Below are 121626 nucleotides of genomic sequence, written 5' to 3'. Positions count from 1 at the left end.
GGAAGCTAGCTTGTGATTGGACGTCTTTTTGTCTGCATCACATGTATGTAAAGCCAGTAGAGAGAAACTGACAGTTTTGATGACTTTTTACCAACATAATCTTATTCATATCTGTGGTTTTCAGTCGAAACTGCTGTTACACCCAGTGCTCGATTGATTTTTCAATAATACAGTCCATGCTCCTGAGCTCCTAAGCAAAAATGGTGTTCTGGTTTTTGAGAAAAATATGGAAAAGACGATAAAATTATCCATTCATCCATTTTTGGAACCTAGTCACAGGGTTGCTGGAGCTTATCCCAGCTACTGGTAGGCGAAGGCGAGGTACACCCTGAACCGGTTGCCAGTGGGTCACAGGGCCACACAATCCCACTCACATGCATCCAAAGGGCAATTTGAAGTCACTGATTCACCTATGCAGCATGTTTTTGGACTGTGGAGAGTTCCCAGAGAAAACCCACACATGCACAAGGGGAACATGCAAACTACACACAGAAAGGTCCCAGCAGGGATTTGAACCAGAGCCATCTCACTCTGAGTGAGAGTGCTAACCACTGCACCACTGCTCTCCACTGTAAAAATTTAGGGCAGAAATACTTCAACTTAAAGTTTAGTTTTTCTTAAGTTTCTTTATATTCAAATGTTTCTAAATGAATTCATAATGTGTAACTATGATATTCATGAATAAAAGAAGCAAAGAGATAATAAAAATATATATCACTGGTATTTTGTGATTCATTCACTCTAGAAAGATGAATCCTGTGCAGCATAAAGATGAGGTTCCATCTTTTAGTCGTTAACAGTTTTTCACAGATATGCTGTTCAATCTGTGCATGGTTGCACACAAATAACAAAAATAAACAACCCCAAAACAAAATACATGGCAGCTGGTTTGTGTGTGTGTTTGTCAATCGCTCTGTTTCTCAACTTGTAAGGCTGAAACGTTTGCAAAACACCAAAAGATTAGCACAAAATAAAACACTAGAACTTGATAAAGACTTAAATAGAAAAATAGGGGTAAATCTGTGGATGTTATTGTGACATGAAAAACATAAAGAAACATAAACTTTCGCCATAAGCGGCTTGAGAAGCTGCTAACGAGAAACCATGAGTGTGAACATGTTTGAGCAACATCAGATGATCTGACACTGAGGTTGCTTCTCATCGCTCCACTTCTTGAGTGAGTTATTGCAGTTGTCTTTCCTTGTTTCAGCAACACAACAAACAAAGAAGAGATTTTGATTAAAGAGTAAAGATTTGTCCATTTTTGTCCCGTCTTTGTTCAGTTTATGTCTCTTTAATTGTCCCACGTTTGCTACTGTAAAAGGCAGTGTTGTGTCTCTGGTGTTGTAAAAAGTTATTTTATTATTTTGGACATGATCTTTTTTCTTGTAAACTATTAGATTATACACGTGCAGCAAAAGATCACTTAGAGAGCCACAGACACGCGTCCTCTTCTTCTACGAGCTCTCTTCTGACTCCAACAGGCAGGTTTCTGCAATGATCCCTGTCACCAGGTAAGGGTCGCAGTTTGCTGCCGGACGCCGGTCCTCGAAGTAACCCTTCCCATCTTTGCCCACCTGGCGTGGAATGCGAATGCTGGCGCCTCGATTAGCCACGCCAGCCGAGAAGTCGTGGATGCTGGAGGTTTCGTGCAGGCCGGTCAGGCGCCTCATGTTGTCCTGGCCGTTGTGAGGGTCGTAGGTGCTGATGTGCTTCTTGTGATTTTTGCCCAGTTTTTCGATGGCCGCCTCAATGTGCCTGCATCAGAGAGAGCAGAGAGGTGTGGTTATTTAAAGGCCACTACCACGCTTTCAGGTCTAAATGAGGACAAATGCATCAGTGAAAAGAAAGGACTAAAAAAGCAGCACAAAAAACAATTGTAAACTTAAAAATTAGAAATTATGTTGAAATCTGAGTCTGTGGGCCCGTTTAGGATTCATGCTCTGTTTGTTTCAGACTTTTGTACATGATAGAGACCAGACAAAAACACAAAAATACACTGAAAAATCAAAGTAAGCCACATTGTTAGCCACAATGATAACTCTGCTGGTGACTGTCGTCTGTCTCAACTGACATCCAGGAGTTTCTAAATTCTTCTTTTCTCAGTTGATCTGAGAAATATTCGTTTTCTGTAAAAATCAAATGAGTCTAAACCCCACCAGAACAGAGAATATGCACTCCTGACTCAGAAGCACAGAAGTGGAAGTATGATCATATGCGGCTGCATAAGTTAGATGTTTTTATTATCAGGAACTCTGAGACCAAATATAAAAGAAAACAAAAGGTTTTAACTCTATCACAAAAGCAACTCTATAGACAAGACACGAAGCAGATGTACAACTTCAATTTTGATTTATTTGTTAAACATATTTTTTGACTCTCAGGGAAGGAGAAGTTTATCGGTTCAATGAAAAGTGTTAAAATGTTTTTACTGAAAATAAGTTTTATCTTTCATCTTGAGTCTGATTTATTTGGCAAAAAGCTTCATTAGTGGTTAAAAAAAAGAAATAATAACATGAAAAAGTTAGGATGATCAAAAACAAGAGAAGCAATAAAGTTCATTCTGACAAATAGAATGACTGAGTAACAGCTGCTTATTTCTCTATAGAAGTCTATGGGAATTTGCCTACTTGCAACCAGCGGGTACTTCCTGTTTGGAATGCCAGGAGGGAGGGGCCACTCATTCCATTTGAAGTATCATTCAATGGGAATTACCCCAAAAACGCTCACATATGGGTATTTTGTTTGATTTTGATTTTTTACACAGAGCAGCGACTAAAACGGAATTTAAATATTTCTTTATGAGAAAACAACATCGAAAGATGAATTTTATGTTTTAGACGGCCTGTCTTCTTTTTTTTTTTGAATTGGGGTTTCTTTAAGTTTTCCAGAATACTCACTGCAGCCCCCCCTCTTCCCTCATCTGCCTGGTGCTGACGTTGGTGTGACATCCGGCTCCGTTCCAGTTGCCTTTGACGGGTTTGGGGTCCAATGTTGCCAGAACCCCAAAGTCTTCGCACACGCGGTGCAAGAGGAAGCGCGACACCCACAGATGGTCTCCCATGTGGATTCCTTCACAGGGTCCCACCTGATACTCCCACTGAAACAGAGAGGGGTTGGGGTTGGGGGTCGGAACCACACTCAACACACTGGGGGGGGGCAGACGTACCTGAGAAGGCATGACCTCAGCGTTGGTGCCAGAGATCTTGACTCCGGCGTAGAGGCAGGCCTTGTAGTGGCACTCCACGATGTCCCGCCCGTACGCACAGTTTGCCCCCACCCCGCAGTAATATGGACCTTCATGTTGGGGGCAAAACATGGGGGGGAGTCAGCAAACGTTTTTAGGATGATCTTTTTTTAGCTATAAAAGTGATTGTTTGAATGACTTAATGTGATGTCCTTTCTTAGTTATTCAAGAGTAAGAAATCTGATAATCAGATTCTAGATTTTTTTGAAAACAGAAGTCAGATTTTTTTCTGCAGGCAGACTTGTGTTTGTTCTATATATCTGTCTATTTTTGTATTTTGTGGGGAAATGTGCCAGAGTCCCAGTGTGAGTGGAAAAGATTGAAGCAACGGCAATTCCAGCCGTCATTTTCACCTCCTGGAGCAGAATAGACGGACAGCGTGTTTCCAAAGGAAAACTCTTAAGATTGAAGAAAGAAATTGTTTCGAAGTAAAGATTTTTAAAAAGAAAAAACATGCAGAGCATCTCCACATGAACCATTGACTGTATATGGCTTTAAATAGCAAAAATCCCATAGACCTCTGTAGAGAAATAAACAGCTGTTACTCAGTTATTCTATTCCCTGATACCTTTGTTATAATGCTCTTGATAATCAAATATTTTTTTCACTTTCAGTCGGAATAAATCATTTGCACAAGCACAGTAGTGTTTGAAATACCAGGAGAGGAAATGAGTCCCGCCGTACAAGCCAAGGTGCCACATACATAGATATCTGGCAGCTCGGTAATATACGAGATGATCTTCTAAACGTGCTTTTATTATTGTTACAGTCATTTTAAAGCGCCTGTTCGCTCATCATTTTAATTTTAATCCATGTGATCAGTGCTTTTTTTGTGGAAGAACGGAGCTGGAAGAAGCCAGGACTAAGAGAGGCTAACATGCGCTAACAACATTTAGCCTTGGAAGAACATAAAATCCATGCGGGAAATGCTGCAATCTGCATCTTGGCTGCACGTAAATATCTGGGAATAACATCAGCCTTTATTTTTTCGGGACACGACTGGCAACACAAATCCACGTTGATTGTTTGAACGGTTTCTAAGGACTGAGCAACATTCCTGCTTTGAAAAGCTCACACACCGCCCCAAAGCCGCTGTGTGAGCTGACGGTCCGAGCTCTGCCCGGACACACACTTTTACCGGAAGACCCGGTTCTCCTGTGTTCCGTAGCTTGTTCACCTAGAGCTGCGGGATGGATCGCAGTCCGAAGTTTCCGTAACATAGCGCACACGTAACAAAGCATCCTCCCTTCCCCTCAAACACAAAGTCCGACTGCTCTGCTCAGAGGCTTAGTCGCTCGGTCCACCGGTCCACTTGACTAATCAAGTGCAGGAGCGGACTACTTCTTTTCAATTTTGTTTATTCTTATTTTTAGTTTTTTGTTAAAGTTACTTCCCTCAGTTTATACTGGATCATCGCGGATGGGTCATTAGTTGGGAAATGAAATAAATGAAGTAATAGGAGGTAAATCGTTCTTTAAGAGTGAAGACGCCCTCACTCACTCCAGTTCTCACATACAGTTGATGACATGAACACGATCTTTGAGAGATTATGGATTGAACCGGGAATTCAGGCCTGTGGATTATCAAGTATCTTATGTAGCAGTAATTTGATTACTGCCAGATGTCAGATTTGTGTGGTTATGCGTTGAGTCTTATATTCAACATTCTAACAGAGTTTATGGTAAAAACACTGACAGTAAACCCTGAAACACACCTGTCCTCAGGATTCACAAAGAGTTGTTTGGAGAAGTTAAAGCGATTGGGAAATGAACAGCTTCAGTGTCCGGGTAAATGTTGGCTGAGTCACCTTGGGGTGCTGGGAACCCGTTGGTGGGCCAGCTGAAAGGATGTCCATCCAGTCCCAGGAGTGTGTACTCCTGCTCCATGCCGAACCACAGGCTGTACTCCGCCAACGTCTTCATCACTTCGTTGCATCGGTGGCGGTGGTTGGTTTCTGCAGAACGAAGAAGTGGTACAACTTGTTTTTCAGGGCAGCACAGGAGCAACGACGTGGCACAGAGACGCACCAGCTGGGAGGCGGTTGTACTTGAGAACCTCGCAGAGGACCAGCTTGTTGGGGTCGAGGGTGAAAGGGTCCCTGAACATGGAGACGGGGACGAGGTACATGTCGCTGTTGGAGCCCTCGGACTGGTAGGTGCTAGATCCATCGAAGTTCCACTCAGGAATGTCTGATCGGGAGCAAGTTAACATCTAAAGTCAGAACCAGATTTGTAACATTTTTACACATATAAACACTTTGTATCTAATAATAGTAGATTTTCCAAAGCTGTAACCGAACACAACTCAAGTTTGCTATGAAATCCACCTGGCTTAAGAATGTTTTCACTGTTTCATGAATCTGTATTCAGTCTGTGTAGATTATTCATGCATCGCATTTGACATGAATCTGTCAAATGCTTCCTTATTATGCAGCTTTATAATCTATTAATTATTATGAATCTCGGTTATTGATCTTGAATAAACTTTATAAAGGAAAGTTTAATGGTCCTTAAATCTTCAGAAGGATCCTGTTTTTGAAAAGATTTGAGATGAGAAGGGAGTGTAAAACAAGGGAACAAAGACGAAGGAAAATGATTTCCTGAGAGTGACTTCCTGTTCAAGATGAGGCATTTTCAAGACAAACAGAGACAAATGATGAATATTAGTACATTAGATCTCCTGTGAGAGCAAACCTTCAATGCCCGCTGGTTCTGCGTCTAGAGTCCTTGTCTTGTTGCGGAGTCCTTCTCCGGTTCCGTCGACCCAGATGTAGGTGACCTGGCACTTCTGCCCCTGCGGCAGGCTCATGTACTGCTGCCGCACGACCTTGTTGAGGCGGGAGCTGGACGAGACTGAGGCCATGATTGGCTGCAGACAGGGAGGGGGGGGTCAGTTCATGATGCTGAGCATCGTTCTGACAGATGCCGGTCCTTTGAATTTCTACATTATTTGTTTAAAACCTCAAAGCTGCATGAATGTCTTTATTTATTATTGATTACGTGCCCATTTTCCTCAGAAATTTAGACTTTTGTGTTTGTTTCTTATTTTTCAGATGAACTTTTGAGGTCAAATGAAAAACAGTCATCCAAACTTTCCTGACAGTGTGCTTTATTGCTGATTGGGTTCTGAGAACTCAACAGGAAAACTTAGGCTATAAATGAACTCAGAAATGAATTGGATAAATGTTCAGACTTACTGTGAGGCTTCAGGTGCAGGCAGGTGAGCTGATTCGGAGCAGGTCTTTCCCTGAAGTGGAAGTGATGACGAACTGACACCTTTGAAAGCACGGGAGGCTGTGGGCGGGGTTAGGGGCGTGGCTTTTGTTTTTGCTGAACGCAAAGTCTGTATTCCTCAGAGCAAATGAACTATAAAAAAGGGCAATCGTGCTTATGACATGCATGCAGCAGAAGCAAATCAGCACTGCATGCATGTGTCTTGAAACAACAGCTGATTCAGCACAGCTGGAGCCCGACAGGCGTGAGGAGGACTCACATCAGCAGCACAGACACTTGCTGTTTGCTGAGCACTCAGTCTCGCAGCTCAATTAAACACCAGAAGATGCTTGTATGTTCAGTTTCCATCAGGATAGACATTCAGCAGCTGTGTGGAGAAAGCCTTGACCACGTGGGACAGAGGCGCGATGAAGCATGAAACAATACACAAACTCAAAAACATCTGCTGATGAACCGCCGTTATACTCAGGTGACATTTGACTGACTCATCCCCTGAAACTACATCTAAAACTGGATTCTCATTGACTCTATTTACAGACGTGTAAATAATGCCTTTTCAATGAAACCTTCAGTCAATGTAAGAGGCGTGAAACGTCATGTCTATGAAGGACACTAGACAAACATTCACGGTACGTTTTTGCACTGAGGAGCCCTGAAGAACGAAAAAAAAAAACACACGCTTTTGACCTTCATAAGATGTTTGTCTAAAAAAACAGAAGCAGTGTGTCAAAATGTCCGTTTAAACAGAAATGTGTTTACAGGTTATTAAAGACCAACTTGATGCAGATTCTTTTGAATCCTCCAATAAACCCTTGCTTTGTGTGAAGTCGATGTTATGCGAGTCATCAGACCAAGTGGCCCACGATATGACACAGAAACTGTTGACTCCCATTTGCTGTAATCATGTCAACTTGTGTTGGTATTTTAGCTGAAACCCTTCCTCATACAAACTCAATCAAGTGGAATTGCTTTCATTTGCACCATACAGTAAGAGGGCGCAGCAAAAGAAAACAGGAGGATCAGGTTTTTGTACTTTCGAGACATTCTGGAGGAGCATAGTTTTATAAATGCAACGCATGGAATGGTGGCGCCACAGGCATTTCAGGCAGAAAAAGTCGAATGTCCTGTCAGAACTCTCTCTATTGTCACGGAAATAACTTTTAGGCCGGGAAGCGTGACACCTGCGTCTTAAATGAAGTGTCAGACTCATCAAAGTCACACCTGCAATCACATTTTTCTGCCATGTTTGGCATGGTAACCAATAAATGAGAATAAGTGAGTCTTCTGTCGTGCCACCCTTTGTATGGAAGTTTCTTTCACCCATAATTCATGCATGACATGCAATTCTCAATGAATACTTCAGTTTGCAGTTTGATCATGCTGTTTAAAAATATGCATTTGGTAATGTAAAGTTCAAAATTACAATTAAATTGACATAAAATGAAAAGAAAAATCAATTGCATCTTAAGTTGTCATGGTTTTTGGAACAAACGAAAATGCATTTTGCAATGTACAATTCAATATTTTAAAATGAAATGAAAATGAAATTTTAATTTCTTGTTTGTTTTAAATTCACTTCGAGCAACTTAAAATCCATTGCAATTTATTTTGGGTTCGTGTTTTTGTGTCAACATTCAAAAGGAACTGCAAAACAGCACTGCTTTTCATTTGCATAGCATCCCACTGGGCTGCACGGTGGCACAGTGGTTGGTGCTGTCGCCTCACAGCTTGAAGGCCCTGGTTGTGTGGTGCTGTTGGGGAGTTCTCCCTGAGCATGTGTGGGTTTTCTCCGGGCACTCCGCCTACCTCCCACAGTCCAAAAACATGTTTCACTGGTGGACTGATTACTCTAAATTGTCCCTAGCTGTGCCTGTGGGTGTGTGGCCCAGCGACAGGCTGGCGACCTGTAACCCACCCAACAGGTCAGGCTCTGGCAGACACTGAGATTCTAATGCATGCTTTAACGTCTATCCGTTTATTGTAATGCCCTGCTCTCTGGTCTTCCTAGAACACGGATATCAAACCTTCAACTGCTGCAGAATTTATGCAAGCTGACGAGGACCAAGGCGCGGGAACACATTACACCCATTTTAAAATCTCTGCATTGGCTCCCTGTGAAATTCAGAATTTCAGAAGTTCTTTCATTGGTTTATAAATGTTTTTATGTAAATCTTAGGCCGTCATATCTATCTGATATGGTTTCACAGCATGAGCCCTGGTGGACCCTGAGGTCCTCTGATGCAGGCCTTTTGGTTATTCCAAAAGTCAGGCCTACTGTTGCAACGGTTGTTATTGTAGAAAACTTTCATAAAAACATCACAGGAACAAAGAAGAATCCTTCTGCTTATTTTTCTGTCTCTGTTTTATAATCACTTGTTTTAAAGTTTGGTTTGGAAATGTTATCCTTTAAAAAAGTACATATTTAATCCCTATTCAGTGTGACCGGAATTTATCCTTTTAAATCCATCCATCCATCCATTTTCTGAACTCTTCAAATTCTCTTCAGGGTCACAAAGTTAGTTTGCTTAGTTTAGCTAATTTTGCTCTACATTTGAAGTCTAAAGTATCAATGCATCATTTTTAAACAGTTTGTTTTTAGGGATTTATTGAATATTCACATGTATATTGTTCCTGTATAATGCATTTCTTGATTTCCTTTGGCTAAAGGAGTCTAAATAGGCTTTTTCCTTATTTCTTTTTAATCACATCTATAATTCAGCTACATACTTTGAAGTTTTTTCTTTCATTCTTCCCTTAAAACAAAAAAAAAAGTAAAAGTGAAATTCAAGAACGTTTAGCAAAGATGCTCCTCTTTGAACTGGTATCAACCAAATTTTATCATCCAACATTAAAATCTCTTGGTCTTGGTTTCTTTTTTTGTGTTTTGATGCCTGCCCCAAGTTGAATATTGTTTCTCCTGCATCATTTTCTCCAAGCAGCACCTTTACAAACCACAATCAAGAAGAAGCTTCGTCTTGAACACGGAGCTGGAGGTCTTCCTCCTTACCTTTCATATATCCTCTGACCACCTCATGTTTCCTTTGATCAATTCAACCCTCAGGAGTATTGGATCATTCAGTGACTTGCCTGATGAACCACAAACAGCTTCAGTGCATCAAAAGACTCAGAGAGATACAAATGAAACTGAAACAGTAAAAACTGATGGATGCTCCTGCTTCTAGAGAGCTGTCAGTGTTCCAAACGGGAACTGAGCCGAACACCCGAGGAACCGGGTGATCAGAGAAGCAGCAGTCAGGTGCTGGTCTGGACGGACATGCAGAGCTTTTCAGATGATCTGTTTATCCACGTATCTCCTTTTGTAGCAGAGGTAATCGCAGGTATGTCAGCGACCAAAGTGGCAGGATGATGATTCAAGGCGCTCCCCGTCTCCTTCAGGCCTTCCTCACAAAGCGGCCGCTCTTCTTCTCTGCTCTGCTGGTGCTGGGCGGCCGGCTGCTCAGCCTCCACACCCGCCGACACGCCTGTCCTCTGAAGGGGAAGCACAGAGGGGATAATGGGATGCCCCGCCTCTATATGGTGCTGGGAAAGGAATTACAGAAGCCTGTAAAAATTTCACTTCAAAAGAACAGTGTGTCCTTTAGAAAACTATGTCTCGCCGGGCACATGGCAAGTTTTTTCTGAAAGTGTTACTCAATTCAATTCCTCACGAGAAAACATGAGCATTCCTTTGAAGATTTTGTCATTTTCTAACTGAAAACATAAAAGCTGCACCACTGAGATGATGCATGCTGTAAAAAACTTGTGTTGTGGCAGTTTGATCTACTGAGAAAGAGGAGCAGGCCTGATAAATGTAGGCCTCGAGCTCCGTTCACATGGCCAAGAAGGACCAAGTGACCACTTCCAATGAAAAGTCTATGTTAACGGACGTAAACGTGTTTCAGGCTTCCGCAGTCAAAACTTTCATCTTCCCACTTTGTAAATTTTATGACTGTTTTCAGGCTCTACCTGCAAAACGTGCAACTATTGAACGCAGGTTTTAGGTTAAAACCAGGTTGAGCTTTGACCAATCAGACTCAGATTTGATAATGTTGTGTGGATGATGTCCCTTTTCTTTCACAAAAGTGTCAACGGCTTGAAAATTGATCATGGAGGTGTACGGCCGGAATTCTATGACACTAATATTTTCTTAGGTTTTTTATATATCAGAAAAGAGCTGCGAGAGAACGTTATCTTTTTCTTTTGCTGGCTTTTATCAACAGTATGTTTTGAATGTAGTTAGTGTTTCTTGTTGCTTTTCTTCTTTTTTGTTTTTACAAGTATGTATTACATTACTAAACTATTAATAATATCAAAACAGGCTTTCTTTGTCAGAGACAATCAAGAAATCTCTTTTTGAAGCCATCAAATTATCAAAGCAACATGTTGTTTACAACAGAATCCCTGAATCCTTTGGAAAAATTGTGAAAAATCCATGGATGAACAAATCTCTCATGATAATTCAATGTACAGTCCTATATGGGAGGTTGCTCTTGTTACGAGACCGTCAAACTAAATAATTATTTCAGTGTTCACAGGTGATGCAGTGAGATAAAAAAGCGCTTGGAATATTTTTCCTTGGAGTTACCTGGATGCGAATCCTGCTGTCTTTTTTTATTAATAGCAGTTTAAAAAAAAAAACATAGTTACATTTCATTTGACATAAAAAAAATGATTTTTTTTTATTCATGAACATATGAAAAAAAAACAGCTATTAAACAAAGGCTTTGATAGACTCTACACTGAGCATTTGTGGGTGGTTGTCCTTAAATAACAAACACTCCAACTTCCTAACTGTCACGGTGGCCTCTGTCAGTGCTCCTCCCCCTCCCCTCTCACTGTGCACCTGAAGATTGGAACCAGCTGTGGACACTCTGCTCATCACCTCACCGCCTTCTTAAGGGGATCCAGACCTGCAGTCATCGCCAGTCCGTTGCCTACCTCGGTGCATGTCTGAACCTCAGTACATACTCCGGTTCAAGTTCGGGCCTTTACTTACCCTGCTTATTCTACCCGCCTCCAGGTTTCCAGATCCACGAGTGTCCACCTGGGAGATCTTCAGCTCGCTCCACACCAGCCTCGCCTCGAAGTCACGCCACGTTCCTCGCTCACCTCGGTTCCCAAGACATCAGACAGTGCGCGGCGATCCGCACCGCACATCTCGCTCCGCTCCAGCCACGCCACGCTCTCAGCTCAGCCCTCAAGCTCCTACGAGCCACGCCGACTCTTCGCCAGAGATCCAAGCCAGCACTAAGTACCACCAGAACTGTTATCTCCTGCCTGGATATTAAAGACTCTTTGTTAATCGCCACTTGCCTGAGTTTCCTTCCGGGGTTTACAGCGTCTGGGTCTGCCGCGTCCCTTCCGTCATGACAGAACGGACTGGCCATAACACAGACCCAGCTGACCCGGAAGGGCTCCGGTTAGCCGTCACTCAACAGGGACTATTCTTGGGACGGCAAGCCGAATCTCTGTCTCAGATGGCCGCAGCCCAACAGGATCTTTTCCGCCGACTGGACGGCATCACTCAGACTTTAATGGAACTAACGGGCCAAGCTTCATCTAACACCGCCGCCGCAGCGTCATTTCCTTCCGCCACCGCAGCGTCCATTCCTTCCGCCGCCGGCTCCATCACTTCCGGTTCCGGTTCAAACCCCGAAAACGTCCGCCTTCAACCTGAGACGTTTCACGGTGAGGTTGAGGCTTGTGGGGGATTCCTTCTCCAGTGTCAGTTAATTTTCCAGCAAGCACCCCGTTACTATCAGGCTGACCACAGCAAAATAACGTTAATAGTAAATTCCTTACGCAACAAGGGTCTGCAGTGGGCTCAGGCCTATCTTGCCGCTAACCCCATTTACCAAGTTTCGTTTGATAGATTCATCAGAGAATTCCGCCTGGTGTTCGACCAGCCTCGGAAGGAAGAGGAGGCCTCACGTCAGCTTCTATGTTTAAAACAACGAAACCGCTCTGTAAGTGACCACCTCATTGATTTCCGCATCCTGGCGGTGGAGGCTGGCTGGCCGGACGTCGCCCTAAAGGGGATTTTCTACCAGTCATTGAACGACAACATTAAGGACCATCTGTGCTCCCAACCAGAGACTCATACTTTTGAAGAGCTTGTTTCTGCAGCCCTGCGATCAGACATTCGCATTCGGGAACGACAGAAGGAGCGTCTTCGGCAAGAGAGGAGGGCTTCACCAGTGCCTAAGTCACATAGAGCGTTCCCGGAAGCCGATCTACCTCCCGATCGGATTCCACCGGTGAAGGACTCGGATGAACCCATGCAGATTGGGCATTCCAAGCTTTCACCACAGGAACGGCAGAGACGAAAGGAGGAGGGGGCTTGCTTTTACTGTGGACTTCCAGGACACCTAGTAAGCCAATGCTCCCTACGTTTAAAAGCCAAGACCCCCCGCTAGAAGACGGGCCGCGGGCGGGTTCCTCTATTTCTCCTTCAGAGAAAAAGTTTCTTTTTGTTCCTGTCAAGTTAGGTTCTGCCAAGGGTTGTCATGTTTTCAAAGCGCTAGTTGACTCAGGCGCCGAACAGAGTTTTATTGACCATGACCTCATTTCCAAGTTAAGTCTGCCCACAGAAACCCTGGAACAGCCCATAGAGACTGCCGGCCTAGGGGGTCAACCGCTTTCCCGGATCACGCACCGTACTACGCCAGTACTCCTCATCACGTCGGGTAACCATCGCGAACACATTCAATTTTTTGTCACTAGAACCTTGCAAACTCCTATCGTTTTAGGTTACTCCTGGTTACGTACCCACAACCCTCAGACTGGGTACATGGTAACATCTCCACCTGGAGTGCCTTTTGTATGGCTAATTGCCTCAGGTCCGCGGAACCACTCATCCGTGCTAACAGCGAACCGGTTTCAGAGCAAATTGACCTCACTCGCGTCCCCTCATGCTACCACGATTTAAGATCTGTTTTCAGTAAGTCTAAGGCCGGTTCTCTGCCATCTCATAGGCCCTATGACTGTGCCATAAATCTTCTTCCCGGCGCACCACTCCCTAAGAGTAGACTGTTCAACCTGTCTGGGCCAGAGAAATTAGCCATGGAGAAATATATCCAGGAGGCTCTTACTGCTGGTCTTATTAGACCATCCTCCTCCCCAGTTGCCGCGGGGTTCTTCTTTGTGGAAAAGAGAGACAAGACCCTTCGTCCCTGCATAGATTACCGGGAACTAAATCAAATAACCATTAAGGATAAGTACTCACTTCCCCTTATCAGCTCCGCTTTTGATTCCGTTCAGAAAGCACGCATATTCACCAAACTCGATCTGCGTAATGCTTATCATTTAGTTCGCATTAAAGAGGGGGACGAGTGGAAGACTGCGTTTAACACTCCATTGGGACATTTCGAGTATCTAGTCATGCCCTTTGGCCTCACGAACGCCCCCGCAGTTTTCCAACGACTGGTTAACGACGTCCTCCGCGACTTCCTCAACCGATTCGTTTTTGTTTATTTGGACGATATTCTGATCTACTCTCCCAACTTGTCTCAACACACTCACCATGTACGACTCGTCCTCGAACGTTTGCTGGCTAATCAGCTTTTCGTGAAAGCTGAGAAGTGTGAGTTCCACGCCTCCACAGTCTCGTTCCTCGGGTATATCTTCGAAGCCGGCAATATCAGACCTGATCCAGCTAAGATCGAAGCTGTCGCTAATTGGGAACCTCCAGAAAGTCGGAAGAAACTGCAGCAATTTTTAGGGTTTGCTAATTTCTACAGGAGGTTTATTCGCAATTACAGTTCCATAGCTTCCCCCCTCACACAGCTCACCTCCACCAAGAGACCCTTTGTCTGGACCCCAGAGGCTCAGTCTGCTTTCGATAGACTCAAGAAACTCTTTGTCTCAGGGCCCATCCTCATCCAACCTGACCCCTCTAGCCAGTTTGTTGTGGAGGTGGACGCCTCAGACACTGGCGTAGGGGCCGTCCTTTCTCAACGGGAGAAGACCTCCGGCAAGTTGAAGCCTTGCGCCTTTTTCTCCCGAAAGCTATCACCCGCCGAGAGAAATTACGATGTGGGTAACCGAGAACTCTTGGCCATAAAACTAGCCCTAGAAGAGTGGCGTCATTGGCTGGAGGGAGCGCACCACCCGTTTATCGTCTGGACGGACCACAAAAACCTGGCCTACTTAAGATCCGCCAAAAGGTTAAATTCTCGACAAGCCCGCTGGTGTCTCTTCTTCGACAGATTCAACTTCTCCATAACTTACAGACCCGGTAGCCACAACATCAAGCCTGATGCACTCTCTCGACGTTACAGTTCCAGTGAGGATACCGTCCAATCCACCATCCTACCATCCACCTGCATCATAGGAAACCTCACCTGGGATGTCGAGTCCAGAGTTTTACAGGCGCAAGGTGAGGAGCCTAATCACCCCATTGCACCTCCTAACACTCTCTATGTTCCTACGTCCCTCCGCTCAGAAGTCCTCTCCTGGGGTCACGCCTCCCGTATAGCCTGCCACGCCGGAGTCCACAGAACATTGAACCTCCTGAAACGTCGGTTCTTCTGGCCCTCCATGGAGAAGGATGTCAGAGAATACGTTGCCGCCTGCACAGTCTGTGCCCGTTCTAAGACTGGCAACTCACCCCCGGCTGGTTTTCTTCAACCCCTTCCGGTACCGGGACGTCCCTGGTCTCACATAGCTATGGACTTTGTTACTGGCCTGCCTCCCTCCCAAGGTAACACAGTCATTCTCACTGTTGTGGACCGCTTCTCCAAGGCGGCCCATTTCATCCCTCTCATTCAGTTGCCCACAGCTACGGAGTTGGCTGAGATACTGGTCCAGAACGTATTCAGGCATCATGGCATCCCTACGGACATTGTTTCGGACCGTGGACCCCAGTTCATCTCGCAGGTGTGGAGGGCCTTCTGCTCTGCGTTATGGGCCACGGTCAGCCTAACGTCTGGCTACCATCCGCAATCCAACGGTCAGGCTGAAAGGGCTAACCAAGAGCTCGAGGCCGCCCTCCGTTGCCTCGCTGCCCAGAACCCGGCCGATTGGTCCAAATATCTTGTCTGGATCGAGTACTCACACAACAACCACCCTTCATCCGCCACGGGGGTGTCTCCATTCCAAGCATCATTGGGTTACTCACCTCCCTTGTTCCCCTCACAGGAGCTGGAGTTAGCTGTTCCCTCGGTCCAACACCATCTCCAGCACTGTCAAACCATCTGGCAGCAGACCAGGGAGGCTCTCTTTCGCTCTAGGGAGGCCAACTGTCGCATCGCCAACCGGCACAGGGTGGCCGGGCCTACTTATCGTCCAGGTCAGAAGGTTTGGCTCTCCTCCCGCAATATCCCCATCCAGGCTACCTCCAGTAAACTCGCTCCCCGGTTCATCGGTCCCTATACCATAGACCGCATCATTAACCCCACCTGTGTCCGTTTACGGCTTCCGGCAGCTCTCAGGGTTCATCCCTCCTTTCACGTCTCCCAGATTAAACCCGTACAGGAGAGTCCCCTTTGCCCGCCGTCCGCTTCCCCTCCGCCCGCCCGGCTCATTGACGGCGCTCCGGCCTATACCGTCAGCAAGGTCCTGGATGTCCGGCGGCGGGGTCGGGGCTATCAGTTTCTGGTGGACTGGGAGGGTTACGGTCCGGAGGAACGGTCTTGGATCTCCCGTGCCCTCATTCTGGACCGTTCCCTCCTTGACGACTTTTTCCGTGCCCATCCTGATTGTCGCCCTGGACCGCCCGGTGGCGGTCGTTGAGGGGGGGGTACTGTCACGGTGGCCTCTGTCAGTGCTCCTCCCCCTCCCCTCTCACTGTGCACCTGAAGATTGGAACCAGCTGTGGACACTCTGCTCATCACCTCACCGCCTTCTTAAGGGGATCCAGACCTGCAGTCATCGCCAGTCCGTTGCCTACCTCGGTGCATGTCTGAACCTCAGTACATACTCCGGTTCAAGTTCGGGCCTTTACTTACCCTGCTTATTCTACCCGCCTCCAGGTTTCCAGATCCACGAGTGTCCACCTGGGAGATCTTCAGCTCGCTCCACACCAGCCTCGCCTCGAAGTCACGCCACGTTCCTCGCTCACCTCGGTTCCCAAGACATCAGACAGTGCGCGGCGATCCGCACCGCACGTCTCGCTCCGCTCCAGCCACGCCACGCTCTCAGCTCAGCCCTCAAGCTCCTACGAGCCACGCCGACTCTTCGCCAGAGATCCAAGCCAGCACTAAGTACCACCAGAACTGTTATCTCCTGCCTGGATATTAAAGACTCTTTGTTAATCGCCACTTGCCTGAGTTTCCTTCCGGGGTTTACAGCGTCTGGGTCTGCCGCGTCCCTTCCGTCATGACACTAACAGCTCCAATAGTGACAGCAGTTTAGATGTGGGATTTTTCTCCATCAGAAAATCCTTGGTTTAATAGTATATATTTGTGTATATAAAAAGATATTCAAATGAATAAAAAAATCTTGTTTTTTATGCCAAACGAAATTTAATGTAAACTAATACATGCAACCGTGGGATTCACACCCAGGTTACTCACAGGAAAAACAGTGTGAGGCCTGCATTATTCCGCTGCACTAGGGGTGTTAAAAAAATCGATTCTGCGATACATCGCGATAGTTCATTTGGCGATACGTATATGGATTCAAAATGCTGTCAGTGCGATATTTATTTAATTATCAGTGAGCGTCCTTCAGCGTCTGACTCTTGTTTTCCACTTCAACCCCCGACCACTAGTTGGCAGCAGAGCAAACAGAGCCTCTTTGAGCAGCTCTAGAGCTTTTTTCGGACAAGAACTACCTAGTTTATACTTGGGACCGAAACTCTGAGCCATGTTGCTGCCAGCAACATATAAAAACGTGGATTGCGGTGCTATTTAGAGGGCTTGGATAAGAATGAGTGAAGCACTACAGTTTCACTGGGGCTAATAGGCTAATGCACTTAGCATCGGCTAAAATGCTATCGGCAAAGCAGGCCAAAGTTCTGCAGAACCTCCCAGCAATAGATTTAGCGACCTGATGGATCAGACTGATGTGTACAACGCTCCGAAAAAAGGCCGCCATCGTGGCGATGACCGTTACTAGTTTACTTCCGCATGTAAGAAAGTGCGGCTGCAGCGGTGCAGTGCAGACTGATATGTAAACAAAGCATCTTCGCCACATTAAAGAAACTTTCCTTCACCCTGTCATGCTGCCTCATCATCACCCTTTATTTTTTCTGGAAAGAATTTGTATTTTTGTTTTCCCCTTTATTTTTGAAGCACCGTTTAGGCTCCTGTTCCATTTAGAAGCTCTGGAGAAGATACATTAAGCAATATTGAAAATAAAGAGCACTTAATTTACTCATACTTTTAAAACCCTTATTTGTTAAGGTACATTCTTTTTTTTTTCTAATACTGAAATATATTTTGTTTTGGAAATCAGACAATGTTGACTCTTACCTTTCTATATTTTGAGTTACCAAAATAAAAGCACTATGAATTTGCCTCGGTTAAAGCCACTTATACATGAGATACAGCTGCAGTGCTTAACATTGTGATCATTAAATCAATAGAATTTGACAATTTTATTACAATGGAAGACATATTGAAATTCAATATGAAGTCATGTTTGGAAAAAAAAAAGAGAGAGAGAGAGAAAATGTGTTGCGGTCTATATCGGGATACGTATCGTATCGTGGGGCGCATATCGGGATACGTATCGTATCGCCAGACACACCTCTACACTGCACCACCAGTGAACGCTGAAACAATTGTTTCGTTTCTCGTAACAAGGATGAGAATAACTACAAGGTACAGTTGCATTAAACCATCGGGCTATTATTCCAGATGACTGACAATCTCCATCGGCACCAAGGCATTTTTGACACCTGTATATGTGACGTTAAAAACGCTTTTTTTGAACGCCCTGGAATGGCATTTGAGACGCGTGATTTAAAATATATATACAGCGTTTTGGAGACGCGGTTTGAACGTAGTAAAATGTCACTTTAAAAAGCGGCGTTTTGGAGTTCCTTAACCCTTGTTCTATCTCAGATGACCCCACCCTCGCATTGACGTGTTCTCCCTACCATGACAAAGGTGGATAAAGGTGGAAAGATTTCATGTAATCCATGGTCACCAGTGAAGATCACAAATCATTGAAGAAAAAAGGTTCAGCGCACTGTCTAGTGGGTCTAGATGACCCAACTCCCAATGTTAAAGTGCCTAGGATAGCACAAGGGTTCCGCCACTTTCCCTGGCGATTTCTCATCCTTTCGGCTTGCCATACCTCCGGCGCTGCATGAAGCCGCAGACGAGCTCGTGAGCGATCATCACGTAGAGGAGGAAGATGAGCACGGCGGGGTCCATCCAGCCGCGCGCGAGGGAGTTGGAGGGCACTGTGCTGTTCCAGGTATCCGCGCCCAGGATCCAAACGCGCGGATGGAGATGGTCTCCACGTGGCGCACCCCACAGCGTCTACTGAAGCGGTCCGGACTGCTGGGTCACCTCCATCCTTCAGACCTTCATCAGACTCAATGATGGTCTACTGTCCTCCTCACTGCGGGGCGACATCAGAGGATGTTGCCGTAGAGACGGAGCGTTGCTAAGTGCATGATGACGTCATGAGCGAGAACGTACTCAGCTTCATGGTCTTTAATTTTTCGCACAGATTTATTAAAGATGTGAAGCGCTGACACACCAGTCTCTTTTGATTGTTTTGATTTTATCGCTGACACTGCAGTTTACAGCTAAAAACCCATAATGTCATTGATCCAGGTCCTGCCTTCATCTGTTCTCATCCTAATCTGTCGCAACTCATAATCGGTCGTCTTTCAAAGCTTGTTTTGGATTTTAGAAGTTAACCTTCTCAAAACTCCTTTCCTTCTGTGTGACCCGGGGGTCCGCATCAACACTCAAAGAGTCCTTCAGGCGGATTCTCAGTGACCAAAACCCAGCTGAAGCTGGGGCTGAAGAAGACCACTGTATCTTCATCGCATCACCCACAGTTTATGAGTGACTCTCTTCTAAATGTCTGTGGACTCTCATTCATCCAGGTAGATTACATTGAAAGAAAAAGTAGTCAGCTGGAGCTGGGCTATTCTTTGTTTTTGTAGACGTGTCCTTTGAGGTACGTTATGCTCACCTCTTCTATAAAGTGAAGGTTTGTCTTTTGCTTCTTTCACGGTGAAACCATCAGGTGACTGAGATCCAGACTTCACTCAGACTTCCTCAAACCACAGCTTTGTGTTCTTGTGTTTGTTGGCTCTCTTGAAATCCAACAAACTTGTGTCAACCAGAGAAGCAAATATTGACTGTATATCAGAACTGGACTGAGTGACCAGCTGGCCCCAAGAAACCAAAGTCCTACAGACTTAATAAACAGCTGTTACTCAGTCATTCTATTGGTCAGAATAACCGTTCTTAATCTGATACCTTTTTCACATGTTCTTAATAATCCTTCTGATATTTTTTCATCAGTGAAAGTTATTTAAGTTATAAATTGACCAATCAGATGCCCCAATAAAATTATGTGGTCTCAAATCAAATGTTTGAGGCGTTTGATTGACAGAATCTCCTGCGCCCGGTTTCTAGCGGCAGGGGTGTTTCCTTCCAACAAGCTCACTCCTGATTGGTGAGAGTTGTTGCATGGAAACCTTGACTCAGACCAATAAGGACCAATCACTGCTTATCATCATCTGGCACCAACATGTCCATTACACACAAAAAAGGGGAACTGGATTGACTTAATTTGGTTGAAGCTGGAATCATTTTCTATGGGTGACGTCACTCGCTCAGTCCAGTTCTCATGTACAGGAAATGGGGGAGCTGACAGGACCTCAGAGTGCTAACAACCATCCCCCTTTTACCCAAAGATGCCAAAAATGCTAAGAATCCCCCCAAACCACTCTGAGCTTTTGTCAGCCTGTTAACCTCCAAACCAACAGAATGAGAGGTCATGTCTTAAACAAAGACATATATGAATCTATTTGTCTGCAAGTGGATGCATCAGAATGGAGCGGAGCAGAGAGACTGTGACCCGCTGACTGTAGTTTGTACATGGCATTTATGAGCTTTTTTCAAACTGCACTTTTTCATCTGCTCCCTATTCACAACAATTTGAACAAATAACTATTCAGAAACGCAGTTTTGAGCTTAATTTTCTTTATGTTTGTCCTCCGTTATGAGAAAAATGCCACAAGAACATGTTAAAAACACAAAAAAAAAAAAACAGTTTTCATTGAAATGGGTCTTTAAAAACCTCCTCTCTCTGGCAGCTTTAGTACCACTGGTTTTCAGCCAGGATGGAGAAAGCTTCTTGGAAAAGAGCTGCTATAATAAAAGACAAACCAAATCCAGGTGACTCTGTTTACCTACTACTTCTCTAGTTAATGATCTTTATTTGTTGGTAAAGCAGAATGTAATTTAGTTCAGAAGATGTAGGTCATCAGGAGGAGAGCACACTTCCAAAAACTGAGAAGAATCAGTTGATCGTCGGTTCATGATCGACTCTGACCTGATGGAGCTGATGGTGAGTGATGGACGCTTCTGACAAACTGCACCCCAGAACTCATCATTCAACACATACCTCTGTCTCTGAAAGAACTGTAGTGTTAGTTAACAACTTTATCACCTCCAAGCCAAGACTTAAATCAACATCTACAGTACGTGCTTCTTTTCCCAGAGTCCCTCATTTATGAGCCAATTCCTGCTCCTCTGGACAGTAAATGATAATCTTGATTATTTGTCAGTCTGCTGATTGACCACTCATGAGCCTGTTTTTCTCTGACATCCCTCCATCCTTTCCTCCGCATCAGTCATTTGTTTCTGTGTTCATGTTTGTGAGCGCTGCATCGTGGTGACACAAGCAGTTCTTCCGCTGTGATGTCACCTCCCTGTCGCAGAGTCCCCTTTGGGTGGCAGAACCGTCCGCCTTCGCCCACCGCGCCTCCTAAGGCTCCTCCACCTGCAGGCAAAAGGAAGGACTTTTTTAGGAATGAAACCTTTTTAAAATTAAAGCCCACCAACCTCATATTAAAAAAAATACAAACACCTAAAAGTCAAATGTACAAACCCAGCTGCTTGAAATGTTACAGTTAGTGTCTTAAATTAGCAGTAATGGTGCGTTTTGGTGAGTATTTGATTGGATGAGTGCTGACAGATGAAACAGGTCCGTCAGGATCCTGAGGTATGAATGTACACAACTATAAAAAGCTGTCAAGTTAAATGATTGAGCCCCAAATTAGCTAAAGAAATTCCCAAACTCTTTCAGAAAAGGAAGGAATTTTTTGAAAATTTCAAACCCTTTTTTTAATTTCATTTTCAAAGATTTAAAAACAGATTGATGTTTCAAAACCCATAAAAGAAAAGTCCAAGCAGACATTTCCTGAAGGCGGTGGATGTTTGCATATCACAGAAGCAGACAGCAGAACGCACGAGGGAGTCTAAATCAACAAAATATGCACAAAGGACAAAAAAGAAGAAAGTCCAAGAGTCTGAATGTTTTTCTGCAATAACAATAGCAGAAAAATTCAAACTCAGTTTTCTCCCATCAGCCTCTCCGGATGTTTTTTTTTTTAAACTTTTACTGCCCCCTCGTGGTTGAAGGCGGCATAACTTTGGAGCCTCAAATGAACAAAATTTATTTGAACAGGAAACTCACAACAATGTGGTTGAAGCCGGCTGCCATGGGATGGTTTTGTGCAGGAGGAATAGTCACACGGTCCTGCTTAAGAACAAAGGACGTTTAACCTCAGCCTGTGAGTCACTTTGAATCTTTTCCAGTGCTGGAACAGGTCCACTCACCGGTTCCTCTTGGTCGTACACGACATTGCTGAAGCCAGTGGTTGGTCCTGTGGGCAGAGACTCCGACAGACCATCGGCTCTTCTCCTGGTTCTCATGTAGAAAACGATCAGAGCGACCAGCGTGCCTATGAGCACCAGCACCACAATCACAGCTGCTGCAATCCCTCCTGCATTGTCTGGACCTGCAGGAAAAACCTTCACTGTGAGAACAAGATCCACCTCTGGCCTTGATGTTCAAGAGCAGAGGTCTGCATCCATCACTCATAAACTGTGGGTGATGCGATGAAGATACAGAGGTCTTCTTCAGCCCCTTTGACTTTGGGAAAGTTGTGGAGCTGCAGGAGTCGGAGAAACACTGTTGTTGGCAGTTCGACCTGCAAGCTGTGGAGCCACATGTGGCTGTTTTACCTCTCACTGTGGCTCTCTGGTCAAAGAAAAATAAAAAGCTTTTCATTTTGAAATGTAAATGTAGAGCAAAGATGTAAGTAGAAAAGTAACACCGACCCAATAGAAATCCCAAAATCTATACTTCACCTTTTAGAAAAATAAGACACTGATTTGTATTTACGTTGTGGTTATATTATAGTTACTATTAAGATGAATATACAAGAAAAAGTGCTTTTTTGTCCCCTATCTTAATCAACAGCAAACAGAGAAGAGCTGAAGACCCCTTGTGTGGGACATATTTTACTGCTAAAACAGGGGCTTAGGAATCTTCTGACAAAAAAACGCTCTCAGTTCAACATCTAATTTGCCATTTTGGAAAAAGAGAATTCCATTTGAACCTTTGCAGAGATAGATAGCATGGTGTTGCCGCGGTTAGCATTGAGGCTTCATAATATTAAGATCAGCGATTTAGTGTCTTATAAAACAATGTCTTTTTCGTACACAGACAGACCATTTCCCCCCTTAAGAGCACCTGTGACAAAGACTTTAGAAAGGATTTTGTGTCGTTCCTTCGTGGCGCTTTCATGGACGCAGAGAGCGACGACAATACACTTCGTTTTAATAATCATCTGTTTTTGCATGTGGCGCCTGTGCTTGAAATTTTGAGTTTAAAAGGTTTTAAAAAGAAGCACTTTCTCGCTGAACCTTTATTGGTCCATCTATGTGAAGCTGATTCAGTTTCATTGAATGGTGTAAATAAACTACAGAAGGGATTAAATGACTCGTGAAAATCCTGCAGAGCACCAAGTGAAAACATCCAGGTGAGGTTAGACATTCTCTCACCTGCAGATGAACCATCGTCCTTTCCCTCACAGCTGACCCCAACAGTCAAATGGATGTCATCCAGAGCCAGCAGCCCTGCTGAGCCTTTCAGTCCCTCAAAGACAATCTGCAGACAGGCAGTGAGGACAGACAGACAGGCAATGAGAACAGACAGACAATGAGGACAGACAGACGGACTGGCAATGAGGACAGACAGAAAAGCAATGAGAAGAGACAGACAATGAGGACAGACAGACAGACAGTGACAACAGAGAGGGACAGGCAGTGAGGACAGACAGACAGACAGACAGACAGACAGACAGACAGACAGACAGGCAGTGAGAACAGACAGACGGACAGGCAATGAGGACAGACAGAAAAGCAGTGAGGACAGACAGAAAAGCAGTAAGGACAGACAGACAGACAGACAGACAGACAGGCAGACAGGCAGTGAGAACAGACAGACGGACAGGCAATGAGGACAGACAGAGAGGCAGTGAGCTCCAGAAACCCTGTCTCACCTGGTACTCCTCAGTGGATATGATATTGGCATCAAAGCGTTTCCACGGGCCGCCCAGGTCACTCGGCACCAGCAGCTCATTGAGGCCACGCCCAGTCAGAGTCCAGACCTTCAGCTGGCAGTCCGCTGCCGCACAGCACAACAACAGAAGCATTACACTGGGACAAAACAGTGGCTCACTAACTGCACTTCTGCTTACATGACTGCGGTTTGTAGGCCCAGAATCTTAAACAAGTGCCTTTGGTGGGGGGCAAGTGGGGGCTCAGCAACCAGGCATTCTGATTGGCTGCCGTCCTATTGCTGCTTGGAAGAAAGAGGAAGTGACCTTGCACAAAGAGAACGCACCCAATTAGAAAGTGGCGATGGTGTGAGCTGCTGCTGGTGGTCTTCGACCTTCACCTTTCTCCGTGCCCAGAGTGTGGTCTTCAGCCGGGACGGGAAAGTGCTTCTCTGCCTCCTGATTGGTCAGCTCCCAGTCCAGCTTATCCTGTTGGATGTTCTGGGTGTTGCTCCATATGCACATCCCTCTCTCCATGCTGCACACCGACTCTGAGGCGACCCAAACACAAATTAACGGTCAAAGAAGGATGCTTTTTAGAAAAGGCAGTTTTATTTGTAATAATAAGCAAAAAGACTATTATAAGGTTTTAAGGTGTATTTTTTTAAAAGAAATACGGGTAATCTCATTTTAGTGAAAAGTTAAGTCATTTAGTTTTAGATTTGTTGTAAAAAATTAACTGGACCACAAAAAAAGGCCTGAATTCATTCATACATTTGCAATGTGTGGACTACTGAAAAGACTGATAAGTCCAGCTTATCACAAAGCTTTGAAACAAAAACTGCTCCTTCAAATATTCAGTAATCATAAACAAACAGGTTCAATTAAAGAGAACCCAGACGTCTTTAAAGACTGTATTCAGTGTCAAAGAAGATCCAGAAAGATAGTAAAATGGCATCGGCATCAGTCATATCTGACTATACCAGGAGGTTAGACATCAGTAGGTGGACAGCCAAGCTGTTTTTTCAATCTTAAGGTTTGCCTCAACGTTGATACCATTCATTAGGCTGGTATTCATCTGCCTCTGTTGCTCCATGTAGCTAGATCTACTAGAAGGTCCTTCATATCTCTCTTCAAAACATCGTTAAACCTCAAGCAGGGTCAACACCAATTGGTTGTTTGGCATCTTTTTTTAGGACACTGTGGACAACGCAGCGAGGAAGGCGACTTTTGGGCATCCTGTGGACATCTTAGTCAAGTTTCAACAGGGATGACAGAGGTTTTCCTATTGAATTCTGTGTAGTTATTCATGATCCTTTTGATTTTATGTTTACATTACAATTACCGGTGCAAAGCCCGTTGAGACGACTGCTGTTGTGATTTTGGGCTATACAGATAAACTTGAATCGAATTGAATTGTGTTGTTCACTGAAAAGCTACGGTCACCAGTCACTTACAACACAACTGTTTTCTTAAGACTTATGAGACTAAATTTACTGCATCCTGCTGAAAACGCATCTAAGAGTTCCTGTAGCTGATTTGCCAAGGATGCACAAAGAGCAGCATCATCTGCGTAGAGGAAATCACAAACAACTATGTCTTGAACTCTATTCTTGGCTTTGTTTCTGGATAAGAACAAGTTCCATTATCACGGGTAAGCAGTGAGACGCCAATATGGTTTGGAATGTTTTGATACCCAGTTATGAAAATGTAGTCAAAGTTTATGCCAAAGAGAGTAGTGCTAACGCATTGCCCTGTTTGCGTTAGCACAAAACACTGAAGGAAGTATGGCAGCAGGACACACTGATAAAATGTTTTAAAAACTATTATTTAACTGATGAAATTGAACACAAAAACAATTGAAAAGAAGATGCAAACACAAAAACCTGATGTCAGTTGGTGAATAGCAGAAACTAAATTAACTGAAAAAAGTCTCAAATTGTTGGAAAAACTGGGAGATGATACGGATAAACGGTACGAACAATCCCAAAATCACAACAAAAATCATGCAGCTTTAAAAAATATAGAGCCTCAAAAATTTGTGAAACAAGCTGAAAATGTGCAAACTGACTAAACATTTAAGTTTGAAAAGGTGTAGATAGGCTCAGAGGCCTGCTGGTAGGGTGTCTGCACCGTAATGGGTTCGAGTTCACAGTCTAATCACACCACAGAGTCTAAAAATGGAATCCAGTGCCTCCCAGCTTGAGCCCTAACACTTAAATGAATCTGCCTTTCCCATTTTAATAAGCATAAAATGGACTATAAGTCAGAAACCATAAAATTGACAAAAATCAAAAGAACATAATAGGATGATTGTGTTAGAATGCAAAAAACACTACATTTCCCACGAGGCCTTTCTCTAGGTTATACATTCCCACACAAAATGGCTTTATGATCATACATGTGTAAAAAGGTTTTTAGCAGACTAATACATCAATCTGTAAGAGTGAAAAATGATTACGTGCTAACAAGCAAAATGATGCAGAGGCTGAAAAAGTTCAGTGTAGAAAGTGTGGCCTCTGCTTTTATTGGAAGGTGGAACAATATTTTTTATTTTTGCTGGATTTTCTTTACAAACCTTGATCTTCACAAGGGTAAAGAGAGATGTGGACGTCATCAATCGCGACATGCGTGTCTCTGCCTCCGGCTCCGATCACCTCAAACTCCAGCTGAGGAGCAGATTTCACTTACAGACAGGACTGTGAAGCACAGCTAACATTTCTACCCAAAGCCTCTGATGGGGCTCAAGATTGTGTTGTAGTTGGGCTCCTCCCTGTACCTGCCACTCCATCAGGTCGCTGAAGATATTTCCTCTTCCGTGGCGCCAGAGGTCTCCTTGATTCAGGCTTGCAGAGAAGATCTTCAGCCTCTTCCCATTTGCTGGCTTCATGTACACGGTGAGAGACCCTGCAAAGAAAATGTGTTTGACCAAAACTGAACAGATAACAGAACCTTGATTCCTGAAAGGTTCTGGATCAAACAGTAGCAAAATAGAGTCAAGCATCAACCTGAGCCAACATCACCAAGTCACCGAGCATCAGAAGGAGGAATAATAATCAGTAATACGGAATGTATTACAATAATCCTCAATTAGTTCATTTTTTGCTGTTTTACTTTTTTCTTTTTCAGTTGTATTTTTTTATATGAAAGCCCATCAGGCTTTAGATAAGCTAAATTGATTGTATCCCCAATTTCTTTGTGCTCAAATCCTCACCTGGATTCTCTCCACCCATATGGTACCAGAAGCTCAAACACTCTTTCTTTGTGGTTTTTGCACGAACAAGGGAGGTGAGCACCGCAGCCTTCCCACGAGGAAGGGCACTGGCGTCTGTGTTCACCATCATGTAGAAGCCTGGGGAAACAGCCAACAATCAACAGTGTCCTACATGTAGTGGAATTTCTGGGCTCGGATGGGACCCTTGTCTGACCCTGATCAGTCTGCAGAGTGTGGTCGGTTTCAGGTCCGGTGACAGCGGTGCTGCTCTGACCGCTTCGGTGGACCCAGATCCCCCCACTGGAGCTGCTGTAGCCACAGCGATCTCCTTCAAAGGAGCACATCCTGGGAATGTTACACGGACCGTCCACCAACGCCACGTCATCAATGGCCACGCGGCCGTCAAAGCCAGAGCGCACCGCCTCAAACACCAGCTGTCCAGAAGAACAGACATCGGTTTTGCAATCGTACTCAGATAATACAACCACAAGACCACAACTTCACAAACAGCTAATAAAAACATTGTGTGACTGTATACCAGTGTGTTACCAATGTTACCCTTAAATGTGGAATTCCACAGGGAGCTGTCTTGGCCCATTGCTATACATATTTTTGTGATATGATATCTCCTAAACCCATAGCTTCCATGATTATATATGCAGATGATACAAATAAATCAGTAACCTCTTCCAGCTTAGTTCAGGTCTGTAAAATGCTGCAACAGGAGCTAATGTGCATTTCTGAATAGGTGATAAAAAACAAGGTAAAACTGAATGTTCTGAGAACCAAGTGTATGTTTTTGGGCTCAAAGCATTCTTTCAAAGAAAATCAAAAAATGCCTATTTTGCTTGAGAATCGGTCAATAAAAGTTAAAGATGTTAAACTGTTGGGTAAAACACTAGATCAAACAATGTCATAGACCACTTATAAATGTAACTTTGTGGCAAATATAAGAAGAAAATAATCGGGAACATTTCAAAAATTAAATGCCATGCTAATTATCAGATGTCAACACAAACACAAAGCTTGGTTCTTTAGTCTTATGTTACTTGGACCATTGTCCTGTTGTCTGGTCAAGTGCAGCTAAAAAAGACCATCACAAACATCAGATGGTGCAGAAAAGGGCTGTAAGACTAAAGGACCAAATAACTGGACACATCAAAGTCTGTTGTGGATGAAAGTCAGTGACAAACTTGAGTGCAGTCTGATTCTGTTGGTACACAAAATCTGGACACAGACCCCTCAACTTGTTTTCACAGTTACTAACCACTATTATTCCAAACTCTTGTGATAATGTATGTATTTTTAGAAGAGCAGAAGATCGGTCTTTACATTGGTAAAGACTGATGGGGATCTTAAACAAACAAACAAACATAAAAACAAATGCTTAAAGACTTTCTTTCTGCTGTCGTCTGCTACAGCTTCCCTGATGCTGCAGTTCTTCCTTACCTGAAAGTTTGTGAGCTGGTGGGGGACAGGGCAGTGGGCTTCATGCCACATGTTCCCATGCGCTCCACTCCGGGTCCACAGGACAGATTCATGCCCACTCAGATCTGTGACCTTCACAGTCAAAGCTCCTAGGAGGAGGAGGAACACCAGAGCGATCAACATCGCATCGCTGAAGTCAGTTTTCTTCTCCATTATCATCCATGATCATGTCAGTGGGGGTCACCTGTGTTGGGGCCGTAGAGTTTGTAGAAAAAGGACAGGCAGGAATTTGACGGTCCTGGAACCTGTGGAAATGAAATCAAACGCCCGAATGCTCCGCGCAGAAGGGGACTCCACATGTCCACAGCAAGGCTTCGGCCTGAACCTCAGCAGAGAAAAAAACCCAACATGACTGTCTCAAAGTCACACCATCGCTCATTATCAACTTCGCAGCTCTGGTTCCAGACTCTCAGATTCTTAAAATTCTTCAGCCTTCGTGTGAAAACATTCAGCCAATTTTCAATTCTTTTTTTTGGGTTTGGGACCACAACATTGTTCAGATCTTTTACAGTTTCTGTTGAAGCACTGAGTATACGTAGGTAACAGAACCTTCTCAGCATCTGGAACAAGTTCACTTCAGATGCTTCAAGGAATTAAAGAAAGTAGGCTCTAATGACTAAAGTGAGTAATGAATTGTTTTTACCACATTTCTACAGGAGATGACCATTAAACCATTTTATATAAATTAAAGTTGATTGTGGATTTTTGTGAAATACCACTGGAATTGGGGATCTCTCCAGGACCAATAAAGTGTTATATCAGCTTTAACTGGTGATCAATATTAAAATTGTTTTCTAGATAGTTCTATTCAGTAGCTTGTTTTTTTATTTGTCCTGTGTAATTTGTCCTTCTCACACACATGGTGTATATTTGTATAAACCCCTTCTGAATTTGAGGCAAATTTCTATTTTTATTAATTACATTGGAATACAGTAACTTTTTTTTAACAGTACCTTTTTTTTCATTGAGCGGAAAGAGATGAGAGTTTTGGATGGAGAGTTAAACGGGGTTTAAGGGTACAAAAGGAAAAAATGGTGTCAAGAAGTTGAAGGATAATGGTCTATTATTTTTGAATACTCAGTGCATTCTGCACACACTGCAAAAGGAATGCTGCAAAAGACAGGGGGGACTGGGGCGTCTGGACCTATGACCTACTGTGTGTTTGCAGGAAACATGAAGCAATATATCATCTGAATTCTTCCACACAGGCTGTTATCATTTATCAATAAAGAGGTTAGAGTAGAGCTGGGGGTTTGCTATATAGTGAAACTATCTTTGCTTTATCCCTCATGCTGTCCTATGGGGTCCAGATGACCCGATCCTTACATTGACATGTTCTCCCTACCATGACAAAGGTGGATAAAGGAGAAGAAGATTTCATGTAATCCATGGACACCAGTGAAGATCACAAATCATTGAAGAAAAAAGGTTCAGAGCACTGTCTAGTGGGTCTAGATGACCCAACTCCCAATGTGAATATGGCTAGGATAACACAAGGGTTAAAGAATAAAATTAAAGCAATTTTTATTTTGTATTTTTGTGTTTGTGTTACCCTCATTTGCTTATTTTTTATAGATTTAACTCAATCAATTAAGACCTTAATCAAACCAGTTTATTTCCAAATGTAAAACCAGCTGGAAAAAGGTGGATGCCATCCCAAAGCTAAGTCCAAAAAACAAACATGTCCCCAAAACACTTACCGTGTCCTGTGGTGTGGTCGTCCTCACTGAGCGCACTCCAGTCAAAGTTATCGCTGTTGTCCTGGTACCACCCACACAAGTCGGAGTCAAAGTTACAGGAAATTCCTGTCCAAGACAAAATTAAATGCTGAGATGTTGGAAGGAAGACCTAAGACGCCCCGCACACACCGCAGCCTCACCGGTGTCAGTCAGTGGAAAGTAGCTGGCGTGGCAGTCTGCGAAGTGAATGTTTTTCACCCGGATCTGTCCGTGAGGGTGCAGCTCCACAGCACGAGCTTCAAACACCATCTGAAAAAGGAATTTGGATCAGGAACAGAACCAGAACCATCATGCAGTTTTGGATAGAGTTCTCGACAAAAGTTTACGTTTTTTATTGAAAAGTATGCAGTGTAATGTCTTCTTTTACTCCGACATGAAGGAAAACATGAACATAAACAAATGGTGGTTCAAAAGAAAATCCTATAATCAATTAAATTTAATGTTTTCTAAACCTATAATAAATCAAAGTCCCCACTTTTTAAACAGCTGGTCACAGTCATGGCATCATTTCTACAGTAAAAAAATTTCAGTGAGTTTTTCCCTTGTTTCCTTTGAGGTTCTCATAAATGTTTGGTTCTTGTTGGTTTTATTCCTTTGTCCAGTTCAAACCAATCAAACCAATCAGGTCCAAGTCTGGAGACTGTGCTGGGCTTCCCATGTTCCAAAGATTACCATCTTGTTCTTTGACCTTTGAGTCTAGATTTACGGTATGTTCTAAAATCCTGGTCTTGTTGGATGAAGCAGACCAATTAGACTCAAACCAGAGAGAATTAAACGCTGTGGAAATGTGTTTATTGACAGTGACTCCCACTTTAAACAAGACCCTGAATCCAAACCATCCCATTACACACACCCCTCCTTGTCTGACAGATAAAGCTACACACCTTGGAGCCATGCTTTCCATTTTGTTATGGTGTGTAAAGAATCTGAGAACCAAAGATTTCAAATTTAGATTCATCCATCGATGACTCCTCCCTCCAGTCTGCAGTTTCCAGTCACTGTTTCCTCTTTGTCTCATTCTGCAGTCTTAGCAATGACTTTCCTGCTGCAACTTGTCCTGTCAGCCTGCAGCGCCAAGAGTCCTCTTCATTGTTTAAACCAAGACTTGTCTACAACATCAGATTATATTCCTCTCATAAATATTGTGTGGAGATAAAATAATATTCTCACATTTGTAAAATGTAAGTAGCAAGTGCAGTGTACTGTAACTAATGTCTGTAATTTTATCAAAAATAATTTACTTTTACATTTGGGATCTTTCTGCTCTCCTCCTGAACTTTCTTTGTCATAGTAAGTCGTAGCTTTTGCTAAATCCTCATTTCAGTCATTTCAGACCTATGAGCAATAGTGCAAGGAACATTTGTTGATCACAGCAAATCCTACAAGAAATAGTTCCAACACAGTTTAAGTTCTATGTTTGGGATCTTTATAGCACACAGACATTTTTTCCTCTCCTTTTCACAGAGACCAAAGGTTTTGGGCACTAAAGCTGCAAGACCAACCTGGAAGCGATCTTTCCTCACACCGATGAGAACATTGGCGTGCCGCCATGCTTCTTCCTCAGATCCAGTCTTCCCACCAGACTCCCACATTTTGGGTCCGACGCCCAGCAGGCTGTCTATCACCCTGAGTGACAGCTCACCTGCAGCACAGACAGAATTAAAGTGTCAATAATTTGGTTCCAAAAAGCACACCTCTTTAAACGTGTGGCATCTTTTTTCACCAATGTGATCGGCGCTCCCAGTGAGGGAATAATCAAAGCTGATGTTGCAGACGGGACCAGAGGGGCCAAGGAGGGGCGTTCGCATCTGCGCCTCAGTGAGCTGCTGACCAGCAGCCTCGATTACGCACAGGTAGTCCTCTGAGAGACCAGAACTTACATCAACAGTCTGTTCATTGTTATATGGGATGAACTGATCCTAAATGACAGTCTTTTTACCGTTAGAGGTGGAATTTTTATGGAGTTCCCAACGCTGACTCCCAACGCTAGTGTCAGTCCAGCCTGAGCTGCCTTCAGCGTACAAGAAGTCACCTGCAAAGAGCTTTTCATGAGACACAAGATAAAACGCAAGACACCAATTTAATATTTTTCAAAGCTTTTATCCTGTTTGCCAAGAATAAGCTGGAAGTCTTAATTAACCCAGTCTGATGGTATATTTCACACCAGGCTCGAAGATGGGGGTTCAAGCAGCCACTTGACAGAACAGTCTATGTTAACGAGTGTTTTCAAAACTCTCACGTTCACACATTGGTACACAAGTTTTTAAGTCAGTTTCCGAGCTCTGTGTGCAAATCGCACGACCATTGCACGCGCGTCAAAAGTTCAGCCACTTGAAGGATGACCCGTCAAGGACTCGGGTTTGGTAGTGATGTATGGGTGGCGTCTGCTTTAATACACATAACCATTTGAAAATTGATCATGGAGGAGAAATTAATAATTGCGGTTTGTGCCCAGTAGGAATTCTATGACACCAAGTCTTTCATAAATCAGAATGGAGCTGTGAAAGAAAAAGCCTGGAGCAAGATTTACGAGTTTTGCATTGCTTCGACAATTTACCACATCCTGCATCTAAACTGTGCTTCTAGTCCCAAAATGATCACCTATTGATCTATTTTTCAAAGCAATCCCAGTGGTCTTTTAGTTATGATTATGTTGTTTTTTAGCCTAAATCAAAAAACCTGTGTTGCTTTCTAAGACATAGTTTCTGCAGATTGGTAGATATTTATTAGAAATTCACCTCTGAGCATGACTGTTGGCGTGGAGCAACCCCACCCCCACTTTCCCTCCACATTGCTGAGCTCTCAGAGCAGGGAGAAAATTGGAATTTTAAGCTAAATATTCTTAATTTTTCTTTACATATGAAAAACGCCACAAGATCATGTCTTTTTTTTTTGTGCTAGAAAGTGTATCCTTATAAACTGGATCTCTGATAAAATCCCCTCTAAAGCACAATGGCAAAAAACTGTTTTTAGTTACATGTCTCTCGACTACTTAACTTGTCAGCTACATCATAAAAATGTTTTTGAAAAGATATGGGAACCTTTCTTGTTGTATGTTGGATTAGACATTTCCACAATTATTAAAAGAGCATTTGTATTCTGACCTCAAACACGTATGTACAATAACGGCTCTACTGTTGTTTGATCTTTCTTTTTGATGGTCATGACTCCAGCACATATAATATGATATAATTTCTGTATCCGTGGGCCTGTTTTGTTTTGTTTTGTCCTGTCCTGTTGATATGTTTAAAAATAATAAATATATAATTAAAAAAAAAACAAAACACCAAAAGCCCCATTTTCACCAGAGTCACATGGTATAACGAAAGCTCATTTCTGATGTAAACGATTCAGAATAACTGTTCTTGGTCCACTCTGCAGTTCCTGCTTGGCAGACCTGTCGGTTGTCTGGTGAACAGATAAACACTCACCACACTTGGCCTCGTCCTCGGCTTCTGCACAGTCTGCGTGAAAATCACATATCTTCTCCGGCTCGGTGCACGGGTGCTTGGGGGGTTTGGGGAACCCTTCCAGGGAGTTGTTTTCTGTTTGAAAAATGAATGTGAGGAGCTCGCATCACTCTGATCGGGTCAGGATGTCTTGCCTTTTGCATGAGTGGCGTTGCGTGTCTGCTTCAGATCAAGGGCATACCTGAAGACAGGCGGCATTCAGGAGACAACGTGATGCTGTCAACGGCAATACCTCCATAGTCAAAGTCTCGAATTGCTGCCATTATCAGGATCTAGATAGATAGATGACTTTATTAATCCCACAATGGGGAAATTTCATTTATCTGTGGCAGCAACACGACATTCAGAAATAATCTATATAATATAACATCAATAAAGGACATCACAAATTACATTTATATTAGATAATTAAAAATATTACTAAAATTATTATGAAAAAATATTATCAAAAATGAGATTCTTATTAAATAAAGAAATAAATATTAAATAAATACAGCTGCAAAAGTGTAAAAAACATGCGGTCTGCAAAACATGTAAACTGTAAAAAAAAACATTACAAATTTTTTCAAAATACAGAAATAACTAATGAAGTTCACACCAAAAACAAAAACAAACAACTGTTCAGGAACAAAAAACAATTTAAAATTGAAAAACAACAACTACAACAAAAGTAAATGAATCAATGACTAAACTAAATCTAATCTGATCTGCAAGGATCTGCAAGGTTCAAAGAATTTATGTTCAGTCCAAGTCATTTCTGTAAAAAATCAGTATGTTCAGAGGAAAGGTGATATTTTACAGACTGTCAGGGTTATCATTTCTCATTTTAGGACCTACTTGCCTCCCAGATAACACATTTTAAGGATACAAAACAAACACATTATCATTTTCAAACACTTTGATTTATTTATTTATTTATTTTACTGTATTTGACTCTTTTTCCTGAAAAGACTTACTTGGAAAGTTGTGTTGCACACAATCTCCACCTCAGCCTTCACCCACAGATCACCAAGAGAGCCAGCCCTCTCCCACACAGGGATGATGGAACGCTCCGTCACCATCACCGTCAAACCCCCGGACCTCGGCCCAAACTGGTGAGTGTACATCACCATCTACACACAGACAGAAATGTACAGGGAGTCAAGGTTTTCATCTGCAAACTCTCAACAGTTTGTATGTGATAAAAAACGTTATCTTAGCTGATCCATTTCTAAAGTGAAATAAATCTCTTTACAACCTCTGCAACTCAAAAATAAAAACTTTCTGTTAAGTGTCAATAATTTTTGAAAGCTTGCCAAAAGGCAAGATGCTGTTATGCCACCATAATGTTTTCCATTTCACTGATAGTAGCTCCCAGATTAGATATCTAAAAAAATGTAGTCCAATCCAATGATTATCATAGAGAAAATATAGAACCTAAAGAACTGTTTAAAAAGATCATTTGAGAATAATTCAATAGGAAAAATGACAGGTGGGGAGATGTTTGATGTCTTGCTCCGTTGGTCCATCTTATTCCTGTCTACTCAGACTGGTCATGGCGGAAAGTTGCCCTTACTGACTCTGGGTCTGCATGAGGTTTCTTCCTAATCTTCCCTTTAGAGAGTTTTTCTCTGAACTGTCACCCTTTGCTTCTTAGTTAGGATGAATGACATTAAAAAAAAATTGTTTTCATCTGTTGGTCAATTGGATCATTTGGCTTTAACGGAAAGGTCTGGAGAAAATTGAATGATAATAATCAGATTCAATTTTCTCAGTTAGACGTTTTGAGCCTTTTGTGTAGCGCCTTGACTTGAGTCAGTTGTGACACTTATGAATTTAAATTAATTTGCTGTTTCTTCATTGTGATACAGAACGCCTATACGGGTTGTTAATTTCATTTTTAGAAAGCCCCCACCACCAGTTTCCTGATTTGACTGAAACCTGGAGCACCAACAGTTCCTTCAAAGACCACTAGAAGCAGCTGACAAATACTCTAATACCACCTTCCAAATACTTCCTGTTATTTCCTGTTCCTAAATGCCGGTGGTCAAAAAAAGAAAAGAAAAATACAGACTTTATACTTCAAACAAATGTATACACATCCTTTGATGACGTCTGAATTGTTTTGTTTGTTTCTATTCTTGACATCTCTAGAGGGTTGTGTGCATTGAGAGCAAGTTTTTAATTGGCAGGTGACTGGATTCAGGAGTGGGCTCAAGAAAAATCTCACTTTACTTTCACCAGCCTGGGCCTCAACACAGCCACGTGCTTACTAAAACGCATACAGTGATGCAGACTATGGCTGACAACAGGCTGCACTAGGACAGAATGTCTGGTTTCCATTTTCAAAACCCACCCAGTCAATTTCACCTGTCACAGGTTGATGGAGCCTATCCCAGCTACTGTTGGGTCAAGGCAGAGTACTCCCTAAACGGGTCAGAATGTTCCATTTTCAGTCATGAATTTTTCAGAAAAAACATTTTAAAATTCATATAAAACCTTAAAGGCAAAATATATCACGCTGCACTGGTAGATTGTTTTGCATTACGAATGGGCAGCTGGGTACAGAAGTAAAACGGTTGACCTCTGGTTGGAAGATCACTGGTTTGGACACCACCCACTTGTCCAAGTGTCCTTGGGCAAGACACTGAATGCCACATTGCTCCTGGTGGTTGTGGGTTGGCGCCACGGCAACAGAGTATCAGTATATGAATGTGTGTGTGGATGGGTGAATTGGACTGTGACTGTGAAGCGCAGCATAGAAAAAGGGCTATGTGCCGGAAAGTATGCGCCATCTACCGTTTTACCACTTCCTGCACTTCTTGGTGAGATTTAGTTTTTGAACTGCAGCAGAAAAAGGATTCCAAATGTGAATCTCAGACCTTAGAATGGTGGGAAGACTCAGACTCACCTTACAAGGATGTGAGCTGTTGGTTGGTTGCAGAGGTGGACTCTGAAAAGCAGCCCAGTCGCTGGACAGACCCTCATCCGGGACGGTCACATACAGGAAGGAGCCTGTCATGATTGTGAATACATTCATATTTTTTCTGACTAAGGGCTGTTGTAAAGAAGGTCAGGGTTAGGGCTGGGATACCTGACGCAGAGTTTTTGGACTGATCTCTGCCGGGCCCTTTCCGAGGATCGGTGGTTGAGATCCCCTCTTGGTTAGTTATGATCCACTTCAGTGAAGATAATGACCTTAGGTCCCAGTCGCACAGCCCCTTCTCAAAGTCACAGCGGCGGAAATCCCCTGGACAAAAACGTGCACGGTTCCTTACCACATTACCAGCGACTCAACTCTCTGCGAGTTCAGCTGAGAAGCAGGAGCTCGGGGAGTTTCTCACCACAGCTCTCTTCATCAGTGCCGTCGCCGCAGTCATCGCTACCATCACAGACCTGCCGCTGCTCCACACAGGCGGCGTTCTTACACGTCAGCATCCCTGCAGGACACTCCTCCTCAGGACGGGGAGCTGACGATGGCAGGAGGACGAAAACATCAGATGATCCTCAGAGTTCTTCGTATCAACAGTTTTGTAATCAAATGTTTGCATGATGATCAGGAACAGCTGAAGTCTGAGGGGCTCACGGGGCAAAGCGCAGTCAAGGAACTCCAGCTGGTCCAGGGCCACGTCCCCCCCTCGCCCCTCTGAGCGCTCAGAGTGAAGCCTGATCTGAAAGCTTGAAGCAATCCGTCCCAGGTAGATGGTGTCTTCCCTCCAGGCTCGGACACTGGAGGCCTCAGGACGCCACACCACAGCCTCCTGAGAGTCCTGGCGGAGGACGGACCCCCACAGGGGGACAGAGCCCAGCCCTGTGTGACCTTAAGACAACAATCAGTTTAACTCTGGACATCAGTGAGGCCAGAGAAGCTGTTGGATGAGATAAGAACATATTTGTTTGTTCGCTTGAGTCTGGAGATGGAGGGAGGATGGGCCACAGGTGCTACCTGAATCCCAGAGGAAGTATCTGAGACGAAGACGACACGTCGGTGAAGACTGCTTCATCTCCGGGGAGATGAGAACTGTCTTTTGTGGCGACTGAGCCGTGACGGCGCTCACCCCAATGAACCAGCCTGCAAGAGGAGAACCAATCAGAAACCAGTGGATCCAGAGAGTTTCAGTCATCAGTAAAATCAGTCCCACCTTTGCTCCAATCATGTTTCAGTAACTAACACTGTGACCACCCATGTTTCAGTATCCAGCTTTAAAGAATTTCCTTAGCGCGACTAGCAGCTGTCTATCAAAGTGTTTTTACAACATTTTTCCTTTAGATCAACTTTCTTTAATAGACTGCTTATACAACTACCTTGTTATTCATACAACTATATTCCTGTGAAGCAATGTTTGCCACAGCAACATTCTTTACTGCAACGTTCACTTTGGTACTTTGAATCTAAATTTGTTCTTTTCCTTAAGGAAGGTGAAACAGAAAAACAGTCACGGTGCCCTATTTTGTTCAGAGATGGCTTCTCAGCTGTTTAGCGCCCGGGGCATGTGCTGACCTTTATGTCAATTTGCTTTTCTACTGTTTCCCTTTTTATAGTGAAGTGAAAAATAGCATTCACAACAGATGCTCATCATCCGATTATCTTAGACATCGTAAGCTGCTGGGATAACAAACACTGAGAAAAATATGTAAAATTAAAAACAAGGTTTAAAAAAAGGGCCATGTCTGATTTTTAATCCTGTCCTACGTCTGTTTACATCTTTTTAAAGACCCACTTCAATTAAAATGGTGTTTTTGGTGTTTTGAAAGTGTTCTTGAGGCATTCATGAAGGACATAGAAATAATTCAGATTAAAACTGCATTTCTGAGTATTTTTTTATTCAAACTGGGATGAATCAAAAGCTGATGAAAAACCGCAGTTTGAAACAGTTCTCTTTTGTAGCAGCTGAAATGGGCGGGCCAAAGTCTCCCTGCTCTGCTCCATTCTGATCATCCACTGTCAGACACATAGATCCATGAACGTCTTTGTTTTCCTGGTCTGAGCTGGAATCTGGATCAGAACTGGACGGCTGGATAGCTCTGATATTGCTAGCAGTAAGCTAGCAGGACAGAGTTTAAACAAAAGGATGATGGGATATCAGCTAAGGCTTACTTCGGCGCCAAAAGTCCCGCCCACAACTCAGATGTGATTTTCTAATGAGCCTGTGCCGCTCTGCAGAAACTATGTCCCAGAAAACGATACAGGTTTTTTGGATTTGATCTAGAAATAGTAATTGACAATATTGTCTAAAGTCCGTCTGTGACTGCAAGGACCATAATAATCATAATTAAAAGACCACTGGGGACACTGTTAAAAAAAATCAAAGGATTAACTCGTTTGTTAATCGGTGATGAAATGTTTTTATCTTTACTCCAAAAGTCGCCTTACTCCCAAAATTCAAACAAATGTTCAGAACTGACCTCCTTTATACAGTGGTGGACAAAATTATTAATACCCCTCAGTTAAAGAAAGAAAGTCTACAATGCTCACTGAAATGACTTGAAACGTTCAAAAGTAACAATAAATTAAAAAAGTTTGAAAATTAAATAATCAAAATCAGCCATTACTTTTGAGTTGTTGATTAACAGAATTATTTAAAAACAAACTAATGAAATATGGCTGGACAAAAATGATGGTACCCATAACTAAATCTTTTGTTGCAAAACCTTTTGAGGCAATCACTGCAATGAAACGGTTTCTGTATTTGTCAATGAGCCTTCTGCACCTGTCCACAGGTATTTTGGCCCACTCCTGATGAGCAAACTGCTCCAGTTGTCTCAGGTTTGACAGGTGTCTTCTCCAAATGGCATGTTTCAGCTCCTTCCACTGATGTTCAATGGGATTCAGATCTGGGCTCATAGAAGGCCACTTCAGAATAGTCCAATGCTTTTCTCTGAGCCATTCTTGGGGGTTTTTGGCTGTGTGTTTTGGATCGTTGTCCTGTTGGAAGACCCATAACCTGAGACTGAGACCAAGCTTTCTGACACTAGGCAGCACATTTCTATCCAGAATGCCTTGATGATCTTGAGATTTCATTTTACCTTGCACAACTTCCAGACACCCTGTGGCAGATGCAGCAAAGCAGCCCCAAAACAGAACTGAGCCTCCTCCATGTTTCACAGTAGGGACATTGTTCTTTTCGTTGTATGCTTCGTTTTTGAGTTTACCAACATAGAGCTGATGTGCCTTACCAAAAAGCTCCAGTTTGGTCTCATCTGTCCAAAGGACATTTTCCCAGAAGCTTTGTGGCTTGTCAACATGCATTTTTGCAAATTCAAGTCTTGCTTTTTTATGATTTCCTTTCAACAGTGGTGTCCTCCTTGGTCGTCTCCCATGAAGTCCACTCTGGCTCAAACAACGACGAATGGTGCGATCTGACACTGATGTACCTTGATCTAGGAGTTCACCTTTAATGTCTTTGGAGGTTGTTCTGGGCTCTTTGGATACAGTTCCAACTATCCGTCTCCTCAATTTGTCATCAATGTTCCTCTTCCATCGTCCAGGGTGGTTGGCTACTGTCTCATGGGTCTTAAACATCTGAATAATATGTGCCACTATCGTCACAGGAACTTCAAGCTGCTTAGAGATGGTTTTATAGCCTTTACCTTTATGATGTTTGTCTATAATTTAGTTTCTAATGTCCTGGGACAATTCTCTCCTTGGCTTTCTGTTGTCCATGTTCAGTGTGGTTCACACCTTTTCACCAAACAGCAACATGACTATTTGTCTCCCTTTAAATAGGCAGACTGATTGATTATGGGTTTGAAAACAGCTGTGATGTCAATTAAAGGACATACCTGAGTTCATCTTGACCCCCTGGACAATTAGTTCTCAGTCTTTTATGGAGGTACCATCACTTTTGTCCTGCCATATTTCATTAGTTTGTTTTTTAAAATAATTCTGTTAATCAACAACTCAAAAGTAATGGCTGATTTGGATTATTTAATTTTTAACAAATTTTAATTTATTGTTACTTTTAAACGTTTCAAGTCATTTCAGTGAGCATTGTGGACTTTCTGTCTTTAACTGAGGGCTACCAACAATTTTGTCTACCACTGTACTTCAAATGTCGTTTCCTACAGCACTTAACTTGAAATGTGACCCCGACCCAGTTTTGATTCATGTTTGTCTCTCGTTTGTTGCTTTGGAAAAAAGCATATGTTGAATGTCCATATGAACTGAAAATGTGAAAATTAAGATGTCTATAAAATTGCTTTAAAAAAGGCTAAATTTGCTAAAGGGAAGCTTAAAGTCCCACTCTGACCATCTTTTGATCCATTTTCAAAGTGTTCCCAGTGGTCTTTTAATGATTGATTGATTTTAGGCAAAATCCAAAAACCTGTGTTGTTTTCTAGGACGTGTTTTCCACAGAGCGGCAGGAGTTCCTTAGAAAATCACCTCTGAGTTGTTGGCGGGACTGATGGGGCGGGGTAAGCCCACCCCCCTTCCCCTCCCTGAGAACTTGGAGCAGGGGGCTTGAGGCCCGCCCAGCATTTTTCCCACATCACCAGAACAATCTTTTTCCAACAGGATTTTTTTTCATCTGCTCCTGATTTACAACAATTTGCATCAAGCTAAACTCAGAGATGCAATATTGAGCTTAATTTGCTTTATATATGTCTGCTATCATCAGAAAAATGCTACAAGAACATGTTAAAAACATCAGTTATACCAGAGTGGGTCTATGTGTGTATGTATTCATATACTTTTCTATATTTAAAGCTATAGTAAAATGTTAAAAATTGTGTGTTTTGTATGTGATGTATAGGCCTCTGTCTTTTTTAATGATTAAAAGAATAGAGGGGGTCTTTTAAAAGTTATTAAAAGACAAAACATGGTTTAAAAAAGGCTTAGTGATCATTTTTCCCAAGCTTTAATAACCTAAAGTCTGAATAGTTTTAGAATCAGAAATGTGCAGACATTGTTTTAAGTGAGCACAAAAAAGTTGAATAAAACAAACAGGATTTGAACCTTTGGATGCCAGAATGAAACATCTAAATGTGCTGAAGAAGCTCCAGAAGAACCAAAAGGGCAAAGGGCGTGAACGTTCTCAGTCTGTGTGTACCTGTGGCTGTGCCTGTGGTGAAGTCAGACAACGGCCCGCTGTCAGACGGCCCCCCCTGGAGCCTCTCCCAGGTGTAACCGTCACCTGACTGGACGCTCCATCCACACATGCCAGCATCTTCAAAGTCACACTGAAAGTCCTTCCCCCCGTGGCCTTGGGAGGGTGAGGAGAAACAGATAAACTCTCTGACATTTACAGAGTTATTGACAAACAGATTTCAGGCTTGAACTTCCTCCTCATTTTCTTAATGATATTTCAAAGTAAAAGCCTCTGCAGACTCACCACAGTCATCCTCATCGCTGCAGTCAGAGCAGTCGCACACAAAGTCACATTTGGCCTCTGCAGCCTGACAGCGAGGAGCCTGAGAACCTGCAGCTGATGAGGAAAACGTACCGTTCTCATTCTGCTAACTGTGTTCAGTTCGAGGTTTGAGGATCAACAGAGGAGCAAACAGCTGATCGAGACACTCAGAGCCCATCTGTGGAGCTGCAGCCTTCCTCATCATGCAGTAAAAAACAGATCAGTGTTTATTTAGAAAAGTGGAAATGCTTCCAGTGCAGTAGTGGGAATGCTTACTAATAAAGACAATGCATACTAATTTTGTTGCTTGTTTCAACACTGTACCCTCTACTCTTTACCAAACTGGACTTCCCTCTTCACTCGATGTAAAATTCACTTCTTGCTGTTAATTGACAAAACTCTGCTTGGACTTGGTCTTTATTTTAGCCAGCTTTTGCACACTTCATCCCCCGTGTACAACAGCTGGTCTGCGAAATGATTTAGTTCACATCCAGACCCTAAATCAAACTCCTCATTGGGTTCTTCATGCTTTCAGTCTGCAGCATCCTGAATCTAGAATCATTTACAACAAACCCAGACTGCACACTCTTATTCAGACAGTTATTAGACAGAATCTTAATGAGCATTTCAAAGAAATATGCAGTAACCTGGTTTTAGGATTTTATTTATTTTATTCCATTAATTATTGCTTTTTTTTAAATGATTGTCTTGTATTGTTGCTGTTTCATCCTGATTGGTTCTATCTATGTGTCTCCTGTTACTCCTTTCATTTTTCTGTCTCTAAAGGTCTTCCCTTTTACCAGGCCACAGTTGGAAAAAAAATTATGTATTTTTTAAATATGTCTTGCTGGGAGTAATAAAAGTTAATAGAATAAATTAATTAAAGAACTATGGAGTACAAGATCAGGCACACATGTCACTGCGAGTTATTCGGATTTTTTTATTTTTAATTCGTTCCAGTGAACAAAATTGTAGAATTTCACTTTATGATTAAATGCAGTATTTTGTACAAAATCTATTTTATTATAAACAAATATTTGAAAAGTGAGATTTCTGACACAGTTTGTAGATCAACTTTGTTCTTAAAAAAACAAAACAAAAAAAAAAGCTGTAGAAATAAACTGGGATTTTGAGATATTAGATTTGAGAACATGATTTGTCCTTCAACGTGAAGGAAACAAAAACTAAATGTATGATTTTTAGAAATAAAACAAAAGTCCATTAAAGAAATGAGATATGAAGATTTGTGAAGGGAAAACTGAAGTAGAGTTAAGGTGCATCAATGAAGATGCATATTAATGTTTCATCCATTAAAAGCAATCACTAAATGGTGGAGAAATTCCAAACTTTGTATAAAACTCATGAATCAGCTTTCCTCACAATGCCAAATGGAGACATTTCAAAGAAAATATAAACAAGAGTTTGGTTCTAAAACTCAAACTGGCTAATTAAAATAAAAAATAGTCTCAGCCATTTTACAGAAACTACCAAGTAATTATTTTTCATCCACTGAAGTTGGATTATTTGTTATTTGTGAATAAACGATAGTACTGAGTCATAAATCCACCACATCGCCCATCATCAGAATGTTAAATGCTATGTGACACATTTCTCACTTTCTATTCTTTTTCTCCGGGTTTTAAGTGGGAAGTCACTTCAAACTACAAATTAAGTATATAAGGCAATATAGTTTTGACACAGTAATACAGTAAGGTAAGGGATTACTCTCACTAACTAGTACTATGTAATCTATTACAGTTTAAAGGGGCTCACTGGCACATCACCAATCAGCACATAAAAAACCTCAATCTCCATCATTTTCAGGCTGGCAGAGAAACATCTCTAGAGCAACCTTCACACAGAGAATGTACTCAATGTGTGAGAAAAAAGATGAACCAGAGCTCTGAAATGGACCGGAATCGAACCATTCTTTGAGTTTAACATCTCTTACCAAACTGTAGAGTCAGCAGCAGCAGCAGAAGAGCGAGGGTTCCCGAACGCACCATCTTTCAACTACTTCCAGTCTGAAGGTTGGAATTCAGACACTGACCCCTCCTCTCAGAGATAACACACGGACTTTGAAAGTACCCAGCATGCAACTGCAACAATCTCCCCTCATAAAACCTCTAGAATGGATGACACCACTCATAATTATTAAGTATTATAGCACCACGTGTCTGAAAGAGCAGTATCTGGAAGATAAGAAACCCCCCCCCCCCCATCTTAAAACTGCTGCTCTAGTGTAGTTTAGATCTGCTGCAGGTTTCTGCCCGTTGGTAAGTAAAAGTAGAAGAACTGTTCTATGGAACCATTTTGGATCATGAAAAAAGCATTACAAACTGGTACATCTGTCTGGCTTTGATGGGCAGATCAGGACTGAAATGGATTTCAAAACTTTAAGACGATTATAAATGGTTAGATGGTTTCGTTTTTTGTTCAGCCTGAGGAAAATCTAAGTTGCATGGATTGTCACAGTGATGGCTGCAGTGATGGATGCATAGTTGCAGGGATGGATGCGTGGTTGCAGTGATGGTTGCAGTAATGGCTACATGTTTGTAGTGATGGTTGCATTGCTGCAGTGATGGATGCGTGTTTGCAGTGAAGGATTTGTGTGGTTGCAGTGATGGTTGCAGTGATGGATGTGTGTTTGCAGTGATGGTTGCAGTGATGGATGTGATGTTGCAGTGAAGGCTGCAGTGATAGATGCGTGGTTGCAGTGATGGTTGCAGTGATGGATGCGTGTTTGCAGTGATGGTTGCATGGTTGCAGTGATGGTTGCAGGGATGGATGTAAGGCTGCAGTGATGGATGTGGTTGCAATGATGATTGCATGGCTGCAGTGATGGAAGGGTGGCTGCAGTGATGGATGCGTGGTTGCAGTGATGGTTGCATTGATGGATGCGTGTTTGCAGTGATGGTTGCATGGTTGCAGTGATGTTGCAGGGATGGATGTGAGGCTGCAGTGATGGACGTGGTTGCAATGATGATTGCATGGCTTCAGTGATGGCTGTGTGGTTGCAGTGATGAATGCGTGGGTGCAGTGATGGATGTAGTGATGGATGCGTGGCTGCAGTGATGGAAGGGTGGCTGCAGTGATGGATGCGTGGTTGCAGTGATGGATGCGTGGCTGCAGTGATGGATGTGAGGTTCCAGTGCTGGCTGCATGGCTGCAGTAATGGGTGCGTGGTTGCAGTGATGGTTGCAGTGATGGCTGCAGTGATGGATGCGTGGTTGCAGTGATGGTTGCAGTGATGGATGCGTGTTTGCAGTGATGGCTGCAGTTATGGATGCGTGGTTGCAGTGATGACTGCATGGCTGCAGTGATGGATGCGTGGTTGCAGTGATGGATGCGTGGTTGCAGTGATGGATGTAGCGATGGATACGTGGTTACAGTGATGGATGCAGTGATGATTGCATGGCTGCAGTGATGAATGCGTGGCTGCACTGATGGTTGCAGTGATGGCTGTGAGGTCGCAGTGATTGCTGCATGGCTGCAGTGATGGATGCTTGGATGCAGTGATGGATGCGTGGCTGCAGTGATGGATGCGTGGTTGCAGTGATGGATGCGTGGTTGCAGTGATGGTTGCAGTGATGGATGCGTGGTTGCAGTGATGGCTGCAGTTATGGATGCGTGGTTGCAGTGATGGATGCGGGGATGCAGTGATGGATGTGTGGATGCAGTGATGGATGCGGGGATGCAGTGATGGATGTGTGGATGCAGTGATGGATGCAGTGATGGTTGCATGGCTGCAGTAATGGGTGCGTGGTTGCAGTGATGGTTGCAGTGATGGCTGCAGTGATGGATGCGTGGTTGCAGTGATGGTTGCAGTGATGGATGCGTGTTTGCAGTGATGGCTGCAGTTATGGATGCGTGGTTGCAGTGATGACTGCATGGCTGCAGTGATGGATGCGTGGTTGCAGTGATGGATGCGTGGTTGCAGTGATGGATGTAGCGATGGATACGTGGTTACAGTGATGGATGCAGTGATGGATGCGTGGCTGCAGTGATGGATGCGTGGATGCAGTGATGGATGCGCGGATGCAGTGATGGATGCGTGGATGCAGTGATGGATGCGTGGCTGCAGTGATGGATGCGTGGATGCAGTGATGGATGCGTGGCTGCAGTGATGGATGTAGTGATGGATGCGTGGTTACAGTGATGGATGCAGTGATGGTTGCATGGCTGCATTGATGAATGCGTTCATCAATGCAAGTTTATTTGTTTACTTATCCGGTTCTTTGTATCTGTTTTTACTTTTATGTATTTTATTCCTTTTACATTTTCTTTCCACTCCAGTGTTTTCCTCACAGTGATTTTCCACATCACCGATTGACCCTTCTTAGTTAATGGGCCGCTGCGGTTGGATCTCCGGGGTTTAGCTCTTTGCTTAGATCTGGGGGGTTCTGTCAAAATGTCATCATTTGTTTACACATTTGAAGGCTCTTTATGTCCATTTGACAAAACAGTACATTCAAGTTCCAACACAAAAACATATTACCTTTGAATGCGTTTCTTCTGCGACGATGCTTTGTGTTTAAAGTGCTAAGCAGCTCTTTGAGTTTTTTTTTTCTGTGTGTATACATGCAGCCGTTTTAAATTCTGCTCAGCCCCTTAAATGATGCTAATCCAGAGACATGCAGTAAGCACTAAGCTAAGTTTAATCAACGGTTAGCAAAGAGGCGTGACTGCTCAGTGTTCACCTCACAGCTAGAAGGTCCTCCTAAAACGTGCGAGTTCCTGACAGACTGCTGCGTATGTCTCTCTTTTTTTTTTTTTTTTTTTTTTTTTTTTTTTTTTTTTTTTTAACTTGTCCTGTCCAACAGCTAGGCAAACAGATGAGAGCTGAGGGCCTCTTGTGTTGGACATATTTTATTCTAACAAGAGGGGTTATTCATCTTCAGACAAACCAAAGGTATGTCTGAATAAACCCCTTTTGTAATTGAGGCCAAACTTTATTAATTTCAATCATGTTTGAAAATCTTTGGTGTTGGACCGGACGGAAAAGGAAAGAGGGGAACAAGAGAGAGGGACGTTAGAGAGAGGGGGGGGTAGGAGGGTGATAATAGGAGGGGAAGGGGGGTAAGACCATGAAGCAGCATAGAGCAGGCAGGTTTACTGGTTGTTTATCGTTACGGTACGGTTCAAATGTAGTACAAAAAGGGCGGGGCCTGTTCACACACACTCAAATATTATCAACACACCTGCTAGCCGCAGAAATGTCCACATGTCAACATGCACACAAAACAGATAGTGTTCACGAACGCATACTTATGCCTTTAAACCAACTAGTGTGAAATCTTTCATTCATTCAATCATGCAAACTATTAGTGCAAAGGTGAGCTAACACCTGTGCTCAGGTGAGTGTTTATGTTCTTCTAAAATGGATGGTGGAATGTGAAAAGAAGGAGGAGGAGCGCCCAGCCACCCCCACACCCATACCCCCGCCGCAGCAGCAGCGGCAGCCGGAATTCCCCCAGCGCCACACGGGAACAGGCAGGGAACAACCGCCCCCCGGGCGACCAAGACCGCCACCCAGGCCAGGGCCAGCAGGACCGCCGCGAGGCCCCCAGAGCCAGAGAGCAGGGAGGCGCAGAGGGAAAGAGAGCGCCGCCCCAGCCCAGCCAGGAAAGCAGCCCCCCGCCGCGCCGGAAGAGCCCAACGCAGGGCCCCACCGGAGAGGGACGCCCACAGCCCCAGACGAGCACCCCACCACCACCCAGGAGTTCCGGGCATCCCCCCGCCCCGACCCCAGGTACGAGCCAGGACCCCCCAAGGGAGACCCGCTCCGCACTCCAGGCAGCCACCCACCCGGCCCAGGTAGGTCCAGGTAGGAGCAAGGCAGGGGCCCGCCGCCCCCGCCCAGGAGGGGGGAACCCCGGGGAAAAAAGGGCGGCCCATAAGGGATGTTATAAATATGGCCCGACCAGGCTCGGCCATGTTGGAAGTTTGGCGGGGCCCAGCGCCCAGGGGCAAGGACCAGGACCCACCCCCCAGGGACACGAACACCCCCGGCTCAGGTGTAATATGAACCCCCCCACCGTGCGGAGAGAGCACCGCCGGGCCCAGGGAGCCGGCACCCAAGGGACACGGCCGCCATCGCCAAGGGGCCCACACCCCCCACCAGGGACGGGGTAGGGGACAGATGGACCCAGGTCCCACCTTCCTTGTAAAATGTGTGTGCGTGTATGGGTGTTTGAGAGGGTGTTTGTGTGCATGTGTGTGTGTTTATGTTTGAATGTATATATTGAAGGGGGAGGGGTGTGTGTACTAAGGGGGGTGCAGTTAAAATTGGCGAGTAGGGCACTAAGGGGACATCTCCTGATTACTCACAGTGATGTCCCCTCACCCTCCACACCAAGGGGCCCTAAATGTCTAAGGTGCGGTTAAAATTGGCGGGTAGGGTGCCAGGAGGACATCTGCTGCTTGCTGGCAGTGATGTCCAAGCACCCCCCCTACCAAGGACCCTACGTGTCTAAGGTGCAAATAAAACCGAAAGAGGGGGGGCCCACTCCATACGGCAACCATAGGAGGGGGGCCACTCCCAAGTAGCCCCCCCCCAAGGCGCATCGCAGGCTAAACCCCCCACCCCCTCACCCTAATATGAGGTTATATAAGGAAGGGGGTAAGTTGGGGACAGCTGGTAGACTGTCCCCCGGTGGTCAAACAGCCGTCCCCCAGCCCACCCCCAGCAAAGGGGCCAGGGCCACCCAGCCCAGGGGCCCACCCCCGGAGGCGCCGACACCCCAGGCCCGGCACCACCCACCCCACACAGAGAGAGAGGAGCCAGAAAGCGTCGCCCCCCCCCGGAGCAAGCCCAGGCCCCCACCCCCAGACGCCGGCCCTAGAAGAGCTCTGGTCAGGCCTCGACGGGACCGAGGAGGCCAACCGGCCGAGGCAACCACTGATTGCCTCAGCGGAGACCCCGACCCGCTAGCCCCCCCGACCCGTACTAATAATGGGCCCCCCCTCCCCCCCAGAACGCCCCCCCACAGGACAGGGCCGACAAGCCCCCCACCCCACCCCACCCCAGACCCCGCAGCCGAAGCGGGTGACACCCAGAGTGACCGGGGGCCCCGAGAGGGTTGCCCCGTCCCGTCCCAGAGCCAGGGAAGGGCCGATCCCAGCCCCAGGTGCAGATGGGCAGCCCATCCGGCGCCGCTGGGCCCCCCCCACCCGAGCAGGGCCCCCCGCCAACCCCCCCCAGCACAGGCAAAGGGACCACCCCCCCAAGCCAAGCCAGACCACCACCCCACCCCCCCACCACGCACCCCCACACCCAAGCCCAGAGGACCACGCAGCGCCCCAGCCCGCCCCACCCAGGCACCGGACCCGACCCCCCGACCAACGGAGCCCCCCACCGCCCCCGCCAGGCACCGGAAGCCCCGACCCCCACCCCAAACCACGGCAGAAGGGCAAGGAGCAGCGACGACCAGGCCCTCCACCCCCTAAGTCATGGAGTCAACCACAGGAGACCAGAGAGACTGAATTCTTTCAAAGTTACTTGAGCTTTGGGCTGACATTTTTTCCAAGCTGATATGATCAAACAGCAGATTTCTGTGTTGACTTATGTTTATATTTTTCTTGTTTTTCCAATTTATTAAAATAGTTTTTTTGGCAATACAAAGGGTTATGAAAATGATAGATGCTAATCCTTCTTCTATATCGATGGCACTCATGTCACCAAGCACACAAAGTGACGGTGAGGCAGTGATTGAAACCTTAAGCCAGACTGATAAATCGGCACATACCTGCTGCCAGAGAGCCCTGACAGGAGTGCAGAACCACAGTGCGTGCATGTAGCTGTCGGGTAGATTATTATCACAGTGCTCGCAAATGTCTGAGTTACTGAGACCCATCTTGAACATCCTCTGTCCAGTGTAGTAAATTCTGTGAAGAGTTTTGAGATGGATTAGCTGCAGATTTGGACTTTTTGTCAGTTTAAAGGTGTTTAGACAAAGTTCTGACCAGAAGCTTTCATCTGTGCTGATGCTCAAATCTGCATCCCATTTTTTTGTTGGAAGGGCAATATTGTTATCTAAATTACATAAAAGTTTGTATATTTTGGAGAGAGTTCTATTCATTGAAAAATTAATCAGAGTGGTAACTACATCTGGTAGCTTTAAATCGTCGTCTTTAATTTTATACTTTTTAGTAATACTTGATTTAAGTTGCTGATATTCCAAGAAGTTATTTATTCCATGTTTGTCTTGAAGTTCCTGGGGGGTTATGAATCTTCTATCAATAATTACGTGCTCTAGTTGTTTTATGCCCCCTGCTTGCCAAGCTGGGAAGTGAATCATTTTTTTGTTAATAAGGATGTCCGGGTTGTTCCAGATGGGTGTCATTTTGCACGGTTGAATTGATGATTTTGATATTTTGAGAAATTCCCACCAGGCTGTTAAGGTGGCATTTATATTAATGCTTTTGAAACAATCCTGTTTTTTAACTGTTTGGCTAATAAATGGTAGCTGTGACAGGTTGATCTTTCCACATAACACCTGTTCCAAGTCTAACCATGAGTTGGTTTCTGGATTATTTTTTAACCATTTTAAGATATATTGTAATCTATTTGCAAGAAAGTATTTGTGGAAATTAGGTAGTTCTAATCCTCCACAGCTTTTTGCAGATTTTAAAGTTTTTAGACTAATTCTTGCAGGTTTGTTGTTCCATAGAAAGCTTGATATGGATGAGTCTAATGTTTTGAACCATTTTAATGGCGGTTGTGTGGGAATCATTGAGAAGAGATAATTAACCTTGGGTAAGATTTTCATTTTAACCGTGGCTACCTTGCCCATAAGGGACAGAGGCAGGTTGGTCCAGCGTGTTAGATCGTCCTGTATGCTTTTCAGTAATGGGGTGTGGTTTAGCTGCACCAGTTCTGATAGTTTGGGGGAAAAGTAGATACCCAGATATTTGATATTTCCTGTTTTAACTGGAATTGTGAGTCTTTGTTCCATATTCCTGTTGAGTGGTAATAAAACAGACTTATTCCAATTAATGGAATAGTCTGATATGGAGGAGAATTCATTTATGATCATTGCTGTTTCATTTACAGAATGTAAATTCCTTAAAAACAGTAATATGTCATCCGCATAAAGACTAATTTTATGATGGCTGTGTTTGGTTTTTATTCCTATAATGCTCTCATTCTGTCTTATTGCTGCAGCTAAAGGCTCAATGAATATAGCAAAAAGAGAAGGAGAGAGTGGGCAGCCCTGTCTGGTTCCTCTTCCAAGAAAAAACCTGTTTGAAGTCTGTTTATTAGTTCTAACTGATGCATTGGGGTTGTGATATAATATTTTGATCCAATTGATGAATGCTTCTCCAAAACCAAACTTATGGAGGGCAGCAATAAGGAACTTCCAATTAACTCTGTCAAAGGCTTTTTCAGCATCCAGCGATAGTACCGTCATTTCCTGTTTTTTAATGGTGGCAAAGTCTATTATATTAACTAGTCTACGGACATTATCATCCGAGTGTCTGCCTTTGATGAATCCAGTCTGGTCGAAGTCAATTATGTGAGGAGTGATTTTTTCTATTCTCTGTGCGTATGTCTCTCTTGACTACCGCGACCTCTGACCTGCCTGAGAAAAGGGTGGAAGCACAATGTCCACAAAGCATGGACATGTTTCAGCTGTTCTCAAAACTCCACCTTTTCAGGTTGGATCCAAACCAAAACAGATGTTATTTCTGCCCCAGATTCCTGTATCTGAAGTTTCATCTTTCCTTTTTTCTCTTCTGTTCTTCTGCAGAGGGTGATCAACTCTGCCCGGAAGATCACCGGCTACCCCCTGCCCAGCCTAGAGGACACTACCGGCTCATCCGGCACGAAACATGTCATCAACGACTCCCACCAGCCCAACCACCACTGGTTCCAACTGCTACCCTCGGGCCGGCGGTACGGACCTCGCAAGGCTGGCACCAACAGACTCGAGACTGTTTCTTACCCAGAGAACTTCAACCTGCTAAACAACATATGTACCTTACAAAAAAAATTAATAAAATAAAATCTGTAACAACTAAAAACCAGTCGTGTGCAATATTTAGCAGTTCAGGAAGTGCAATAATGATTAATACATGCATGTCTGAATATCTGTATATATATCTATAGTTCTCTATTGTTTTCCTCTTTTTATTCTATATATTCCTTTATTTTATATTGTTCAAACAGCTGGAGAGCAGCAGCATTTTTGTGTCACAAGCTGCTTGTGTAACAATGACATTAAAGGATTTCTGACTCTTCAGCGGATTTCAGTTTGACGACTTTAGTCTGATTGTCCTGAGATGACATGAATTCATAGACTGCAAGAAACACACTTCAGGATTTTTCCATTTATTACAAAAGCTAAACTGAAAACAAACACCACATAGTAAATCTTCAGGAGTTTGCTTGTTGAACCTGAAGAATGACTTTGTGATGTTGTGAGTCCGTGTCGCACAAGTCTCAGATGAGAAATGGACCGTCTGGTGTTCTCCTCTTCGTCCCAGGCTCTGCCTCCAGCAGGTGTGGCTCTCCAGAGGCTTCAGTACCCTTCATTAGCCCAGGTCACCTCATAACCGGGGAAGCGGGCCTTCAGCTTCTCGGTGGCCACCGCGTGGTTGGCCCTCCCAAATCCCTGTGATGACAAAGCATCAGCATTAGTCATGTGACCTGCCATGTGGAGTAATCCAGGTATTAACCCTCTTTGAACTACAAGAACTCTTCAACCGTTTACGAACTTTAAGTCATTTAAATGGGTCCTTAAGCGGGAAAAAAAAGCATCTTTGCACAGATTTGCAACATTTTACTGCAATAAAGTCCTAATGCCATCAACGAAAACAAGCTGATTTATTTGTCACTTTACTAACAAAGTGCTGCATATTGGCACAAAGGCTGCTTTTCTGATTCACAATCCAGAAGTCAAATTAACTGAGGAAACGGTCTAAGAGTTACGGTGGTTCAAGGAGTGTTTTTTTATTTGCTGTCGCTACTGGCAACAGCAAATTTGTGTAATTTTGTGTAAATCTCTTTTGGTAACACTTTGTATTAAGATTCCTCAACAAACTTTGTTAACGCATTAACAAGCATTATAATAGAATTTTTAGGGTGTTAGTAAAACATGTATTGGTGCAATAAGTCTACTAAGGTTTATTGATTACTTAGTTAACACATTTATAAGCATTATTATTATTAGAATGTTTTAAATTTTTAAATTCATTGGATTGCCCTGATCTTTGCATCAGACTGGACTTAAAGAAACCTTTCCAATGGTATTATGATCATTCAGATGGGTAAATAAATAAAAAAAGTTATGGCATTTTTAGTGATCACGTGGGGCGTAATTTTATTCCTGAAATGTAAAGAAAAAAACAGCAACATTTTTGTATGGAAGCATTTGTGTAGCATAATTAAAAATAAAACCAGAAATGCTTTTAAATGATAATGAAAATGGTATTTGACATTTCATTTTCCAAAAGTTCCCTGGTAAATGTGTAGCTACACAAATGCTTCCATATTTTGTGACCCGACTCAAAGAAGAGTGTTCTTAGTGTCCTAACTTTCTCATTACTTGTCCAATCTAAGAAAGAGCCATCATTGCAAACGAACTACAACAATGAAAGTTGATTTCAAATCAATTTTTTCCTTAGTGTTAAATAATAGATTAGAAAACTAATCAAGAAAGTGGTACAGTTCAATTTTGAAGCTACACCAATGCTGTGAGATGAGTAAACACCAACACCTTCAGCGTGACATATAATGTCTATAAAATAATTTAGCTAAAAAGAAGAAACACCTTTTAAAGCTCACATGTTGTTTACACTAGACTTTTTCTTTTTACATTTTAAGCTGACAATATAAAGAGAAAGTCGGAGAGGTAATGTCAACAAAGTCTGCAAAAATATTAAACGTAAAGGTAAAAATATGATGAAATATTTTTTAAAAGTCATGACTGATTTAAAAAAAAATAATAAAACAATAATATAACAGTTACTTTATTAAAAAATACCACATTCTTAAAGTGTTTCATTATTGCTACATCTGCTCCTTTATGTTTGTGGACATTGGCCAATCAGCTCACTCAAAACTGGTCACATGACCTCATCATGTTCCAGCATTCACTGCTTGGACACAGAGGCTTTCTAACAAAAAAAACAAAACACTGCTAACTTTTATTTTGTCATGAAATTTGCAGGAGGTGGAGACGACAACAACAAAAATTGTCTAGTGTCAAAATCAGACAACAACTAACTTAACTTAAAAAAGCTGAGGAGTGGTTTAGTGAACCGAAGCCCCTCCCAGCTCGCCCAGTGTGAATACCATGCACGTTCAGGAACAGGCGTTTAGCTGCATGCCGCCTTCACGGCGAGCCTTCGTACCTGCGAGTATCCGTACACGTGGATCTTCTTCGCTTCGGGGTCGTGTTTGATCCTCCCTCCTCCAAGACACTCACAGTCCAGGACTCCGCCCTTCTCCAGCTCCTCGGAGACCTTATCATAGATGTCCGCTGCAGACGGGACAGACAGTTAGTGCAGCGCTGACTCAGAAACGTGTCCGGATGGGAGAGGTCCCTGAACGCACCATGGTAGCCGGCCCAGCCGTAGCCGCGGACTATGTCCACCTCCGAGTCGTCGCCCTCCTCCCGGCTGTGGACCCTGATCAGGACGTACTTGAACACCCCGGACGGGTCGATATCCGCCTCCGGGATGTTGGCCATGAGAGCCGCGGCCCTGGTCTGCGTGCACATCACCAAGCACGGAGCGAGCACGCGGCCAGCTTAACGAAGGCTGCTGTTTAGTTGAAAAGCCCTGTATCTTTATACAGAGGGCGCAGTGTATTATTAATATTTTATTCGTTGTTTCAATACAATGTATTTTATAGAAATGAATAAAATAAAGAAGAAAGCGACCGCTCCACAGCTCAACCTAGAACACGAACATTCCGCCGGGCCAGGCTACTTCCGGTTGCCCTTCAAAATAAATCCTGGTTCTAAAAAAATTACTGACTGAAAAGTTTATGATCTATGAAAGTACACAAAAAGACAATCTAACACGAGTATTTAAATTAAAAAATACAAATAAGTGTTGTTTTTTAGTTTAATTTGTATTCTTCTTTACGTTATAAGAATGTGTAATATTTGGTGGTGAGCTAAGGGGTAACATTTTTAATGTACCTACATAAAAAAAGCTTTCCAAAAATAATTGTCAAAAATTTAGGATATTATTCAGCTTGAAGTAAAGTTAAACTAATTTGTGTCAAAATACCCACACTGCAGCTAAGCTGATTCTGATTCTAATAGTAAAGCAACAAAGTTAAATCAACAGAAACCTTCTCTGGCATTTGCAGTCTTGAACAAACATTTTCACATTTATTTTTACATTCTCTTCAAAATAATACAACAAACAAACAAAAAGACTTTAAGTCAAATAAACAATAACTAGGATTTTTTTTAACTAACAAATAAAAAAGATTTCACTTGCGGCTTTTATTTTGAAGGACTTCTATTCACAGCAAGCGCAAACATCTGACAGCACACTTTCTGGTAGTTGTAGTCCATGTGTAAAAAAAAAAATACAATTGCTTGTTTATTAAGAAACAAAAACACTCAATCGAGGTGGGGCTTTAAATATAAATGAGAGAGAGATAGAGATGGAGATAGATAGATACAGATGGAGAGAGAGAGAGAGATAGATAGATAGATACACACACACACAAGTACTTTTATCAAACTGTTCCAGTGAAAAATCTTACATTAAAGAATGTTATCGGCTATGCTGAAAAACATTCTTATCTTTTTATTGTAACAGAGAAATAACTTTACAACAATGTTAAATGAGCTAGAATGTTTTTTCACTTCCTCCTTAGGGTGGAATTATTAAAAAACCCAAGTTTTAAAGCAGCTGAGCTGTATACTAGTATTTTAAAATGCTCTTTATGCGGGTTTAGGGTAATTTTGGTCACAGTCTCAGGACCCTCAAACACACAGGAACTCTATGACAACTATGTTACCCACATAAAGAACAAGCCAAAAATGTATTTTTTTCTCTGTCAACATGAAATCAGGCTAAGTGCTTTGAACACTGGCTTGCTCTTCCCCGATGGCTCTGTGTGCGCTCGCTGTTCAGATGGCGCCCTCATCGCTGTCCTTCCTCTCAGACTGAACTCGATACAGAAGGAAACCCAGAGCTGCAGCGACGAGCAGGGCGAAGAGAAAGATGAGTGTCCCCCACACTCCTGGGGTCAGGGCCTTTCTCAGCCCCACTTTCTCTGCAGGCAGCAGGTTACTTAAGTTCAGTATGTAGCCCAGAGCCCACCCCACCGAGGTGTCCCCCGCCTGCAGGAGCAACACAGACACAGTAACTCGCTGAATCCAGGTCAATCTAGAACCAAAACTCATCTAGATGGGGTTTGCTTACCTTTTTCTGAAAGGAGATTTGTGGGAATGTAGAGTTATCGAAGGCATATCCCCTCAGCACGAGTGTCTTTATGAACACAGAGGCAGTGCAGTAGTTCATCCAGTGAGGACCCTGATCTGGAATCTGATTTGACATCTGCAACAAGAACCAGAGTTCAGGCACCAAAAATGTTGCAGTCAGGAAAACAGGGTGTATTGCAAATGAATACAGAGCATTACTTGACTCAAAGTCATGCTGCACGTTGTTTGCGCCGCCTCCTGCAGCTGCTGCGGCGTGTTCACCGGCTTTCCTGTCAATTTCCGCAGGGATGAGTGAACGTAAAAGAAGGTAGAGAACGCCTGGTAACACAGAGGAGGAGAACTGGAGTCATACTCACAACAACACCACTAGCACAACCCTAATACTTGTATACACTGGTTACCTGGTTACTGCAAATGGTCAGGAAACAAGACAGAGGAAACGTTTAAAGACACAAAAAACACTCAAAAGCAGAAATGCTCCAATTCCCATTTTCTTGGCAAGTTCCATTCACCAGTTTTTCTGTTAGTGTGATTTATCAAACTGAATTGTGCTGATCCTCATCTTCCCTCAAACATTCTAAATGCACGGCACGCCTGACCAAAAAAAAAAAAAAACGTCATTCAAACAACAAAGCAGTTGAGAGGTTAACTTTTATTTGCTGTTGGTTTTTTTTACATTTTCTATGTCCAAATTCACAGACTACGCCCAAACTGAGGGGTCTGCAACCCGAGGCTCCACAGTTTGATGTGGCTCTCTGGTTGAAGGAATATAAGAAGTATTTAAGTTTAAAAAGTAACTGTAAAGTAAAAAGTATGCAAGTAGTAAAGTAAAAAAGTAAACTAACTTTATTCAACTTATTCACAAACACTGTAAGGACAGCATGTTTCACTCTGCGAGGCAACTGACTACAGTACCCATAATTCTCCAACAAGCCATCAAATCCTTGTAGTTTAACAAAGCCATACTAAATCTGACGGTGAATTTGAGTGAATTTAAACAAAGCCAATGATTGTGTCGGAATTTCTTCACTACTCACTACATTGTGTACTATGTAGCACATTCTCCTTTTTGTAGTGTTGTCTGAGTCTAGAATTCCATACTCCAGTCTCATCGAAAAACCAGTGTGCGTCTATGTTCACTAGATTGGTGAATATAGACAACAATGCGTTTTCATTTTTTTTTTATGAACCATCCAAGTTTTCATATCCAGCATTTCCAGAAGCAGAACACAGTGGATGCATGGATTGTCTTTGTAAACGATTAATATTAAATGGGTTTCAACTTTGGGAAAGTCTTTTAGTAGTTAGGTTGAGTTTGGCCTGTCTGTGACATCATCTTTGTCACTGCGTATAACTTTATTTAAACTTCCTTTAGACAACAGAAAAAGAGCTGAACAGTAAAGACGAGCCAACAAATATCTGGATTTGTTTAAAAGTGGAAACTTATCGGCATGCATCGCTACCTGAAGCATTTTGTTAGAGGGGAAATTCAAAGAATGATATAAAATAACTGCCCAAAACTTTCATTTGTCTCACCATGAAGTTCCCGGTGACATTCGGCTGAGAGATTCCGTTGAAGGAACACTGTGAGAACGGACAATCTTCGAAGGAGAACATGTTAGACATGTTTTCCTCACACTGCTGATAGTTTCCGCTGCCTTTTACCGTCAGAGTACCCTCTGGGTTGTAGGGTTTTGGTCTGTGCTCCTCTGTGCAAGGAGAGCTAAAAACATCCTTCATTTTCAGCGTGGTGTTGACGTCGGGAGGGTAACATGGGTTAGTCACCGACTGCACGTAACCCTGAGACTGAAACACAAATGAAGCCTTTGAGATCAACAAATCAAACAGTGCAATAAATAAACTAACAAAATTATGTTTTGCATGTTAACAAGTAGCTACAAATAAAGCTTCAGATGGAAAGCTACGCATAAACATAGGGTTGCATTTTATTCTCCATCCATCCATCCATCCATCCATCTTCCTCCGCTTATCCAAGACTTGGTAGCGGGGGCAGCAATCCAAGCAAAGATGCCCAGACTTTCCTCGCCCCGGCCACTTCCTCCAGTTCCTCTGGGGGGACCCCGAGGCGTTCCCAGGCCAGCCGAGACACGTCGTCTCTCCAGCGTGTCCTGCGTCTTCCCCGGAGCTTCCGCCCAGTGAGACATGCCTGAAACACCTCCCCAAGGAAGCATCCAGGAGGCACCCTGACCACACCTCAACTGGGTCCTCTCGATGTGGAGGAGAAGCGGTTCTAATCCGAGTTCTCCACGGGGGACCGAGCTTCTCACACTATCTCTAAGGGAGCGGCCAGCCACCCTACGGAGGAAACTCATGACTATTGCTGAGCACTGGAACGAAGATCATCCGGTAAATTGAGAGCTTTGCTTTTAGGCTCAGCTCTCTCTTCACCACAAAACCCGGTACAAGGTAGAGCAGTGACGGTGTGGGATTTTTGATCACTGCAGTGATGAACCAGCAGAGGGCGGGGCGTCGAAGTTCACCCCCCCACCATACACAAAACTCCACGGCAGCCGCGTCGCAAATGAATACAATTACAACGCAGTACTCTTTGTTAACAAATAAAGAATATCAAACTAATGAACTCATCCATATCTCCACAGGTCAGGACCAACTGTCTTTCTTTCCTTCATCCTCTTCAATGTTTTCCTTGCTTCGTCCTTACAGACCTGTGCCATTTTTTTTCCCAGACAGCCTCTTCTTCTATTCTGTTGTCTCTGACATTTTCCTCCATCAGTTCTTCAACGCTCTCCTTCCAGCTTTCCATCACACTTTTTGGATCCTGTCAACACAGTTCCATCTCTGTCCTTGATCTCCCTAACCTGCTGCACATCCTTCCATTTCTGTTTCTCTGCCTCATCTGCAGCCAAAGAGACCAGAATTTGGAGATAAATGTCTTCTGAACATCGTACTGGAATCTTATGGTTTTTCTGTTTTTCTTTGTATTTGTCCATCCTTAATCATTGTTTTTGTTTTTATTCAGTTATTACTTTTTTCAAAGTAATAAAACTTAATAATATTACTGTAAATAAATAACTGAAAGGCAAAGAAATTACTCATCTGGATTCACACTGAAGTGAACCACACCAGAGTTCATCTGAAGTAAACAGTGACCCTAATCCTTGAGAGGTCAAAAGGTTCTCTTGTTTGGTCCAAGCCAGAATTTAGAACTGTACCTGAATCTGTTCTGTATTAGTTTGACTTTTTTCCTATATAGAAGTTACGTTTACCAAATGAGCATTCGGCCTCTGAGTGACACGATCATTACTGCTCTTCCTGCATCACCCCAGCTTTGATCCCTGACCTTCAATGTACTAGATCATGATGACAGGCATGATGTGATGTTTCTGTGGTTTTTGAGCCCAGGTGTTCCTTTACCTTTACAAGGTGAGCCAGCATTCTGTTGTAGACCTGGTTAATCCCATAGCAGAGAAAGCTGTGTGTATACAGGGAGTACTTATGGCCATAAAGACGCATCTCCATCATGTTTTGTTTCCCCTCCACTCGCTCCTGTGTGGCAAATGTTATCTGCGTAGATGCCCCCCCGAGGTCAAGGGCTCCCACTGTGGCTCTGCCAGGGCTCATCCACCGTCCAATAAATCCATACTGCAAAGACAGAACCAGGAAAACTGTGACACGTTATTAAAGGGTTCTGTTCTTCAGGGCAACTGAACCTTAAAGATTGATCTAGAAGACATTTTTTCCTTTTTGTCTTTCCTCTGCTTCCTTTGTCTCAATCTAACTCAAACCCAAACTTTATTTATTTATATAGCACCTTTCATTTCAGTTAAAAACACAAAGCGCTTAACATGAAAGCAGATAAAATAATCATAAAAAAGAAAAAAAAGAAAATTATTAAAAACAGAAAACACAGGACAATACCACACAGATGGGACCCCTCCCTCACCAGATTCCTCTCTCCACCCACCCAGTCCCCACAGTAAAACCCTGAACAAAAACAAAGAACTGCAGCTTAAAGAAGGTCTGGTTTGGTTCTGCTGTGCGGAAACGATATCATGGGGATCCATTCATTCCAAGGCTCAGCCCGACCACGGGGGTCATTACCACAGCGCCCGCCCAACTCAGAGCAGCGTAGGGCCCACGCCATGGCTATTAGACCACAGAGCGGGACCCCAGGCAGCCTAATGAGAACAGGCACCGCAGCAACAGCACCCCGTACAGGTTAAGCTGGTGGTGCCCCGGAACAATGGATTCCCAAGAGGAAACACTGGAGTAAAAAACATCAGAATAAAAATTATTATAAAACAACAACAATAAAAATAGAAATAAAAAATAACATAAGATATAACAATGTTAGTAATTAGAAAATAAAATATGTAAAATTATTAAAACATAACCTAAATATCATAAGTAAAATAAGAATAAAAAGAATAGCATATTAAAAACACAAAGGTAATAATAGTTTTTAAAGAAAAAAAAAGATAAATAACCTTATGATCTGTTCCATTCTCGCCCCCCTCCATCCATCCATGAACCTCCTCTTTGGTCTTCCTCTAGACTTCTTTCCTGGTTTTTCCAACCTTAGCATCTTTTTACCAACATCATCACTGTTCCCTGCATTATCTCCATCTACCATGATCTGTTCCTCTGGATTCATTCCTGATCCTATCCATCCTGGTCACACCCAAAAAGAAATCTTCATCTCTGCTACCTCTAGCTCAGCCACCTGTCTCTTTCTTAAGCTACGTCCACACTGCCCTTGGCACCATGTGTTCATTTGACCACCTCCAATGATTAGTCTCTGAAAAACCGGGCTTCCTCGTTCAACACCCGTGAATTCATGCATTGCTAAACAAGTTTCCACGACCAATTTTGGGTTTTTCGCACAAAACGTGTGGCCATTGAGTATGGGTTAAAAGTTAAACCAGGTTGAACTTTGGCCAATCAGGGGCTCAGATTGGGTAGTGAGGTATGGATGGCGTCCCTTTCAGTTCACAGACGTGCCAATTAATTAATAGTTATTAATCATGAAGGAAAAATTAAAGCTTGCAACTGGAACAATATGACTCCAAGTCCACATCACTGGAGAGAAAACATACTCACTGGATTTGTGTGTGTGCATAATACTTGATTTACAACTTGTGTCTGTCTGTTTGTGTGTAACTTTGGATTTGTAACTCTTAAGGCCCGTACACACCGGGACGAATATTCGCCAGGCGTTATTCGCCAGCGTTTTTCGCCACGTTTTTTGTGTTCACACCCAGGCGATTTTCGCTGACGATGAGTGGAGTGAACATGCAATTTCATTCCCTGACATTAGATGGCGCTTAATGTAAAACAGAAATACTCCTGTACACAAGGTGGCGCTGCGCAACTTTACGCTTCTTAAAGTCGCTTTTCACTCAGAAGAAGAGAGCAAGTATTTACACGCTTGTCAGAATCAAACAAAGAAAACATGAATATTTCAAGCACCAGTAGCTCCAACTGGTGCTTGGTTCGGGGATATTTTAGAATGTCCGTCATTATTTCTTCGCGGCTGTGTAGACGCTACTTGGCGTCTATCTTCTTCGCTGGTATGTGTGCTCAGCAAGGCAGTTTTGTGTTTGAGCGCCCCCAAGTTGTGTTTTACTGTAACTTCAGAGGCTCCAGACACGTGAGCAAAAGCGCCATTCTCATTGGTCGAGTAGATTTCGACGCGACGCGTCGAAAAAAAAAAACGAACCCGAGGCGTTTTTTTTTTTTGACGCTTTAACGCCTGGCGTTTTTTCGCCTCGGTGTGCACACTCTCGTTGGTGCCCTTTGTTTAGTCACGAGGCGTTAAACGTCGGCGAAAATCGCCGGCGAAATTCGTCCCGGTGTGAACAGGCCTATACAATGCATTTTGTGCATGTATTTGCCATTGTGTGTTCACTATACACTCAAATATGTGAGACTATACTCTCTCCATAAGAATCTGCCCTGAAGAACATAACCCTGCGGTGACCTGATTGGTTAATTCCCTGTTGTGTTGAATATATTTGTACAGTGTAAAAGAGTTTTTATACCTTGATGAAGTTCTCTAGGAGATAGTTGACCGTGACCCAGCCGTATGCGCCCTCCTCCTGACCGCTCAGTATGGCGGCGCCTTCAAATTTGAAAGGGTATGACTTGATCTTGTCTCCCACTTCCTTCAGAATCTGATCCGACTGCTTTGGGTTGGAAATACTTGAAAGAGAAGTCACATTAATGGAGCTTTATTGGAATCAAAGTAACTCTCACTGACCCATAATGCCTAAATTTAGATTCCATACCCACCCCGAACAACAGAAACAGAGCAGGGAGGTTTTTAGACAAAACAGTAGTAGTATGTTACCTCCAAGCACACAGGTACAGGAATAATAAAAAGGAGATCAAAACAGATAAGTAATAGTAATCCAACACTCTAGCAGCCATAGGCCAAACTCTGGACTTCCTGTTTCAAGCAAGATTGAAAGGAATAACTGGAGGCAGGTCAGTGTCTCTAGGAACCACCACAGGGCTTGTTAGGCAAGTAAGTCAGGACACTTCCACGCTGGCAGGTCTGGTTTTGGTCAGATCCAGAGCTGGTCTCTGCTATTGGTCCTCTTGGTTTGGCAGGTCTGACAGTTCACCTGAACTCTGGTTTGGGCCAAACAAGAGATAACAAGGGTCTTCGTTCCATTGCAAATGATGGTGAACTTCACTTCCGTGTGAATGCAGACAGACTTTCCACAAACCAAAAAGAGCAAGAGAACCAAAAGTAGGACATGCTGTGAGTTCCGTGTGTTTGGAGGAGAAGCAAAAAAGCCACAGAGTGAATCTGAAGAAGCAGGAATCCTAAAAAAGTTTGAAAACGTCTGCTGGGTAAACATGGTGACATGACGAAATGCAGTTTTTGATCAAGCATGTGACAGTCTGGAAAAGATCGACTAGCCGCTATTCTTCCTCCAGCTTTTCTTTCATCCTGGTCAGAGCTTGTTATGGGAAATAGGGCCACCATGTGAGAAGCTGCTGGAACTCCATACTCTTTCCAGGCAGTTTTTCTCTACTTGATATTATTTTTGGGTGGAGGGTGGGGGAGCATATGTCAGCCTTCCAATCCATTCCAGTCGAGGAAGAGACTTTAGTCTTCATCTAACTCCAAAACGTAGAACTTCGGAACTTCACAACAGAAGCAAACATACATTATGTTTTTTTTATCATTACTGTGATTATGTCTACCACTCCACAAAATTTTGTCAACTGTCCATCTTTGTCCTCTTATGTAGAACCGGGTTCTCCACATACATTTCTTTCAGTTCTACTTGGGGAACCATTTCAACCCTTAGAACGTCTTTCAGACATGGCTCCTCCAGTGCATCTTTGGTTTCTTTAAAACAATTTGCCTCAACACATCTCCAGGAGGAATCTGAAATTAGATGCCTGAGCCATCTCCCCTGGCTTGCCTTGAAGTGGAGGAGCAGCAACTCCAAGTAAATTACTGTATGTATAGATTTTTATGAACCTCATTGTTTGTTTTTTTAAATCTTCTACCAAAAAGTGTGTGTTAATGGGCGAGGCAGACATCCTATTGACAAGCAGCTTTCAGATCGTCAGCTCAGCACTACTGGAAATGTTCCAACGACACTAGGCTTGGTGAGGTGTTTACCCATTTTTTTATAGAGCTAAAGATTAAATAACATTTCTAGCTAAAATGGTGATAACTACAGAGCAGAAAGAATGGTTTAAAAGGAGCCCAATCCAAACGAGCGGGTGACATGAGCTCTCTCCATACAGACTATGCTTTAAAAAGAACTTGGTGAAAGTGTTCATCAGAAGTGCAGTGAATTTGGGATCCAGCATTTTGTCTTTAAATATAGCTGTTATTACAGGTCTCCACTGCAGCTACAAATGAATGAACCTCACAATCATCTGTCTATTAATGCAGAATTGTGTGTCTTTGTTTAGCCCTTGGATTCGTCTGGATAGCTGTAACGGGAAACTCCGGAGGGAGTAGAGCTCTTCCTACTTCACGGACTACAACCACGCATCATGTTTTTGCTGTAAAGGGAGAGTTTTACACAGCCTCACCGGACACAGCCAAGGTCTAAAGTTTCTTTTGGGAAAAACAATACCAACGCATCCCTTTTGTGCTTGAACATTTTGCACAGTATTGACAAATGAATTTAAAACCCAAGTACCAGGGAAGAAATGGGGCAGGGACTTACTTCAAAAGCCTCATGCCTGCTGTGGCTCCCAGATATACGGGTGTGAGCTGGTGCTTGTCTTTGGGAATATCCCTGACTGCCTGGTCCAGACAGGCCACCAGGCTCTCCCCTGCTTCCCCTTTTTGGCCTGCATAACTGGAAATGCCTTCACCTGAAAAACAAAGGGAAACCCGGGCTGATGGGTCGAACTCCTGAGGCGGGAGGGCTCGGCTGTGGCACCAAGCATAAACACAAAAAAGAGAACCAGTGTGGAAACAGGTTTACCCTCTGCGGAGGCAGGTGAAGCAAACCAGCGTATTGTTACTTCGAGTAAAAATAACTCAAGTGGGAGTTAAGAGTACTGTAGTATCCAAAATAAAGGCAAAAGGTGAAGAAGTAACTTAAGGGAAATACTCGAGTATTGAGAAAAAGTTTCAAAGTAAAATTTGATTCATTGACTCATGCAAACAAGATGGGAATACAATAATTCCTGTTATGCACTACCCACTATTATTGGGAGGATTGTTTTTTTGTCATTTACATAATTGTTTTGGTCATGTTGTAATTTTGACACATCCGTCATTTACCAGTTTCATGTTTGTCATGAAAAACATCTGTCTTTATGCGTTAGTCACATATGTCCTTACAGGTGGATAAGGGCTGTCTGTGGGTGAATAACCTGTACGCAGGTACGCAGGTTTTTTTAAAGATTAAAGATCATAGATTGCTTGGTAAATCTGTAGAGGAAAAATGTTCATGCACAATTTTTGTTTGGGGATTCTGCAAGCAACAAGTCGTAGCGAAACACTTAAAGGACATGAAAGGGTAAGTAAGTGGGTAGTAGATGAGACGCATCAATGTCGTTTGGAGTTTTCAACCCCCCTGAACTCTGCAGACTGCACAAGAAGCCCGTTAGTGCTGTCATAGGATATGTGTGCGCTCCTTGTGTGACTGTTTGAAACGAGGAAATTATATAAGCAGAGTGTAGTTTGTTTGGACATCCTATGGGTGTCCTACGGGCACTTATGTATTACGTGCACACCCTGTGGGTGCAGAATTTGTGGCCATTAAGGATTCAGTAGTCACACCTTACTAAAAAAAGATGACCCAACTCCCAATGTTTAAGTGCCTAGGATAGCACAAGGGTTACGGGAACCATACCACAGCATCACCCATATGTCATACGTTTGTGTAACTTACATTATCCTTACAAAGACACTATATTGACAAAAGTATTGGATCACCCATCCAAATGATCAGAATCAGGTGTCCTAATCACTTGGCCTGTCCACAGGTGTTTAAAATCAAGTCTTCAGACATGCAGACTGTTTTGACAGACATTTTTTAAAGAATGGGCCGCTCTCAGGAGCTCAGTTAATTCCAGCGTGAAACTGTCAAAGGATGCCACCTATGCAACAAATCCAGTCATGAAATTTCCTAAATATTCCACAGTCAGCTGTCAGCTCTATCAGAACAAAATGGAAGACTTTGGGAACAACAGCAACTCAGCCTCCAAGTGGTAGACCAGGTAAACTGAGGGGTCTCAGTGGTGAAGCGCACAGGGCAAAGAGGTCACAGACTTTCTGCACAGTCAAGTGCTGCAGAGCTCCAAACGTTTAAACAGATTAGCTCAAGTACAGCACGCAGAGAGATTCGTGGAATCTCGTGGATGCAGTGGTGGAAAGCACGCCGCCACTGGACTCTAGAGCAGTGGAGACGCCTTCTCTGGAGTGATGAATCACACTTTTCCATCTGGAAATCTGATGGAGCAGTCTGGGTTTGGAGGTTGCAGGAGAACGGTACATGTAGGACTGCATTGTGACGAGTGTGGAACTTGGTGGAGGAGGAATTATGGTGTGGGCTTGTTTTTCCAGACTTGGCCTTGGCCCCTTAGTTCCAGTGAAAGGAAGTCTGAATGCTTCAGGATACAGAAACATTTTGGACAATTCCATGCTTCCAACCTTTTGGGAACAGTTTGGAGCGGCCCCTTCCTCCTCCAACATGATCGTGGACCAGAGCACAAAGCAAGGTCCATGAAGACATGGATGACAGAGTCTGTGTGGATGAACTGGACTGGTCTGCACAGAGTCCTGACATGAACCCCATAGAAGACCTTTGAGATGAATTACAGCAGAGACTGAGAGTCAGGCCTTCTCTACCAACATCAGTGTCTGACCTCACCAACACGCTTTTAGAAGAATGGTCAAACATTCCTTTGAACACACTTCTCAACCTTGTGAACAGCCTTCCCAGAATAGATGAAGTTGTAAAAGCTGCAAAAGGTGGACTGGAATCATATTGAACTCTGTGGGTTATGAATGGGATGGCACTTCAGTTCATATGTGAGCAAAGCCAGGTGAGCCAATACTTTTGGCGAGGACAACCCCAAAAACGGCCTCATCCTAGTCCTTGTGCCTCCAACGGCTATAGATTGATTAGCTCCATTCTGATTGTAATCAAATGAGACTTGTTCAAATCATTACCTTCACAGAGGAGGAAAGAAGAAATCACACGAGCAGATAGAGGGGAGATTTTGAAGACACCGGTTGTGGGTGAGTTTCAGTAATGATGAGACGTCAGAAATGTGAGAACACACCACAGACATGCAGTGGGGGAGGGAGGTGCTGTGCAGTGCATGCGGCATGCAAAACCTTGGCTTTATGGGTTGGTGCTGACTCTCACCCTGCACATGGCATTCTGCGTGCTGGGTGACCACGCCCGTGCCATTCTGCTTGTCTGCAGGCCATCTATAGATGAACAAAGCTGTGTGTGAGGATCCAGCATCCAAGACGATCCCGTACTGCAGAGACAACGGGGAAAAGAAGGCAAGAGCTGAGAAAAAGGGTTTTTATGTTCAGGACACATGACTTTAGCCATCAGTTCCTGGAAGAGGTTTGTTCATGAGCTTCACTGGTCCTGCCTTTGGGGTCATTTTATGACCTGATGATTTTTTTCTTTCAATTTCATTCAAGCTTTCTTACCCAGAAGACACTTGACAGATTTATAAAAGGTTATTAAAAAGCAATCTGAATCAAACATATGTATCTTTGGAGAGTTTGGATTTTAAACACAGACGTTTTAAAAAAAATCTGGTGGACCGTGTTCTTCTTTGTTTTGCAAATTTATTTCAGGCCTCATACAAATCTTTCTCACTACCAAATGTTTTTTCAACAGATCAATTTTTTTTTTTATGAACAAAAGTCACATAATGCATCATTACCACAGCATATAGGAATAGGTCATTTGTGCTGTTTTAGTTTTCATTCTGCAGAGAAAACTGTTAGTTGAAGTTGAGTTGCTTGAGTAATTTTTTGATCTCTTTTCTCTTTTTTCAGATCAGAACAGCTAGTATAGCATTTTTATTCAAGTGCATTAATCTCTTCTAGCCTATGAACTCCAACTCAAATCAGATGATATGCTCCAGAAAGTCTGCTTCATTGTCAAACAGCAGAAGATAACTTGGAAGACAGGACTCAAGTATAAATGATGATTTAAATATGTTTTTATAGTATTTAACTTGTTTAATAGTATCCCTATTAGCTAAAACACAAATAATTCACTTCTGGTCATAGATGTTCTATAAATTAATAAAAAATATCAGCAAACATAAACTACTGCAGAAGTTTTAGAGACATTGATTCTGACCTTTCAGATTCGGTCAACTAGTTATAATGGCATCCAGGCAAAATAAAACATTTTCACGTTAAAAGTGCAGAAAACTCTCCTCCCATCCAAAATGCCTAAAAATAACAACCAAAAAAAAAGGAATGACATTTGTTTCTAGGAGGATTTTATGTTACAGTTTTAACTGCTAACACACACTTTATCAAAGTTTTTCCATATGATATGAACGAGAAAGGTTTGAATTTAGGCAACTAATTTGGTTTATTTTTCTTCCTCCCCTGTTTCAGCAGTTTGTATTTACAGAACACAAACCCCTTTTGAGTCAGACTTAGAAGGAAGTCTCTTCTGGTTTTCCTCCTCCAACGGCCTTTGAACCTCTTTCTGTCACCGTTTTCTTTGTTTTCTTTTGCTAAAAAAATACATTCATGTTCACAAACTCACCAGTATAGGGGCATAACGCAACAGAGGCCACAAAAAATACAGGGACCACAACTTCCTGTGAGTACATGCAAACTCAAGCTTTACTTTATCTCTAAAGTAATCTTTTCTAAAGTGTGAAGTCACATGCTTTTTTGTCATATTGAAACCATTTACACGTTGTGTGCATTGGAATGTGAATTTAAGTTCTCATGTGTGTGCATGTTTGCATGCAAATGTGAGCGTGCTTGTGTTTGCGCATTTGTATTCTTGAGCTTGTGCATGTGTGCATGCAACTTGCGAGGGCCCACATTGTCCCTGAATGAAAGCGAATTTTCCTGGCTTAAAAAGGAGCCATGGGATGTGGAGGTGGGAGCAGAAAAATTAGAGGGAAAAAAGGAGGCGAGGAGGACACTCCTGCAGGGAAATCCTGCTCTGAATGCTGGAACAGCTCCACCACTGCAGCTATTCATTCACCTTTTATGATTTTAGAATGCTCTATCAATAAGGCTGCTATTTGCCTGACCCACCAGCACATGTCCTGTCCAGGAGAGCAACATTTGCTGAATTAACTTTGGACAGTGTTTTTAAAGCCACAACAAAATAGAAAATAAATGTTATGAGAAGCTGCTGTTCCACCAAAAGGTTCAAATCTTAGCCAGTTTTTCTGAAGATCACCTACACGTTGAACCACTGAACCCATCAGTGCTGCAGGATGGGTTTTATATGTGTGTGGGATCTTTTATTTAAGGTGTGGAACATCTTTATTCCCCAATTATATAAAGCATAAACCCAATTATTAACATGAAATCTGTCCAGCACAAAAGAAGAGGCTCATTCTCTTTGCTGTACAGAACAAAATATAAATAAAATCAATTAATAAAAACACTGCAGTATAGGAAATTGCATTTAACGGATTTTAATCTCATTTTGTAAATGGAGATTCATTGGAATAAATAAGAATAATTTTTTTTATCCAACCTATCCAACAGTTCAGCTGGTCAATAATTATATCTAGCTTTAAACCTACATGTAAAACTGAATAACTTCTCGACCTGAACGTTAAACCCGTTAAAATGCTCATTAAGCATTTTTCATTTGCTGTGATCAAATCCCCCCGGAGTCGCAGGGTTCAGCTCCTCATCTGCATCTTATCGGTGTTTGGACACAAACTTTACTTTAGTTTTTCAGTCACCTTGCCTCATGTCCTCCAAACCAAACATCCACACCAGTCAGTCAATACGACGCAAATGGAAATTTACAACAAAATAATTGTTGACATGATTCTAAAATAAATCTCTGAAAAAAAGTACCGACGATGAAAAAAAACTGACTCAAACTTAGTGAGTAGTTTCCTGTGATATGCGTTATCTTCATCCTTCACTGCTGAGGAATAATTTTCTGTTTCTTGACTTTCTGCTTCAATTTGTCCACATAAGACACTTTTGGCAAAATCCTCCACCCTCCACGCGCCACACACCAAGCTTTGGGCAAACTCCACCAGGAACCGTCACGCTGAACTTACCATAAACCCCGGCGCCTCCTGGACGTCCTGGGTGGGGACGGTGAGGAGCAAGATGACGACAAGTGCGAAGACCAGCAGCGCGATGGACGCAAAGGAGAGCCGGGAGCGCCGCGCCATGCTGCGCTGCGCACCTGCTGCCAGTCCGAGCGCGCTTTGCGCAGCGCCTGAGCTGAGCTGAAGTCTTCCCGCCGCGCTCACAGCCCACGCGGATTCACGCCCCACCTGCTGTCCGGCCCGCTGTTGACATTTCAGTCAGAGACTGACCGCGGCGTCAGGGCCAAAAGGGGTTCCTGTCTGCCTGACGATGCTGATATGGGGGGGGGGGTCAACTTTCCGCGTGGAAGGGATGCAGAGCAGTTGAATGTTTTTTCCCGTGTGTCTCTCTAAACCGGCACTGTTGTAATACCGTCTGCACAGAGGGAGGTGGTTATACCGAGTCTGTCTGTGCATCCAAGATATTCAGGTGAAAAGCCGTTTTTTGTCTGCAGAACTGATAGGCTGATAGAGAGCCACGGGAGAAACTAGTTTGTCAAGTTCAGCCTTGTATGCAGTGGCAGTTTTTCCTATGGGCATTGTGGGCGATCGCCCAGGGCGCAATCTCAATCACACAAACAAAACCATTGCCCTATTTAAATGAAAATGAAATTTTTCGCTAGGGTACTATACTATTGTGTGAACTTGCTGCTGTTATGACTGTATTTTGCTTTGACTATGTACAGTGTACTGTGTGCAGTTACAGATGCGGGGGAGGGGCTCAGACTCACTTCTTATGATTCCGAACTAACAGCTGCTTCCTAATACAAAATAGTTGTCATCCATAAATTTAATACACTTTATTGGGTTTACTGTTATGAAAAGTTAAAGAAAAAAATAGAAAGGAGTCTGCATCAAAGTAAATTTGTTTCCATCTTCTCACTCATCTAAACTCTGTGTTTGACAGACAGAAAAGTCTTTTCAAGGTTGTTGAAAATGGACAAAAGATCAAAGGAAACATCAGCATCCAGTTTAGGAAGAAGAAAACACTCCAAGGAAAAATGAATGCAGGCGGTGAACAATATTAAAACTTGCTAGGCGCTGAATACGACCAAATTTACTGTTTGAGGAGTAACAGTTTGAGCAACATTTGGTTAATGAAGGTTTCCACTTAAACTAGTTTTGTTAATTAGCTCATTGGTGGATTTCATCTGAGCTTCTCTGTTCTCATACACAGTCAATGCTTCAGATGCAATGAACACAATCATTTGTCTTTTTCTGTTCAGTTTTATGTGACAACGAGAAGAATATGTCATTTAGTTTCCACTGATGTTCATTCATGAAGCCAACGGAAATGACCGGAATTAATTCATTCAGGGTTGTGTTTGTCAGAAGTCAGAGCTCTGTCCTTCTCCTCTGGTCACCAGCAGGAACCATCTCCAGAGTACTGAATGCACTTCATCTCCCAGTAACCGCAGTGTCCGCCACCTGGATGCCACACACCTGACTCTGATTCACTCAATCAATCACAGTCTACTTGAACACTGCACTGAGCCTCACTCAGTGTGAAGTATTGTTTGTGTCACTACGCCTGCATTACCGAGGGGTGTATTTGGATCTGAGCTTCTGTTTCTGACTGTTTGCCTGCCCTGATTCTTGCCTGGATCCTGACTACTCCTGTCTCTCCTCTGATGACCTCATGCCTGTTATAGACTCCTGCCTGCCTAACCCTGATTTAGCTTTGTGGACTTTTTGCTGAGCTAACAAACCTGCTGCATTTGGAACCAGCTGTCTTCCTATTCTTGTGACAATATTCAGCTTGTGAAAAAAAAAATCCCCCCAGAAAAATGTGGTAATTTTTACCAGAACCAGCCAGCCTTGAAAAAGAAAACAAACTGATGCATGTTAAATATGAAATAACTTACATACTGTGTTTCGCCCAGGGCACCAAAGTAGCAAGGACTGCCGTTTAGACGGATGTTTATAGCAGCAAGTCTGTGAGTGCATGAGAATACATGATGTGTGAAAACCACAGACCAGTCTCTGCAGCGGAACACCTGACAAGTCTTCACGGTTAGCATAGAAATGTCAGCATTGCTTTTACTTCATGCTAAGCTTGCCACCCATCTGCAAACAGCAAAGAAACAATTCTTTTCTAGCATTTTCTGTGAATTTCTCACAGAGCTGCATGGAGTCAGCACAGCGCCAACATGAAGAAGAAGGTCACCCAGGAAGAAGGTGAAGATGAAAAGAATGCACGGCATTAAAGCTGACCTTTGACTCCATGCTGGAGTACAAAAGAATTCATAACATGAGCCAAACTGAAAAAAAGACAGTTGTTTACCAAAGTCCTCTTAACACACATCAGGGACTTCAATGCATCGGTTGAAAGACCTTTGAAACATTTTGCCATGAGGAAAACATGTGAGGCTTGTGCACTTTTCTTTGTTTTTTAGTGATTTTTCTTGATTTTGGTTGTGAGTCGTCCCCCTTTCAGTCTCACCGCGTTCAAGATAATGTTTATCTATGCTGTAACAGATTTCTGTAAACTAGGCAGAATTTTGTTGCAATGTCAGCAGTGAAAAACCGTTAAAAGGCTTGAGGGCCTTTTACTGGAAACACCAATGAATTGTGGGAAATTACTGTTAAAAGCCATGGATTGTGGGAAACTCCCTTGTCACCACTGTCATTCCCCAGTTCTGACCTTTTCTTAGTCATTTGATGGTGTCCTTCCTCAAAGCTGTTTTGTCATCCACCAGGCTCAGCCCTGTGGAACAGCCTGCCTGAAGATGTGAGGCCTTTGGAGGTTTTCAGGAAAAAGCTGAAAACTCATCTTTTTAAAGCCTTTCTGTAGTTTTTACTTGTCCACGTGTTTTCATTTGATTTTATAAATTAATTTTATTTATTTTGATTGTACTTAGGGGATGTGTATTAGTGTGTGTATGTATTGTATGTATATGTATTATTTTATTTTACTTTATTACTATATTTTTTTATTATTATTTTACTATGTTTGCTATTTTAACTGCTATTTTTTTTATCTTACTATTGTCTATTTTATTACAGGAAGCCCTTTGAGATGTTTTGTAGCAGGAAAAGTGCTACACAAATAAAGTTGAATTTGAACTACCATATATCATTTTAGTACAACTGTAAAATTACAAACAATAACATATCTATGTACTGTATTTCATTTTACAGCTTTATTACAATAAAATGAAATACAGTACACAGAAATCCTGCTGTATTTCATTTTACTGTCATAAAGTATTAAAATGCTTTACAGTAATTACTGGCATCCAGCTGCCAGTAATTACTGTAAAATGTCCAGCAACTATTTTACAGTGTACAGCAATCTCCATTTCAGCCTATTATCCTCAGTGTGTGAGAGCCTGGTTGTCAGTTCTTCTGTGTCTGGTTATCTGCTTCGTCACCATTCTGTTGCTCCCTTTTTGTTCACAGATTTGTCACGTTTTTCTTAATTCAACGTTTAAGTTTTTGCCACAAGCCTGGTCTCCTGCATTTTGTTCTTTTCACCACGAGTTCCAGATAAAAAGAAAAAAAAATGGATGTAAGAAGCTGACGGTCCTGCATGCAGAAGACAACATGATGCAGATACGAAGGGATTTTGTGGTTTGACGTGGATGAAAATGAGAGCTGCTGACACAGGTCTCTCCCTTAACTGTGCAGTGATGCTGCTTCTCCTCTCTGCATAGTTCATTTGGTTTCTATTTCTGAGTTGTAAAATTATGCTTTTGCTGGTAAACCAGTTTTGCTTTTTGCAATAAAAAACTGTCATTTGTATAAAAAAGTGTGCAAATGCACAATAATATTAATTATTATATTTTAGGTCCATTGGTACCACTCAAGTCGTACTAAATCAGTGGCAGGGTTGAGGAGATCTTCAAAGTATTCCCTCCACCACTCGACACTATCCTCAGATGATGTCCACGGAAAATGCTGCCCGCAGAAAACGCTTTCTTGGGGTATAACAATGAATCGATTAATTGATTAATTGGACCATTGCTGCGTTGTCCAGGTCACGTGGTCTTGTGTCCACTCCAAACATTCACAAAATGAGGTGTGCCTATCACTCCATTTCAATCAATAATGAAGCAAAACAAACACTGTGTTTACGGCATCCACCGAGTTTTTTAACTTATTGTTAGTGTATATGCAGACACATAGCTGAAGATGATGAGCCTGATTGAGCTGGAGGATGTCACAGGAGAATCAGATGGAAACTCGGGGAAGAACTGTCACATGGCTGTGGAGCAAGATATTACCACAGTTTATTGAAAGAGGAACTAAAGGACAAATGACACATGGAAATTGCAAACACACACCACTTTCACAATCCTTTACCAGTGAAGAAAATTACTGATGTAGCCCCATCACTCAGCAATACTTTAACCAAATGGTAACCTACGGAGTCGTGATGGGGGGATTGGGTTCGTTGAGCTATGGTAGCTCCCAATCGGGTTACCTATTTAAATCTAAAGAGTTACAACGTCACAGAACTCACAGTAGACAAGTACGTCTTCCTAAAAAGTATGACACCAGACAACCATTTAAACTGAACACAGTTTCAGGTTTAATAAAATAAAGAGTTGACCCTCAAAACAAACAAAAATATTGGTCAATATATCTGGTTTTTATACTCTTCCTCTTAAACGGGAAAAAAAAATATGAACCTTGAGTAAATGTAAATTTCACAACTTAACTGAACATTCATAAACTGGTTTTAAAAGTTCGTTTCAAAAGTTTGTTTCAAACACAGATATTGCAATACTTCACCACGTCATGAAAAATAACAAACTGGGCCCATACTCACTCACTCATTCACACAGTCAGTTATTACCCCCGGGGGAAAAACCTCGTTGCAGGCCTGAAAAAAAAATCACCGACTTCCTTAGCCTTCCGTGCAAAGCCTTCCTGCGTTCTCCGTGCAGCTTTAGCCGTTGCTCCGCCCTTCCACAGCACCTGTCGTCCGTCGCGGGGAAAATCCACCGTCCTCAGCGCTGCAGCTCCGCTCCGTGGGCTCCGGTTCACGCTCAAGTGAGAAACTCCAAAACGGGAAACTTTCCGTCACCTTTTCTGTCACGGGAAACCACTCTCAAGTTTTCCTCCTGACTTTGGCCTGCAGAAAGTTTATTTTTTCCCGTCTTCTTCTCCACCTCCCCGCGTGCTTCCACATCCAGAACCTTTTTTCTTTTTTTCTCTCTTTTTTCTTCGATCCTCTCCTCAGCCAATCAGCTTAGTCCAATCAAAACCAAAGAACACTCCACAGAACACTCCGCATTTCTTCAAAATAAGATATAGTCCTGTGAACTGACGCTGATGAGGTTACATAATCCAAAACAAATCAATAAACAACAATAACATTGTTATTTACAGTAAACCCATTTCCTTCTGGTTAAATCTGTGTCATCTTCTAGACTTATTCAAACATATTCCTTTTAGTAACTTTGTAATATCAATATTAATAATAATATTGATCATTTATGGGATTAATTTGTTTAATCCTCCTCTTTTTTCTTCTCGGGGCTACACTGACAAAAATGCAGGAGATAACAACATTCCACTACCTAAGAAACATGAATATTTGAAAAACTTGAACATGACCCTGACATTTGTCTCCATGGCCAGAGAAGTGATCATTTATATAAGAAGAGTCTAGTTTGTTGCTTTAACCCTTGTGCTATCTTAGATGACCCCCCCCCCCCCCCTTACATTAACGTGTTCTCCCTACCATGACAAAGGTGGATAAAGGTGGAAAGATTTCATGTGATCCATGGACACCAGTGAAGATCACAAATCATTGAAGAAAAAAGGTTCAGTCTGGTGAGTCTAGATGATCCAACTCCCAATGGTAAAGTGTCTAGGATAGCACAAGGGTTAAAGAACCTCTGGATGGACAGCAAAACAAACAAAAGGAGGGAAAAGCTACCAAGAAAAACCAATATGATGCTGGATTATTGCATAAGGAAAAGTTCACAATTGAACTTTTTTTTCTACCTTCCAAAAACAATAGAGGCCTATAGTGTTGGACTCTGTCAGACTTGGTTTAAGTTTGAAAGGAGACACTTGGGTTTTCTGACACTGGGGCTATATAAAACGTTAAATATTTGCAAATACCAGACAAAAGAGTGTCTGTCTTTAACAAAACCAGATTGGTCGCCGGATATTAGGCTAGGTAAGACCCTTTCCAGCCGACTGGCTAATACTTTGGCCAGAATTTTATCTTTACTATTCAAAAGTGAGATTGGCCTATATGAGTCACATTCTAAAAGATTGTTGTCTTTTTTGGGGAGTAAGGTATTACAGATGCCTTTACTGGAAGAGTACATAAACATTGCAGTCATCGCAGCTCTGGATTTGCGAGGACAACAAGCCAAAGGCGGGCTGTGGTGTAGTGTCAAGCGTCCTCATCTGACAGTAAGAGACCCTGGTTCAAATCCCAGGGCACTCCAGCTTCCTACCACAGTCTAAAAATCAAGCTTCATTGTTGTTTCTAAATAGTGGGTGTGTGGTTGTGTAGCCCTGGGACATACTGGGTATCTGTCCAGGGTGAACCCCACTTTTATCTACCAGTGGTGGGGATAGGCTCCAGCCCCCCCATGATCCTGAAAGGATTCAGCGGTTTCTGAGAATGGATGGATAGAGGAGGCTAAAGCTTTGGACATGTTGGAAACCACCAGAACACATTTAAATTGGCTTTGAGTCTCACTGTTTGTTCCACACTTTTAGAAAAGTTTTTCTTATTTTTTTTAGGAACTAAATAAGATTAAAAAAAACTCTGTTGTCACACAATATTTTAATATTGCACATTGTTTTTCTAAATTCACTCTTCATTCAGGAATATACAGACCTTTGAACACCAATGGTCAATGACTTATTGTGGTTAACAGACACAGGAATATAAATGAACTGCAGCCCTTAATCAATAACAGCACAATAATGGGTACGCTTGTATATTTTATTGACAGTTGTAGAAACAGGATGATTAAAAGCAATTTCTTCACTGGAAAAGGTAAGAAATACACACAGAGCCTCCTTTGAAGGGTTTCATTTCTCTGTGTGTGTGTACGTTGTTGCATTCTTCACGTGTGGTGTGGTAATAACCAAAGCGTAACACATTCTCAGCTCCAAAACATGAGCAGTTTTCTATTTACAGGGGATTTAGCGTCATACAGCTCATCTGCACACGTCCAAAACCACACGGAAGCGCCGGCGTCAACACAGAAGCATGCAGGCCAGACTGAGGCTGACCAGGTCAGAGGCCTTCAGCTGGAAACTGTTTCCTTCGACCGTCTTTTACCATCGAGCAAAACAAGCAAAACCACCAGTGAAACCCTGGCTTTTCTTGTTGTGAGGGTTAAGATGCATTGGATATCGTTTTATCATATTTTCAGACTGGGTGGGGGGGGGCCCTCAGAGTAAAGTGCAGCGCAGTGGCAGACACCACAGAGGATTGGATACGTGTTTGCAGCAGAGGTTTCTCACCTCCACAAAGTGGGAAACGGCCTGTTTTTGCAACCAACCAAGACCTGCACACGGGTCACAGGAGCGGAGCGTCCAGCTCACCCTGAGGCCTTCGTGCAAAAGCTCTGCAGCACTCGGCATGCTGGGAGGAGGTTTTGCATGAAGGACAGAGTGCCGGTTGGCTGAAAAACCTGGCCCTTTGATGCAACCCCTTTAATCAAAGGAAGTGAGAAAGACTGCTGCTGCAGGAGAGAGGAGGACCGGGGGCTCCCCCAAACTTAAAGGCCTTGAGTCATCAAATTTCTCAAAGATCTGGTATTTGTCTTCTTTCTATATCTTCTAATATATTAAAACTAATTTGACTTTGAGTCATTTATCCAATAAGTGCTTTTGGTGGGTTTGTGCAAAATAAAGAGCAGAAGATCTGAAGAATTTCTGCCAAAGAAGCTCAAAAACGACAATAATTATGATGATCATTCTGGTACATACAGCTCTTATTCATATACAAGATCACGCATGCTTTCATTATTACTTCTAAGCAAATAAAGCATGAATTTGTCCCTTTTTAATGCTGTTAATAGTGCGTCCCAATAAAGAAATCAGGTCAAAAAAGCCTTAGAATACAGATAGTTCCTCTTAAAAATATTCATCTTCCTTTACAGTACTTCGTATATTGCACTATTTGTTAGGAAATATGAGACTAATCAGAGGTGATATGTGGAGAACGTTTGCTCCAGATTGGCTGCAAAACTTAACCAAACTAAACCCGTGGAGCTAAAATCTAAGCAGTTCCTCAAAAAGCTGTAAAACACCAACGATTACGTTCATGTGAGTAAAAGGACAAAACAAGGTTAAATATGTTTTCTATAATATACAGAAGGAAAAGAGTGTAAGTGGGAGCTGGACGGGTTCTTCTGTGCATGCTCAGGTTCCCCACAAACATCTAAGATCAGGTCTTTGAAAAGGTGCGGGTTTTGAGGCCTCCTCCTCATCAGTGTCCCGTGGACCTCGGCGGCTTCAGCAGGAAGGGAAACACCAAGGCCCCTCTCCTTGCTCTCCTCCTCGCTTGATTCCTCTCTCCTGGCTCTCTCCTCACACCACGGTGCTGACAGACGGGTCCGATAGGTTGAGTTGGCCCGTGATGTCAGTGGGTGGAAATTGCTGCAGAGGTGAAGGAACACGGGACAAAGGAATGAGGCCACGCACACGTGTACTCTGTCACGGTAGAAGGCGAAGTACTGCAGGTTTGCTCTAAGCGTCAAATCGCAGTCCTCAAGGGCCGCTGTCCTGTTTGTTTCTATCTGTTTTGGAAAAAACACACCTGACCAGGTAATCAGCGGCAGGTGAAGGCTGAGAAAAACCAGCAGGACACCGGCCCCCCGCCAGACCTTATCTAAGCATGTAGAATACGCTCTATCCCAGTGCAGAAGCAAGAGGGCGCTCTAACCCTTCTCAGAGGCTGCTGACTGGACTCACCGCCATTCTCTGTGATTTTCTCTGAGAAGGGCTGTTCAGAGCTCACAGGAGTCTCCACAGCAGCAGGAGCAGACCTCCTGGAATCGGGTTTGCTGAAGGAGCAGCATCTCTGATGGAGAAGACTGCTTCAGGTCTGCTTTCAAATCGCTGCTGTGGCAGACTTGTGTGTCCCTTTTTAACCCTGCTTCTTTAAAGAGCATTCACTCTGATTGTGCTGAATCCCAGTTTCATGCACGTCCCCATGGCAACAGCAGTCTGCTCTTGATGGAGCCATGTGAAAACTTGCTGTGACAACAACGCTGACTTTAGGAAGAAATGTGGAAACCTGATGGAACAAAGACTGGCGGCTTTGTGGAGTTTCCTGTTCTTCATGTTTCAGCTGAACTTATCAGTGTCCAGGGAAGTGTGGTTTTGCTGCATCCGATGTGCGGGACAGCAACACTGAGAGCAGATGAAAGGGTCTGTGTGCTCATCTCATCCCTGACGTTATTCACAGAGCCTCCCTTCTGAGCTCAGAGACAAACTGTTTTCTGCTTTAAAGGCTGCTGTGATACCACTCTGACAGTCAGAGCAGCATCCAGTCTGTGAAAAACCAGCTGGGTTGGGAGGGGGGCTCTCCGGAGCCCCACCAACACCCCCCCCCCCCCCCCCCCCCCCTTTAGCCCTCGTTCATCTCTGTCTTTTACCTTTGGGGCCCACTAACCACACAACCTGCTGAGGTCAGGTGGACCAGCAAAACAGACTCTTGTATTGACATCATAACAACATTATTCAGCACGACTACGGCACATCTACAGAAATCTACCATTTCCACTATAACTATGTCTATGACAGGGAGAAGCATGCTTGCAGAGGGAGAGAGGAGCAGTGTGGCATGTGGGTGAGGGACACTGACACTCAAGTCCATTGATATCCATTAATAGAAAAGAAGAACATTGATATAAAATCAAAATAATGGTCAAAGACTGAAGATGGCAGATCTTTCGATCCAAATTTCTGTTTTTACCCAACTAAATTTGACTTTGTTTTTGGCAACTCATAGATCCAAACCAACCTTTTCCCAAAACGAGTTGAAGCACTGTCCCGTCTGCACGAGCTGGGCTGAGAAACTGAGTGATGCCAGGAGAAACAAAGAGTGACCAAACGACTAAAAATAATCATTTGCTCAACGTCAGAACTGTAAGACTTCGCAACCTTCTGTTTCAGCGTCTTTCATTCAAGCCCCGCCTACAAAGCCCTGCAGGTCAGCGCCTTGTCAAAGCAGCGGCCGTGGTACAAACTTCAGGCAGCTTCAGTGTGAAGAACTGCAGAAAATCAGACACTCCCAGGCGAAAAAAAAAGTTTCAAATCCGCTGAAGTCTAATGAACATCTAAAGTCCAACCACTAAACGAGTACCTTTATTAAATGAATAAAAAATATAACGTTTCTTTTGCTTTTTGTAAACTTTAAAAGTAAATAAGAGAAAGAAAAACATGTCAGTGCTCTAATTGTAGATGTGTTTCTAGCATATATTTCAAAACTAGATGAAATATAAATTTAGTTTGATTCCAGATGATTTATTTCGTTGCTGATACTTATTGCTCAGTTAATTGATTCAAAAACAATTCTAGATCTTATTGGTGTTTGACACAATCATAGTGGCTCAGAGGAACCTTGGAGGACAGAAAGAGTCCTGATGGAGAGCTAACCGAGAGGAAACAGCTCAGGTCCTCTGTCACACGCTTCTGCACACCCAAAGTTCTTCTATTTTAGGACAAAAGTGCACCCTTTTATTTATGGTTACTTTTATGACACCTTAAAACACTCAGTATAAAATTAGCTGTTCCTAAATAGAAAAATAGCATATTTCATTCTGTCACTGAGCAACAACAGGAGCACAGATGAAGAATATCCTCAAAAAACGCTCGATTTCTGCTCGATTTGTAACACAGTGAGGGTAAGGCTCCAGATGATTGTAAGAAAAATCTGAAAACAGACCCTGGAAGAGGCACACAAAGTTCAGATAAACCAGCAGTGCAGGTTCAAACTAGAATCACACAAACAAAGCATTTGTCAGGTAAAAAAATCAAACTTTCAAACAAAAGTCCCGGATTGTCGTTCTGGAGTAAATCAGTGTGTCTCTCCTGAGGAGGCTGGGTCGTCATGACGACCTTGAGAATGAATTTTGGACATAGTGACAGAACAACGGCGCATGCAGACCAACACCTGCTGGAACCAAACAGAGGAGGTGCAGGATTAGTGCAAGAGAAAAACAATGACGGTGCACGGGACACAATCACAGGGAGATCGCTCAGGTACAGTTCACAAACACCACAAGTCACCACGCAGGAAGAGCACAGCTTGCATTTTCCACGCTCAAACCAGAGGCAGGAAGGAAGGAAGAGCAGCCCACCACAATGCACCACGCACAGTTGGCTTGCTTTTGTCGCGCCCCCTCCTCCAAAAAAATAAACAAAATAAATAAAACCCATCCTCAAAGGGAATTGGATCACTTTTTCCTCCAAACCAGGGAGTGCAGCTCCTGCCCTGACCTGAGACCCAGACCTGAAGCCCTGCAGGCTTTAGAGGAACCCCTGAATGGCGATGGCTGATCGATGGTGAACGGACAGACACCGCATGGGGATGAGTGAGCTGAGCATGGGGCTCGTTTGTGGTCGGACATGGGGGATGTAAGCAGAGAGGACAGGAAGGAGAGAGCTGAAACTAGAGACAGAGGAGAGAGAAGAGGAAGCAGAAGGGAAGTCGTTGCTTCTTCATCTTCTTACCGTGTCTTTGGAGGACCTACGTCTCTTGATGCTGGAGGCCAGGGTGGTACTGATGGACCTAAAAGAGGCTTTCTTTTTGGGGTCGGGCTCTGCTCTACCACTTTTCCTATCCTAAAATGAATATATGTAGAAAGATTATTTGGGATCTGGGGAGGGGGCTCCAGCTAAGCTGTCAGTCTTGCCCAGGCTCTCTAGTCACCAAAACCCAAAGTTACCTGATTCCATCTAAATATTTGGGAAGGGAGGGGGTCCTTATGAGACAACAGACTAATGCATAAAATGTGAAAAGAGGAGAGAGAAAGGGATAAAGGTTGTCAGACGTGTGAGCTAAGAATAACCCGACTAGTCTGGTTTGAGGGCATTCGTCTACATTTTATGCAACATTATCACACTCTGACTGCACGGGGCGGCACAGCCGTCCTCTGCAAATGCGCCGACACAGCCGCTCGCCCCCGACAAATGTACTGGAATGAGTGATGACTCTAAAGATGTCAGTGGAAGTGATACTTGGCACTTTAACTGTCCAAAAAAACACTCACAGCTGCCTGAAAACTCACTCCACCACAAACGAGTTTGAAGCAGAAACAGTGTGCGATGAAATCTGCCCTCAATCTGTGCCATTCATTACAGAGGAGGTCGTCTTTACCAGGACTTTACAAAGGGGCAGTTTGGTGCCCTCCCTCGTATCAGAGAGCTCCCCACAGCTACTCTCATGTCATCTGCATGACTTGTGTGTATTTAATGACAAAAACAACAAAAACAATAACTCATATTAAGGCATTCTTACATCCTGAGTCTCTAGAGAGGAAGAGGGCTGCATTGAGGGGGAGAAAAGAAAAATAAAATAAATTTCCATCCACCTGATCATTACTTATGAAAAGATCCTTAAGCAAAAGCCCAGAAAAACGAAAAGGGATCATATTAACTTCAAAAAGAAACTAGCAAAGCAAACATCCACATCCAAAGCCAGGCAGGTATAGAAAAACTGCGATATCAAAGAGGGAGAACAAAAGCGACAAACTTCTGTGTTTGAAGCCCATTTAAGGTCATTATACCTTCAAAGGGTATAATGGAAATTCACCCCACACACAGGGAATGGGATGGAGTGATGCGAAAGATAAAAGCAAAGAGATGAAGGCCTCTTCCTCCTGAAGCTAAAATGGAGGAACTTTAGTTGTTGCAGAAGTGAATTCTGAAAAAAAAGAGATGGTTGATAAAGAAATGAGGTGAACAGCAGAAATTAGGGCTGGGGGCCCTCTTGGGTGGGGCAGGGCAGTGTGGTGTGAATTTCAACATGCCAAAACATTTCATAGATAGGAGGAGGGGGGGGATAAGGGAGTGAAACATGTAATAATTAAACACCAAACAGAGAACAGATCAATGATGCACTGGCCCTGCAGCACATCCTTTTTTCATCAGGTCACATGACTGGCTCTTTCGGGGCAACCCCCCTCCCATGGGGCTGTTCTCTCAGCCCCCTGACGTTGTGCATCAGCGAGATCATGTCTGACATTTGTGGATTTATTGCAGGTAAATAGCAACAACACGGTTTTCCTGTTGGAAGACGACACCTGGAGGTTAGTATTGCAGTAGAATAGTGTTGTTTGACACGAGACATCGGCCCCCTTTCCAAAAATTTGTGCCGTTTCTTTGCACTGGTGGGGCTGCAGGAGTGCCGCCTGGCCGCTCTCTGAGCCCTGATGAGGAGTTGCGTGCGACAAACCCGGCCATGCTGGGCATGCTGAACCATTGGATGAAGCGAGGATGGACTTGCACAGCAACCGTCTGCTTCACAGATGGAAGCAGACCACCGCGGTCCCGTTTGGGTCAGAAAGTGCACCTCTGAGGAGCAACTGAAGGTCAGAAGATTCCCTGCAAGGGATGAACACCTTCACTGAGCTGCTGACAAAGCCACTGAAGTGAGCGCGTGGGGTAACTCTATGGTCTGTAGAAGGTATAAATTGTAACTCATCTACTGAGGTCATCAAGTGAAAATACATGTTTTAAAATGATCTTTATTGGTGGCTTCAGTTGTCTTGCTGCAGACTATAATATTTCTGACTGCTAACGGCATGAGTTTATCTATTTTTGCTTTTGTCTTCTGTTGTAAATAACTTATTGGCGTTCGTATTTCTAAAGGTTTAAAGACCCACTCCGATGAAAATGGTGTTTTTAACCTGTTCTTGTGGCATTTTTTTGATAACAGAGGACATATATTAAAAAATTAAACTCCATTCTGATCATCGCTGTCAGACAAACAGATCCAGGAACGTCTTTGTTTTCCTCGTCTGAACTGGAATCTGGATCAGAACTGGACGGCTGGACGGCTCCAACAGTGCTCAGAATTTTTGTTGCACCGTGATGTAATGTTAGGTTGGGGGTGTGAGGGGCTGTGAGCTAGGGAGCGTGGAAACAGAGAGCTCTGAGTTATGGGTGATGGAAAGGGGAGGCGGTGTTCTTCAGGGTTTATCAGAGGCAAATTTCTAATAAAGTACTGCAGTTTTGCAGGTTTTCTTTTTTTGCTCTCTGAGTATTTAGTCAGATAAAATTATGGATTTCGAGGATCAGAATAGAAGGCCACCTTTTTGAAACGGCACAAACTCCACCCACTGCTTCCCCTTTCTGATGCAAAAATGAACCGTTCTTTTATGTGACCACGCCCATGAATGCACCTAGAGTTTCTTTTACTGTTTTTACTGTGCCCTTTATATCAGAAAAGGCTTCTCAATGGTCTCTGTTCTAATTTTTTATTTTGGCAAAACATCATAATCAGAATTAAAAGACCAAATATATCAAAAGATAATCGGAGTGGGACTTCAAAAACACTCCCAGAATTCAGGTGGTCAATATGACGTCTGTTTTTGTTTGTTTGCATATTTTATGCGATTGTTTGTTTTGCAATGGTTAAATGACAGGCGCTATTGCTTCTAAAAAAAGGTATAGCAACTATTACAATTGGGTTTATTCCCATTAAAAAACAGAACCTGCTCAGTGAGGCCATGATAAAAACAACCTCTTAATGAATCTTTTTTTTGAATGATTGTGTCCTTTGTGATGGATGTTGAGATATTTAATGTGGACCGGGTCTGTGTGGACGGCTTTGCGGTGTGGGGAAGCAGCTGCAGAACATCAGCAGCAGGTGAAAGTAACACCTTTCTGTTCAGCAGAAGGTGCAGTCAGACGTGCACATCCTCTGAAGTTTGGCTGACGGCATGTCCTCCGTGTGTGAAGCGATTGAAAACACACAACAAACATACAAGCAGGCAAAATGGCGCCAGCAGTGAGACTGCAGCTTCTCTGGAGGAAGGAGAAGGCCGCATTAACTGGACGTTCCCATCCTGATTGCTTTATCGCTTTCAATTTGCACAAATTTGACCACAGTGTGCAACTCAATGGGCTGAAATGAAACCCAAAAAACATTCAAGCAGAACAGATTGGAATTATCCAGACACGCTTGCTGCTCGTTGTATGAGCCGCTGTTGTTGCAGGAGTCAGAGCGCTGACGATTATGTGTGTCAGTGAGTAGGATGAGCCGTCTTTGTGCAGAGAGCGTGATCATCACTGGCATGGCTCTAAATTACAAGGCTCTGCAGGCAGTTTAATGTGTCCCTCTCCTTTCCCAGTGACGCCCCTTGCATGCATTCGTCTGCTGCACGCGCCTGGAACACACACATCCATATGAAGACGATCACAACAGGGACAGACAGCTGTCAGTTAGATGGCAGACACTGTTTTGCTGACAGGCACTTGTGATGTGTATACTGTACCTTCCTCCAGCTCATGTCAGCGGGGACAAACGCTCAAATCGAGGCTTACAGAAACAGACGGGCTGCCAGGGCCGCATCGCAGACTGCAGGAACCAGCTACTGCAAGCTACCCGGCTACCATCAGGCTCACAATTGCACTGATAGCTCTGGAGCGCGTCGGCATGCCGTCACTGGCGTGGCACAACTTATGCTTTATTACAGCAGATGGTTCACACAAATACAAATTCTTTGTTTAAATTTGCGTGAACGGACCTTCACTCACAGATTAATGGAAGCAGAGCCTCTCTCACGCATGAGTTTTAGAAGTGAAACGTTTACATTAAGTCGTCGTGCCGCAGCGTGCAGACCGTCCTTGTGATTGTGCCAGGACATTGATTTTGCTCTTTATGCCCGCTCTGCATGTTTAGCTGGGGGCCGTTGTTTGGCTGCTGGAGCTAAAAAATGAAATCAATGTGGCACCAATACAACATCAACTCTACAATGACCACTGCTTTCACAGCTTCACCGCTCCAGATTCTCTTTTCTACATTTGTAATGAGTGGCTTTTCCACATTTATCGTATGACCTCATGAAGTGAAAAGTGCCACAGCAGAAGCTCTGTAATTCATGCCATGGACAGAGGCAGGTCTAACTTAGATGTCTACCAGGTTTTAGGCTATGCAGCTGGTTGTTTTATCGTCACTCTAAGAGCAAGCGGTGACATGGGGTGAAGTAACTCTGCTACATACTAAAGAGGGGGTCCCAGCCACCGCTTGACTTCCAGAGGCCTCCTGACTTTCCTGCAGGCACACAGAGACACGCCATTGGCCTCTGAAAGACTGATCTACCAGACGACCTGGCATGATCCCAACGCTTTGTCTGACATTTCCTATCAGCACTTGAACTTTTGAGTTGATTGGACTTCAGTCAGATCACTCTAGGAGGGGGCTTTGCTGGTTGTGTTGCACCCAAGCTTGGGCCACCTTGAAGCAGCACGAATGAGCGGGGAAGGCTCGTGACGTCATTCCTACCTGCAAGTTCTTCCTCCAAACGTTGACGGCCGCAAAGGCCAGCTGCATCTGCTTCCTGCGGGCGTCTTTGTGTCTCTTGTAGGCGATTTCAATGAAGATGAGGAAGATCCCTGCTGCAATGCCTCCAGCCACCAGCATGAAGACTCCTACAGGGGTGGGGGAGGCAGACACACAGACACAGAGAAAAGACAGAGGTGTGAACAGTCCGTTTGCCGTCCTGCCGCTCCCACTGAGCAAAAATGCACCCTTTGAATTTCATGCTCAGTGGTCGCCCCTCCTTCCTTAAGCATCTCCTACTGAGGACAGCTGCTGCAAACCATACAATACCAAAGGAAGACCACAAATGCACAAAATCACAGCACATGACAGAACAGCACACTTCCACTGAACACCAGGGCTGACACCGAAACAACCAGACTGCAAAGGTATTGGACAAAAAGGAGCTACAGTACCTTACCGACTGCAGTTTTTGTCCAATCCCTTTTAACGCTCTCTCTACACCATTAAGACCATACCTGCCATGTTTTCAAAGGTGAGTGTGGCTGGGGCATTGCTCCTCGAGTCACACTCCTGGTATCTCACCCAGGTTTTATCTAGGTCTTCCATGAAGCCATTCTCATGAGAACTGCAACAGGTTGGGGGCATGGGAAAAGAGGTAGACAAGTTTAAAAAATGCCTCAAAATGATTGTTTTCAGTCACTTGACATTCGTGCTGACCTGGAGGGCAAAGCAATGGTCCAAGGTGAAGGCTCAGACAAAGGTATATACATTTGTCATTTTGATCAAGATGAGTCAGTGGTACTGTTATCGAATAGGTGAAGAAAGTCCTCATAAAAGTAAAGATGAAAGCTAGCTGCTAATGCTACTGTGGAAACACACTGTCATAGATATTGAGGAGATTTAGAAGCTAAGTTCTTTTGGGGGAAAAACAAACAAAGAATGAACCACTAAAAATCTTCTTCACAAATGTAACAGACTATTTTCCTTCTTCTTTGGTGTTTCTTGTGCACATGACAGTTACATGACGTGAAGTGACAAATGGATCTCTGGGTATGTGAAGGGTAAAGTGTCAGTCCTCTACGTCCAGACGTGTGTCTCTGATCTCCACACGACACGGTAATGCGGAGTGTCGTGTGTGAAATGAGCGGGCTCAGAAACACACATCTATCTGTGGTGAACCGCCACTTTATTCTGCTTTTCTCCTTTCAATACCCAGAAATCCATTTGTCGCTTTACGTCATGTAACTGTCATACACACAAGGATCAGGAAAGAGGAATGAAAATAGTCTGTTCATACATGTCAGGTAGACTTAAATGAGATACCACTAAAAACTCGCTAAGAATTTAGCTAATCCTTTAGTTGTGTTGTTCAGTGTGTTTGCATAATATACTGTAACTGTCAGATAGCATAAGAAGCAACGCAACATGTTTTGCTTGTGCTATCTGCTAACAGCTGCTGTTGTCCTCTCCCACTGGGGATGACAGCTCGTCTGAGTGCACAAAAACATTAACGGCAAACATTTTTTTCCAAAAGTGGAGCATTCTCTGTCTTCAGAAGCTTGGGATAAGTGTAGCTTTTTGCCCTCCAGGGGGGCTATTCACTCAAAATTTGACGTCATGTGAGAACTTTCAAATAGGTTGCCCTAGCCGCCCGCTCCCAGACAACTTTGAAATAGCTAGACAGACAGACAGACAGACAGATAGTGCAGGACAGGGAGGACAACACAGACATGTGACATAAGGCAATGCACTGAATGAAAGGAAAAGACCCAAACATGGCCGTAAAAAAAAAAAAGAAAGTCATACGATAAAATGCAGCTTCTGCTGGGACAGACCTGAGAATGGCCAGGGACACATTCTGTTTCCAGGGGCTGTCCTTGCGCATGCCTATGCCAAAGCCCGAACGGAAAAACAGCTCTCCCGTGGTTACCAGGTCACACTTCTGCGAGGCTTCAAACTCCAGCACCGCAGAGTCCCAGATGAAAGCATGCAGCTTGCTGTGGGGGGGGGGGAGGAGGAGGAGGGAAAGGGAGGCAGGACGAGGAGGAAGGAGGAGGAGTGGAAGGAGGGGGTTACGGTGCAACAGTACAATGATTTACATACACATTTACGGCTCCCACCCTCACTCAGCGTTCACTGGCAATCTGAGCCGTCGCCCAAATCGAGTCGGGTGAGGGCTGCCCCCACCTGGATTGCGTCCATGTCACAGATGTTCGCCTGGGTAAAACCTGAAAGAGGTGCTCCTGTACTGGGTGTTAGCTCAGCCTGACACTGGTCGAGGTGCTGCTCCCTGAACACCTGTACTGGCTAGGGAATGGACCTGAATCAGTGGAAACATTGCAGTAAGTCCTGCAACTTCCACCTGGCTCTGAGGTCCATGTCCTTCCCCCTTACGTGACTGAACTAGCCCTAGCCTATGTGCTTCAGCCGGCCGACTCCTTCCCTGGTCGGCCCGGCCTGGCCGAGACTCACTTGTCGCGCACAGCCTGAATGGCCTCGGCGGCGCTTTCGTAGTTGTGCTTCTCCATGTGGCGGTACATCGTGCTCAGCTCGACCTGCCGGCGGAAGTAGATGTCCACGGAGCTTTGCTTCACCGTCGCATAGATGAACTTGTCAGATGGATTCCGCAGCTGCAACCGAAAAAGGACAAGCCGCAGGTGACACGCATTATGGACATTCCCATTGATGAGAGTGAATTCCCAATGCTGGAATTCTCACCCTTGGATCATTGATGCCAGTGATGCGCTCCTCGGGCCGGTCCAACACCAGGAAGGCAGCCAGGTTGGCAGTATAAGAAGCCACAATGATCATGGCAAAGCCGGCCCACACCATGCCCAGGATTCTGGCTGAGAAGCTGCGTGGGGCACCTGTCAACAGAGGTCAGTCTTCTGGGCTTTTCCATTTGCAATCATGCCCACAAGCCGTAATCGGGTCAGTTTAAACATGGTCACTGTATTAATTACACCAAATAGGATTTGTCTCTGAATGGTCTGGAAGGACCCACAATGTGAACAATGCAGAACAAACAGAGAACAAGCAGAAGCAGTTTTTTTTACTCAGCCATCACCTCCTACTTTGCCTCACCTTCTCCAATTCCAGAGTTCAGCAACACTCCCCAGGAGAACCACATGGCGGATGATAAGGTGAGGGCATCTTCCTCTTCTTCTTCACTGTTTACTTTGAATCTTCCAAACGGACTGGAAGAGGGAGATCATAAGGGATGCATAATGGGAAATGAGAGACTGTATGAAAGGAGCACAGGGCAGGAAACGCTGGGCAGATTCAGAAACGTCTGAACAAGAGCAAGTGAAGCTAGTCAGAGGAGGTTCTGAGAGAGACAACAGGCAGAAGCACAGGGACAGAGCAAGCGGTGGGATGGTGGAAGCCAATCTTCAGCTCTACCGTCCATGTCCTCCACACGAGGGAAGATCTGCAGAGCTCAGGAGTGCACAGACACACACACGCTGATCCAGACGTGGATTGGCATCTATGCACATACATGGACACACATTCACACACAAACAAGTCCTCCTTGTACCTGAACCGGTCTAGAAGGTAAAGCATCACCGCCACCACATGCACCGAAAGACCCACCAGCAGCCACAGCGTGCTCTGGAACGGCTGCATGAACGAGTCCAGAGTGCTGCGCGGGATTTCCTATAAACACACACACCACTGCGGGTTACTGTGGTACTTCACTTTAGGAGACAACCACACGGAAAAACCCGTTCAAACATTCTTACTGACACAAAATTCTCAAATTGTTGTCAGTCTTTAAATTGTTAATTTGCACAGGAAGACAGCATGACACTGCTAAACTAAATATGGGAACTCTAATCGGCGATAAATGAATAGAAACCAATAAATGCAGATTTCTTTCATTTCTGAATCCCATTGGTCGTAACTTGTTGGGTTAAGTAACTTGACTGCTCAACTGGGGTTCAAACTCCAGGCTGGACAGTAATTTAGCAGTTCTGCTCACATTACCCAGACTGAAAGGGTTTTGCGTAATGCTTGGCTACAATCAGAGTTTTTCAACTGACCTGTGAAAATTGTTCGGAAAATTGACATTTTGATGCACAGTCATGTTTTCACAGTAACACAAATACTCTTCTTGGTGATTATCTACTTTTCTGACAGTAATTCAGTAGCTAACTTTTTTGGATTAAGCTGTGAGTAACTATGGCTATTGCATTGCCAGGAAGCTTGTGGCCAGGGGTGGAGCTAGAATATTTTACATGGAGGGGGAGCAACTCACCCTTTGCCCCCCTATAGCTCCACCCCCGCTTGTGACCCACTTATTGTAGCCCCTTTGTCACTCCTACAAGCTTCTCCAAAGGCATTTTTTTTTGGTCTCCTCCTAATTCACAACAATTTGAATTAAATAATGCAATTTAAAGCTTAATTTACTTTATATATGTGTCCTCTCTTAGAAAGATTCTCAAACAAACATGTAAAAAACAGCAAAAACATCATTTTCTTTGGCGTGGGTCTTTAAAGTAACTTTCCCAACACAGCTCATCAGATAAACAGATCAATGGAGACACAGACCAGGACTTCTTTTGTTTAAATCTTTCTAAAAGTAAAATCCAGACAAAACGAGTTTGTGTATTTGAACAAATAAACATGATCATTTGCAAGATCTACGAGCAACTTTTGAATGGTAAGCTGCCACCATTAAACCACTGTTTGGTGCAGGTCACATGACTGAAGTCATATCAAGGTCATGAAGTGGCTCAGCGGGTCTCTGGACCTCAATCCTATAGAAAACCTAAGGAGGAAGCTGAAGCTCAGAGTTGCTAAGCAACTGCCACCAAATCTGACTGATTAAGAAGTCATTTGTGAAGAAGAGTGGAACAAAATTCCCCCTGATATGTGCAGAAACCTCCTCTTCAACTATGAGAAACGTCAGTTTGGACTAAAATTTCTACCAAATGCTTAAGAGTGTCCTTTTGTTGTATTTCCCTCGTGGTACTCAACACTTCACATCTCATGGCTCGGGGCACAAACTGACCTTTTTAACCAGGATGGTGAGACCTTGGTATTTAAAGGGTTTGGAGAACTCGATGTATTGGGCTCGCTCGTTGTTTATAGTCAGTGGGGCCACGATCATGTCAGCCAGGCCCCCCAGGAGCTCTCCCATCATCCCATTCCACTCTTTCTTGTTGCTGTTGTTCACCTGAGGTCCAAACAGAAGAGAGAGAATCAGCTGTTACTGTCAGTGCCCACATCTCTGAATGTTCACAGACATCTGGGGTTTGAGTGAAAATAGACAGGATGTGTTACAAGTACAAGGTGAGAATCGAGTGGAGCTGCTGGTCCCTGCGGTTCACAGTTTCTGTAGGAAAAGAAAGCTGAACTATGCCCTCACACTAACCATGGTTCTGGGCTTATTCCTATTCAACGTTAAGTCCATGTATCTTCTATCCCAGTATTTGGATTAGTTTATGTTACCACACAAACGTGGGTTCAGGATGTTGCTCAAACACATTAGAAGAAGCTCAATCAGGATTGTGCCTTCACGTTGTTCACTTCTGCCATGAAAAGAAGTTTGTGTTGGACCCAAATACTGAAGAACTGGATCGTTTCTTAACATACGACTTAGTTATAAGAATGACACAACAATCTGAACAAAAAGCACAATTTTCACAGTTTTATTGAGGTTGTTTTCTCCATAAAAGTGTTGTTGTGTGATATTTGCGTTGATGTGAGTGAACAGGTCCATCTGGTTGACGGAGGGCGTCCAGAGTGACACATCTTTTTTCTCCTTAAAGTAAACTGCACTCGTAGAGCATCTGAAAACCAGCTTTCAAAGAAATGTCAGGCTTAAAGGAACATGGAAGAATCCTTCATGCATGCCCAGAATGCCACTAACTCACACCAACTGGGATCTTTGAGCTGCTGCACACTGGACGTCCCGTAACATGCAGCGTTGAATGATTTCTGCCCCAGTGGAATTTGTGATTCACTGGGATGTTGAGGCTGATTTTAGAGGCTGTGCTCAGCGTGCAGCCAACCCCCAAGCTGCACAACCAATGAAGAGGCAAGCTGGCGTCAAAGAGGGCTGGGAAGTCAGGGATCAGCCATGCATCCATTATCCAGAGTTAGCAGCGTTTGCATTTAGCAGCAAGGCATGCACATCTTTCTCTGATCCCTCTGCTCACATGTGCAAACACATGGTGACAGGGCTTCACTAATCTAACATGAAGATAAGTATAACACAACACAGCAGCTCAGCTGTGAATGTAAGGACACGGAACAAGTCTGTACGACAAAACATCTTGGCTAAAATGTGTGCTGCTGCAAGTTCCCAAACAAACCACCCGGGATGCTGAGAACTCAAACTGTGTCTCCAGAGTATTTTTAAAGTCTACTGTTCATTTGTAGATGGAAATATTTACTCTGACAGAGCTATTGTGTGTCAGCTCAAATCTTTTTCAACTTCTAACCTGAATGCTACCTTAGAATTCACTTTCCACACAATAAGGCGCCTCATGTGGCTCCAGCAGCTGAGCAGGTTGGCCGATGATCAAAGGGTTCGAAGACACCTTACCCTCCCTGCCTCCAGTGTGGTTCCACTGGTGGATGAATGCTTATGAATGATGATCAGAGGACTGTATGCATATACTGGCAGTCTGTAGGTGTGTACTGGCAGTCTGTGGGCGTGTACTGGCAGTCTGTAGGCGTGTACTGGCAGTCTGTAAGTGTATACTGGCAGTCTGAAGGCGTGCACTGGCAGTCTGTAGGCGTGTACTGGCAGTCAGTAGGCATGTACTTGCAGTCTGAAGGCGTGTACTGGCAGTCTGTAGGCATGTACTTGCAGTCTGAAGGCGTGCACTGGCAGTCTGTAGGCGTGTACTGGCAGTCAGTAGGCGTGTACTGGCAGTCTGTAGGCATGTACTTGCAGTCTGAAGGCGTGCACTGGCAGTCTGTGGGTGTGTACTGGCAGTCTGTGGGCGTGTACTGGCAGTCTGTGGGTGTGTACTGGCAGTCTGTAGGCATGTACGTATGAAGTCGAAGGCTCTTCCGTTTCCTCACTGGAACTTTTCGGCCAAAAGAAACTTTTCAAACATGTTTGTTTTTTGTCAACCTTGCTAGCTTGGAGGTTTTAGTTTAGTGGTCGACTCAGCTGCTTTAAGAAAGTAGCGGATGTAAATAAAACTTCTTTCAAAATCAGTTTATAAATTAAATGTGCTCTTTTTTCCTCTGCGGCCCGATACCAACTGTTCCATTGACCAGTGTTGGTTTACGGCCTGGGGGTTGGGGATCGCTGGTGTGAGCAAAACCAGAAAAAGATTGGTTTCTGTCAGCACACCAAGCGTGCGTCATTCAGTAAAAGGCTTTAAAGTAAAACTCACCCGTTCTTGAGTTCCAAACTTTCCATCGGCCACCAAATGCACCTCATAAGTAAAGTTCATGGTCATCGCCAACTTGATCAGGAGGTCAATACAGAATCCATAACAACACTGAGGTATGATGGGGCGCCCTGAAAGAAAAGCAACAATGATGTTTGTGACACCAAAAGCAGAGCAATCCTCCACGAGCCGAACCGAAGCACAGCCATGAAAATGTCTCACTCTTACCTGGGATGGTCTCATTGGGCCCCGTGCAGATGACCTTTTTTATTAGGACTCCGTTCAGGGTCAGTTCCTCCTTGCAGGTCCCATCCAGCATGGTGGGTTTCACATACACAAAAGGCTCCTGGTGTATGGTCACTATCTGCAGCAGACAGGACACTGAGCTGTTGATCTGATGGTTCTTTGCGAGACATGAGCAGGAGAAACACTGGGAGAAGCTCAGCAGTGAGCAGACACATGAAAACACAGAGTGACAGACGAGTTACTGGCGAGGTCACAGTGAAGATTCTCTGAGACAGCAGGAAGGGATAAAAGTCAGAACAGATACGTCAGCAGAGGATCGGCTTCACTCCGCCGTGCCTCACACATCCCTGAGAGCTGTCCGGCGGCGGCACGTCAGCCCAGATCCACACCGTGCCTGTGTGGACGCCACTGTCACGCTGCAGCAGCTCAGCAAAGGACCCCACCTTTAGCCGAGTGGACATCTGGAAGCCCTGTGGTTTCTCCGTCTCTCCTCCAGGCCAGATTATCTTCCGCTGATTGTTCATCACCACCTGCAGGGGAGCGGGATTACAGGTGAGTGCTGACAGAAGGCCTGCTGCTTCGGAAACACTGCGGGTGAGCATGGCTAATGAGTCAGGGTCACGGTGAAACAGCTCAGCAGTTTTTCACGTCCCCTCACATACTGGATCTCAGGAATGAATAACTTATCATTCCTACAGGGAGCCGTAGAGCTGATTCCCCTCAGAGCAGCCTGACAGGTTCACCCTGCGGCCTCTGACACACAATCCCTGTAACTCAGGGTGAAGGAGCAACATGCTGTCAATAGGACCTCCATTAAGATCTGACACATAAAAAAATGAATTTGATGGATAAAAATTGATCTGAAAATTATTTTATTTGGGATCTGGAAGAAGAGAAGTGGAATAATTTCTCCTCATCTCTCATAGAGTGGAGGAAATAAGTATTTGATCCCTTGCTAATATTGAAGGAATGCCCACTTAAAAAGTAATTTCCAGTCTGTCATCCTGATGGTAGGTTCATTTGAACAGCAAGAGATAGAAAATTACAAAGAAAATCAAGAAATCCACTTTAAAGAATTTATTTTAAATTTATTGCTTTTCATTGTGGACAATAAGTATTTGAACCCTCTTTGCGGAAAGACTTTATACTTTGTGGCAAAACCCTCATTAGCAGCACAGAGGTCAGACGTTTCTTGTAGTTGATGAGCCGGTCTCTGCACATTTCAGGAGGAATTTTGCTCCACTCTTCTTTACAAATGACTTCTAAATCAGTCACATTTTGGTGGCTGTTGCTTAGCAACTCTGAGCTTCAGCTCTCTCCATGGAGGTCCAGAGACTGACTCGACCAATCCATGACCTTAATGTGCTTCTTTTTAGCCATACCTTGGTTAGCTTGGTTTGTTTTAGGTCATTATTCCATTAGAAGACCAATCAACCCCCCAATTTAGGCCTCCTGGTGGAAGAAAGAAGGTTGTCACTCAGGATTTGATGGTACATAGCTCCGCCTATCCTCCCATCTACATGATAAAGCAGCTTTGTTTAGAAAAAACTCCCCCAAATCATGTTTCCACCTCCGTGGTTGATGGTGGGGATGGTGTTCTTGGGTTCATCAGCAGCATTTCTCTTCCTCCAAATACGAGGGGTTGAGTTGATGCCAAAGAGCTCCATTTCGGTTCTTACCAGATCACAGCACCTTCTCCCAATCATTATCTAAATCATGAAGGTGTTCATTGGTAAACGAAAGACACGTGTCTTCTTAAGCAGGGGGACTATGTGAGCTCTGAAAGATGTGAAATAATTGTACAGTTTTCCAACAGTTTTCTTGGTGACTGTGGTTCCACCTGCTTTGACTACAGTCTGGTCTTGTTCAGGTCTACAATCTTCTCCCTTAAATTCACTGAAAGCTCTTTAGTCTTTCCATGTTGGAGAGTTTGGAGTCTGACAGATTCTGTGGACAGGAGTCTTTTCTACAGGTGATTAGTTCAAACTTCAATTCAGGTGACAGGTTGGTTGCATAGGAGAGTCTAACTGGTCTGTGTGAACCAGAAAGAACTCTTAATGATTACTAGGGGACCAGATATTTATTTCCTTTGAAGAAATGCAAATAAATGTATATCAAATCTTGGATTTCTTAATTTTCTTCATGATTATTTTTAATCTCTCACTGTTTAAATAAATCTATCATTAAGATGACGTACTGTCAGTGTCTTTTTAACCCTTGTGCTATCTTAGATGACCCCACCCTTACTTTGATGTGTTCTCCCTACCATGACAAAGGTGGATAAAGGTGAATAGATTTCATGTAATCCATGGACACCAGTGAAGATCACAAATCATTGAAGAAAAAAGGTTCAGCGCACTGTCTAGTGGGTCTAGATGACCCAACTCCCAATGTTAAAGTGCCTAGGATAGAACGAGGGTTACATGGATGAACCTACAATATCAGCAAAAGATCTAAACTCATTTCGTCCACTGAAGAGGAAAAAGGTTACTAGTGTAAAAAAGACAGCAGGAGCTGGAGTTAACATCAATAAATCTTCCCTTACACCAGGAAGCAGGAGGTCGATCATCAGATTCACCTGAGTTTGAAGTGGATCTTTCTCACACGCACTTGTCATAATTTGGGGGCTTTAGTCTTTAAATTAGCCCATTTGAGCAGCAAAGCTAGTAGCTAATGCCAATGACAGACTGTTTTAACTATAAAAAGACCCTGCAGGTTTAAAATTGAAAAACAGTTGAAAAACAACAACTTGGATCCTTTTGTGTGTCTGCTTTGTCTTGTATTCTTTCATGTGTCTTCAGGATCACAATCATTGCAGGTGTCAGGTTTTTTGGGGGAGAGCTAAAATATTCATAGATGTTTGGTTTTTTTTCGTCTGGTGGCTATTCATCTCTTTGAGGTCACTTTGGGAAACATTTTGTCCTGGATACAAAAATGAAACCATTTTTCATGCTCCTGTCTGAGTCAGTATTAAATTTAGCCACTAAAGAAAACGTGTTACAATAATAAAACCACCAGAGAGAAGAGTTTGCTGAAAGACACAGTAAAAGAGTCATTCTAGTGTCTTTGGTTCCTTTTTAGAGGTGATTTAGCTTCAAATGTGACTGAATCCATTGTCTTATCATCCAGTTCTGTCTGCCTTGTTTTATGAACATATCTAATATCCAATACATCCGTTTCACCGGTGACTCCTTGAGATCCCTCTGTCTGTGCCACGGTGCATCATGTCAGATCTATCATCATTTGTTTTCTCTGCTAATAAACAGTAACAGATGTGCATCACCTCAAGCTGTCAGGGATTTTGTTTTTGCTTTTCTGCGTGCAGCATAACTTGCAGTTGAAGGGAAAAATGTCCCTGAATGCACCTGAGCTCCTGAAAGACGTTCACCTGCGTGCCGTTGTAAATGCCAACTTGAACAAGGCGACTCTTCTGATAGTTGAGGATGCTGTAGTGCGCGTACTTCCTGTCTCCGTCATCGTTGAACTCCACGCGTCCTGTGAGGCCCTCTGGATACTTGGACGACATCAGAACCCTGCAGACAAAGAAAGATGGGCCTGTTTGGATTCGTGACCTCTGCATCAGGAGAGCACCGGCTTTCTGGGCGGTCTGTCTGTTACACTGTGACTGACGACACATGAGAATTTACCACTGTTCAACCGGCTGGAAATCCTTCTGATGCTCATCAGAAGTAACTAGTGAGTGGATCTGCTGAAAGTTTGTCCTTGGGAAAGACACTTTTGAATTTGAGCCAAAACAAGACGAGAATCTGCAGATTTTCATCATTTCTGCAGAAACATAGATGTTGAGCCATTTTTAAAGTAGCTAACATCCATTATGGTCAACACCTCTCACCCACTACATCAGACAGTGGAGGCGGTGAGCAGCTCCTTCAGTTGCAGACTGTTACACCCCCCATGTAGGAAGGAAAGGTTCCGCAGGTCATTCATTCCAACAGCTGTTAGATTGTGCAATGCCTCAATTTATCATGCATCCATAGCCCATCCGAATGTTCTGTGTTTTACTTTATTTAATTTTTATTTTATGTATAACAAATGTTATGTCCTACTAGTGTATATAGGTGTAGATTCTTGTTGTTGTTAAATGTCATTACTTTTGCATTTTTGCACATTTTTAAACAGCTTTTCATTCTTTTTGCACATTGCTGTTCTTCTTTTTTCTCTATTTTGCACTGAACTGCTGTAATAATTGAATTTCCCCAACGTGGGATCAATAAACAATATCTCTATCTCTAGCTCCTATAGATTTCAGATTAATACAGACAAGATATGTACTCAAATGACAGCATCTTTCATTTTAATTTTAAACCACTCTAAAGTCCCACTCCGATCATCTTTGGATCTATTTCAAAGCGTTTTCAGTGGTGTTTCAGTTATGATTATGACGTTTTTAGCCAAACTCAGCGTTGTCCTCTAGGTCTAGGACATAGTTTCTCCAGTAGTTCAGAAACTATCTGAGTTGTGGGCGGAACCATTGGGGCACAGTAAGCCTGCCCCACTTTTCATAATTTCTTTGTTTAAAAACTCTTCTTGCTTGTAGCCCCTCACACCCACAACTGAACATGCAACAGAAATGGTGAGCAATATTGGAGCTATCAGTCGGGCAGTTCTGATGCAGATTCCAGCTAAGACGAGGAAAACAAAAGACGTCTGAAGCTGGACGCATCAGAATGGAGCGGAGCAGGGAGCTTGTGGCCCCTCCCCAGTGTATTTTCAACATCACCATGCTTTTTCATCTAATTCTGATTCACCATTTGAATAAAGAAATACGCAGAAATGCAATTTTGAGCTTAATTTTCTTTACACGTCCTCCATCATCAGAAAAATACCACAAGAACATGTTAAAAACACAATTTTCATCAGAGTGAGTCTTTAAGAAGAAGTAAAACGCCGTCAACCAAATATTGGTTTAAAGTAGGCCTGCACAATATACCGCAAATTTATCGTTATCGCAATATCCAGCTCTGCAATATGCATATTGCAAAAGACGGCGAATATCGCAATAAATCGCAAACCCAAAATGTGTTAAAACAATCTTCTAGCAGCTTGAAGCATTTAACGAATCAAATAAATCCCTTTATGCTTTGACCAATCAGATGGAGGCCTATTATGTTAGATGTTTGTCCCCCATGTCGATGAGGGTCATTTGGAGTATAATTTTTAAACTGTTGCAATGAAATGGGAATGATGTTTTTGTTTATTTTTCTATTTGTTTATTTACCACAAATTTATCGTTATCGCAACATTGATCACTAATATCGCATATCGCAGGTTTTCCTCATATCGTGCAGCCCTAGTTTAAAGTAACTTTAAAAAAAGGAAATCAGTGAAAAAACTACCAAACATCAGAAATTTATTCCAAAACAACAAAAAAGCCTAGATTGTGGTGTTGCAGAGCTGCAGCTATTACAGTCAAAAGAAGGCTATGCTTGAAAAGTATATAGTTTCTGCGCTTTAAAGCTAATCAGTAAAAAAAAAAAAAAAACATTTTAATAATATCATTGCCAAAATAGTTGTTCGTTATAAATAACTGTAAATACAGAAATGTGATTGAAAACTTGTAAATAAAATCTGAGTAACTTTTTGTTTCCAGACATTCTGCTATCAATAATAATAGTGCATAATGTGCATACTGATAAAAACTGGATAAAATAAATGCATCTTCAGCAAATAAATAGGAGTAGAATTATTTTCAAGTGTAACCGAGAACATGGTGCTTCTTGTTTCTATTCTAGTTTAACCAGTTCTGCAGTAAATGTTGTTTTAAAGGGGAAATGTTTGTCTCACCGCTTGAAGAGGGGTCCTGTCTTCCAGATGTTGGTGTTTCCCACACATCCTCGGGGGGGTTCTGTGATGTTCTCCTTCTCAAAGAGCTCTTGGATGGACTGAGCCACCACGGCCACCGCATCGTTAATGTGAGCCGATTCATTCTTCCCGTTGATGAGCTGGAGGCCGATCAGCCCTGAGACAGCAAAGACAATCCCCCACCTGAGCAAAGACTTCCTGCTGCTCTGCCTCAGATGCAACATCTGACTCAACAGCATCATAATCCATCCTGGATGTTTCCTAAATGCCAAGAGGACCAGCTCAAAACTGTTGTTTCAGAAGCATTTAAGGAAGAAAAAAACTCAAATTAAATGTATGATTACTGCTGCTTCCTTTGGGCATCAGTTCTGTTCTTCTGTAAGACCTGTAGCAACTATTTCAGGGCTCCATCACAGCAAAATGCAGACTTCTGAGAAGATCTGGAGCAAATGTCAAACGTATCTCTGTTCAATCCCTCAGTGAGAACCAGCTCCTGGTTTTTTTTACTGGTTTAAGGTGTCTGGATCATCCACTGCATCTTAGTCAAGGCAGCGTCTCTGTCATGGTTTCAGTTTGTTGTCTTGTTTTTCGCTTTAGTTCTTGTCCTGTCTTGTTTGGTTCTGTTTCCTGTTTTATTTTGAAAGGTTTCCTGTCTTGTCTTGTTTCTTGTGTTTTACTTCGTTTGGTCCCCATGTGCCCTGATCGTGTTCACCTGTGTCTTGTCTGCCCTGTCTGTATATAAGTCTTGTCTCTGCCTTCCTCCTGTGTTGGTCCATTATCCCTGTCTGGTGTTCATGTCATGCCATGGTCCTCGTTTCTTGTCCCTCGCCACGCCACAGTGAGTTTTGTTTTGTTTTGTTTTTTGTCATCCTGCTCTGCAGCGCCTTTTGTTTGTTCGCATTAAACCCCTTGCCCTTGAACCGTGTGCCTCCGCCTCTGCATTCTGGGTCCTACCGGCTCTCAAGCCACCCCCGCACATGACAGTCTCTTGACTTTCCTCAGAGCAAGCTGTTTGCAGCTACAATCAGACCATTAATCAGTATGTTTAAAAGGTAAAAATAAGCGTCAATAACTCAAAAGCGTAGCTTTAGATAAGCAAGCTAATTAGCTGGGACCTTAAACTCTGACACAGAGGAGTCCAACCCACAAAGAACGACTGTTTGAAGCCAACAAAAGTGAAAAAAACTGATCATCAACCTGCTGACGTTATGATTTTAAAACACTTATGGACGGTGATGTCTTTCAGCTCAAAGAGGTGTTGGATGATGAGATGACAGAGCATGTGGAAGGCAGATATGTTTGGGAACAAACTACAACCAGCTCTTTTTTGCTGGAAAAAAAAGATTAAAATTGTGGTTTTTGCACCAACATGAAGACAAGAACAGATGCAGCTTACCCTTCAGTCAGATCTGCTGCAAAACGGTCTCTTTACAAGAAACACAGATGAGCAGGACTTCAACACAAACACACGTCACATTTGAACACTCAACCCTGAACAAGAGAACCATCATGGTCGTGGTTTCATTCTGAACCCTGTGGGTTCTGCTTTCCCCCAGCCAGCGGTCATCCCTGCTGGATGAACGTACCGTCCGGCGCCTCGGTCAGGGCTTTACCCGACATCTCCCGCTCCCCCACCAGCCACACGTAGCCTGAGCCCGTCATGTTCAGGAAACGGGCGGCCTTGTACACCGCAGCTGCGTCCTCCTCGCTGGGAAAACAAACAGTAATGACAGACATAATTAAAAAATCAAGTTTAAAAAAATGTCCAGTTTAATGTCACACAATATTTTCATGGACCGGCCTGTGAGGCTGAAGGGGGCCTGAAAATGTTTTTGGGTTTTTTTGGTTCCAGTTGGCCCATAACCTTTGAGTGTAAAGTTCATCTTCATCCTCTATATAATGCTGCTTGATTTTGTGAAAGAAAAATTAAAAATGATATGGATTTTCCTTCAACCAATAACTGTCTAAGTAGAAGCTAAAAATCAGACGTCAATGTCCGACAAATAAAAGTGAGACAAAAAAAAACAAAGAAAGAAGAAACGGTAACTAAATTGGCATTTTTAAATGTAATAATAAAGTTGAATCCACCTTTTAAACAACACATTAGCAACATCCTCGTAACATTAGACAACAGGTTGCTGAATATTCTGCATCATTATTAACATGGTCTGTGGGAACAACTGTCACTATAAATCCATATTTGAAATAAAGACTCCTGGGTTTTTGTCTGTTAAATGCAGATTTCTTTTATTTTAAGGTTCCTCGCTGGATCTTTTCCGCCAAAAGAAATGTTCCAAAAATGTTTGTTTTAGTTAACTTGAGCTTAGTCCAGAAGAAGATCACAAATCATTGAAGAAAAAAGGTTCAGCGCACTGTCTTGAAAATAACTTTACTTACGGCTCCAAAGAAATGAAGTCAATTCCGTCGCCATATATGGAGACTGCCATGTTGGAGCCAGATGATGTCATTAAGCAGGGATTTGTCAGAGTGGGTCTTAGTCATTGTTTCTATGGTAACTATTCTGGCCAATCAGGAGTGAGCTTGTTGGAAGGCCACACCCCTACTACTTGGGAATCTGTCAATCAGATCTGTCAATCAAACCTTCATATTTTGCATGTGAGAACACATGCTTATATTGAGATGTCTGATTGGTTGGTTTAGAACTTAAATAACATAAAGAAAAAAAAAAGTCATGAAGAAAGTGAGAATTATCAAGAACATGCTAAGAAACGTCTCCGAGCCAGGATGGTTCTTCTGACCAATAGAATGACGGAGTAACAGCTGTTTATTTCTCCGTAGAAGTCTATGGGATTTTGTCCTCTTAGAAAACCAGCAGGTACTTCCTGTTTGGAATCCTAGGCACTTTAACATTGGGATTGGGTCATCTAGACCCACTAGACAGTGCGCTGAACCTTTTTTCTTCAATGATTTGTGATCTTCACTGGTGTCCATGGATTACATGAAATCTTTCCACCTTTATCCACCTTTGTCATGGTAGGGAGAACACGTCAATGGAAGGGGGGGGGGGGGTCATCTAAGATAGCACAAGGGTTTTAATCAGTCCAGTTCTCATATACAGTCAACCCTTGACCTCCTTCAAGAATGGGTTCGAATGTGAAAGTGAGAATCCAGTAGTTTCCCAATATAAAACTTGTTTCAGAACCAATTCATAAATAAAATGTAAAACATTTATTTTGTCTTGTTTATTTTCTGCGGCCCGGTACTAAATGTCCCCTGACCGGTAATGATACCGATTTGGGATCGGGGACCACTGCCTTAGACTACATTACATTTATTCAACACATTGGAAAAGTCTAAATGTTTCCAAAAAGGCTGGTGAATTTCTGCAGCGATATATATATTTTCTTTCACTGTTGGGAGTAAATCTTTTCAAAAGCAATGTATGACTGTTAGATATGCGTTTCTGCTGAAATGGAGAAGTGAAAGGCACTACAGAGATCCTTATTCTGTGGATCTTTTTGCTCGTTTTGAGAGTCTATTACTCCAAAAGAAATCCACTGAAGTGGAACTTCAACGATTTAAGACCCAAACATTCAAGACATTCATTTTTTAAAATCATCCAGCACACATTTACATCTTCTGTAGACCCACTCCTCATAAATCAGTGCTAAAACTACAACAGTACCTGTGTTAGGAATTGAAAGGCTCTTTAGGAACGACGTCTACGTTTCTGTTCTCTCTGCTCATGTATGAGTGTTTTCCAGAACTAGAACCATGAACCGGAGAAAGCTCACCTGGCAGACAGGATGATGACTCGGGCCTCCAGCTCTTTAGCCTCCAGCAGCAGGGCAGTTAAGTTAGTCTCCTGGCTGAACTGGAGGACTTTCTCTGCCTGTGATTGGGGCATAAGAAAGGTCAAGCCAGCTACTTCTCCCTACCCCAGACGCCATGCTGCCTCTTTACCTGCTTGGATTCGAGCTTGGTCGATTACGTTTGAAAACGAGACACAGAGATTAAAAAGGAAAAGCGATCCAGGGGAACCGGCTGAACTAAAAAAAGAAAAAGCTTGAAGGGGGGAAAAAAGACTTTTGCATTTGTTTGCATGCAAACTGAGGATTATCAAGGCTCCAAAAGAGAACGTGCATGTGTTAGGTGGTGGGGGGGGGGGGGGGGAAGAAGGTCAATGCAACCAGTAACTAAAAACAGGTGAAGGGGGGAAGAGGGGAGTGTTTCCCCTCAACGAAAAAATAAAAAAACAAACTGCTGAGAACTAGGGAAGTGCTACGGAACGGGAAGAAGTCTGATTCCCACACTACCGGACCTCCACAAAGGAATGAGCTTGCAAACTGTCTTTGTGTGAGCGTGTGTGTTCTGAGGACATGCACTCCTTTACTGAAGGAGAAAATGAAAATCATAAAAGCAGGACGCTCTTCCCATCTCCCTTTTTTCTGGAATAACCGAAAATGAAAGCTTTTCATAACAAAACCATTCGTCATTGAAACCATGGGGAAATGTCTGAAAGTAAAAACCAAACACGTGCTACCAAGAGAGGGGCATTTCTGGGTCGGCTGGTGACTGGTCTGGGCTGGTTTCTAGCTGCTACGTTCGGAAAGTTGGTGGGCGGCGTGCATTGACCATGCAAATATACCTTAGGTCCTCGCTTGTTGTCATAGGACAGTTGGTCGAGGTTTTCATAGTTCCTTTTTTTATTCTGATGAGTAATGTGCACAGAGAAAATATGCAGACACAGAAAAATATTATAAACAGTTGAAAATGGAGGGCAGTAAAGCATTCCAACAAATCTCCACTTTTCTGCTTCAAATTGGGATCTTTAATGGTGGGGCTTGCAAAGAACATCAGTGGCTCAAGACTACAACACCCTGTCAGAAGAGGGCGGGGTCAAAGGTCACAACCTTTAGTTCAGAAACTCTCACTCTGACCTAGAACATTTCGGTGGAAACTGCATCTAAAAAGAAGAAAAACTCATTCATTGTAGGTCATTTAGGCAGAAAATAGACCAAAACATTGCGTCAGATTCAACCCAAACCCCTCCCACTTTCTTCTTTTAGTTATGGAACAGAGCCTATAAAGCTAAACACAAGTTCAGCATGTCCTCCAAAGCTGCGTCTGCGCAGAATCATCCCCACACCGTTTGTCTCAGTCAGGCAAACAAAGGCGTGAGCCGTGCACCTGTTTGCAGTGCTTTCATGGCGCCCTGGGCTGCTGCGCCGGTGGTAGAGCGGTCGCACACATGAGCAGACGTCCTTTAGGACTCCAGACCTACTTAATCGCAGAGAAGAAACAAGTTTCTGCTTCACAGCTGCCAGCTTCAACGCTCACACCCCACGCCCCCATTCTGCTCTTATGTGCACTGTCCAAGCAAACCGACAAGAAATCCTCCTGTTCACATCAGAAGAGAAGTCTGAGAGCTGCTTCAGTCCCGGCGCTCAGGATGCTGGTTCTGCTCTTCAGAAGAAACCAGCTTGGACGGTTTGGAACGGCTGCTCCCGTCACTCTGGACAGTTTTTCTCAAGGATTACAGAAAAGCGTCCATCTTCTCCTCAGGGATTTTCAAGTAACTCTATTTTCGTATCAGCTGCAGGCATTAATATTTCACATTGTGTTCATTATGGTCACAGTCACATCAAGACATGAAACACATTTCCTTAAAGTAACTGATGGTGCACGCCATGACCTTCCAATAAAATATGTGTGAAGACAGCCAGACACCACCTGGCGAGTTCTGAACTAAAAAGAGTTCAAACAGCACTATGCCTCTGAGCTGCAAGTTCCTAAATCATGCATTTAGATTAATAAAGCATTAATTCAATTACATTTACAGAACATTCTGCTTGATCCTCTGTGCACCTCCTCCTTGTTATTACTGCTTAAGAGTGTTTTCTTATATTTCGGCTAAAAACAAAATCTGTTTCCTTGCTGGATGTTCTCATCTCACCACAGGAGAAGGGTCAAGCCCTTTCCCAGCAGCCTTCACACAAACTGAAGTCAGAAATCCAGAGCATCTCTGCAGGACGCGGGCGTGAGCCCCTCCCTTCACGCATTTTTCCCAAAAGAAAAAAGGGGGGTCAACAAAGTCGTGCAAAGACAGCCACAGGGGAGCGTCAGCACAAGTGTCACACCGAATGAAAACTGATTCTGCAGAAACTGTGAAAAACGGAAAGCAGAAGCATCTGAGGCCGCGCCGGAACAAATGACAGAAACCAAAAATCATTTTTGAAAATAAAAACTGTTAAAATGAGCTGCACTGAGGCAGCAGCTTTTCACGCTCAATTCAGTTGTACAAGTGACATCATGTTTGGATCCAAGTCCTGGGGCTGAGAAAGTCCCACATTATGATCCCTCTGCCACCATGCTTTGCCGACAGGGAAACACAGAAAGGGCCCACCTTCATCAGGAAGGACTGACAGTAAACTGATGCTTACAGGCACAAGGAAATGAACACGCCAGAGAAAAAAAAAAGCTGACAGGAAGTGACATCATCCATATTGTAGTTGCTGTCAATGCCGCAGCAGACACTCTTATTCTCACATGTTGGTTCTGGTTTGGTTCTGGTCTATTGATCACATGTGAAGCAGATTAAAGACGGATAAAAAGCTTTTTTTCTAACTGAAGTTTAATGATTGCATCAAGTCTATGAGGTCCAGTGGTTTTGTTTTTATTCCTTATGTTTGATTCTCAGTCCTGTTCTGGAGGTTCTACATCCCCGCCTTCTTTCCCAGGTCATCCGTTTAAGGTCAAAACGTCCCCAGCTTAAGTTCGTTGTCAGCTGCTCCACACAAGGCGCCATCAGCCTTAGCACCCTCCATCAAGTCTCCCCCGGATGATCCCATCCTGAACCACAACTGACCCAAAGCCTTAGTTTGGTTCTGATCCGAATGTTTTTAATTTGATTTGTCTTTGAGCCAAACTCGGCTCTGCTGCATCTAGATCCACATCCAACTCGTTTTATCCTCACGAACCTCCGTTGCACTGAGTGAATGTCGGCTCTTTGATTATCTGAGCCGTTATTATGATCCGTGTCAAATAGATTATGATCAAATGTGTGTGTTTGTGTGTGTGTGTGTGTGTGTGTGTGTGTGTGTGTTTGTGTGAGTATTTGCGGAATAAATGAACTGAAACAAAGTGGATGTGCTCACAGCTGTCACAGTGGTTTTTCCTTGAGAGCAGCTGGTTGTGGTGGTGGTGGGGGGGGCATAAATGGTGGTTTAATGAAAACTGTTTGTGACTTTCAAAAGTCATCAGGCGCACATGTTGAGTTTTCCTGATTTTCTTTTGATGAAAGTAGAAAAGTGCTCCATAAATCATTGCTGATGAGACGAAAAACCTCCTGGGGCGTTTGTCCAATGTGTGTGTGTGTGGGGGGGGGGCTGCAGCGACATTGGGGGGGCTTAATGAGCTAATCCGAACTGAGATTTAAAGGGGCGTGCTGGGATTCTCAAAAGAGGCTTTTCAAACAGGATTTTCCTTTTCTGATGCAGGAAGTGAGCTGCACGCGCTTCCTGCAGCCTTTCCTTCTGACCTGCTTTTGTCTGAGCGCAGCAGCTCTCCGCAGACTCTCGGGCATGTGTCAGCATCTCGTCAGCCTCTGATTTAATTAAATCTCTGAATCAGGACACATTTCACTTCACCACACAATTACAGCAAAGAGCCCCAGAGAGGAGGAGGAGGAGGAGGAGGAGGCGGAGGAGAAGGAGGAAGAAGAGGAGGAGAATCTTTCCTCAGCCACTTGCAGAGTTGCAGATGGCATCAGCTCTTCTCTGGAAAGGTGGCGCTTCACCTAGAACTCAACCGCTCCCCCTGACCCACAAACGCGGGGGCTACACTTCCATGATCTGCCACGGATCTGGAAGATCCGGGTTCTGCCTCACAGACACGGGTGATGGTTTGCACAGCCCCACCTTAAAGTCCGCTATTTGCTCCCAGTGTGGAAGGACACAGGATCATTTGGACTATGGCGAAAAGCAAAGTGAAGATGAGCAAATAAACATACAAACTTTTGTCAGATTAGACCACATTAGACACTGCTGATGTCTCTGGGAATGTTAGCCAATGTTCACACAACAGTGAGGAGGAGATGTGTTCAGACAGACGACGGGGGGGGGGGGGGGTGCACACACATGGGGGGAGTCAGGTCCTGGCACACTCGTGCACACGCACCCGCTCACACACTGAGGGGGGGAAGGGAGGGAGAGGGGGAAGGGGTTCCCGGCAGTGGCGGCATCTCACCTTGGTCTCCCTCTCCTCCAGCAGCGTCTCCAGCCTCTTCTGGGCCGCCCGCCCCTCGTGGTCGTCGCTGACGATCAGGATGATGTGGTTCCAGTTGAACTCGCGCATCAGGTCGAACCACACGTGCGCCTGGTGGGAGTACGGCGGCACGGTGCGCAGGAAGGACAGGTGGATGCTCTGGGGGGGGGGGGGGGGGGGCAGGAAATGAGAAGATTAACACCTTCTAATGCAGAGGTGGGCACTGAGGGCCGCATTCCTGCATGTTTTCCAGCATACCCTGCTCTGGCATGTTCTAATTGGCTGGACACACCTGTACCAGGTAATCAGTCATGAGTAGGGAAAGGCTATCTTGAAATCATGCAGACACACCGGCCCTCGAGGCCTGGAATTGCCCACCCCTGTTCTAATGGATGACACGTGTGAGGGGGGGGCACCTGCACATTTTCATGCATTTTCTTGGTTATTTCTTCCATCCGTTTTTAAGAATTTGTCTTTCTGCTCTGATCAATCATTATTTCTAGACAAGCTGTTAAAACAATCAATTCAAGTTTAAACAATGAAAAGTCGTGAAACACATTAGAATCAAACAAAAGACAAACATAAAAATGGAGGGAAACGTTGTGGCTGTCATTAAAACACAGAGAGGGGTGAAAATCTACAAATAATGAACTAGAAAAGCCATCAAATACTTAAAAATCAAACAAATAAAAAAGTCAATTAAATGAGTTGTTCTAAAGCGAAAATGCATCTTTAATTTACATTTAAAAAGAGACTCTTAGAGCTTCAGGTAAGTTGAGAACCACGGTTCTGAGAGGAGGCCTGGCTGAGTCCTGGTTCTACAGATAAGAGAGCAGAACCTGAGGTTCTAAGAGTTCTGGGGGGTTGTAAGGACTGAGGAGATCCCAAATCATGAAGACATTTAAAAACTAGAAGGTCCCAATGTCAGTTAGTTTAACCCCCCCACACACACCACCCACACTGCAAAAACTGAATCTTAAGAAAGACTTGTATTTCCTCGAGAAAGTTTTTCAGAAGCGAAATAATCCTAGTTTGAGAAAACATGTTGGTAACCAGATTTCTCTGTAAAACAAGTTTTTTTTTCTTACCCCACTGGCAGATTTGTTTGCTTATTCAAAGAAAATCTTCCAGTCGAGTAAACATTTTTTAATTATTGCTAAGGGGCCTTTGTTTGCAGGGCAGTAAGTTAAAGTCAGGGAAACCTCCTGCAGTTCAGGGAGACTTTATGGTCTCTTGGTTGTCAAAGGTCAACTGCAGCTTTTTTTTTTTTTAGAGAGGAGTCAACATAAAATGCAGGAACTCTGATGAAGCATCTCCACAAACATTAACAGGGTGACCTCTAAAAGTTCTTTGTTAAATAATGTGAGGACTATTTAACTGCAGCCTCTGCTGCAACACCCCCACCCGCCTGCTGTCCTGCTTTGGCGATTATTTGACTGAATCCTGGTCCTCGCCGGTACATTTCTTGAGTCCAGGCATTATTGATGTCTGCCTTTCCCATGTAATCTGTTGTTCCTAATGTAATCTGAACTCCTCAGGGTAATGCTCCTTCACACCGCCACCTCTGCTCCTCCTCCACCTCCTCCCTGCCAGCAGCAGCATCCGTCACTCACCTTGTCAGAGTAGATGGACATGCGGGTGGTGAGCCCCACCACAGGGATGCGGTAGAAGCCGGCAGTGTAGGAGACGGGCGTGGGAGTGAGGTGGTCGTTGGACTGTGGGGGATGACTCACCAGGATGGCATAGACCTGCAGACACACAGAGAAGGGGGGGGGGGGGGGGGGGGGGCATTTGACTGAAATGTTCCCATCAGAAGGTTCCCGACACACGACCTCGTTTCTACAAATGTAGAAGGTCCCACTGCTCAGAGGAGCAGAATGTGGTCAGCTACTCCTGCAGGTTGTGCAGTGAATATTTCATGTGTTCTATCATGAATATGAAACTAAGCAGGTCATGTACTTTGAGGTGGGGGGAGAGTTAGGCTGCAATGCCCATAAGAGCTGCAAAGTTCATGTCGAGGTTTTAAAGAGCCACTCTGATGAAAATGCTGCTTTTGGTGTTTTTATGTTTTTGTGGCATGAAGCTTAAAACTGCATGTGTCCTTATCCAAACCGTGGTGAATCAGTAGCAGATAAAAAAAGTCATATTTGTTATGTAGAAAACAGGCAGGGGGGGGGCCTGCTCTGCTCCATTCTGATGCATCCACCTGCAGACAAACAGATCCATGAACGTCTTTGTTTTCCACGTCGTGGCTAGAATCTGGATCAGAACTGGACGGCTGGACAGCTCCAGTATTGTTCACCCTTTTTGTTGCAAAGCTTATTTTAGCTCGGGGGTGTGAGGGGCTGTAAGGGGGTGTGAGGGACAAAGTGTAAACAGATGGGTTATGGGAAGTGGGGACGGGCTTACTTTGGGCCAACGGTCCCGCCCACAACTCAGAGGTACATTTCTATTGGACTCTACAGGAACCATATGTCCAAGAAAACGACACATTTGTATTTTTATTTTGGCTAAAATCAGCAGAATCATCATTTAAAAAATCCCTGAACGCTTTGACAATAGATCAAGAGATGATCAGAGGGCACTTTTTCTGCTCCACTGTTTTAGATCTCCATCTTTCTGCCGAAACGTTCAAATAAGGACTTTTATTAGTTACAAGCATGTTTCTCTTTTTAAAGGTCAAGGACACACTTAATCAATCTTTAACAAATCTAACTCACTTCTGTTTGACGACCTTCGTAATGCTTCACCCTCACAGCTCTTTGTGCTTCAGTGGAAATGTTGTTAAATAAACAACAGTTTATATGATTGCTTTAAATTACAAAAGAATTAGAATTTTAAACGGACATTCATATATATTTACAGTTACGTCTAGAAAAACAGCAGCGATCACTCATCATGACTGCTGCTTTGGTGTTTATTTCTGGAGCGATGTAATGTCTTTCTACTACTCTTATTACTACTTATGGATTTGATATGAGATCTGCACTTGGACTGGTAAAGTAGAAATAACTCTAAATTGAAATTAAGAACCGGAATGTACAATAAAAAAGTGAAACATAATAAGTGTGGGATTTAAAAGGTTCTCGTCTTCCCTTCCAAACAAACAATTTAACTCCTTTTAACAAACTTTACCTTTAATGAATTCCATGTTTCATGTATTTGATGTATAAGTGCAAATATGTGCACTTTCCAATTAAGTCAAAATTATTGATCCAAAGTTTGAAAGATCTGTGTATTGATGTACTGTATATCTCTTTTGTTTATCTGCTTTAGTTGTTTTTTTTCTTTTGGTTGCTTGATATAAACCAATTTCAAATTTAAAAAATGTATTTTGTCAAATGTTGTTCTCCGCAAATTGTAAGTGCAGCTTTTGCTGATGCTAAAAGTCTTTGTTGAGAAGAAACCTGGAACAGATCTCAATCTGTTTTGGATTTAAAGTTTAGACTCACTTTAAAGCGTATAATTGACATTTTCCCATGAAGATTATTTCTGGAAGTGATGAATTTTCCCAAAACAAGTCAGTTTGTTTTCATTTGACATCAGTTTGCCGTAGCATATGACTTAAAAACAAATCAAACAGCATCCTGGGTTAGTTCTTGCAGTGCCCTGAGTCCATGTGTACGTTTGGATTCAGGACGGACGCAGCAGCTGCTGTAAATTCTTCCTTTGTAGTTTTCAATCAAGCAAGTCACCAGAAACATTGCATGATTTGCTTCACGGAATCTGGGACATTTTCGACTCATTCAGCAGAGCAGATGCTCCGTTATCGAGCCACTAATTCACGCTTGGCGCCCACATCTGTTTTCCACCTCAGGATGAAGTCAACTTCAGCGCCGGCCTCTCCGTCAGAGGGAAGACGGACGCGTTTGATGCTGCGTGTCTGCAAGCATCAATCTGTGACACCAACTCAAGTCGTTCTGGGTTTTTGTGTGTGTAAACGGAGAGGCTGCCGCTCATCAGTCACTGAGGGCCAAGTGGTGCATTAAAGAAACGAACCTCACTGAGGACAGTCTTCAGAGATGCCTGCAGCTGAGGGAAGCTAGGGGGGAAAGTTGGCAGAGCAGGCCGGGCTCGGCTTACTGGATCTGAGCCGTCCATATGGCTGGGTCAAAAATGAGGTCTATCTTCCAAGGATGGCTCCAAGCAAAACCACATCCATCTGTCACACGCACGCCGTCCATCTGAGCGGCTTTTGTCACCTGCTAGCTCGTCTCACCTGGACCAAAGCCCCACCGCTTGTTCTGCATCTGTGTGCCGCTGTTGCTGCTTAATCTGCAGTTAACAGTCCAGCACCCTCTTCCAGAAATCTATGACTCTGTGTGGAAATACTGGAAAATATCATCTGATGACAGCAGGTCTCAGAAATGAGGTAATTTAGCCTCTGATGAACAACAGTCCATTTTTTTCTTGATAGTTGCTCACCTCAAAAATAAAGCAAATAACAGCTGCTTTCATGGTTCATTAGCATAAACACCCACTTTTTGTTTCTTTATTCTAATAAACGGATCCATTACCAAAGAACGGGAAGAAAGGCCTGAAGTCATTTTTATTTAACGCGATGAAGCTTCTTCTTCTTGACCCGAGACATTTCCAGAAGAAAAGAAATAAATCAAACTAGTTTATCTATAAAAAAAAAAGCACCCAGGAGGCTCATCAGAGGAAGTGTACGCCGCGGGCCTGCATGGGTGGTTTCTGCGCTGCCACACATGCAGCAGCAGCCATCCTCACATGGAGGACTTCATGTGCTTGGCTCTGTGTGGGAGAGAAATGAGAGCCTTCAGCCTCAGAAACCGTGTTGGTCTTCACAGCAGAACATGGTCTGCGTGTGGGAGAGCTGCAGCTCCTGGAGCGCGCACACTCTTCATGCATTACTCATGGTACAGGAGCATCTAGCACAAAGAGAAGCGCCAAGAACTGTAAAACCAAGCTTTATGTGCAGGATCGTAACAGAAAAGATCTGAACAACAGACACCGCCTGTCTCCTGTTAGTTGTTCACAACTGTTGAGGTGATTGCAAAGAAATCTTTTATCTGTGGAGGGTGAAGCAGTTTGCCTCTGAACCTCCTCGTGCTGCTCCAGCTGCTGCAGAAACGTTTGGATCTGCGAGTTCACTGTGTTCCAGCTGAGGACAATGCGCTAAATGGTTTGGGTCAGCACAGTTCTGCATGGGATTTAGGAGAACCGGGGCTTTAAGTAGAGCTTGAACCCGAACCGAGAGAATTACTGCCGAGCAGAAACTTTGATCAGCGAGGATCTGCTGGATTTGTTCACATAGGGATGTGGCGGCGCGCATGCGAGGGCGGCAGCGGGGTACCTGGCTGGAGATGAGGTCCTCACACACGGACAGAGCCATCTGGATGGCGTTGGGTTTGTGCGTTACAGAGATGGCGGTCAGCTTGAACTTGTCCCTGCCGTAGACCTGGTTGGCCTGAGTCACGGCGTCTTTGAAGACCTGCTCGTACCTCTTCTGGCTCAGGACGGCCCCGATGTTCACGATCTTGGGCTCGCAGCCGGCCCGCGCGAAGGAGCACGAGAAGAGCGCGGCCAACAGAAAGAGGCGCATCTTGTGGAGCAGACGGCGCAGCGCAGCCCGGCCGCTTTTGTCGGAGGGGCTCGGCTCACACAGAACAAGGCGGACTAGATCCAGGTGGGCGGTGAGCGCGAGGGAGGGGAGGACGAGAAGGTAAAAGAAAACCAGGATAGAAAACGACAGCACTGCGGAGGAATGCGCGTGATCATGTCATGGACAGCTGGGACGTCCAACCGCCTTCTGCGCCCCCCCACTTTTTTCTCTGCCCGGACCCCTCCAAGTCAGACCCTCCCCGGTGGTGACGGTTCCGGTGTGTCGGTCCGGAGGCTGTTCCCCCACTCTGAGCGCCGCTGTCCTTGGTGCTGACAGCTGTGACGCGCGCCGCGGTAGTGCTGCGCGCTCCCGCTGCTCTGCGCGCGCGGTGCCGGAACTGCAGTGTGACAGCATCAAAGATTTGGGATTAAACACGTGCACAGTGCTCCATGCGCGTGACACATTTACGTAGACTCGATTATTTTGTGTGTCTTCAAAGAGAGCGACACCTTCAAATGGTGCTGGCCCGCGCGCGCCGCTTTGAACTGTTTGAAGTGCGCTGCCTCGCGCTTTCTATCAACACAGGACGCGCGCTGCCCATCCATCAATCATCTGCAGGCGCGTCAGCGCGCGGTTACGCGCTGAAAGTGGAGCGCGCATCTGAGTTTCTGCGGGGACTAAAATCACCCCCTCCGGTTACCATGGAAACAAGCTTTTTTACAACAAGCGCGAGCTCCAAGGGGCTCTTCACGCGCCTGAAGAATGAGCACGAGCCGACGGCGAGCTCTCTGCAGATCCAGCACGCTCACTCACACACGCGCGCGCACACACAAACACATAATAATGACACAAACAAAAACAAAGAGGACAGAAACTGCCTCCTGGTATCAATTTCTTTCCTCATTATTCCGTGAATCAGGAATCTGAACTCCAAATAGAGAACATGTATGCTTGATTCTGACAGCAGAGGATGAGGAAACCAACCTGCTGGGGGGGAAAAACTCGTGAGATTTCTGCAAGAATGACCTGAAACAACTGCAGCTCAGACTTACTCCCATAGATCTGGTCCTTAATCATCCCCATGATGCTTCCACCTTCAGTAAAGATGAGAACTCTGTCTCCACCCTGAGAACCAGAGCATCACTGACACTGAGAAAACCAGTGGAGGACAAAGTGGGGCAATGACAAGCAGAATCATGTTCATTTGATGTTCCTCGGGATGTTGTACTGTTCCACCTGCTTTACGCCCACAGGTGAAAATGAGTAGTTGTGCTGCAATTTCAGTCTGTGACAGTGGATGTGAGCATTTACCACTTAATCAAAACCATTTTTAATTATTCCATTGGGATCAGTGATGCTTCATCAATCTTCAGTCTTCCTGAAAGTTTGAAAGTCTGTCTCTGTTGTGTCTCCATTCTGTCACAGATGAGTTTCACAAAGACGTGTTACTCTCTGCCTTACTGAGAACAGTTCAAACCTGCTTCTATATTTGACTTGCTCCAACAATTGAATAATTGATGGCTCTCAGTAAGATTAGGTCATCATGCTCCACCCTCTCCACAGATTCCTTGTGATCTATTTTGCAAAAAACTTTTTTACCATTTCAAACAGAATATCTGGCCTTTGGCTGTTGAAGGAGAAGAAGGACTCAAAGCATCACAGTATTTGTCTGCACAAACAGCAGAGCTTCACAAACATACTGCTGTTCAGTCAAAAGTAAAAACTGGCTGACGTTGCTTCTCTTTTTGCTTTTTATGAAACGTTTTGTGGAGTTTCCTGCACTGCAAGAACAACTCCTCTAAGAAACATAGATGTGTTTAAATCAGAGCTGCTCATTCATGATCGACCACTCTGCCTGTTTTCCAGCTCTCCCTGCATTGCTTGCTGCGGATTACCTGCACAAGGTGTGTTTATTCAATCAGAATGTGGGACATCTGATTGAACTGATCAGCAGCTAGCAGGGCTTGGACATTTGGAAAACAGTCACGGTAGTGGATATGAGGAACAGGATTGAGCAGCCCTGGTTTCAATAACAATCAAGCAAAAAACACAAATATAATAAAACTAATCTGCCAAGAAGGCAAAAGTTCTAAAGACCCCTTCAATGAACATTTTTGATGGTTTTTTTGTAGCGTTTTTCTGATGATGGAGGACAATAATAAAGAAAATGAAGCTCAGAGTTACATTTCTCAGTATTTTTTATTCAAATCATTGTGAATTAGGAGAAGACGATACAATACAAGCTTCCTGCTCCGCTCCATTCTGATGAACCCACTCTCAGACAAAGAGATCCATGAACGTCTTTGTTTTCCTTGTCTGACCTGGAACCTGGATCAAAACTGTACATCTGGATGGCTCCAATATTACTCAACATTTTTGTTTCACTGGTAATGTTAGGCTGGGGTTCTGAGGGCTGTAAACTAGCAAGAAAGAGTGTAAGCAAAGGCATGATGGGAGGTCAGGGAAGGCTTAGTCCAGCCAACAGTCCCACCCACAACATAGAGGTGAATTTCTGATGAACTACTGCCGCTCTGCAGAAACTATGTCTAACAAACCGACACAGGTTTTTTTTAACAGAATAGAATAGAAACAGCCTAATCATAATGAAAAGACCAATGGGAACTCTAAAAATAGATCAAAAGATGATTGGAGTGGATCATTAAATAATTGTAGAAACTGCATAAACATTTGAATTCTTTAGATCAAGTAAAATGTAGAAATTTCTCTCATTTTCTTTGATATCCTAAATGCAAATGTCAGATAAAAGTGTCATGCTTAAAACAGGAAAAAAGCTAAAACTCTGTCAGATACAGTTAATTATACAGTTAATTAGTGTTAGCATTAGAGAATGGAGAAAACCTTAAATCTTCTTTTTTTTTGATTAGAGTTCAATTTTTTTAAATTTGAAGTGATTTTTGTCTAATACTGCAGACTGGAAAATCAAATCTGTAAATTAGATGACTACTTTTACTCAGCATGTCATGTGACATACAATGAACCTCTTCTGAGCCTTTTATCTGCTGGGTGGAAGATGACAGCGGAGTCATCATGGGGAGGGTTTTGGACGGCGGCGCTCCTCTGGAGCAAAGTGAAAGAGAAGTTCCCGTCACTGTAGAATCTGTGGAAGTTACTGAGCAGAGTAATGTTGTTAACCAGAGCACTCAGTGATTAGCCTCCCAGCCTGAGCGTGACTGCCACAACCAGTTTGGGCCCAGTGGCATGAAGGCTGATCATTGGATGAGTCCTCCTGCGCCTCCCTTCCAGCCCACTTCCTCCCCCTCACACATCAAGGAAGCTGGACCGATCTCTGTGTGGTTACGTAACACGCCGGCTTGTTTGTCCACTCCACCGAGAAAGCGGGAACTCTCCAGCTCGCTCGGGTCAGAATTCAGGCAGCTGCTCACAGAGACGACTGTCGGCTGCAGCGCGTACGGACCTGCACACACTCCACAACACGCTCAGAGTGTGCGCCCACTCAGAGGAGGACTCATTCCACCCACGGTCTTATGCAGAGTCAGGGAGGGCTGCGTTGTAATTTGGTGGGGGTGTCAGTAGCTTTTCCCGATGAAGTAAACAGCCCCTGTTCTGCAGCACAGCAACATGACACTGCCGCCCTCGTGCTTCACGAGTAAAAACCAGTTCTGAAGCTTGCAACCCCCCACCACCAAACATGACTAATAAAGTCAACACTAACGTCTTGCTTCCACTGAACCACAAAGGATGGAAGAACCCCATTTCACCTCATTGACTCTACCCAGGAGGGGTCAGAAAGAAAGGTTTGAAGTCCATAATCTGGACTTCAGGAAGCCCTGAGAACACTGGGATTGATAAGGATAGATTTGTAAAACGTTATTGTGGACAGGAGGACATTTCTTTTTCCATATAGCAATAAAAATGAGATTGATTGCATCCATTCCAACGCGTCCACTGTCTGACCCATGAACGTGTTGGTTTTCCTCGTCTCAGCTGGAATCTGCATCTAAACCGTACGGCCGGATGGCTCTGATGTTGCTCGCCCTTTTTGTTGCAGTGTTAGCTTGGGGGTGTGAGCGGTTGTAAGCTAGCGGGAGAGAGTATAAACAAAGGGATGATGAGAAGGCTTACTCCCGTCCACAACTCAGAGGAAAAGTTTTGATTAACTCCTGCCGCACTTCAGATACTAAGCCTGCCCTCACTTCCCATCATCCATCTGTATGTACGCTTTCCCACTTGCTTACAGTCCCATCACGCAGTAAGCTACAGATTTGAATAAAGAAATACTCAGAAATGCAATTTTGAGCCTAATTTTCTTTAAATATCCATCATGAGAAAAATGCTACAAGTACATCTTAAAGGAGTGGGTCTTTATGTAATACTCCTCGTAATGCAAAGTAATATATAAATGTGGCTTTTAATTATTTTTTTAATAGTTATTACCTATGTATGCATTAACTAACATTAACAAAGGGACCCTTAGTGTAAAGTGACGTTTTTCGGCAACACAATGTAATTGTTTTGTTTAACTTTGGAAACTTAACACAAAAAAGCGTAAAGAGAACGTGAAGGAATCCAAAAACTCCAACAAAATTGACTCTATTTTGCAGCTAAACTTTGTCGTATTCTCTTAAAAATCCTTGACATAATCTCTGAAAATGCTGCAGTTTTTTTGTTTTTTATTTTACTCTATTTTTAACATTTCCAAATAAGTATCAAAATGTTTTTGACACACATTACTCAGTTTTCCAAACATCTGAAAACTCACATTTTTTTTTTCCTTTTTAAACTGCTGTTTTAACTGTTAACTTATTTTGTGTTTTGTGGAGTTTTGTTGTTGTATTTTTGCTTTTACATTTTTTGTGCTGTGAGGCGACCTTGAGTGTCCAGAAAGGCGCCATATAAATAAAATGTATTTGTATTACCATTATTATTATTAACTTTCAACACCTAAAGACTGAATTAGTTTATATCATCATATTACCACACATGCTCTTTATACTGAATGAAAATACTTGGAAGATTTTCAAATCAGTAAACCCTGGCAGCAGCAGTTCACATCCATTAAAGGCTGCACGTGAGTACGTTTCATAAAATAAAGCACAAAGACAGAGCTGTCCCTCCTGCAAACTTTGGAATCCTGTGTGTCTGCAGCAGCATGCAGCTTCTGACTCAAACCAAAGCAGAAGATGTAAAGATTACAAGAATGATGAGTTAAATTCCCTCTACAGAGAATCCTTCTATAACTGAATGCTGCTGCTGCTGCTGCTGTGGTGGAAAGAAAAGTCCTGACAGAGACAATGATGCGAGCGAAGCGCCTGAAGGAAACATGCAGATGGATGCCCGCCTGACTCTGATGTGTTTCTTATGTTGTGTGAACTCCTCGCATAAATTATGGAAGCCACACTTTTTCTGCTCTTGTCCTGATGCAGAGCTGAAGTGCTCAGGCTGCAGGGAGTGCAGGTCTGCATCTGAAATTCGGGTTTGATTTATTTTTTTTTTTTTTTTTTTTTTTTCTTTTCTCTTTTTTAACTTGTTCTGTCCAACAGCTGAGCAAACAGATTAGAGCTGAAGGCTTTTTGTGTTGGACAGGTTTTACTATCACAAAAAGAGGTTATATAGCTTCAAGAAACTAGAGTGTAGATTTGTATAAACCCCTTTTTGTCGTATTATTTTTTATTTATTTGTTACATTTAGTGTGTGTGGGGAGGGAGAGGGGAAGAATGTGAGGGGAGGGTGGAAGAGAGTAAAAGGAAGAAAGGTGAAAAGGTGGGGGATACAAGCACTGATTTGACTAAGTTATTAATTTAAGCTGTAACAATTATACCAGATCTGCTGGAAAGACGAATGTTACATCAAAGGTGAAAATCTGACACTAAGATGAGCGAGAAAAAAAACTGTCCATCAATACACTGTAGGTAAGGAGGAGGGATGAAGCAGACAGGGAGCAGTGTGGAGTGTGCACGTGCACGTGGGGGTGGAGATACATGCATGCTGCCGACGTGAACCGTGTGTTCATAAAGGGAGCCAGATCCTACCCAGCCAGACCAGCCAGACCAGGAGAGGGGAGGAGAGCCCCCCAGGCCAGAAGCCCCCCCAGCATCCGGACCCAGGCAGCCCGGGAGGGGAGGAGGAGGGGACCGCCCACCCCACCAGCCAGGCACAGAGAGGGCCCCCCTACAGGGGCCCCCCCAATGCCCAGAGGCACAAGCGAACCCAGTGTCCGGCCCCCAGGCCACAAGACAGGAGCGCTTAGCCGTACCAGGCGGCAGCCATGGGGGCCACCTGGCGCCGGACACCGAGACAAAGGCCAGGGACGGGTTTGATTTTTAAAAGCTGCAAAAGCTTCAGGCCCAACCAGCATGGACTACTTTTTAGTGTCAGATTAACAAAACCTTCCAGATACACATTCAGAGAGTGAGACGCTCAGTTCCTTCAGAATAAAGGTAGGGTAAAACAACAATTAATTTAATTTTTGATATAAATCTTGGTGCGGTGTCGACTGACTTTGGCAAGTATTGGCCACATAAAGACTGAGCAAATAAAGCAGAGCTTATCACACTCTATGTATTCAGAGCAACAAAAAGCTTTTTTGAATGCACACAGGCCAATGTAACCCGAAGATTTTCAAAATAAAACACCATATGCAAATACTTTTATGTAAAATATAAAAGTCATGCATTTTTCATAAATGAACAACTGCTGTTCTTACTGTCTAACGTGTCTTTGAATTCAGACGCTTCTCTTCAGTTCTTACTCTGAGCTCTGGGGTCCCGCAGGGATGGCTGCTGAGCCCTCTGCTTTATGACTGCAACTCACAGCAGCAACACAATCATTAAATCTGCACATGACAAAATTATGCTTAGACGGACATAGGACAACAGTGAGTCTGCTTGTAGAGGGGTAGGTTGTGCCAAACAACTCTGCTCTTCAGAGACCAAAGAGTTTTGGGCATGACTTCAGAAAAAAAAAAGAGATGACAGCATTTTCTATTTCAGGGTGCGCTTACATCTCCCAGGAACTGTTAACATTAGCTATGCTTAAACTGAGCTAATATTTGAAATAACCGTCTACACATACAGTAACAGAGCTCCAGTAAAGCAGAGTTAACGACTGTGGTAATATAACCCAAAATGGATTTAAGATGATAAAGGACTTAAGGACCATGCAAAATCAGCTTTTAAGTGTATTATGATGCTTAGTCCTCACAAAAGACAATCCCAAGTCTGTACTTTGATCCGTTCAGGCATTTCTAAGTATTCCTCTAAAAACCTGTCCTGTCTGCCTCTGTGCTTCTCTTTCTCGGCGTGAAACCAAACTAATGTTCACAAATGTTGACCTCTGACCTCAGTCTAGCTTCCACTGCTCTTTTCCATAACTTCATTGTGACTCATCAGTTCTAATCCTCTGTAGTTTCTCTGCACGTCTCCATCGTTCTTAAAAGTGGACACCACAACATTTCTCCTCCATTCCTCAGACAAACCTAAAACAATCTGCATTTAAAAGGCAAATAGAATATTTTAGGAGACCAGTGTGCTTTTAATTGCATTTTTAGGATGTGATAGAAAGTGTGTCCCACACAAATGCACGTAAGAAGACTGGCAGCTGAAGA

At 43.6% G+C, this 121626-nt stretch overlaps 5 protein-coding genes and 1 long non-coding RNA gene across 22 annotated transcripts; 1 reads left to right on the top strand and 5 right to left on the bottom strand.

The window, feature by feature from the left end:
• Nucleotides 1-772: 772 nt before the first annotated feature.
• On the bottom strand, nt 773-7943 carry LOC101163918 (glutamine synthetase). The gene is made up of 7 exons (XM_004075091.5): nt 6444-7943; nt 5941-6115; nt 5275-5436; nt 5055-5201; nt 3170-3297; nt 2901-3100; nt 773-1758 (listed from the first exon to the last, which is right to left on the bottom strand). The coding sequence occupies exons 2-7, from the start codon at nt 6107-6109 to the stop codon at nt 1458-1460; spliced, it is 1107 nt and encodes a 368-aa protein (XP_004075139.1). The 5' UTR covers nt 6110-6115; nt 6444-7943; the 3' UTR covers nt 773-1457.
• A 12637-nt stretch (nt 7944-20580) lies between these two features.
• mamdc4 (MAM domain containing 4) lies at nt 20581-44290 on the bottom strand. Of its 2 annotated transcripts, none has more exons than XM_078955638.1 (29): nt 44158-44290; nt 42189-42281; nt 41907-42059; nt 37802-37927; nt 37442-37675; nt 37200-37325; nt 36950-37105; nt 36767-36870; nt 34833-34988; nt 34058-34148; nt 33838-33951; nt 32346-32438; nt 32130-32267; nt 31909-32048; nt 30547-30655; nt 30368-30472; nt 28852-28986; nt 28629-28756; nt 27394-27613; nt 27180-27317; nt 26745-26872; nt 26544-26634; nt 24367-24516; nt 24167-24292; nt 23969-24093; nt 23469-23574; nt 22239-22420; nt 22096-22161; nt 20581-21399 (listed from the first exon to the last, which is right to left on the bottom strand). In XM_078955638.1, exons 1-29 carry the CDS (start codon nt 44210-44212, stop codon nt 21385-21387), a joined length of 3603 nt encoding a protein of 1200 aa, XP_078811764.1. In that variant the 5' UTR covers nt 44213-44290; the 3' UTR covers nt 20581-21384. The 2 variants fall into 2 exon arrangements, with proteins under 2 accessions (XP_078811764.1, XP_078811765.1); XM_078955639.1 differs by having other exon boundaries at nt 22096-22158.
• Nucleotides 44291-44419: 129 nt separating this feature from the next.
• On the top strand, nt 44420-52450 carry LOC144996277 (uncharacterized). The gene is made up of 2 exons (XR_013659278.1): nt 44420-44482; nt 51959-52450. It is a non-coding gene; the product is annotated as an uncharacterized LOC144996277 (long non-coding RNA).
• Nucleotides 52451-52523: 73 nt separating this feature from the next.
• phpt1 (phosphohistidine phosphatase 1) lies at nt 52524-55146 on the bottom strand. Its single transcript, XM_004075092.5, has 3 exons — nt 54766-55146; nt 54564-54691; nt 52524-52822 (listed from the first exon to the last, which is right to left on the bottom strand). The coding sequence occupies exons 1-3, from the start codon at nt 54929-54931 to the stop codon at nt 52730-52732; spliced, it is 387 nt and encodes a 128-aa protein (XP_004075140.1). The 5' UTR covers nt 54932-55146; the 3' UTR covers nt 52524-52729.
• Nucleotides 55147-55523: 377 nt separating this feature from the next.
• LOC101169627 (ectonucleoside triphosphate diphosphohydrolase 2) lies at nt 55524-70895 on the bottom strand. Its single transcript, XM_004075110.5, has 9 exons — nt 70349-70895; nt 67465-67582; nt 64804-64954; nt 62644-62803; nt 60017-60244; nt 58157-58426; nt 56819-56938; nt 56601-56735; nt 55524-56518 (listed from the first exon to the last, which is right to left on the bottom strand). The coding sequence occupies exons 1-9, from the start codon at nt 70463-70465 to the stop codon at nt 56306-56308; spliced, it is 1512 nt and encodes a 503-aa protein (XP_004075158.1). The 5' UTR covers nt 70466-70895; the 3' UTR covers nt 55524-56305.
• Nucleotides 70896-77286: 6391 nt separating this feature from the next.
• Nucleotides 77287-114694, bottom strand: grin1a (glutamate receptor, ionotropic, N-methyl D-aspartate 1a). 16 transcript variants are annotated; one of them, XR_013659270.1, is made up of 24 exons: nt 113793-114423; nt 110089-110223; nt 108458-108634; nt 104859-104921; nt 104005-104102; nt 101836-101957; nt 100232-100406; nt 97815-97959; nt 94870-94956; nt 94409-94544; nt 94184-94311; nt 91840-92004; nt 90364-90482; nt 89910-90022; nt 89544-89692; nt 89298-89455; nt 88661-88822; nt 87341-87450; nt 86826-86971; nt 86544-86594; nt 82836-82862; nt 82264-82315; nt 82049-82159; nt 77287-78967 (listed from the first exon to the last, which is right to left on the bottom strand). XR_013659270.1 is itself a non-coding variant. In XM_023960488.2 (23 exons), the coding sequence occupies exons 1-23, from the start codon at nt 114039-114041 to the stop codon at nt 78899-78901; spliced, it is 2895 nt and encodes a 964-aa protein (XP_023816256.1). In that variant the 5' UTR covers nt 114042-114423; the 3' UTR covers nt 77287-78898. The 16 variants fall into 16 exon arrangements, 10 of the variants coding, with proteins under 10 accessions (XP_023816256.1, XP_023816258.1, XP_023816259.1 ...); XR_013659274.1 differs by lacking the exon at nt 86544-86594 and having other exon boundaries at nt 88946-89455; XR_013659271.1 differs by lacking the exon at nt 86544-86594.
• Nucleotides 114695-121626: the final 6932 nt, after the last annotated feature.

Source organism: Oryzias latipes, chromosome 12 (assembly GCF_053564925.1).
Source record: "Oryzias latipes strain Hd-rR chromosome 12, Olatipes_Hd-rR_3.1".
Taxonomy (NCBI): Eukaryota; Metazoa; Chordata; class Actinopteri; order Beloniformes; family Adrianichthyidae; genus Oryzias; species Oryzias latipes.
This window is presented reverse-complemented; position numbering and strand designations above follow the sequence as displayed.

Excerpts from the sequence above, each read along its gene's own strand:
- mamdc4 (XM_078955638.1), bottom strand. The coding sequence starts at position 44,212 with ATGGTGCGTTCGGGAACCCTCGCTCTTCTGCTGCTGCTGCTGACTCTA. Across the intron at positions 30,656-31,908 it reads TGAGGAAAGATCGCTTCCAG|ATGGTGTTTGAAGCTCGTGC; the intron begins GTTGGTCTTGCA and ends TTCCTTTTTCAG. Across the intron at positions 23,575-23,968 it reads TATCCACTGAGGAGTACCAG|ATTGTCTTTGAGGGACTGAA; the intron begins GTGAGACAGGGT and ends GCCTGTCTGCAG.
- LOC101163918 (XM_004075091.5), bottom strand. The coding sequence starts at position 6,109 with ATGGCCTCAGTCTCGTCCAGCTCCCGCCTCAACAAGGTCGTGCGGCAG. Across the intron at positions 5,437-5,940 it reads AGAACCAGCGGGCATTGAAG|ACATTCCTGAGTGGAACTTC; the intron begins GTTTGCTCTCAC and ends GCTCCCGATCAG. Across the intron at positions 3,298-5,054 it reads CGGGTTCCCAGCACCCCAAG|GTCCATATTACTGCGGGGTG; the intron begins GTGACTCAGCCA and ends CCCAACATGAAG.
- grin1a (XM_023960488.2), bottom strand. The coding sequence starts at position 114,041 with ATGCGCCTCTTTCTGTTGGCCGCGCTCTTCTCGTGCTCCTTCGCGCGG. Across the intron at positions 94,312-94,408 it reads GCCCAATGAGACCATCCCAG|GGCGCCCCATCATACCTCAG; the intron begins GTAAGAGTGAGA and ends CTTTTCTTTCAG. Across the intron at positions 90,483-91,839 it reads TCACCATCCTGGTTAAAAAG|GAAATCCCGCGCAGCACTCT; the intron begins GTCAGTTTGTGC and ends GTGTGTTTATAG.
- phpt1 (XM_004075092.5), bottom strand. The coding sequence starts at position 54,931 with ATGTGCACGCAGACCAGGGCCGCGGCTCTCATGGCCAACATCCCGGAG. Across the intron at positions 54,692-54,765 it reads CGGCTGGGCCGGCTACCATG|CGGACATCTATGATAAGGTC; the intron begins GTGCGTTCAGGG and ends TCCCGTCTGCAG. Across the intron at positions 52,823-54,563 it reads ACGTGTACGGATACTCGCAG|GGATTTGGGAGGGCCAACCA; the intron begins GTACGAAGGCTC and ends TTGTCATCACAG.
- LOC101169627 (XM_004075110.5), bottom strand. The coding sequence starts at position 70,465 with ATGGCGCGGCGCTCCCGGCTCTCCTTTGCGTCCATCGCGCTGCTGGTC. Across the intron at positions 62,804-64,803 it reads GCAGGCATGAGGCTTTTGAA|TATTTCCAACCCAAAGCAGT; the intron begins GTAAGTCCCTGC and ends TTCTCTTTCAAG. Across the intron at positions 56,939-58,156 it reads ATGTCACCGGGAACTTCATG|GCGTTCTCTACCTTCTTTTA; the intron begins GTGAGACAAATG and ends CTGTGTTACCAG.